This window comes from Ursus americanus, chromosome 1 (genome assembly GCF_024610735.1).
Source record: "Ursus americanus isolate L20-20 chromosome 1, mUrsAme1.1.p, whole genome shotgun sequence".
In the NCBI taxonomy this organism is placed as follows: Eukaryota; Metazoa; Chordata; class Mammalia; order Carnivora; family Ursidae; genus Ursus; species Ursus americanus.
In genome coordinates, this window is record NC_142127.1 from 14,794,670 (window position 1) to 14,938,848 (window position 144,179).

The 144,179-nt window shown below is 38.2% G+C and overlaps 1 protein-coding gene and 1 long non-coding RNA gene across 2 annotated transcripts; one reads left to right on the forward strand and one right to left on the reverse strand.

Moving 5' to 3' along the window:
- Positions 1–17,851: 17,851 nt before the first annotated feature.
- Positions 17,852–79,174, reverse strand: ACTR3 (actin related protein 3). The gene is made up of 12 exons (XM_045804067.2): positions 79,035–79,174; positions 54,496–54,551; positions 50,852–50,976; positions 48,169–48,279; positions 44,896–44,991; positions 43,074–43,181; positions 37,470–37,613; positions 35,527–35,700; positions 24,795–24,887; positions 24,464–24,589; positions 20,618–20,701; positions 17,852–19,076 (listed from the first exon to the last, which is right to left on the reverse strand). Exons 1-12 carry the CDS (start codon positions 79,076–79,078, stop codon positions 18,981–18,983), a joined length of 1,257 nt encoding a protein of 418 aa, XP_045660023.1. The 5' UTR covers positions 79,079–79,174; the 3' UTR covers positions 17,852–18,980.
- Positions 78,326–118,195, forward strand: LOC148110715 (uncharacterized). The gene is made up of 5 exons (XR_015722181.1): positions 78,326–78,443; positions 78,592–80,530; positions 86,088–86,246; positions 110,741–110,826; positions 117,903–118,195. It is a non-coding gene; the product is annotated as an uncharacterized LOC148110715 (long non-coding RNA).
- The last annotated feature ends 25,984 nt before the right edge of the window (positions 118,196–144,179 follow it).

The window sequence follows — 144,179 nt, forward strand, 5'->3', positions numbered from 1 at the left end:
TCACAGGGAACCTTCCCGTGTGTGTGCAGCTCTGTGTCCACATTTCCCTTTACTTATAAGGACACTAAGTATGGCATTAGGGCCCACCCTAATCCAGTACAACCTCATCTTAACTTGATTATACCTGCAGAGCCCTGTTTGCAAATTCAGCTGCATGGTGAAGCCCCAGGTGGACAGGAGTCTGGAGGGGCACTATGCCGCCGTCTATTCTCTGAGAGGCTCCTGCAAGCCCACAGACCTCCCCTGCTGGCCCTGCGCCTCTCCGAGGCACCCTGAGCTCTCTGGCACTCTGCTCTGGGCCAAGAATACCACCCTCTCCTCTCTGAGGTCTGCACACCCGTCCTGGGCTCTCCCCCAGCCAAGGGGGCTTAGGGCCCTCACCCTGAAAGCACACACACCCACCCTTGCCGGGGGAGTGGGCAGAAGGCAAATGAGAATCAATGTGTCTCCCTGCTCAGAGGCCCAATCTCTCATCACCCCAACCACTCTCTCCTCTCTCCCCAACCTGAGAAAATTGTGTTTATTTACATCTTCTCCCAAATCTATCGGCTAAAGCCTAAACTTCTGAAACTCAAAAACCAAGAGAAGACCCCTTTCCTCCATAACGTTGCCTTCCCTGACATAAGTCTCACTGGCAAAAGGGGCATGGGAATCTGGCAGGAAAACAACAGTGATGAAAGGATTCATAATTTGAAAATACTATTGTGCTGCCCCAAATCCCCCAGCTCCCTCCAATGTGTGTGTGAAGGTCTAGCCTCGTCCCTGGTGTGTAAGTTCCAGGCAGCCAGGGTGACCAACCACCCCAAGTGCCGAGAGCAGGAAAGTACCAGACAAACCAGGACATGGTGGCCACCCTGCAGTAAAGACCAGCTACCTTCCCATTCCAAGAACACTGAGCAATCCGGGAAGGCTGCTGCTCAGGCCTCGGAACCCCAACTGTTCAACGAGCAAGTCTCTCCAACAGAGGCTTTCTTTATGGGACAACTGGCTATTTTCAGAGCACTCAGCTGCGCTGAGCGGACGCCCGAGGAATACCACCAAGGCGACACCAAGGACTTTTACGACCCAGGCCTCTGGGGAGCTAAACTCACGGTGCTCCCCTCCCTGGGAGATTTCTCCATGACACTCGATGCCACACATCCACACGTGGCTCTCCCCATCACAAAAAGGACACTTTGGCTTCAGTCCCATACTCCTGAAAATAAAAACACTGTAACGGCGCCCACCCTGCCCTTCAGCGCTCCCACCCTGGGATGTGTTCTTATCAGCTTCCTTTCCTGTAACGGTAGCCCGGGCAGGCATCTGATTCTGTAGCTGGTCTGCGGGGTGGAAGAACAATGTGGAGTTCCACAACCTGAAACCTAATTTCTGGTAGGAAGGTACCATCTGGTGGATAGTTGGGAAACTGCTCACATCCTGCATTTGAAAACGAGCGTCTGAGGGTGGCTTGTGCAGCCGCAGCAGCATGCCAATGGAAATGTCACTCCGAGACGGAAGGAGAGCTCTGCATTCAAACACGGGCTGAGCCCCTCAAATGCGTGTAGACATGGTTATTCTTAAAACCAATCAGAAGCATCCAGAAGAGTCTTCTCTGTTTCCTGGCCTCCTCTGTCCAGTTTACCATGAATTCAAACAGCTATTCATTGTCTGTCCTCTTCCACTCGAAGTATAGTTCTTGCTTCTCTTTATCACAGAAATTTATTGATGAGGGTTTTCTCTTGAGAAATCTAGTCACACCTTATTCCATGAACACATTTGCACAGTCAGTGACCCTCTGTGGGGTCCTCTCCCCAGCTTACCATGGCCCCTTCTGCTGGCTTTTATATCCCTGCATCAGCCAGTCATTGGCCGTGGGTCACATGGGAAATGTCAGGACCTTGGACAAGGAGGCTCTCTACAGCTGAAGGCAGTCTGCTGACCACTAGGAGTGGTGAGATGAGTCTTTCCCCAAGGGAGACCCCAATCTGTGAAAACACGCTAGGCTCTTAGTGTAATCTTTACCCACTTGCTAAGGTCTTGTTCCCACTAAGAGATGGCATCTTCCTTGTTCTCTTCCTTCTTTACCTCATTCAATGAGAAATGGACATTAACCTAAAGTAGATGAAATCATCCCCAAAAGATCAGGATCTCTGTGAGGAATACTGGGAAGTCATCAATATCTGTCCCATTTCTACCCTTGTTCCTTTGTCCTTTCCCTTTGCTGTACCCTCTCTCCATTCCTTCCTTCTACAGTCAGAGTTGTTTTCTAGAAGGATAAGCAACAGGACAGACTACAGAGTGAATGACTGCTAACCAACCCATTTCTGTCCAATGTGGTCTTTATTCCTGCTGTGTTTCAAATATTCATCACAAGTGTATTTAGACATTCTTCTACCTGCTCTCCCTTCTCCATTTCTTCTCTGGTCTACACTGACTACTGAAGCCATACCAGTAACCTTAAATTTTGTCATGTCACTCCCTCATTCAGTGCCCAACTGCAACATGTAAATCTCACTTCTACCACTTACTGGCTGGACGTTGGGCAAGGTACTGGTACTCTTCTGTCTCAGTTTTTCCATGTGTGAAAATACCATTTCAGGGGTGAAAATAACATAACCTGCTGTATTAGATTAGTTAATATACTTGAAGCACTTAGGATAGTGTCTTAGCTATTGATAGCACTGTTAGTACTATTATTAGGATCACTAGTTGTAGTACTATTAATCACGGGGTTGCAAACAACAGTGAACTTGACCTTGAACAACCACTTTATCTTGTGGAGAAGGGGCTTCAGTTCCCTCATCTTTAAATTGAGGGGACTGCCCAGTGTCCCTTCCAGCCCCAGAATTTGTTTCTCTCACCCTCTGCATATCATCCAGGACCCAGCCATCAACACGCATTATCATATTATTGTGTGGTGGGTGCAATTTTCAGCTCACCCTTACATAAGCCTTTGTTCAGACTCCTGCCAGCCTAGAATTGTCCATGCAGCCCTCCATGTGCTGTCCATCTTCCTAAACACAGGACAGAATGTTGGTCTGTCTGATCTTTGTGTGTGCCCATGGAACCTGGAATAGCTTCTTCTATCTAGGTGTTCAGGAAGTGTTTATTGATCAAATTGATGTTGAGTACCAAATAGTTCTGGCCACATTCCAGCAATTTGTCTTCCCTGCCTCTCCCCCTCTGGAATGGCTCCTCTAACAGAGGTCCTGGAAATGCTCCGGCTTTTTCAATTGCTAGTTTAATTTGCTGCCATCTGTCATAGAGTATGTGTTCCCAGAGGCCTGGAGCACATCTTCCAGGGGCTCAGTGCTGTGCCGCATCCGACTCCAGGCAGAGCGAGTTTACGTGCAAGAAGCCCAGGAAGGGGGGTGGGGGGGGGAGAAGGAAGGTGGGAGCTGGAGGGCAACACATGGTTATGGCCTCCACTTCCTGAAATACCCTCACTCGGTGCGCACTGATAGAATTTAGGAATCAATTTCTAAACATTTAGAAAAACAAGTGTCCTTGAACAGAGGAATCTTCCAGAAACACAGTTTATTCTTTTGTATGTTGCCACTTACAGCACCGACCATAAGTAGTTTGAGGTTAGGCCACGATAAGAGAAGGAACTGACAAAGTCTCAAGATCCACAGGTGTGAGAAGGGAGGTGGGAGGTGCCCTTTTTTTCTCGAGGGATCAATGATAAATCTGTGATATCAGATGAAGAAGCCACCACACCGTGAATGAGTGCAGCAACCTTGGACCAATGTCCTCCGCCTAGAAGGTCAACAAATATATTTGCATATGTTTCAACCTGTGTATATTTGGTCCTTTTACAGTAGCCATACTGAGAACGCTTGCTAGAGGTTTCAAAAAATATAACATCCTTTCTAAGAGGTAGCCAGATTTCTAGTAACTTCAACCCTCCAGAACACAAAAAGGATCCTGGCGATCAAGTGAAAAGCCACACCGTCCGTCTTGCTGTACACTAGCGTGCACTCAAAGAGTTACAGAATCATCCTAGCCTGAGCAAACCACATGCTCATTGTGAAGCCCATGCAATCTTCTGGGAGCCCTTTTTGTGCTGCAGATAGAATTGTGAAAATGAATGCAAATAAGCAACAGTTCTGAATTCAAAGTCAAGTATGTTCCAAGTTCGCCTTGCCAGCCTCCCAGCCAATGCTAATCTCACCTATTATGCGGTAGTTCCATCTGATTAATCTGATCAAAGGACATGTGGCCAGTGTCTCTTGCTAACACATCGTAGCTGGGCTCCTAACCTAGGGCTTGCTGCCATCTGCCACAATATGATAGACATTACAGACTGTCTCCTGGGAGAGTGATCTCTGCCATCTAGCCTGAGCAGTCGGAAAAGGCCGCCTCTATATGCACTGCTTTGAAATCCAACCTCCTCAACACTAAAGGGGTCATTTTATAAACTTCCTGTATTCAGAGTAAATAGAACAGAAAATCTCTTAAAGAGCATGTCATGCTGAGAACAAGCGACCGCAGCTGGAATGCTCACTCCATCCTCACCCAGGAAGGACTCACCTGTCTCCTCCTCCCCTGCTTTAGGTGAAGACTGACCCCTTACAATTCACTTGCCCCCCTGCCACTTTCCATCCCACTGTCTCTCACAACTCTTCCGGAAAGCTGAGTCAGAAACACTCTCTCCTGCTTCCTTTGCCCAGGCCACGGGCATGCTCAATGCTTCCCAAGGAAACAATCCTTGCAGCCCGTCCTCCAGCCTTTCCTCCCATCCTCGTTACCCCTGGGCCCTTTCTTGACTCCTCTAAGTGCACATTTCTTTAAAAAAAGCTATTCACAGTTATTAGCTCTGTCTCAGTATCCCCTCTGACTCCATAGTTCCTTGCAACCTGCTTCAACTCCCATTTCTCTTCTGTAGTTGATCCCTCAAAAGCCAGCAGTGAGCTTCCAGTTGGGAAATTTAATGACCTGTCATCCTGTCTTCACCTTGGTCAGCTCTCTGCAGCTTTCGCACTTCTGCCGGCTACTTCCCTAACCTTTGCTCTCCTAGTTCCCACGCCACTCCACACCCTGCTATTCTCATCCTAATACTGTTGCCACTCCTCCTTTCTCCTTTGACTCCTCTTACTTCTTGAGCCCTCTGCATGGCATTCTTCGAAGCTCTGTCCTTGACTATTTATCTCCTTTAACTTTCCTTTTTCAAGACTTCAACATTCACTTCTTTGTGTATAACTCTTGACCTCACCCTCAGTTCTGAAGGTGCTATTGAGCTGGAGATCTCTACTTTCACCTACCCAGTGGTATTTCCAGTGCTACCTTCCATACCCCCCCCCCCCAAAATCAATGGTTACCAAATTAACTGATCACTTTCCATCCTAGACCTGGTCTACTTCTAGTTCTGCTATTGGCACCAACATCCATCCTTACTCCCAATATGATCGTGTTGGTCACCACCCAGGTTAAACTGCTCAGCCTTGTCCTTCCAGGCCTGATGAGGTACCAACCTCCATGGGTGTCGCCCCTGCACCAGCTTTCTCTACCCTGTTTCCATGTTCCACTCTAACTCAGGCCCTCATCGCCTCTTCCCGGGATAACTGTGGGCCAGGCTAATCTGTTGAGATACCAATTTGTGTGTTTTCATGTTGCCTTTCCCTCTCTATCCCACAAAGATGCCAAATACGTTGTGTATCCTTGCCTCTAGTAAAGTCCTTTATGGCTTTTATTGGAGAAAACATACTTAATGCCTTTGAGAGCAACAAGGGGAAGGAGGAGACGCTTTTATGGAAAGAGGAAGAAAGAAGACTTAAAAAAAAAAAAAAGAAGTGAAATACTATTCCACAACGAAATACTAAGCAACAAAAAGGAATGACTATTGTCATATACAATATGGTGAGTCTCAGAGATAAAATGTTGAGGGAAAGAAGCTGGAGTAGGATTCTATATATATGAAATTCTACAACAGGTACACTGATGTATGGGGATAGAACTCAGAACAGTAGCAAGCTCAGGGTAAGGGGGCATGAGGGAACTTCCTGGAGTGAGATATGTCCTATACCTTCAATGGGATGTTATATGGGTATTCCATTTATCCAAATGCTTCCAACTCTACACAGAAGGTCTACAAATTTCACTGAATTTGAAGTTTAAAAAGAGGTCAGAGATTGGGGGACAGTGATGGGAGCGGTACTGATGGTAGCACCCCAAGAAGGAAACACCACTCAGAGGAGACTGCCGTCTCATGTCTTTAGGGAACCTGGACCTTGGGCTACAAGAGTCCCAGAATTCACAATGCTTCGCACACTCTACGCCATAGAAGGCCACGGGCCTTCGTGGATGTTGGTGTGACCATGATGGAACAAAGGTCAGGGGTCCTTCCCAGTCCTACCGGGTATGTAGTAATCTTTCCAGATTTCAGAGCCTTCTTGGGAAGGCAGGAGTGCCAAAGAGTGGCTGATACTGAATTTCCTATCAGCCCAGCAGAATGAATCTGAAAACTAAACATGAAGAAAATAAAGAAATGGGCATTTCTGGCACACCAGACTTGGTGGACTGAGAGTTAAGACTTCCTGCAAATGTAAAAACCTCTAATATTTCTCTCAATTCTTCTTATCCCCTCTGACAGATTAGATTCCCTAAATCGCAGTCAGGGTCATGTTTTCCTCTAACTAAAATCTTCAATGACTCTATCTTGGAGCAGGAGAAAAAAAAAAAAAGTCTATATCCCTTAGCCTGAAATTCAAGGGCCTCCTTAATCTAACTTCCCAAAGTCAGTAGCCAGCACTTCTCAGTAAGGAGAGAGCAAGAGGGACACTGTAAAACACTCACACCAGTCAGAGAAACTGTTTTAAATGCTGCTGTCGTGTTGCTAGGGGGGTCACACTCAAGACCACAGTTGCTACGCACACCACTTGGCTAATGTTCAGAGAAAGTGCACACATTTTAATACTTATGTAACCCAAATATAATTACAAGTGCAAATCTCTCAAAAATTGGGATTTGTTCCAGTCATGTTTTTCATAAGAGCCACACGCAGGAAACCCTCATCCACATGTGAGCTTGGGGAGTGAGACAAATCCGGGCGTTGGGAGGCGACAGACTGGATTTGAATTCCTGTGCTGCTCTGCTCTGCTGAGTGCAGCAGACACAGTTGGACACGTATCTAACCACCGAGCACGCAGGCCCCACACCCTCCTTCCAAAAGGCCAGATTTCAGTTAAGTCACATTTCTCCACTGGGTCTCCCACCAAGCCAGTCACTGAAATCCATCCCACTTAGGACAGACATAGCGCGGCAGTTCCGATCACTGAGACATAAGAAGAGCTCTTCTCAGAAGCTTGCAGGAAATTCCCCTCTTAAAAATGACCGCCCAGGAAGAGAGGTCTCTTCTGCTGCTGGATTTGATTATGCCTGGATGTGAAGCCTGAAACAGCAACATCATCTATCAACCACAGGAGGAGACACCCTGAGGACAGAGCCTCTCCACTGAGAAGGGCACAGCAGACAGACAGATATCAGTATCGGTAGATCAATGACACAGCCCCCTTTCCAGGCTCTGAGACAGAGATTTCCATTTCTCCACCAGTCCCCTACACAAAGGGCAAGGCCCAGGGTGAAGGCACTTGAGTAAATTCAGACTGTGCTCTCAATGCTGCTATATTCAAATCTATTAATGTCTTCAGTGGTTTTCCTGAGCCATTTTTAATTGATGGTTTAGTTCACTCTTCTTCAACTGAAGTGGTGGATGAACAAAAGTAAATACGCAAAGGTTTGAAAAACAAATCAGGTTGAGGTGAGGAATTGTGCATTTAGTTATGCACATTTTCAACTGCAAATGATATTCTGTTATTTCCTTAGAGTGGAATCTGACAGCTGATCACCTCTTTGAGTTCCTGTGCATCTATTTTATCTCTAATGATACTGCTCACAGGGGGCTTACTTACACTTACCGCACATTATGACAAACACATCTATCCATTGACATTTAGGTGACTGCAGACAAATGGAGCTATAAAAAGCTTCAATTGCTCAGCGCCTCATTGCCTAAGGGTAATTTGTACGTTATAAGGTAGAGGTGGAATTGTGAAGAAGATACCACAATCTGCTGGTTTCAAACTTAGGGAAAGTATCAGAGAAATAGCTAAGACACAAAGCTTCCTTGATTTTGTGGAAAGTATTTATTGAACATCTACTGTATGCACACCACCAGCCAAGACATTGGGGAAAAAAAAAAAAAAACAGGTGATATTTAAGCAGCCAGACTCCACCCTCCAAGAAGAGATGCTACTTTTGTGGAAGTAAAGTATCTATATATAAAATCATAAAAGTGAAAAAAAAAATGCAACATGGGACTATATGTAATGTACATCTTACGTAAATACATTACACATACACATATATTTAATACTAGATTGAGAACTGTCAAAATGAAAAAAAATCAAAAAATGGATATGTCAAAAAGAAGTTTATGTGGTCTCAAATCTGTAATACCAAATAAACTGTTAAACAGTGACACCTAATAAATCATTAATGCAACTGCCTTCTTTAAGTGTTCCTGAACACTCAGTTAAAATCGGTTTCTGGATCCTATTGTGCTTTGCACTTTGAAAGCACTTCTGTCCTAGCCCATCAGCCTAAGATCTCAGGAGCAAATCAATAGTCTGACAAAGTCAAATTTATTGACCCATTACTATGAAGGACACAGCACATGGAGGAAAGGTGGAAATTACAAGATCTGGGGTAGAGCATAAACAAAAAAATAAATTAGCATGACGATTGGCTCAGAGCAAAGCAAGGCTGAATGTAGAGGGCTGGACATCAGATCTGGACTGCAAAGTGGACCGAGGGGCCCATATCCTTGGAAACTAAAGTTTAGATGTGGAGTGCTGTGTCCCAAAACCCCTTATCTGAAGCTCTGCACCTTCTTTGGAAACCGAGGCAACTTCTCTGGATCAAAGTAAATTACGTAAATATGGTATGTTTCATTCTTACTGATGTCATTTCAAATTAAAAAAGTTCTGATAGTCTGATTTTAGAGAACAAAGTTCCTCTGAGTGAGAAAGCAGTACATACTGGAAGGAGTTGTTATGACAGGTTACGGCTGCAGCATATCCTTGGGGAAAATATTTTTTCCTGTTAACTGCAGCTGGCTTTATCTGTGTCTGATGCAGGGCAAGGCAGATTTATATTTTCTTAGTCTGAGCTAATTTTTACTTTCTCACCTCCATGACAACTCAAAACACACATCGCCCTGCATTTTGGTTAGTAATGTTCAGAGCTGTCTCCAAGCTAGACTACAAATACAAAGTACTGTGTCCCCACCAAGGTCTAGCAGTTGTCCCCGATGTGGTGGGTGCTCAAAAATATTTTCTGGATTTAATCTGATTATCAAGAAATAGCAATATTTCAACTTCATCAATGACTGCACATCAGGCCCAAGCAAAACTAAGATTAGGTGACATCAAGTGGCAGGCTAGGAAGCTCTTCTAATAACAGAAAGACTGTCCACTTGCAAAACTGAAGGCAGGCCATTCTTCCTAAGCTGGAAGAAACATTTAACAGAATTTCAACAGGAATCCATTCAGCAAAGTTGCACCGACAAAGGGAACTTGCAAAAGAAATAAGCAGCTAGGCACATGGGTTAGCCTTATGCTACATGAACAGTATACTTTCAAATCTGCGTCATTCAGATTTTGCTCTTTTTTATGAATGGTGACAGTAATCAGCCTTTTCTATCTGATCCTGCCCGAGGCATACATAATTGCTTAAAAAGGCATAGCCTGTCAAGTTTTTATTTGTTCAAGTAATGTCTGTTCAATCATCTCAGTTCAAATATGTCATCATTAAACAATCACACCCATTATAGAGAACATAATGAAATCATTTGGAGTTGGGAGAACTGTTCTCAACCCCAAAGTACCCCTTAAGTAAAGGGCTTTTGTGTCATAGGAACACTTTCCACTTCCTCTCATCATGAAACGTTAACATACTTCAAGTTGTTTATAAATTGGCCTGGTGGGTGAAAACGAGTACAAAAAGCTGTTGTTCACAAGACCTAAAGAAATGACACTAGAATCTTTCTATGCATTTAATAATTCTAGGGTAAACTTAAAAGGATTTAGTGAATGCCAGAATTCCCATTTCATAAAGCAGTTCTGCTTTGCACCAAATTGTGAGCCAGAGTTCATGTCAACATTGAGACTACTAAATGAAAACCATTCTTATAGAACATTCCTTACCAAGCGTTCTTCCACGTCTTGATGATCAGCCATGTCTGGGAGAATGGGCATTCATCTCAGGGCACATAAGACACACGTTCAGAGGCAGCAGTGATGACAAATGTCAGCAATGCCTCTCCCTAAAAAAGATTGCTTTGTTTTCATTCAACATGTGGAGCCCCCTTTTGAGATAAGGAGCAACATGACGTGTGTATTACTACAGCTGTGTCTTAGAGTCAGGGGTCTCCTGCCTGGTGTAATCTGAAAGTTCCCTCACTGCAAAGTAACTCAAGACTACCTAAAATACTTATGCATGTCAAAACAATACATGGGACATTTATTCCGTTTTTCAAAACATTTGTATTTAACTTCAGGGAGCTTTGATCTCAATCTCAACCACCATCCCCTCCAAATTCAAAATAGCCCTGGGACAGGGGTAGGGGAGATTCTTTTAAGAGTTAGCTTTGGCTTGTGCTGAGTTCATTCTGAGGTTTATGAGGATGCTCCAGAAGAACATAATAGCACAGAGAAGAGAAAAATGCTTGTTTGATAAAGTATAACCTCACTTTATTTACTACTTAGGCTAAAATGCCCCACATCCTCTTAACCTTTATTCCCTTCCTTCTGCTATTGTTATGTTGTTCACTTTTGAGACCATAGGGGGCCTGAGTAGGAAAGCTTCTGGGAAATGGGGCATTATTTAGCCAAGAACAGAACAACCCAGAGGACATAATTATTGGGTCTCAGAACACCACAAATTCTCAGTTTTTGTTACAATTGTTAAGATGTTCACCAGTTAGGGAAAAAAAAGTATAGATTTTCTATGGGAAATCACTAACCAATAAATTATTAGGATATGGACTAGAGGAGGGACTATCCTGAGTTAATATATTCTGAAACCAAAAACCAAAACCACAATCCTCTCCCATGCCAAAGTTCAAGTAGCTCAGGACCAGGTTGCCTAGGGTTAGTTCTATGCTAAAGTAGTAAGAGCAACTGGCTAAACCAACCCACGCTATCACCCAAGGTTCAGTTCAATACATGTAAAACAAACCACTCATGGAGTTCTACATCACATGTCACAAAACAGTAATTGTTTTTGAACTGTTTCCAGAAAAGAACCTTCATTTATACTACATATATTAATAGGAAAATGTGGGACATTAAGTTGATGGTTGCCTGATATCTGCATGATGAATTAAAGGCAATAATCATCTCCATGTACCTTAAGAGTAAGGGAAGGAAATCTGTCTTCCATTTCTTTGTTGACTCTGCAATCCAACTTTGCATCTTTTCAATGATCCGTATCACTAAAGAGAAAATGTACAAAGTCTAACCTTAAAGAAACCTACATGAAGAACACTAGGAAGTACTATTAAAAACTGAACTTTTAAGCATGAAAAAAACCTTAAAATGTTAACCAATCCCTTACCTTTTCTGGCTTTCCTTAACACGAAAATATACATGATGGTTCTCATACTGAAGTTTTAATGTATTTTGCTGTGGCTTGAACATTCTTTTAAAGTTTCAGGAGGCAAAAACATGTCTGTTTTGCCTATTATATCCCCACACACCTTGAAAAGTGTTTAGCATACAAAGGTTCCAAATTGATACTGCTGAATAAATAAATTCCACTGAATTACTGTCACAGCCTAAGGAACATCTTTGTTTTTACTGAAATCATGGGTATGTTGCTGAAAATGGCATACTTTAAATGGGAACATGAAATGTGTTATTTCCATAACTCAGACCCACCTTGCTTTTGACAGCAGCAAATTTAATTGAAATAGAGTCATTTACAGATGAGGGGAGAAAAGAGAGACATCTAGTGGATGGACTGAAAGATTCAAAACTCAAAAGCCACATCTGCCTCTCCTTTCTTCTCTTGCTAAATGTCTCTGAAAAAATTGTCTTCTTTGTGAAAGAGGTCAAAGACAAGTAGTTCCTTCAATTTCAAGACTACTACTAGAATGCTAATGCCTGAATGAAAATTCTTCTACTTGGGAGTTTAAGAAGTCACTTCCTTCTCCTTGGGGGAAAAAAAAGTTACTTAAAATGTTCATGCTTCAAGTGCCCTAAAGAATCATGTCCATAAAGCTGCAACTTTCCATTTTATAAAGGTGAAGAAAAAGAAATAGGTAGACAAATTTAGTACTGCTCACATCAAATAAACCTATTTCTTTACAGATATGTTAGAGGCAGCTCAATCCACAGACATACAATTCAAATGTAATCTGAATGTGAGTTAGCAGACCCTTATCTTGAGTTTATTAAAACATACATTCATATAAGGGTTGAACCACTTTTTCAATGGACTATCTTGAAAGGGATGAATTTTTAAAAGACAGCTATAAATGGATATGTAAATAGAATTGTAATTTATGCCAAACATATTTTTCCCCCAGAGAGGGAGAAAGAATCCCATGCAGGCTCCTCTGCCCAGTGTGGAGCCTGATGTGGGCTCAATCCCACCACCTCGAGATCATAAACCAAGCCGAAACCAAGAGTCGGACGCTCAACCAAGTCACCCAGGTGCCCCACACATGTGATCTATTTTAAAAATAGATTATCACCCTGCCTGTATCGTAAGTATGCATAATTACTATATCAAAACAGTGATAGGACCAGAAACACCATTTTCACATGTGGTTTTTACTCCAGAACTTTATTCAACAAATATTTGAGCACTTGCCACATGCCAAGAATTGTATTTCATAACATTATGACAAAGTTCACTTTTATCTGTAGCCTAAAAAATGCTTTCCCAGTCTTTAAAACCAGTTCAGGTACTTTCTAATTCATAAAAATCCAGTTATGTCACTGGCAAGTTTAACTTTCAGTAGGAAATCTGCTAAGAGGTACATAAATTTAGCTAATTTGAAGAGACATGGCCAAAATGTGCAAGAGCTCAAATACACTACTTGGCCTAGAGCACGACAGTTCAATGTTTCAATGGTTGTTCTGTACACAGAAGGGTCTCTTTTTTTCTTTCTTTTTTTTAAAGAAATCATTTCCTCACAACATCCAATTCAGCCTCCAACAGACTTGCTGAGTTTCACGCTCTTGTTATTAGCTCAGCACTTCAGCCTGCTAGCTATGTGCATCATGCATGATTTGGTAGAAATATTTAAGGTCATTTGATACCTCCCTCTCATCAGCAGCATCTAGCACAATAATATCAGCTCTCCCAACTAAATGGGTCACTGCCAAGTAAATTTTGAGAAAAATATTTAATAAACCAAATAAAACATTATAAGAATCATTACCAACAAGTCCTATTCTGCCCCTAACTACTTACATGGCCTTTGCCAAGTCACTTACAATATCAGTGTGTTCCCTCATCTGTAAAATGTGATTAGGACTAGACCAAACTCTGAAAATTCCACATTACTGATATCAGCTGTTTGCGTGTGTGGTACTCTGGTCATCTCAAAAAGGGACAAGAGATCCCAACTAAGCATTACTGCACCAAAACACAAGTCTCATGTTTTCTTATTGCACAACCCTCTGAACAGTCAATTGTTTCAAAAGATACTGTGTACTCCCAGTAAGAGAAAGGACATACTCTCAATTCCAATATCAATTTTCTAATAAGCCAAGAAAGAGGAACAATCTACCATACCAATGATTCTCATTCATTGAAGATGGAGGAAATTTGGGGGCGCCTGGGTGGCTCAGTTGGTTAAGTGTCTGCCTTCAGCTCAGGTCATGATCTCGGGATCCTGGGATTGAGCCCTGCATCAGGTTCCCTGCTCAGTGGGGAACCTGTTTCTCCCTCTCCTTCTGCCCCTCCCCCTAATCATGCTCTCTCTAAGAAAGAAAAGAAAAAAGAAAAGAAAATGGAGAAAGTTTTGATTTAAGTCATCATCTCTTAATTATCTCAAAATGGGATTTGGATAAGAGAGAATCAAAGCTGATCAACAAAAGCAAAGCTAGAAATTAGCAGGGTTTCTACTGTTGATGTTGAATGGTACCAAACATTTCAAAGCATGAAAGTTAGCACTATACTATGCTCAGATTTAGAGTGCACATTTATATTACTATATTACAAAGATTTAAAAATTACCAGAACCTAAGTTAAAGAACTACTGAAGACCCATTTCAGAAAATTTATGATCACTTAATAATCTACTGTTTTATATAGAATATCACTGTTTTATTTAAGATAAAAACTAGAGGAACAGAAGAGTATAGTAATTCACAGTTTTACTTTCTTGATAAATACGGGTATTTTTTAAAGGACCAAAAACTGTATACACAAGTAATTCAAAGTTTGAATTTCAAAATGAAAGATGGATTTTATTCACTCATCCATTCATCTATCAAACATATTTACTGAACCACTACCATGTGCCAGGTAATACGTAAGGCACTAGAAATAGCAAATGAATAAGACTGATCCTACTATGTAATTACTTTCAACTATTGTTGGATGTAACATTTCTCATTAAGTAAGAATGTCAGGGACACATAAAAGACTAATTTTAAACCATAACTACACATTTTAACTTTTACTGTACTTAGCTGAGTTTTTTCCCCTCAAAACAACCACCATGACCACCATCAAGAAATATCCTAGGCTTATTAAAACATCTCTGAAATACCACTCATCTCTGTGTTTACCACTACACAAGCCTCTGAGCTCAGGACAGGAAATTTTATTCATTATCAGACACAGTGCCTGAAACACAGTATATAGCAAGAAATGCCTCTGGGATTGGAGGCCCAAAACCTGATGCAGTACACGGGTAGTGTAAGTGAGCTGTAGTGTTTGAATAAATGTGAAACCATTCTGATTTAGCACCTTATGTATAAAAGTCACTAAAAGTGATGGAATGCTGAAAAACAAGATCAATCATTCGTTAAATCAAAATAACAAGAATAATTTTCTTCTAATTTTTAGTTTTCTCAGTTTTGGGCTTCAGTTGCCAGTTTTGCTAAATCATTCATTTCTATTTTTGTACCCTTTTTTACTGCTGTGGCATTCACTGGGGCAAGATTAATACAATTCTGAAATCAAATAGGTGTTATTTAATTCAACTCCCAAGTTTCAAGTGCATCAATTAAACTGGGTTATGACAGAGAGAGTACCAGAGACAACCACAGGTATTAATTTATTTTTGTTAAGATTCTATTAAGACCAAGCACATTATGACGAAAGTGTTGGTATGCTGATAAACAAATACTATGGAAGAGGAATGAAGAGTATTGAGGAGTCATCAACAGAGAGTAGCAGAAACCTTTTTTACTCAAGTCTCCAGACCCTCCAGCATCTAAAAATTCTCAAGGTCAGCTTAGATGTGATATGGACCTAATTACAAAAACAAAGTACTTATTTTTAGGATTTGTTGTGAAAGTTCCCCATAACTTCTCGCTGACAACTCTGTCCATAGCCAAGTGTATAGGCCACATGCTATTACACTGAAATAAGTTCCAGGGCAGAGTTAAGAGGTTTCACTCTGAGAGTTGGTACATATGTTGGTTTCCGTGTACTTTAGGTAATATATTTAATGACATAAACCTAAGTTGGGATTCTAGGTGCTAACAGCTACAGAAACTGCAGAAGGCTAGTGGAGGTACTCATGCATGGCGATATGAACAAGATAAGGGAGTAGAGGGTCACAGGAGTCAAAGCTGAGCTGGTAAGAAAAGCAGAAATACACTGGACATTATTACAGACTGATTAGTCTGGTATTTAGAGGAACAACAACACTCTTTACAACAGCACAAGTACCCTTTTTGACCCTATACATAATTTCATCAACAATGTTACAAAGTAACCTGGTACCACCCTTACGGTCATCTGAATGAAGAAAGTTTCTATTTCTGTAGATATATTCTCTAGGACTTCTCTGTAGAAATTAAAGAATATAATAGCCTATTATCCCAATACTTCATATTATTATTTCTGAAGATATTTCTACAAATAACTGTAAGAACAGTTATTTCAACTTGTTCAGAACAGTAGCTTTGAAAGCAAACAAAAAAAATTATATTGGTGGACCTGAACAGGTAACTGCTGTATCTTTTATCAAAAAGGAAGGTAGACCAGAAGAAGGTGATCAACTGCAGTATATGCCATTTACTAAAGGGTAAAGATTAAGTTGTGAAAACCGGCTTACTGAAGAGTAGGCAAGTTAGAGAACCATCATCTACTTTATTTCTGTCCGTTAATATTTCCCAATTGATCAAAGCCCTGCCTATTAAAATGGAGACATCAGAAAACACCTTTACTATCACAAAGGAATCAATTCTCACAAATCAAAACTGCATTGTTAATCCAGATAATACCACCACCTATGTAAATTGAATTAAGGTCCAGAAAGTTCAAAGAATTTGTCTAAGATTATACAAATATATCTTCCATGTTTTAACAATAAAAACAACAAAAAATTAAAGTTAAAGGATTTTTATCAAATTGTAGAACCAGAATAAAAATTTCAATCACTGGTCTCAGTTTGGTGTTTTTCCAGTGTACCATGCTCATGTAGCCTGACATGGAATCAGTGTTACAGATTTGAATTCATCTTGGCCAGCATCTACACATATACAACCAAAGGTGCTGCAAGCTGAAAAATGATACACAGTGATAGGAAAGATGCAAAGAAATAAGAGCACTGTTTTTACCCTATTATAGCTCAGTCCTATAAACGCAGAGGAAAAGGGCTATCAAGAAATATACAGGAAAGGTTTGAGCCTTCTTATTTCCCTAAACACGTGTAAGTTTAAAGGAAAATTTTTGACCTTCACATTTTTATATCAAATAGTTAACATCTTTATATAAGTATTCATAAGATTGTAATCTGTGGTGGCTCTGTAAACATGTCTTTTGAGCTTACTCATTTATTATTCAATAATACTAGGTGGAAAAGACATATTTAAGGCAATGCTAATAATACTTTATTGGAACAGGAGAATGAAATCTTTAATGCTTGTCCATTTAGTTCTGTATCAAAAGATCTTTGAAAAAGCAGAATGGAGAACAGTATATGTAGCAAACTCCAATTCATGTTAAAGTAAGGGAGCTATACTTCTTTCAATATGCACAGAAAATTACAAGGACACAAAGACATTTCTAACTGTAATGAGAAAATAAGCTAGGGTGAAAAAGAAACCTACTTTCACTATCTACTCTTTGGTACTGTTTGAACAGTTTTTTGTTTTTGTTTTTACATGTTCATGAACTACATTTTCGAGGAAAAAACAAAAAACAAAAAACAACTTTGATTCTGATACTACAACTACCAGAGGACGTACACTTTGTTCTTTACTCCCATACTCAAAGCTTCACAGAAATGATTAATATAATTTTAAGTATCCTGCTTCATTCTAAATAAAATCTAAAGTTTACTCCTCAATTCTATTTTGATATTAAATACGAACAACAAAGACCCTTTAATTGTTCTTTAACTTTTAGATAGAAATATACTAATTCTATGTGCATTTTCATGGGTAATGAAGTTCAAATATTCACTGGCATTAATGCTGAAGTTCTAAAAAGCCTAAAAAAACTTCATTTTTATTCTTCTATAAATAACTGATTAAACTTCAAGTTCACAAGATATTTTCTACCACACACATTATAGAGATTTCAATGAATCCCACTATTCCAGTAGAAATAGAAATCATATAAAATACATAAACACAAAATAGAATGACACTGCTTCTAAAAAAAAAAAAAACATTAGGAAAGGTAATTCAGTTTTAATTTATTTTCATCACTTTCTCTTCATGATCCAGATATTTTAAAATGCAAAGAAAATTAACTTTCCATGATATGTCAGGGACTGGCACTAAAAAAATTTTCAGACTGCAAATGAGTTATACAAATGAAAATATCAAATGGAGATCCAGTTATCAAAATGAAAGCACTCAACATATTAAAAGTTCACAATTATTTGTTTAGAGCACATAAAAAAGTCAGCTTGCTAACTGTTGTGATTTTAAAGAACTATTGCAGAGGTCTGAAGAAAATAGATTAGTTAACTTATAAAGAGATTAAAGAGCTTGAAACAAGTATTAAAAAGAAATTTGTGCCTTTATTAGAATGGTGTTAGGCTTTAAATATACCAATTTTGGTAATCAAATTATTTATTTTTAAAAAGAAATGACACTACAGAACTGCAGTACTGGTCCAACAGTCTTGTCTTTACTTTTCCTTTAAAGCAAGAAACAGGATTTGAGTAATCAGAAAGCACTAGCGGGCATCAGTTAATCCAAGATACTAGCTTCTTAGTTCCAAAAGCACTTGCAAAGAAAACCACTGGGGGGTACAAGGCGGTGGAAGCCATTTGTAATAACTGGAATCCCATGAGTGTGTACGTACGCCAAGTCTCATGAGGTTTTTTTTTTTAATTTATCCTTTACTTGGTCACTTGTTTTTCCTCGAATACTAGTTTTTCTTTGACTTTTTTCCTCAAAGTATAAAAAAGTATGAAATATAAACAAGCTCTTACGTTGCACACTTAGAAGGGTACAACTCAAGCATTATAGAGCTATCTACATACCGATAAATCCCATCAAATCTTGGATAATTCAATAATATACAAAATATCAGGGCACAAAGAGAACTAAAACCCACTTCTTTTCGTTACACATAAGATTCAAATATTCAGTCTAAAGAAAAACACTTAATCATTTTGGCTTTCCTCTACATTCGCATGTTGATATACTTATTAAAATATTCCCGTATAATTGTTTGGTCTTCTTACTTCAAGTCAGGTTTAAAACCTCAAAACCAGCCATCCAGACAAAACAGGTAATCAGAAAGATTATTTCTTCCCCACCTCCCTAACCCCAATAATTATGAAATCAATTTTACGACATGACTCCAAACACTGGATTGTGACGACAAATGCTAGGTCCAATTTCTTCATAATCCTTTTTGGTGTGGCATACTTGGTAGAACTCAGGCTGAAAATAAAGACATGTATTTTTACAAAGGTAAAAAATGTACCACCTCTCAATATGCTTTAAAATAGATTTGTTAAATCTTAAATGTTTATTATTAGTCCATCTTGGTATTTGAATAAAGCTTAAAAATTCTACACACCGTGACTTAAAATCAGCTATAATCTTCATCAGAAATGAAAAGTAGCACTTACCACATGTCCTAACATACATCCCCCTACCTCAGCATGATTCTGAAATTCTGAGGACTAGAAAACTGATTCTCAAAAGCCCAGACTATTCTGATGAGACTTCCCCACATTGTACAATAAACCAATACTCTAAAAAAGCAGCATTGATCTAAAATATAAATAAGGGGCACCTCACTGGTCCAGTCAGTTATGTGTCCAACTCTTTAGGCTCAGGTCAATGACCTCAGGGTCATGGGATCAAGCCCGTGCTGGGGTCCCTGCTCAGCCCTGTGAGGAGTCTGCTTTAGATTTTCTCTCTCCCTCTGCTCCCCGACCCCCACCGCTCACTCTCTTTCTTGCTCTCTAAAATAAATAAAATTTTTAAAATAAAATAAAAACTCCTCTTGGTCATATACAAAAACTTCTAGATTAACTTGCTTTCCTCACTCAAGGTCTGGTACAGACAGAGGCTCTCTCTGCTAACTTCTTTAAAGGGCAAACTTACCAACTCATTAGGTTATATGGCAGAAATGGAAGATAACTAAAATTAAGAATTAAGAAAGTAATTTTTACCTCTTATTTTTAAATGGTTTTAAAAATCCAAGTCTGTATAGTTCTCAATAACTCAGATAAAAGCTTCTTCATTTTATTTAATACTCTGCGTACTACAGGTTAAAGCACTGATATTTAACAGGCTAATGATGTTAAATTATCTTTTAAAGAGGCTCTTAAGATGATTTGGTTTGGGGAGCAGGCCCTTAGAATAATTCCCTTTACTAAGTTTTGAACATCATACTTCCATGCAGTAATCTTTGTTTTTAAATATTCGCACAGAAAAAACAATGACCTTCTGATACCTATATCATCACAAGATTAAAAGAACTTTCCCTACAGATGAATTTAAAAACTCTAGAGGCGCCTGGGTGGCACAGCGGTTAAGCGCCTGCCTTCGGCTCAGGGCGTGATCCCGGCGTTATGGGATCGAGCCCCACATCAGGCTCTTCAGCTATGAGCCTGCTTCTTCCTCTCCCACTCCCCCTGCTTGTGTTCCCTCTCTCGCTGGCTGTCTCTATCTCTGTAGAATAAATAAATAAAATCTTTAAAAAAAAATAAAATAAAATAAATAAAAACTCTAAATGTTCACTCTGAAAAACTGTCTAATAACCAAAAAATAAAATCCAAATAATACTTCTACTTCTTAAAATACTATGTACATATATACGTATCCAATTTTTAAAAACTTTCTCATGCAATACACAGATATATTGCAGATAAATTTAAAGAAATTTCCCCTGTTAGTCTATATTGTATAAGGACTGGCGAATTCTTCTATCTGAAAAAAAAATCAAATTTTAAATGTAAGCTTTATCTCACCGTGGAAGCCAGCATCGATCCTCCAAACCAAACTGCATATCGCTGCATGTGGTGTGTAATGACTTGTACATCAATAGGTTTTGGCTAAAAATGACATAGTAAGAGGAGTTCAACAGTAAATTCAAATAATTTCTGTATCATTTTAACTTTAAATACACAAATGTAATGTTTCACATACTCAAAAACATGTAAATAAAACTTTAGAAGAGGCAGGATGCACATAAAGCAAAACAGAGAAACAAATTAAGCTAATTTTATTGAAACAAAACAAAACAATAACCACACACTTATGACTATGCCCTCTTAAGATAAAAACTAAGGAGGGGGGCCTGAGTGGCACAGTGGGTTAAGCCTCTGACTCTTGGTTTCAGCTCAGGTCATAATCTAAGGGTCAAGAAATCTAGCCCCGCCTTGGCCTCCATGCTCAGTGTAGACTCTGCTTAGGACTCTCCCTCTGCCCCTCCCTCAGCCTCCTTCTCAAATAAATAAATCTTTCTAAAAAATTCTTTTGAACTCCAGTTACTATATTTCTCACTGGTATGGATTAACAGTTCTGAAACCACTATAATACGTATTCCAGTTTGAGCAAAAACATAAATGTAGATAAGTCAAGTTTCTCACTGTCAGACAAGAGCATTAAAAATATGGAAAAGTGGAAGGCCACAATGAACTTCTGGTATTCTGGAACTAACAGTATCACTATGAATTAAGAGTTTTTAATTTATATAAATACAAAACTGGATGCAGATGAGTTTGTATGTGCATGCACACAAACACATCCTAGTTCTGACTCCCAAGAAGGCCTGAGGTAGTGACCTTCAATAACAATGAATATACCTAGTGTCCAAAATTCAGTTCCTTAATAGCATTTTCCACTAAAAGGAACAAGGGTGTCTCAGGGGAAAAAAAAAAAAAAGGCTGATTCTAATACTGGAGAACAGAAAGTACAAGATGAACCTGAATTATTTTGCTGTGTCAAAGAGTAGCAAAGAGCCTAAAGAATACTAGGGCCACATCAAAAGGACAAAAAGCCACCTTTAATGGCTCGCAATGGCCAAATCTGAGAAAATTTGAACATCAAAATTAAAGATATTAATAGTATTAATGATACGTTGATATTTTATCACAATGATAATACAGCCTGAAGAATAATATGAGAAATCAGGTTTTTATAGAGGTATGACTGAATGAATGAGTGAAGAAGGGAAAACTCGTCTTCTTACAGTAAAATGAAACTAAAAACCATAGAAGGAATGATGGAATTTGCAAAATACCAGTTGGCAACTACTATGCAGTGGTAACTATTTTAGGAAAGAAAAATGGATGTTAAAACCAGTGGTTGAAAGTTTGATAAGAAACAGGATAGCTGCACAGTCTGAAAGTACCTTCCCATAGGATTCTTATCACACATAAAGAAAAAATAATAACTATTTTTAGTTATTATTAGTTTAGAAACCCAGCAGACACAACTTTTAACCAACTGATCAAAATTAACATCTGGGATAAATTATACAATGTGTCTAGTGATATAATGCACTAAGAAAAGAAACAACATTATTCCTGTGGTATTACTGACAAAAGTACATAATCTGAACCTAACTGACCAAGAGGAAATACCAATCACAAATTGAGAAACATTCTGTAAAATAAATGGCCTGTATTCTTCAAAAACACTACGGTTAAATAAGAAAGACAAAAAAGGGGCACCAGGGTGGTTCTGTCAGTTGAGTGCCCAACTCCGGTTTTCAGCTAAGGTCATGATCTTGCAGTCGTGGAATTGAGCCTTGTGTGGGACTCTGCGCTCAGTATGGAGTCTGCTTCAGATTCTTTCTCCCTCTCCCTCCCCCACTAGCCCTCTCCATTCAAGAGCACTTGCTCTCTCGCTCTAAAATGAATAAACTCTTTAAAAGAAAGAAAGAAAGAAAAGAAAGGAAAGAACGAAAGAGAAAAGAAGACTTGAGTACTTATTCCAGATCGAAGGTACAAAAAAACTAATTCAAACATGTGGTCCTAAATTGGATTCTAGACCAGAAAAAAATACGTTTTTTTCCCCCTTTTAAGGACAATAATGGCAGAAGTGGTGAAACCTGAATCAGGTCTATTAACTAGATTTTTTTTATTGTATCAAGGCTAATTTTGTGATTTTTGACAATTGTAATGTCCTGTTTCGGGACATACGCACTAAAGTATTTAGGGGTGATGGGATATTATATTTTCAACTCATTCTCAAATAGTTCAGAAAAAAATATTTGCATGTATAGGTATATGTGTATATTTGTATATGTACATATCTTTACAGATATCGATAAAGCAAATATAAAATGCTAACATTTGGAGAATCTAGCTGAACTATATATAGGAATTCCTTCTATTAGGTTTTGTACCTTTTCTGTAAGTACGAAATTATTTCAAAAGAAAAAGTTTAAAAATATTTACATGTCATAAAAAATGGCTTATTTTTGTTAAGAAAATTATTTAGTTGCCATTAAAAATACAGATTGAAAGGGAACAAAGCCAGATTTAGATACAGATATATAAAAATGTTATGAAGATCCATAAAAATATCAAGTAAAATAAAAAAGGGAGGCAGAGTCCTCCAGTAAACTGGATTTCTCTCTCCTGTATCATTAATGTCAGTACAGTGCTGATATCATTGCAGGAAAAAAAATTCATTTCTTATTTGAAATGCACAAGAAGCCTAAAAATATTAAATTTTTACTTTACTAAACTACTACACTCAAAAACAGCATTTGTTTCATTTCACGTATCTATAATGAGTCCATTACAAACGAAACAACTACCTAAACATATTTTTTTACTGCACTCCAAGGGATAAGTTTAAGATAATCAAAATTTAGGGGCTGAAAACAGTCAGCTGTCATGCGATTTCTAAACAAGCGGCAAACCCTAGAGGATTGTATTTTACTTTTAAGTAATTTTGAATGACTAGCAGTCTCAGATGAAACCCTAATTCTTGATAATTTTTCAAGTTGAATAAAATGTTTTTATTTAGAAATGTATCCTCTAAATCAATGTTTTGCCTCAATATTCTACACTGAAAAAGGATGAAACATGACATTTACTGAAAAACTGTCTCATAAATATAGAAAGCAGATATCTGAGAATTTAAAATTAATTTTGATTCTGACAGCAAACCTGAAGTCCAGGACATGTAAAAGAAAAGTTACTTCTGCTAAACCACACTTGATTTCACACTGTGAGGCTACTGTGGGTGAGGCTACAGTGAGTCTGTGCAAGCAGGCTTGACCCCACAACATCAGCTTCCCTCTCAACTCAGCTTTCTTGTACTGCTATTTAAAATTGTGTGGATCCTTACGGAATATTATCCCTAGAGTATGCGAGGAATTCTCTATGTTATCTGTGAGAGACATATGAAAAAATGTCACTCACACAGACTAAGAATATCTTCCAGAAATGTTGATAATATCCTAGAGGAATCAAATGACCAAGAATATCATAGACATGACATTCTTGAATGATTCCATATATGTAAATCCTTTAAAAATATATGTTTTTGTGAATACATGCACAGATAAAAACATGAACTGGATATACACTAAATTCATGACAGCAGCTACCCTCTGGAGGAAAAAGAAAGGATGGAAACCAAACAGAGAAAGGAAAAGGTCTGAGGAAGGTAAGGTACTCTTTCGGTAATATTTTCTTAAAATAAGATCTCAATATGATTAACTACTTTCCATTAGAAAGCCTGATAAAAATCCTCTTATTTTCCTAAATAAAAGCAAAAGTTGACAGACATTTCCCATCCCCACTGCAATAATCAAGGCACCCTCAAACCTCCCACCAATAACTGAGAAAACCAACCTTCAATCTGCCACCACTCAATTCCTCACTTAATTTCAGCCTGGCATCTACAGTTCTTTTCAAATCTCTTTGCAAGCGACGTCCAAAGTCCCTGAACATGGTTGAACCTCCAGAGAGGACAATATTCTATATTAGTGGAGAAAAATAAATAAGTAAGTATGACTTTTACTTAGAGAGAAAGAGAAAAATTTTAAAGACATAAGAAACAGTACTAAAATCCTATCATAGGCTTTTGAAGAGAGGGTTTTTAATTTAATATTCAACAATGGACAGAAAAATAAAGAAGTTTTTTAAAAGTATGACCCTGAACAATTTTGCTGTAAATACTGACCTTGTAGAGAGGACGTCTGACATCAATAGGGCAATTCTGAATTACTTCATCTACAACTTCTGAGATAGGTTGAGTAAAGTCTGGATTAGCAAACTGAAAAGTAAGTAAAGGTGGACATATGACAGAGATTAGATCATTACTAACTTAAATATCACAATAAAAAATTAAGAAAGTTTCCAAAAACAAAAACTTTTTACAAACATAAATTCTGGTCTCTAATTCAAAATTAAAGACACTGAAATCAGAGATTTCAGAAGAAATCAAATTACAGTAATGATGATATATACCATTTCATAACCATCAGAATAGCAAAAATGTAAAACCACACATATACCATGAGCTGGTAAAAATCTGTAGACATGCACACGAGCCGAGCTCTGAAAATTTGAGTTGACCGACACATTCGTAGTTGAGGTCAAACAAGGAAATGTTCAGTCTTCTCATTTCAGCTTTTATACTATAAGTATATATAAGTATATATGTAAGTATATATATATAAGTATATATATATAAGTGTGTGTGTGTGTGTGTATATATATATGTATATATATGTATGTATGTATATATAAGTGTCCTTTTCATGATTTATTTAGTGCCACAGTTTCCACATTTTGTGGGTGATTTTGCTATTTAAAAGGGTCCCCAGGGCGCCCAGGTGACTCAGGAGGTTGGGCATCTGCCTTCAGTTCAGGTCATGATCCTAGCGTCCTGGGATAGAGCCCTGAATCATCGAGCTCCCTGCTTGGTGGGGAGTCTGCTTCTCCCTACCCCTCTGCTCCTATGCTCTTACTTAATCTGTCTCTCTCCCTCTCAAATAAATAAAAGATCTTAAAATCAAATAAATAAATAAATAAATATAAAAATAAATAAATAAGAATGGATGGATGGATGGCTGGATGGATGAATGAATGAATGAATGAATAAATAAATAAATAGGTCCCCAACCATAGTAGTGCCAAAATGCTATCTACTGTTCCTAAGCTTAAGGCTGTGATATGTGTCATGGAGAAAATACAGTTTTAGATAAGGTTCACTCAGACATGAGTCACAGTGCTGTTGCTGGCCGTGGGATCAGTGCTAATAAATCAACGATATATATTAAATAGTGTGTCTTTAAACAGAAACACAAATAAAACAAGGTTCTACGTTCCTGACAAGTGCTGTAACCTAAGGCTCAAAGAACCTAACCCTGTTTCCCCCTACGAGCAATGGTTCAGTATTCGCTAATTTGGCGTCCATAGCAACTTTATATAGAGTATCTACTATGAATAACGAGAATAAACTGTATACTCACATAATGACATACCATAGTTAAACTATTTCCAAATAGCTGACACTCAAAAGCAAAACTCATTTTTTAAAAAAGCTAACTTCAAAAAAACTTGAGTGATTCCATTTATGTAAATCCTTTAAAAATATGTTTCTGTAAATACATATAGAGTTTAAAATATAAGCTGGATATACACTAAATTTATGACAGCAACTCCCCTCAGGAGGGAAAAGAAAGGATGGAAACCAAATAGACAAAGGAAAAGGTCTGAGGAAGTTAAGATACCCCTTGTAATATTTTATTTCTTAAAATAAGATCTCAATATGATAAATATTAAAATACTAGTATGTATTTATTTGGAATGGAAGGTACATGTATTACACAAAACTTTTCAAAATTTTTTAACAGACTGGATAAGGTAGGTTTGAAATGGAAAGCAGTTTGACAGCTTCAATCATTATGGAAATAGAATGAGGTTAAAAAAAATAAATTTTTAAAAAAATTTTATATACAACAACAGGCCTTATACAAGGAGAAATAAGATTAAGGAAGGCTCCCTTTCTTCCCCATCATTTATTTTTATATGCATGCCAATGACCCTCCAAAATCATACTGTATATTTCCTGAGAGGAACTATAAATATTTATATATATACATATATGTATATAAATTTATATACATAAATAAAATATTAGATCTCAGAATTAAACTTGTATTCTGAAACAAAGACCTAATTTTCAAAAATATATGTAAGTGGCCATCTATTACTCTTTAAAATTGGGAAGGAAATGCTACATGGAATTTTTCCTAGGTAAAAATAAAAGGTCAAAATTTAGCTTTATTTTGTCGAAATAGCAAGTCTATTTTATTCAAATGAACAAAATTTAAAGTAACTGTCTAGAAAATGGGTTGCCAACCACCTCTCTTGGCCTCTCATTTTTCCCATTAGGCTGTCTAATGGGAGAGACAACATTCCTTTGTTTGTTAAACTGATTCTGTAACTTGACTGGTAACTATTAGGGATGTGCCAATTTTTTCCAGTTTTAAAGATCAGTTTGAAGTCATTAAGAGTCTGGGCATACAATGAAAAGAGATAATGTTACTTAAGTGATGAAGCATAATGATATATTTTAATTTAGATAAAGTAAAATATCCCCAACAACGATTCCACTGACTTCTATTATCATAGTAAGAGAAAAAAAAAATGGCGGCCAACATCTATCTTTTTGAAGCATGTTGAAGAGTGCACATAAGAAACCTTAACAGGGATACAGAATTCCTAGGGATAATGAATACCTAAGAGTGAGTATAGAAATGTGGCTCATACCGAACCTTGAAAACCCAACCTACAGACTATTTGTTCTACCTGTCAGAAGTAGTCCATATTGTATTTCTGTGGGAAAATGGGAAAATATAACTCAATTTGATTGGCTCTATATGCCATTTATAGACAAGCTTAGTTTACAGGCAAGGAATGGCTCAGTCCACAATTAACTATAATTAGCAACAGAATTAGAATCCTGAAAATTTTATTTTGTGATTTGTAGAAACTCTCTAGGTTTCAGACTATGAAATTTCCAAGGAAACTTAAATTCTCAAAACATGCTTTTATGATCCCATGATACTTCAACCTGAGACCCCGTCACGAGATTTAATCCCTAAAATGTGGACAAAGAACATTAACAATTTGATAGAAAATATATGGTCTATATATCTTAATATAGTATCTTATCAACTTATCAATATAGAACTTACAAATTCTCTAAACTGTCTTTGTTAACCATACTTCTTCAATATTTACCTAAACAACACACACACACACAAACACACATGCACGCACGCACACACACACACACACACACACACAGAGGAATGCGTGTGCTCAAGAGATTAACCTCCCATAATTCTTTCCTTAACCTCTGAAACAGTTTATCTGCTACAACATGAGCAAGTAAAAGGCAGGAACGGGGTCACTCATTCCTGTGCTATGTCCTTCTCGTAGCAATTTTTAATCAAGAACATACAAAAGAAAGAATTTATACAACCTTTAAATACTCACATACTCTGAATCTATCCACAGATATTCTGATTTAGAAAGAAATTAAGTCTGATTTGAATACATCTTCACAAAAAGCTGAGGGAGTACTGTGCTATATAGAATCCCAGGTGAAAAGGAGTAGAATATGTAGTAAAGCAGCAAACAATGGCTACTTAGTAAATAAATGAAGGAAAAGAGTAAGAATTAACAATAAATTGTTGTAGGTTACTCAATACTTGACTATGCTGAACCTAGGGTCCCCACTAAGAATATTTAGGCCTTTTGTTTTCATTTTCAACAAAAGGAGTAGTCTTGCCTCTAAATGCTCTCTAGTCAGGTCTTAATACTACTACAAGTGACTATCAAGGGAGGAGTATCTTTTCTCTCTTCTGAAAAATTTATAAAGAATACACCCAAGTATACAAAGCAGTTCAAATGGCTTCGTCAAAAAAATTTAAATTTCCTTAAAAAAAAAAAAAGAGTGCCAAGCCCATTCCTTCTAAAAATACTCCTTTCAAGCATTTGTGATGAATTTAGCAATTCAAAAAATAAATATCCCTACTCTTTCATACAGGGTATCTTCAGTGTCCAAGTTTAGATACCTACACTTTCATCTAGCCAAAACAAAAAACAGAGTGAATCTTTCAAATGACAGAGGAACTCTGACACAGAAATATCTAGAACTACAGAAGACAGAATCTTAAAATTCACTTGGGAAGTGACACAGTTCATATGATACAAAAAAAGAAAAAAAGGAAAAAAAGGTCTATTCTGGAAAAACATGGTGAACTGAGCACACATATCCCAACTTGTTCTCTCTACTGAAAGCACCAATAAAGATTTTTTTTAAAAAAGGAATAATCCCAAATGTATGGAGAGAACAGAACAAGAAGAAACAGCAAGAAAATTTGGCAAACTGGAATCTGGAAAGCAGATGGACAAGACCATGCACTCCCTCCAAAACACTTAGTAAGTCATCAGTAGGGAAAGCCAAGAATAAGGCTGTTTACTATCCCCCCCGCCCCCAAGAACTGGCTGTACCTGTTAGCACTGAAAGTGAGGTAGAAGAAGGACAGGAAAGAACACTGGCTGAAAGTCTCTGTGAAAAGCAATTAAAGTCACAGATCCCAACCAAAGAAGTCTATGAAATGCCTCCTCCTCATTCAAGGAGAAAGGTGGCTTATCCATTCTCTAAAGGGAATAAATTAGAGAGCCCCGGACTCTTATACATGGCTGAAAGGAATGAAAGTTGGAGGCTTTTAAGTGAAGGTACACAGCCTATTGTTGACACACAAATGCCGACGACCCTCTTTCCCCTCTTCCCCATTCGGCTGCCAACCTCTACCCTCCAGGCAGCTATCTTCTTAGGAATCGGACTATCCGAAATGATCTAAGGAAACACATATAGGGCATTCCTCCAAAGAAAAGGCCACAGTCAACAAGCCCTACCCACAAAGCTCTGATTTCCAATCAGGTTTTTAGTGTCCCCTTCTTAAATGAGTGGCTCCCAAAAATCTCTAGCATGAAAAATACAGGAATCAAAACAAAGAGAAAAGCAACCTGGAAGAAAGAGACTATGCAGAAAGAACAACACTTCGAAAAACCTAGACCAACATCCTCAGAGAGCCAGAAGATATGCAATCATGAAACAAGAACAGAGCAGCATAAAAAAAGGAATATTCAAGAGCAGATGAGGGGGAAGCCCTTGAAAATTAGGTACATTAACAGAAAATAAACTCAATAGAAGGTTCAGAAGGTAAAACTTAAGAAATCACATAGAGAGTGGAATAAAAAGAAAAAATACAACTAGAAGAGAAAACAGAGAGCACATCGGAATGTTAGGGGAACAAAGTGACAATCTACAAGTATCTGGAAAGAAAAAAAGCAGGTCCTATACAAGGTTTAGAAATCAGAACAGTTTTTTACTTCAATTTGTAACAGGAAGCAACTAAGCTAAGGCTTCAAAATGCTGGGGGAAAAAATGATTTACAATCTAGAATTCAATACCCAAATTATCAGACAAGTATGAAGATAAAATGAATACATTTTCAGACATGCAAGGTCTTGAAATTTCATCCCTCACGTGCCCTTTTTATCAGGAACCCCAATGGGAAATGATCTCCACCAAAATAAAGAAAGAGAAAGATATGGGACAGAGGGAAGAGGGATTTAACTGAGAGGCAACAGGAATCCCCACAATAATGGTGAAGGAACATAACTCTGTACCAGGTGCAGAAGGAAACAGGTTCATACTGGGATGTGACACATGCTCTGGAATATTAAATTGATTATAAAACCCTATGCATCTGAATATCCTGAGAAGACAGTTATAAAACTGGCGGATAGAGTTTAGAGGTGAATTAAGGGTCATTATTTATTTTTTTTTTAAAGATTTTATTTATTTATTTGACAGAGATAGAGACAGCCAGCGAGAGAGGGAACACAAGCAGGGGGAGTGGGAGAGGAAGAAGCAGGCTCCCAGCGGAGGAACCCGATGCGGGGCTCAATCCCAGAACGCCGGGATCACGCCCTGAGCCGAAGGCAGACGCTTAACGGCTGAGCCACCCAGGTGCCCCTAAGGATCATTATTTTAAAACTAAGCAAATAAGTTATTGTTTTCCATGACAAACAAAATAGAGGACAGGAAAATATTTCATGGTAAACTGCATGACTCAGATCTGATTAGAATTTGTGTTCACAAGATCTGATTACAATTTGTGTTCACAAAAATGTAAGCACTGAATTTTTACTTAATTGAAATTATAATGTAATTATTGGGACATAAAGGTATGGAAAGGTACCGTTTGTCGTGGCAAAAAAAGAGAGAAAAGGCAATCCTCTTCCTCCATAGCTGGAAACTGATAGAAAATGACTAAAACTGAAAAAAACTTGAAGTTGCAATGCAACCAAACCAATTTGTAGCTATGGAGGCACTCACCAAAAGAATAAACTAAAAAAAGGTTGAAGTGCTTATCTCTAGGGAAAAAAAAATAGGGAGAGAAGTATGCAGGGTACTCCTAGTTTCTCTTAGGATTTCAATAACTAGGACTTTTAAACAATGTGCATATACATAAACTGATTTTAAAAAACAACTCTGAAGAAGAGAAAAACATGGATTTCTCACAGAAGAAATTATTTACAAAGAAAAAAATGCTATAGAGAGTAAAGATGTTTTTTTAAAAAACTTAATGAAGAAAACCTGATATATCAAATGATAAAAATTACTTAAATAGAAAAAAATTACATATGAAACATTAGCAACAAGGTAAACTGACATCCAGACAACTATCCTTTTCCTAAGCAACACGACACAACCAAAACACCACAGTTTATTTATGTTATCTAATGTGTCAAAGGTTTTTTAAGACCATCACAACCTTAGCTGAGGATGTCTGTAAAGAGTATTCCACACTTCTTCCTTTAAAATCCAAGATTTCTCTTACCTCCCATGCTATTATCTATCCTGTGATAATGATCCTATTCATCTAGGACTTTGGTTTTGGATCTTCTGTAATTCTCTAATTCCTGTCCTCCACTCGGAGGTTTAGTATCTCTCTCCAGTATTTCAACTTTAATTGATGTTCCTTAACCCATAACCTCTAATCCATTCAATTTCAGCAGCTCACATATATATGACCCCAGAGGAAAATGTGACCTGACCGCCAGCTGCGTGGTTATCTATCTTCTTAAATCATTACTAAAATGACAAAAGGAAATTACAAGAAAGGATAAATGCCCAAGAATGTCTTCCCGTTTGGAAGACAAAAAAAACAATGTTATATCCTAAGTGCTTCCAGAGGGATATACTGCTAAGAAGTCAATCTGTTCACCCTGAAGTCCCCCAAATTGAAAGGATAAGAAACCACACAAGGAAAAGTAAAATAAGGTTTTTAAAAAACTGTTAATTTCTCTATATAGAAATAGTGAGATGCCCAGGATCCCTACCAGATCTTGTAAAAACAGACAGTTAATTAAAACCTCAATGAATAGGGGCGCCTGGGTGGCACAGCGGTTAAGCGTCTGCCTTCGGCTCAGGGCGTGATCCCAGCGTTATGGGATCGAGCCCCGCATCAGGCTCCTCTGCTATATGAGCCTGCTTCTTCCTCTCCCACTCCCCCTGCTTGTGTTCCCTCTCTCGCTGGCTGTCTCTATCTCTGTCGAATAAATAAATAAAATCTTTAAAAAAAACAAAACAAACAAACAAAAAAAACAAAACCCTCAATGAATAAATGAAATAAATGAACAAAGAGAAAATGACACAAATGAAGAAATGAGGCAAAAATTTAGGAAATGCTCAATTTCAAGAGAAAAAATTTACAATATTACAATTTTGCCTCAAAAGCAAAAAACATTAACAGGTATAATACTATTTCTATACTGTAAAACTACTGATTTAGCTAATAACTATAACGTAACATACGGACAGGCTAAGGGAAGAGGGTCTAAGGAAATATCAACTAACCTAAAAGGAAGTTGGTAGATAAAATACTTAACATTGCTATGCCAAGAAATCAAGATGACAAATATTTGCAAATGTGGAGGTAATTACCAAGAGCGCGGGCTAAGTGAGAACTAGTGAATGCTCCGCAGAACACAGAAAGAGTGACAGAGTAGGGGTGGAGGCTGAGGAGCTGCTGTTTTTGTTTAAGCTGGTCAGTGTTATGTATGACTTTTAAAACTATGCACATATACCCTTTTATGAATTTTTATGTTAAAGACTGCTAAGAAAATGTGCTCTCTAAAGCCTTAAAACATCCATATACTTGTCTGACCACAATGCCTTATCCCAGGTGCTCACTCCTTTGCTCCTAATTTACAGCTATATGCCAATTCATCATCATCTCCAATCCCTGCCCATATGCTTCACTAACCCTAAGTAACTCACACCTTTCGGATTCTGGCTCTTTCCTGTATGCTGCAACACTTTAACCTCTGCCTTGTCAAAACCCTTTGTTCCTTTTCCACAACTGCCTGGGAGGGAAAAGAATATTATATGACTTAAAGTTCTGGGTCTCTAACTTCCATAGTTAGAGTCCCCAGTACTATTAAAATAGTCACCCTCTCAATTCTCCTCACTAGTGATTATAAAATTTACTGTTCTCTCTCAGCCCTCAACTTGATATCCAACCTCTTCTCCCAACACAGTAACTTGATTCCCCTTCATGAAGAATAGAAGTATGCACTGTGACAATGAACTTACTCAAGAACCCATCTGCTCCTCTACCCTTCCCAGCTCCACATTTTCCTGTATCCATACTTAACTCTTTACCTCTACATCACTGGAGTAATACCTCTTAAAGACAAAACTAACTTTAGCCTTATTCTTGCAACTGAGTTCTTACCAGTTCTGAGTAGCCAGGAGGCTTTTGTTTTAGAGCCACCTCCCAGGATGCCCACACTGTCGATTCTCAAATGCAAAAAACTGCCTCTATCACATCATTCCATTACAGTTGCTCTCCTAGGAGCACCAATAATCTGGATACTAAAAATCCATGAGTACCTCTCAGTTTCCCCTATTACCTCAATGTGCCAACTGGCACTATTTAATCTCCCTCCTTAAACATTCACTTCTCTCAATCGGAGCACAATCCCTTAGCGTGGCTTCTCCCCTTCTGTATCCTTCAAAATTCTCTGTAGGTTCTCCTCCTCCATCCACAGTGTCAGTGTTCAACAGGGCCCCATTCTTCCCCCTCTTCTCACTCCACATCCTCTCCCTGGCCAATCGCTTCCTTTGAGCTATATATGGTGATGACTTCACATCTATGCTCACTCCAAGACACACAACCCAACACTTAGAACCCAAGTGTTCATTTTTGAACCTTTTTATCTTTTTTAATTTTTATTTATTTATTTGGGGGAGGGGAGGGAGAGAGATAATCTTGAGCAAGTTCCAAGAGCAGCGTGGAGCCCGACATAGGGCTCGATCTCACCACCCTGAGATCATGACCTGAGCCGAACTCAAGAGCTGGATGCTTAACTGACTGAGCCACTCAGGTACCCCTATTTTTGAACCTTTTTAAAGAGGCATAATAAACTCATCTCCTGTTTCTACCTCACTCATTCTTCCCTGTCAGTATTCCTAATTTCAGCGGACAGCACAACATCCAGCTGTTCAAGTTACACAGATGGGAATCATCACAGATTCTTCATATTCTTGTTCTCCTCACATCTAAGTAATCAGTAAGTCATGTTGATTCTACTGCTTTTCTCTTAACTCTTTCTCATTCTTATTGACCTAACATAACTTATCCTTCATCTGGAAAACTGCAATAAACTCACCTCTTTCCAACAGAATTCACACCTCTGTTTCAATCCATCCAACCCAATGCAGTCAGAGTAACCTTTCTAATACCGTACAAAAATCTGTGTCATTTGCACTAAAGATTTCTGCACAACTACAGAATCCAGTAAACTCCTTTCTACAGCATATCAGTCCCTCATGACCACCTATCTCTTACCAATCCCTTTCTTTATAATGTTATTATCTAGCTCTCTCCTATCCCAGACTTCTACCCAGCCTATCTCGGCTGTCAGAAAGATGTTCCCCCTAACATACCTGCCTGACAAATACATATTCACCCATTAAGTCTCAGTTCCAAATGTCACATCTTCTAAGAAGTTTCCCTAGTCCTCCCAAGCAGACTTAGATGCTCTTTGTTCCTATGCCCTCCCCAAATCCATGCATCTATTAAAGCAACTATACCTGTTTAGATATTCATCTCCCTTATTCTCTGAGCTCAGTAAGAGCAACATAAAGTAATTTTTCATCTTTAAATATTCCATACTTAAACTGCGACCATGAAAATTATATTCATTTACTATTTGCTAAGTGAATAAACAATATTAAAAAATAACTGTTTTTAATGCCGAATAAGCACAGTAGGCATTTAATGTAATTCTATTTATAAATTTCTTTTATTAATGAATTTCTTATACTAAATTACTGAAAGAATTTTTCATTATTAAAAGCGTACACTTCATGAATTTAATAAGACCTGCATGTTGCTAACATTTCATAGAGACAGAAAACTATTTTGCTAATAAATATTTTGTTATGATAGTCAACTAATGGTTCTTGGTTTAATGGTTATTTTATATGGGGGGCAGTGGTAGTTCTAGAACTTTTCCGAAAATATCTTAATTAAATGGTCATAAATTTTAGGGCTCCCCTTTTTCCATGACCCCACATAAGCCACAAGTATTAAAAAAACAAGTTTTAGTTTTCTAAATATATGAAAAATAGTAACTTTTTTAGCCTATTTCAACGTAGGCAATTTTTCCTCTTGAAAATAACTCACTATAGTACTTTAGTATACAAAAGAAAGTTCCTGAGATTAACTCTTTCCTGAATTTCTTATGGTTGACTGATAATTTCTGCTGAATATTTCAAAACAATTCCATCTAAGAAAAAAAAAAAAACTAACCTCTGGATGAAAAAAGATTTCAGGTCCCAAGAATCTCTCATACCCAACATCAATAGAAAATTCTTTCTTTGAGATAGCATTGATTCCGGTATATTGCTTAATCCACTTTGATCCATCTGTGTCATACTTGTTAAATTCTTTTACTAAATCTGGGCAGACGTAACTATAGCGCTCCTAGGAGAACAAAGAAATGAGTAATTATTTCTTCGTTTTAGGAACAGTAGAAAAGGATTACTTATTTTCAGTAAACTAGAATCAAATGAACAAATATCATAGGAAAATAAAATTAAGAAATTAAGCTGAAGAAAATTTTATGTTAGGACAGTAGTTTATGTTTAGTACAAATAAACAACTCATCTCTCATCTCCTACACGAATTCCTGGCTTCATATATAAATTTAATAAGACTTGACCAGCTAAAGAGACAACCTCTACTATCTCAAGGTTATTTCATGAAAACGTTCATTAATGTCATTCAACGTTTTATATCGTTCCAATAATTAATGGAGTTTGCATTCTAAAAAGAAGAAAACATAAAATAAATACAGAACTGGAGAATAAATAATAGTTGATATAACCCACAAATTAATATAGACCCTTAATCCTTAATATCTTCCTGGAACAAAACTGAATATAGTCTAAGTAAATGAAAGTAAATGAGCAAAAGAAAAGAGGCTGAAAGTAAAAACTATTCTTTTTTACTCTATCACCTGCAATGCTAAATTGTTACATATCTGGTTATAAGTCCTAGGTAAAAGTTTCCAACAAAAATGCAATTCAAAAATGTTATGGGTTATAACATTCTTTTTGCAATTTACGGACTCCTGATTCCAAGTTCCATTTTTTTTTAAAAGAAAAACACACATTTCACATATTTTTGCACATCAAGAATTCTAATCCATGACGGATACAAATATTATTACTAATAACTGAAAGATGTAAAAGGAAAGAATATGGAAAACAAAAGACAAACGTCTTTCTCCAAACGCTGGAAATAGGAATTACATGGAAATGGTAATTCTTAAAAGACACTGAGACTGAGCATCCGTATTCTCTACAATAGATTTCAATCCTTCGTGCTTTTGTTATTTTTTTTAAACTCCACAGGGTTCCCAAAGATGCTGAAGCAGTATTCATGTTAATTTTTTACATATTTAATTTCGATGTCACCCATTGGGTGAGTTTTGGCAGCCATTTCATAATTCCTTTACTACTAGGAAGTAGTAAATTCCTTTTCATTCCTAACCTTTGAAGAGTGAAAGAAACCCTATAATCAGACAAAGATAGGCAAATAAAGTTATTTTTGCTGGGGCAGTTTTGCTTTCACATATTGAAAATACATGAGAAACCCAATGAAATTTTTGAAGGTATGTTGGCAAATGATAAATTTAAAAAGCAATGCTAAGTATTTTGACAGTTTACATGAAACACTGATCTAACAAAGACTTACATAACATACAAATTATTAAAACACCTTAAACAGTCTTCAGATTTCTCTTCTATTTGCCATATCACTTGAGCCAAACACCATCTCTATTCTGTAGTGAAATGAAACAATTACATCAAAAAAAAATTTTTTAACAGAAAATTGTTAGGATTAAAATAAAGAATTCAGTGAAAAAATTGAGATACAAGGACTCTGAAGTGATCTAATTATTTTTACTACAGGGAATAATCACAAAAATGTATGCTAAAGTCAGTTGGTACAAATGTTCTTGACTCAAATGTGGAAAGTGGAGACAACCGGCACAGAGTTGATAATCCTACAAAATTTCCTTACAAGAAATACAGAGAAAACATATATATAATTAAGAGTAATAATTTATAACTGGCTGAACAAAAGGGTTTTTTTAAGTACTGTTCTTCACCTGAGTGTTTTTCATGTTAATATTGTAAATTTGACTTTAATTTTGAACTGAATTACACTCTCATCATTACTTTTACCTTTACTGCCTTAGCAGTTTCCAAGGATTGCTCCGGAGGGATTCCTACTTCTCGGTCTCTCAGCAACTGCTGAATAAAATATGTTATATCTCGTCCTGCTATTGGAATGTGCTTAATACAGCTGCCAATCACATACCCTTCAGCCTAGATGGGAAAAAAAAATAAAATAAAAGAGTGGCAAATTTACTTTCAATTATTCAAAACTAATATGACCTAAATAACCATCAAAGATTAATTTCTCAAGTTAGTGTGTTTATATTCCCAAGTATTGCTATTTATCCCAGGAGAATTCTTCCAGTCTTTATTCTTCAACAGTATTCCTCACAATACCGTATTATATAATTTACAATACTGCACAGATATTATGAACAAGAATGGCCAACAATTTAGATTATTCTTTAACTGGTAAGAGTTATTATAACTAAGACTGAAATGACAGAACAGCACAGAAATTATGAATTTCAGAAGTTTTAAATGTTTTGATAGCGGACCAGATAGGAAATTATTTTAAAATCTTTTATAATTTCAGTAAACAATTTAGATAGCACTGTAGGAAATTTAATCATTAATCCACAAACTCATTTTTCCTAATGAAGTGGATACCAATTTCAAAAGGCTGAGGCATTCTATGCATTATCATAATGCCAAATAATTAAATTCTACACAATGAATTCATAAATTTATTGATATGAGTCGGAAGTACAAAAAAATATGTAATACAATTAAATTTCATTAACAAAGAATATCATCTGGCCATGACAGAGTATTAGGGATTGGATTTATTCTCTCACCTTAAAGAAAAAAACAGGACAAATTAAATGAAATAAACATTTTTCAGACACTGAACATGCAGAGTAGGGCAGTGTTCCCAATGAGAAGGGAAAAGAAACAAGATGGAGTGCTATAAACATCCCATCTCACTGCCTAGGAAGAGTTCCCCGGCAGCAATAACAGGAGGGAGAACCCAAGCAGAGTCAGATAAGTCTCATTAAGCTGAGGATACAGAATTTAGATTTTAGGGAAGTCAAAATGACTACAGTTTACATGTCAAACTACTAAGGCTGAAAGAGCTGTAATGACACAGAGCTCTGAGATATGAAAAGTAACACCTTAGCTGACTAGTACTCATCACATTCATGTTAGGAAACCATCAAAGCCAGAGGAAAAAACCTCTGGAAAGGTGGGAACAAAACAATCCCCAAAGCTTATGTGTAGCTGAGAACAGTTCATGTTCCCATTAGCCAGAGTATCAAGACCTCAAACACAGGACATTGAGCAGAATCCTCAAAAGAATAGTGCCTCAAGAGTGGGGACAAAGTAGGACCAGACAAAAGACTGTTCTGGACTTGCTCAATAATGTTTAAAAGGAGCCCCTGAAAGGATCAAACTGATTCCTGGTAACCTAACTGTGTCCCAAGGAAAAAAACATCAAAATATTTTTAAAGTCCCCAAATCCAGGACATAACAATGTGAACATACACTACCCAGTGAAAAACTATAAGCAAGCAAGGAGCTGGAAAATACAACCCTTGACTGGGGAAAAAAATCAAAAGAGAAAGAAACAGAAATATCAAAGATAATAGCATTTTAGAAAAAGACATTAAAACAACTACTATATACTCCACATGATCAAGAAGATCAATGGAAACATGAATGATAAAAGGAAGATATAAAAAGATCCAAAAAGAACTTCTATGAAGAAAAATAATATATCTGAAATAAAAAGTATCCTAAATGTGATTATTATAGCAAACTAAACAATAAAGACAGAAGTGAACTTGAAGACAAAGAAAGAACTATTTAAAACAATACAGGAAAAAAAAAAGATTGGGGAAAAAAAATAAACAGAGCACCAGTAACATGTAAGACAACTTCAAGCAGTCTAAGAGACATGTAATTAGAGTACCCAAAGATAAGGAGGAAAAGAAGGGACAGAAAAAATGTCAAGAAATAATAAAGAACTTTTCAGGTATGATTAAAAAAACTACAAATCTATATAGTTTCAAGAAGTTCAACAAACCCAAACCTCAAGAAGTGGAAAAAAGAAAAAAGGGGGAAAAAAAGAACACATTTAGGTACATCACAATCCTGAAGGCAGCCAGACAAGTAAGAAATATCACAAAGAAACAAGCACAGGAAGGACAGCGGACTTACTTTCAGAAAAAATGTAAGCCAAAAGTCATTAGAACTACCTCTTTAAAATACTGAAAGGAAAAAACTATCAACCTAAAATTCTACACCAAGTAAAAAATCTTTCAAAAATGCAAGCAAAATACTTTTTCAAAGGATGTACGTAAGTTGAAAGAGGTCCCAGTCAGTAGACCAGCACCATAAGATGTACTTAAGGCCGGGGTGCCCGGGTGGTTCAGTTGGTTGAGCATCCAACTCCTGATTTCAGCTCAGGCCATGGTCTCAGCATTGTGGGACTGGTTCTGCAGGGCTCCCCACTTAATGTGAGCCTGCTTGTCCCTCTCCCCCTTAGTCCCTCCCTCCCCTCCACCCCCACACACACATATGCTCTCTAAAATAAATAAATAAAATCTTTAAAAAAAAAAAGGCAACGCCAAGGGCCATCACTCTAGCAGAAAGAAAATGATGCTAGATGGAAATCTGGACCTTCCAAAGGAAACAAGCGCTGGAAATGCTAAGTGCGTAAATATAAAAGAAGTTTATCTTTTTCAAAATCTCTTTTAAAGATGGTGATTTGTTCTCGGCTGACATGTCCTACCCCACCCAAAATTCGTATGTTGTAGTACCATCTCCCAATACCTCACAATGTGATTGTTTTTGGAGATGGGGACTTTAAAGAGGTAATTAAGTTAAAATGAGGTGATTAGAGTACATCCTAATCTGATATGACTTATGTTCTTAAAAGAAGAGATTAGAACACAGACGCACAAGAAGACAATGTGCAGACAAATGGAGAAAATTAGGCCACCTAGATAGAAGACACAGAGAAGCCTCAGAAGAAATCAACCCTGCCAACATCTTGATCTCCAACTTTATTGCCTCCAACTGTGAAAAAATTAATTTTCTATTGTTTGAGCCACTAAGTCTGTGGTACTTTATTACAGCAGCCCTAACAAAACTAATATACTACTTAAATGAAACAAATTAATCATGTACTATAAAGTTTGTAACATGGAGAAGTAAAATGAGTAACCATTATAGGGCAGAAGGGAAGTACATTATTGTACACTTCCTATTTATAAAATAGTAGAACATTATCTGTACTTAGATTATAAATTAAAGATGTTTATTATAAACCCTAGAGCAACCACCAAAAAATAAGTAAATGACAACAAAGAAGAATATAACTAATTAAGTCAATAAGGATATAAAGATAAATTACAAAAATACTCCATTAATTCAAAAGAAAGCTAAAAAGAATGAAAAGAGAACAAAACACAGGAGTATCCAATTCTTAATATCCTTATGAAAATTCATTCTTTTTCATGCTGGTAACTTATATTTGAAAATTACCTATTTGAATATTATCAAGATACTAATATCATTGATTAGTTGTGCAGATGTTAAGACTGGGGTCAGATAGAACCAGTCTGAATCCTACCTCCACAAGGTACTATTTGGTGATCTTAGGCAATTCATTTATTTGCGCTGTTAATGGGTAAACTGAGGTTTCAATATAACCTACATTACAGATTCTGAGGTTTAAATGAAAATCTTAAGTATCTCTATGTAGCACTAAAATATGTTGTCAACTATAAAAAAAAAAAAAAAACATGAAATAATGGCCACATCCCAATTTCCAAAATATTAAAATATACTCCAATGGCAAAATAAAATCTGGTATAGCCATAGAATGAAATATTATTTGGCAGTAATAAGAAATGAAGTACTATACATGTACACCTTGGATAAATCTTGAAAACTTAAGGCTTCATGAAGGAAACCAATCACAAAAGACCACAAAGTGTATGATTCCAGAAAAGGCAAATCTATCAAGACAGAAAGTATATGAGTGGTTGCCGGGGCTAAGGTTATCAGGGGGAGACTGACTGCTAACGGATACAGGGTTTCTTTTTAGAGTAATAAAAATGTTCTAAAATTGACTGTGGTAATGGATGCACTATGTGAGTATACAAAAAACCACGTAAGTATACACTCTAAATGGGTGAACTCTATTGGTGTGTAAATTATATCTCAAGAAAGCTTTTACTAAAAAAAGGGCAATTATTACTAAAACTATTAGGACATTGGGAGGGTAGATTATGACATCTAATCTAAAAGTAGTCACCCTGAGGATGTAATCCTCAACAGAGGTTGCCTGATGCAATAAAAATAGGAATGATTAGTAATGAAGAAATAAGTTCAAAATAATTTCATTTCTTACAGAATATTCAATATAATATAAAAAGTTTAAAAGATAAACTATCTATGGGGCGCCTGGGTGGCGCAGTCGTTAAGCGTCTGCCTTCGGCTCAGGGCGTGATCCCGGCGTTGTGGGATCGAGCCCCACATCAGGCTCCTCTGCTATGAGCCTGCTTCTTCCTCTCCCACTCGCCCTGCTTGTGTTCCCTCTCTCGCTGGCTGTCCTCTCTGTTAAATAAATAAAATCTTTAAAAAAAATAAAAAAAATAAAAGATAAACTATCTATATACCTATCTAATACTATCAGTATGATTTCAAGTAGTCATTTTGAATGTATTAGGCACAATAAAAACCCTAATTTGTCATTAAAAATTGGAAGCACAAAGGCCTTGGCAGAAAAAACGCCATCTCTGATAAATAATCCAATCTGATGCATTTTTCTTAATATGCTTTACTAAATCCAAACCATAAAACACAATCATAACTTGAGCTTTTATTCAAAAAAATAATTTCTAGGGGCACCTGGATGGCTCAGTCAGTAGTTCTTTTGATCTTTGGGTTGTGAGTTCAAGCCCCACACTGGGCATTGAGCTTAATTTAAATAAATGAGTAAATAAAATTCCCAAAAGTCATTAATGGCCACGTGCTTATAACAAACTGTTATTTAGTTAACCTATGCACCAAACTGAAATCTATTAATTAACGATAAGAGAGACTATCAACTGGCTAACCTATACAACACAGACACATCCAAACCAGAAAACAGAATTCCATGTTTAAGAAAAGAAAGGCATAGGAGCACCTGAATGGCTCAGTTGGTTAAGCATCTACCTTCAGCTCAGGTCCTGATCCCAGGGTCCTGGGACCTTGCCCCCACATCAGGCTCCCTCTCCCTCTGCCTCTTCCCCACCCCACCACCCATGCTCTTGCTCACACTCTAACAAATAATAAAATCTTTAAAAAGGCATAATATATTTCCATTCCAGTTACTCCAACATTTTCTAATTATGAATGAGAAACAATTTCTAATATTTTTAAATCATATTCGAATTACAGTACAAACCTATATAGCAAAAGAAAGATTCTGAAATTTGTTTATAGAATTTTAGTATTAATTTGAGCAAAATACAGCACTAGCTGAACAAATGGCCAAATCAGAGCAAATTTTTCAAATATTTAAAATTTTTTAAAAATGGTATTAATTTCATACCATTTAACTCTTCCAGATTTGTTATCTGATAGGACTATTTGATAATTTTAAAATATCCTTACCACAGGAATGACATGAGTGACACCATCTCCACTGTCTATTACTGTACCGGTCAATGTCCGTTCTCCTACTTGTCTTGAGGTCCAGGATGCAGCTAAGGCAAGAACAGCCTTAGACAAAAAGAAATATGACCGGCAAGAAAATAAAAACAAGCACAAAGAGTTAATAGAAAAAAATATTTCACTGGAGTACTTCAATTTTAAATGTACAGTTGACTCTTGAACACCAGGGTTAGGGGAACAACAAATACCAGGGTTAGGCGCAGTGATCCCTCCAACAAAAGCAGCTGAAAATCCAAGTATAACTTCTGACTCCCCAAAAGCTGAACTACCAATAGTTTACTGTTGACCAGAAGCAGTATCAATAACATAAACAGTCGATTAACACAGATTTTGAATCTTACAATAAAATAAGTTAGAGAAAAAAATGTTAAGAAAATCTTAAGGAAGACAAACATTTACAGTACTCTATTATATTTATTGAAAAAATCTGCATATAAGTGGACCTATACAGTTCAAACCTGTGTTGTTCAAGGGTCAACTATAGTCATCTCTGGCAAGAAAATACACAAAATTAATTACATTATGCAATAAAATTATTCACATCCTACATTTTAAGACAAAGTTACAGGCTTATATACTTTTAGGGGCATAGTTATAAATTTTCCATGTTTTTACAAGGGCCAAAATGGGGAAGACTAACATGAAGTATCACAGTACTAAGACTGCCAGGACTTAAAATTATGTTTATATGGGCTAGCCTGTACACAAACCACAAAGTGTTAAGTAAGGTAAAGAAATACACAAGCACCCAATCAGCAGTTATTCCATACATAGATGGCTATAAACAAGTATCTCCATCATAAGATTAGCTCCAAATTTTCTAAGTGCAACAGGCATTTAGGAATATATAACAAGGTATTTAACCACAGAAAAAGCCATTATATACTTTTAAATATTATAATTTAATTAGGAAACAAAGTTGATGAAATTACATTTTTCTATGAAAAAGATTGGCGCGGGCAATAAAGTACAATTCTTTTAAGATTACAAATTAAGAAATGAACACAGCTAGTTCATTTTTTAAAAACTGAATTTCACAGAATCCAAGCCTCCAATAAGATATATGGCCAATAATCAAAAACCGAGCTAAACTTTCACCTACCTGCAATATAATAGCTGAACAGGACCTAGAAAGTTATCTAGGCCACCCTCCTATTTTAACACAGGATCATACCTCATAATCATTGCTACCTAAGAGAACTATACAATAGTTTACATACTTATTAAGCATTTGTGATATGCTATGCATCACATTCACTACAGGGTTAAAAAACAAGAGGTGAGCTGTGATCCTAAGAGGTGGGAAAGAAGCTATTCCATGAAGATATATTTACAAAGTAAGTTCAATAAAATATTACAGGGATTTATGATACACAGAATACAAAGGAGCACAAAGGGGAAGGTGGTCAAATACACCCAGCAGTAAGTCAATCAAAACAAACTATGAAAAAAGGACACAACAAATGTTTCAAGGATAAATGAAAATGTATATAAAGTTCTTGACCTGGAATAAACATTCAATAAATATTAATACCCTTATTTCTGTCCCATGAAAAGCCTTGAATTATCTAAAGATCATTAACTTCCTTCCTTCAACATTTCTCTTTTGCTGACTAACTCTATTTTCTATGATTCCTAAATTATTGAGTCAGGAGAGAACTATGAAATGCTTTGAGGTCATAAAAAATATATTTTTAAAGAGTGAATTAAACCAGATAAAAATTCAAGAGTCAAGCTTATCTTGACTTGTGAACTTTCTTACCTGCACAGCAATGTACAAGCCTGGAACATTGAAGGACTCAAACATTATTTCAGCAGTATATTCCCTGTTTTCTGGAGTATTCAGTGGAGGTTCAGTCTATGAAATTTAGTAACATTTTAAATAGACAAGATCAGATTATTCGACAATTTCATAGGCAATTGTTAAACAAGAAATACTTTATGTCAAAAATTTTATTTAAAAATTTTAGTTAAATTTAGAGATACAAAGATAGACACATAGACCAAAGAAAACTATATAAAGAATTCCAACAGGTCTATGCATATATGAAAACAATATATTCTACACACAAATAAAGAAACCAAGTTCCTACATTACACCAGTAAACACTGATAAAAGGAGAGAGAGAGAGAGAGAGAGAGAGAGAGAGAGAGAGAAGGGAGACCTAGTCAAATCATCTTATAAAAGGGTAATGACAGACCCCCAGGGAGACATACCAATGGTGTTTCTAGTGGCAGAATTCTCACCTATGGAATGTTTTCACTAGGATGTACCGGGTCTGTTTACAACTACAGTAAATAAGCCAAGATTCTACAAATTTATGCCATGCTTCTTGGAAACTGTTATTTAAGTTATATAACTGCTAAGAGTATTAAAATAGAGATATTTACACAGTTCTCTTCAGTTTATATGACCACAGGCATCATTTAGAAACCTGCAGATGAAGTCTGGGCCAGAACACATTCTAATGAGGCGAGAGAGGAGTGAGGAAACAGTACTTGCAATCCCGGACTCCGTGTTTCCCCTAAGCCTCGTGATTACTTAAATCATTTAAATTATTAAAGCTTGAAACTGGGTAAGACCTCTGATTCTTATGAATCTGATTTGACAATTCTTTTTGTTATCTCAAATATTTAAAATAAAAGGCAAAACTTTCAAACTTCATAAATGCAGAAGAATGATGTTTTTGACCTTGAGGTAAGGATTCCTTAAATTTCAAAAGCACAAATTACAGAGAAACATGAATAAAACTTGAATTCTTTGCAAATTAAATCTTTTTGTTAATTTAAAAAACACTATAAGGTTTTTAAAGAAAATGGTCAACTAGGAGTAGACTTTGTACACATGTAAAACCTTTAACAGCTAAACTACCTGATGTGTTTAAACTTATTTAAAAGAGTTTTGGAACTATGTTCAAGGCTTTGGAGATAATTTAGTGATAGATACATACAAAATTAAGCAAAGTGAAAAAAAACAAGGCAGTTAAATTATAAACTCTAAGAAAAACAGAAGTTCTATATAAAATAAAATATAATCAGAAGACCTCCCAAGGAAAATATACTAATAGCTTATAAGCACATAAAAAAGTGCTAAACATTAGTCATCAGGAAAATGCAAATTAAAACCAAAATGAGAAATCTTACACACCCACCAGAACAGCTAAAATTAAAAAGACTGACACACCAAACATTGGAAAGAATGTAGAGCAACCAGATTGCTAACACATTTTTGGTGGGTGTGCAAAAAGGTACAACTCGTTAGAAAAAGTTCTGAAAGTTTCCAATAAAACCAATCATGCACCTACCCTATGACACAGCAGTGCGGTATCTAGGTATTTATGTAAGACAAATGAAAACATGTCCACAAAAAGACTTGTGTAACAATGTTCACAAAAACCAAAATATTCTTAACAGTCAAAAACTAGAAACAGCCCAGGTAATCATCAAGAAAATGGATAGTGAGGCATATTCATACAAGAGAATATGATTCAGCAACAAATTATTGGTATATGCAACAATGTAGATGAGTCTCGAAGATTATGCTAAATGAAGTCTTACCAAAGAGCACATCTTGTATAATTCCATTTATATAAAGTTATAGGCAAAACCAATCTGTGCTGGGAAAAATCAGAATGGTGGTTGCCTCTATGGCACAGGGGCAGGAATTAATCAGGAAAGGACATCAGAAAACTTTCCAGACTGATAGTAATGTTTTATATCTTGATAAGGGTTTAGGTTACACAGATGTATACATCTGTTAAAACCAGGAAATGGGCAAACTGTATCATGCATCCTGTAAGACAAAGCCATCTCACCACTTGTTTTTGTAAATACAATTTTACTGGAACACATTTAGGTATCATCTAAGGCTGCTTTCCTGCTACAACAGCAGAGCTGAGTAGCTGCAGAGACCAGATGGTGCTCAAAGCCAAAAATACATGCTATCTGAACCTTCAGATAAAGTCTACCAAAGCCTGGTCAATACCCACAGAATGGCAGAGTTAAGGTTTATACATTTTATAGCATGTGAATTTTATATACATAAAAGAATTATAAGCAAATAATGAACTCTAGTTGATGATATGCATGCTAATGTATTTAGGGGTGAAACTAGTCCATCTGCAACTCTTTCTGAAATAATTAAAAACATAAGATGAAGTGATGGATAACCTGATATCATAAAGCAATTATAATAAAATCAATACTTGAGTCTAGGTTGTGTACATGTGGGTGTTTATTGTAAAGTTCTTTTAACTTTATGTTTATGGTCTACCCATAAACAATATTCACAAATTACAATAAAATATAAAATATGGATTTCATATAACTATACTGTAGGGAGGGGGAGAAGACAGGGATTATGATTTAGAGAAGGAGGGTAAAAGAAACAAAACCCTCATCTTTCCTACTTAGGAAGTCAGGAGGTAGTGTCTAATATTTAAATAAACAAACAAGAAATAGAAAACATGTTTAAATTTATGAGGTAACTATCACAAAAAGCTCTTTAAAAATTTAAAGTGTTTGTCTCTAGGTAATATGAATCAAAGGCTGGGAAAGGTGAGGAAGGAGAGTGTTATTTTTTTGTTTTAAATCTTTATAGCAGTTGGTTTTTGTAAGCTATAAACATGCATTGCTTTGATAAAAATAAGAAAAATTCAAAAATTACATTTTTTGTACTGTACTTTTGTTGCCAAGAATTACTAGTGAAATAATAATCAGACCAGTTATAAAAAAAAAAGGCAAAGTGCCACATTTCCAACTTTTTTGAACCTTACTGTTCCTATCATAAAGATTACATATTAATTATGAAAAGAACTTTCTAAGTGCCTAAACCTTGGTGCTTCAATATATTACAACTCTACTGAAACCCAGAACCGGACAATCTTAAAGATGACACAGCATTGTAACAAAGTCTTTTAGACATAGGACAATTTAATAAACCATAAAGTATGCCCTAGTGAGTACAGATGTGATGAAAACGTTCTCATTAAGTTTCTTCAAAAATGTCCTTGGTGAAACTATAATTTGTACTTACCAAAAGAAAATAATGGTCTTCTGGTTCTGCCCTTAAATATTTAAAGATCACTTGTTCCATAAACCTTTCCATCAAGTCCCAATCTTCAACTATACCATGGCGAATTGGCCACTATTAAAACAAAACACAAAACACAAATGAAATCTTATTAATGTCAAAAGTAAATAAAACTACCAAAAAAGGAGAATATTAAATCAGGACACCATTTTTCAGGTGTGATTTAATGATACTGTGGATCATCCTTAGGAGATGCATACTTTATTTAGAGATCAATGAAATTATTCCCACAACATATTTTCAGGTGGTTCAATTAAAATGCGTAATGTAAATATTAGGAAGAGAATCATCAGAGCAATCCTGTCACAGACAAATCAAGAAGGATGAAGATTAATATATACAATGGGATTTAACAAAGAGCTTAATAATAATCTGCACTCGAAGAATCTGAAACTAAATAAGTTTGAGGGGTTTTTTTTATGATTTTATTTATTTGAGAGAGAGGGAGAGAGCACTAGAGTGAGCAGGGGGAATGGGAGAGAGGGAGAGAAGAGAATTTCAAGCAGACTCCCCACTGAACCCAACCTCAGGACCCTGAGATCATAAACTAAGCAGAAATCAAGAACGGACGCTTAACCGACTGAGCCACCTGGGCACCCCAAGAAGTTTGGTTTTAAAAGAAAGAGGAAAACAACAGCTAAAAGGCTGAGGAAAAAGAATAGGAGTAAAGACTGAGAGAAGTTTCATTGTTTTGGTTTGTTTGTAGCATTTGGAAGACTTAAAAATGTGTTTAAGAGAACAGAATCAGTGCAGAAAAACTCTGGCGTCTTAGCTCACTGACTTCACCACCTTCAAGGATTTCTTTTCCATTTTGGCTGCAGTTTGGTCTTAGTATCACTATCTTATCTCTAAATTCCTGAAATCCAAATACATCCCTCTCTGATCACAACCTCTTCTCCTCCTACCACACTCTAGCAGCCCACTATACTCCTGATCACAATTAGACTTGCAGTCCACTGGCTCTTGTAATTATTCCCTAACCATCAAACCTGCCCAAACACACACAAACACAAACACGAAGTTTAGATTTTATGCTCCATCACTTTGACTATAAAAACCCAACCTAGCATGACCCTTCACTAAACTTGTCTATACCCAGAATGCTGATTATACTGAAGACACATACATAACTAGGAGGATAAAACTAAGAACTCATAATTGCTGTTCTCAAGTGAACCTAACTTTGCATGGCAAGTCTTCGTTTCCCTACTCTGCTCATCTTCACTCTTCATGATGATAATTTTAAATGTTCTCCCTATCACTCATATTTCACCTTCTCCCCCGACCCCTTGGGCAGCAGAGATGATGTCATTATGTATTTCACAGAGAAAGCAGAGGCCAACAGTCAGGAATCCAATCTCCCTTCACCAAATCTATAAAACTGATTCCATACTTACCCGTTTCACCTTTTTGTAATGTAAGAGACCCCACACACACATATCAATTAGATCATCTGTGCTCTGGATCCCATTCCTCTACCTTTCTCAGAGACCTCGACTGGACTCCATCTTTCCTGTTACTTAAATCTAATGGCTCCTTCACATTAGCATTTAAACATCTCTTCCATCTTAACCTCACAACTTGTCTATTCATGTCTACTTAACTATCTCTGCCTCCCAATCACAGCCGAACCTCATAGAATATTACTGTCATTTTTTCCTGGCCTAACATTCATAATCCAACCTACTTGAACCCAGCCTCACTGGGCTGTCACTCTTCTAAAACTATTCTTATTAAGGTTACAAATGACATCCTTATAGCTAAAGACAGTAAATAATATATGGGCTCTAACTTACTTGATAGATTAGCAGCATTCCACACTGTTTACATTCCTTCCTGTCTAGCCCTGTCTCTCTAACCACGGATTCTCAGTCTCCTTTGTAGGCTTTTCCTCTTCTATTCAAATCTAAATGGTAGATTGAACAGGCTCCATCTTGGGCCTCTTCCCAAGTACACTCCCCTAAATAATTTCATCCTTTCTAGAGGTTAATTGCTACCTTCCAAATATTTGTCTCCAGCTGTTTTGTTTAGGAGTTCCAAGAGCCACATTATTTCACTGCCTAACAATGTATAAGATGTCTCTCAGGTACCTCAAACACAATATTCAAAACTAAACATGTCTCTAGATGTGACAATGTGGAGGTAAAAGAAAGCCACTCACATTGACGGCTCTGAGATCTACTGAGTATGGAAAAAATACTGCTCATTTGGGTGAAAATTTTCCTCTCAGGATTTAAAAAAAAAAAAAAAAAGAGTTAAAGCGATATTGGGAAAAGCCATAGGGAAAAAAGAAATTTCTATGGTGAAGAGGTTGAGGATATTAGGCCTATAACTGAGTAAAATTCCAGATGGCACAATCACTGGACTAATTTTTTTTTTAAAGATTTTATTTATTCATTTGTAAGAGAAAGAGAGAGAGCGAGAGCGTGCACAAGCAGGGGGAGAAACAGGCAGAGGGAGAAGCAGGCTCCCACGGAGCAAGGAGCCCGATGCAGGACTCAATCCCAGGACCCTGGGCTCATGACCTGAGCCGAAGGCAGATGCTTAACCAACTGAGCCGCCCAGGCATCCTGAACAAACTAATTTTTAAAAGAAAATATTATTTTTACAAATCATAAAAATGTACCTTTGTTGCATACGTAGGTTTTTCTATTGCTTCATCACCAATAAAGAAGTCTAGGTCATCAACACCTTTCATCACCCTCCTTTGAGCTTGATCACCCACTTTTGCGGACTCCTTAATAGCAATACCTTAAAAATAAAAGTTATTTATACATGTCAAAGTTTGCTTTTTTCAAGTGAGACAGAATTTTAACTTATATTTCTTCCATTATAAAGTATTATTATACAAAATATGATCTAACACAATTAAACTGTTAAAGCACAGAGGTCATTTAAGAAATTGATGACAAAATTCATTTAACACAATGAAACCTCAACTTCCATTTAGAGACAAGGCCTCAAGTGTAAAAAGCCAAAAAAAGCACTGCTGTGGGAATGTTTCAGTTGTATTTTTTTAAACTATGTAAGATCTATTTCAATTTGAGTAAAATTATAATCCCACCAAAGTCAATATATGCTTGATGGACAATCAGAAAGAAAAAACTGAAAAATGCTAACAAATGAAAATAGGAAAATTGCCAGGGGAGTTTTTTTAAAAAAAACCTTTCTTCCTACTTGGACTATTATAGACTGGCAATTTAAAAATAACATTGGCATAGGGTTCTGTTAAACTTTAGTCACACATACAAAGGGAAATTTCAAATCATTTAGGTAAAACTCACAATAATCCCCTCAAATAATTTCAGAAATCCAGCACACAGTACTTGACTTAAAACTTGTTATATATATTTTAAGTATGTTATACATTTCTGAATCTGTCAAGTTAAGCAGTCATTCAAAATAATTATCTGCATGCACTTAAATGTTACACTTGCATTTATAATCAATTATATCCTTAATAAGACGGGTAGAAAATACTGAAGGAATGACATTCTAAATCCAGTCTACTCCTTCAAAATGTTAGAAAGCTTCTCTAGTAATTTATTTATAATGTACACAGACATCCAGATGGCTCACTATAAGTTTCCTGAAAAACAAAGATGTCTGCAAATAACCATGAACCATATAAACAGGCTTTTCAGATTAATACCCATGCTCATCAGTGGCAATTAACCATATCTGCTGATTATAAACACTGGACTTGCAGCATTAAAATTGGGTGAAAAAAACTCCAAAATCAAAAACCTCCTTTCAACAGGAAGATGGGTTTTTAACAAGCTGCAACGTCTCATAAGAAAGACAATGAAAACTAAAAGTGCATAGTTTGGCAAAGAGATGAAAATAGAGACAGACTAGATACAATGGTGATAAAATCCTAAGGTTCAAAAGATCAAGATTATATAGGTCTCCAACAAAGACAACACAGCCACTTAAGAACATAAAACATCAGTAATCTCATGAAAAAAATGTTTAATCACAGCATAACACCTGATAAAAAATTATAAATTATGAAATAACAAAATTGGTATTTTATGGGTTGAACTGTCTTCCCAAAAGGTATGCTGCAGTCCAAACTGCCAGTACCTCAGAATGTGACCTTATGTGGAAAAAGGGTCTTCTGAGTTAAAATGAGATTATTAGGGTGGGCCCTAATCCATTATGACTGCTGTCCTTTAAAAAAAAAGAAATTTGGACTCAGCCACACACAGAATACAATGTGAAGACAGGGAGAAGACAGCCGTGTGACTGGAGTGATGCATACACAAGCAAGGTAACACCAAGCACTGTCAGCAAACGCGGGAAGCTAGAAGAGGCAAGGAGGGTTTCTCCCCTGGAGCTGTCAGCAAGATTATGGCCCTACTGACACCCCGATTTTGGACTTCTAGCCTCCAGAACTGTAAGTTTCTAATGTTTTAAGCCACCCAGTTTTTGGTCTTTGTTATGGTGGCCTTAGGAAACTAATATAAACATACACAAGCCTCTAACACTAAACTCAAACATAACCAAAGTCAAGTACAGATCCACAAAAGTACTTCCATATTAGTCAGGAAAAAAGCTACTATTTGTCATCAAATTCTTAAAATAAACAACAATCAATATATTGATATATAAATGTGGGGGAAAAGTTTAAAAAAAAAAAAACCTGTCCTTCCGAGTAGATAACAAACATGCATAAATAAAACATAAGGAAAAGACAATAGTACCACCAAACTAAGACCACTATAGTCACGTGAATGAGCTATTTCATCAATGTCACCTAAAATCCATATTATGTATTAAAGAATTAGGTTTAGGTAGCAGCCTAATTTTTTTTTGCTTTTTTTAAATTGAAGTATAATCAACATAAAATGTCATATTAGTTTCAGGTATGTAACATACTCATTGAACAATTCTATTCATTACTCAACACTCACCATGGTTAAGTATAGTCACCATCTGTCATCATACAACACTACTACAGTATTATTGACTATATTCCCTATGCTGTACTTTTCATCTCCATGACTTACTTATTTTATAACTGGAAGTTTGTACCCCTTGGTAGTAGCCTAAGTTCTTACACAATCAATTCGTAGTTAAGTATCCAAAAGTATATCACAAGTACAAAGTTCAAACAGGTTACTAGAGAATTAAAATTAAAAAAATAAAATACATATACATATGTATATATATATATGTATGTATGTGTATATATAAGCTCCCCTTTTAAATACAATTTTGACAACTCATTTCCCATATTTCACGTTTAATTTTGTCCTTGCGACATTAATTACAAAACCACTGACCTATTCACATCCAATGAGTGCCCATGTGAAACTAAACATTTGCAGTTTCTGACAAGCCCAATAATTTCTACCTTGTTCTCAACTTCATTGATTTGAAACCTAAGCTTTTTTCACTATCCTACATGTTTACTTTTCCATTTCCTTATTTTCATAAATTAAGAAGAATACAATACATGAAAACATTCAGTCACATAAACTCCTGTGTAAAACTGGTGACACTCTAGGAGTCAATATCACCAAGCAATGGCTCCAAAGGTTTTTTCATCTGATACATTCAAGTCTTCATATGGCAGCAGGACAAGTACATCAGAGGTATAACTATACAATATACAAAAGGTAAACTGTTGGAAAGTCAAAAGTACAAAAGTATGTCCATCAAGAACCAGATACATAATTCATACTAACAAATGAGAACGCTAACAAACCAAGTGTGAGAGTATTTTTTAAAAACTGCTAAGAGACAAACACTACTGAAAACTGATGGCCAGGCTGGACAAAACAAAACAATGTAATTATGGTTATAAGACATTAAAAAACAGCTGAAGTCAACATCTCTAAAAATGAGATGCCATCCTTATTTTGAAATGTGGTCTCTCATCAGGGATGTCAATAAGCCCAGGCCTGGCAAATGGTAATCATGTTCATCACACACCAAAGAATAGTCTCTATATGTATGTGATGGAGGATGCACTACTTAATATTTACATCCACGTGCTATCAACAGCAATAACTTCAAAGCAAAAAATTGTTTAATTATCAGCTCATTTATTTTTAAATTTTTAAAAAGAGACATTTGGTAGATTTGGTAAACGAAGAACTAAACAGCTAAAATGAATGGTGAGAGGCATGGAAATGAGGTCACACAGAGCAAACCATGTTTCTAAAGGACTAAATCTTAGTGTCAGAAACAATTATCTTTTACTTTAACTATTACAAAAAAGATCTTTAAATCAGCTTATTTGTGACTTAAAAGAATACTTACAGGAAGGGATGATAAACTGTGGTTCTGTGTTTCCAGCATATCCTAGTTTTGTATACCTGCAAAACAAAAAGGAAAATTATAAGGATTTCACTAATATCTTAGTGATTATAATTTATTTCTCAGATTTCCATTTGTTATGAAGTGAGATTCCACTATGGGTAAATATACAAAATTCTACAGCTTCAATGCATTTAAACATCCCTACTTTCCAAAGCTATACCAAAATTATACCCACAGCTTTTAACAAGAAATTCTACTTCTACAAACTGATCCTACAGGGATATTCATACATACGTGAAATAACATATAACAAGACCATTAGCTATAATCTTGCTTATAACAGCAAGAGACTGAAAATAACTTAAACATGAAATTAGAAACTAGTTAAATATGCTAAATGTATACTCTTAGGTTATGCAGCTACTAAAAAAGATTGAAGAATCTTTTTATGGACTAATATGGAACAATCTCCAAAATGTATTGTTAACTGAACAAAGCAATGGACAGAACAATGTTTTAAGTATACTGTATTTGTACAAAAGTAAGGGAGAGTGGTAAGAACATATAAAATACATCTGACTGTACAGGAATAGAATATCTCTTGAAGAATATAAAGCAGTCACTAATTTTGCTGGTCTCCAGGGAAGGAACTGGGTAGGTGACAGGCAGGAGTGACAAAGAGATTTTTATTGCATATTTTTCATACCATTTGAATGCATTATTATTCAAAATAACTGTAATTTTTAAATGTTTTGCCACAGTGGATTCAGCCTATAATCTTACAATAGAAAAATAATGACGATCATGATTAGGAACTATAAAAGCTGAGCTTTGATAAGCTGCATGCTGTGAGCTACACAGGAGATAGCTGGATTTTTTTCTGTGGCTATGCATTAAAACCTATTAACTATGAGCAGGCTTTAAAGAGAAAGTAACAACATTTTATATTATTCCATATTCAAACTCACTGCTAAAGAGCAGGGAGGTAAATTGCTGTGAAATTCTTGGATTCTAAGAATATCTGCAGAATTTTTTTTTTCTAATATAAGAAGGAGGGAAAAAAGCTCTCTTTGAGGGATATTTTAGTCCCAAAACTAAGTTCAAGAACTAAGAGTGCCAAATATGCTAAATCACTAAAAATAAGTAGAAAACATAAACTGATCCAAATGGGATATGCTCTGACTAAACCTCTTCCAAGATTCTCCACTGTCCACATTTAAAAAATCAACAATAAAACTTCTTTGCAAGGCATACAAAAAAGCTCCTTTAACATCTGGCTCTTGACCACCTTTCCCAGCAGCCCTGACACACTACACCAGTCTCCCAAGCCATAAAATTGCTAACAGTTTCTGGACAGACCAACTCATTTCATGCCACCGAGCCTCTGTTAATACTGTTCCAACTACAGAAGATGCTCCCCTTTCAACACTGAATGCAGCTGCTAAACTCTTATCCATCCTATAAAACTTAAGTTACTTATCACTGCCTCTATATGAAAACTTTTCTAAACTCCAACAATATACTTTGCCCCTACAGTAGACAAATGGAACGGACTTATTTATGTCTTATCACAATACTTACAAAATAAGACAGTCTAAAACTGTCTGAGCCACAACACCCTAACACTACTCTCTTAACACTTAGTGAAAGGATTAATACCTAATTATTCCTTTATCTAATCCCTCCACTTTTTTTTTTGCCATTGATCACCACAGCAGTTCAAGTCATTATACACAATACCGTAGCAGAACAGAATACCTTAATTTCAATTCTATGAACCCTACAAATAGAATAATCTCCTTAAAAATCACTGCCTAACTCAAAAAATCTTCAAATGAAGCTCTACTGTCTACAAAATTAGGTACAAACTTGTTCTCACTTCTATAAAATGATTCACTGTAATTCCTAAAGTCCCTTTCAGATTAAAAAAAAAAATTACATGATTCTGATTCCTTCAGCTGAGTATTACAGTACTTCACAATAAGCCACAATTAAACTTTTTACGTGTCTCCCATCATTTGCTTCCGTGAACTCAGCTCAAAATACACTGTACTTGTTACTATTTTCCCCTACATGACTTGCAATTTCCCCATCACGTGTTATCTGGGCTTACTTTGCACCCTCTCAAAATGCTCCCACCACAACCTAGGACGCCTTCATGAAGTCCTTCCTGATCATTTTAACTATCATTATTCAATAAACTCTATTTCAATAACCACTCACTATACAAAGCCTATATTGTTATTTTCATATGCATAAATACCATCTCCCAAATATGGCAGTAAGATATTTGAAGTAGAAACCATATTACAGTACAAATTCCCTTAAGGAAATCTCCATTTATCAAGTTCACCAGATTATTCAATATTTCATCCATGGTCAAAATCAAATTCCCTAGGCTGAGCATATTTAGCAATAAATTACTTTCAGAACAAACACAAGAAGAATCAATGAACATAACACAGAACAGTCAATACATAATCAAAATAAATGTGCTCTTCCCCAAAAGACAAAAATAGCTACCTATAGCGTATCAACTATATGGATATACCACAACATTTAATCATTTCTACTACATTTAAAACACCAGAGCCAAATAACTTGACATTGGACTTAGCAATGATTTCTTGAATGTGATGCTAAAAGCACAGGCAATAACAACAAAAAAATAAATTAGACATCATCAAAATTTGTAACTTTTCTGCACCCCAGGACACCAACAGAGTGCAAAGGCACTCACACAATGTAAGAAAACACCTGCAAATCATATACACACACAGTTTCCAACTTAGAATGATCCACCTCAAAATTTTTTGACTGTATTACAACGGTGCAAAAGTGATACGCACTCAGGAGAAACTGTACTTTGAATTTTTAATGTTGATCTTCTCCTGGGCTAGCAATATGCAGTATGATTCATCTGGTGATGCTGGGCAACAGTGGTAAGCCTCAGCTCGCAGTCAGCCATGTGATCATAATAAACAACCAATAAACTTATAATCACTCTGGACCAATACAACATTCTGTTTTTTACTTGCAGTACAGTAGTCAATAAATTACATATTACCTTATTATAAAATAGACTTTCTATTAGATGATTTTGTCCAAATGTAGACTAATGTAAGTTTTTGAGCATATTTAGAGTAGGCTAGGCTAAGCTATGATGTTTGCTACGTTAGATGTATTAAATACATTCTCGACGTAGGATATTTCCAACTTACAATGGGTTTCTCCAGATGTGAACTCATTGTTAAGTGGAGGAAGATCTTTATCTGATAAAGAGTTAATATCCAGAATATATAAGTACTCCTACAACTCAACCACAAAATAAACAAACAATACAATTAAAAAATGAGCAAAGCACTTGAATAGATATTTCTCCAAAAAAGAGATATACAAAAAGCCAATACACACATGAAAAGATGCACAACATCATTAATAACTAAGGAAATGTAAATCAAAACCAAATTAAATGCCAGTTCATACCCATTAGATTGGCTATTACAGAAAGGAAGGGAGGGAGGGGAAAAGAAAAGAACAGAGGAAAAGAAAAGAAATGAGGAAAAGAACAAATGTTGGTGAGACTGTGGAAACCCTGGAACCCTTGCACATTCCTGGTAGTAAGGTAGATGGTACAGCTGCTGTGGAAAACAAAAGGACAGTTCTTCACAGAATTACCACAGGATCCAGCAAGGCCATTTCTGGGTATATACCCAAAAGACAAAGCAGGGGCTTGAAGACCAATGTTCACAGCAATATTATGCATATAAGCCAAACGGTGGAAGCAACTTAAGTGTCCACTGTCAGGTGAAAGGATAAACTGTGGTAAATACAAACAGTAGAATATTAGCCTTAAAAAGGAAGGAAATCCTGACACATGCTACAATATGGATGAACCCTGAGAACATCATGCTAAGTGAAATAAGCCAATCACAAAAAGTCAAATATTGTATGATTCCACTTACATGAGGTACCTAGAGTGTCAAATTTATAGACAGAAAGTAGGACATACCAGTCAGTTTGGAGGTTCCAGTCTGAGAAGACGAAAAAGTTCTTACCATGGAGGTGATAGTTGCACAACTGAATATACTCAGTGTCGCTAAACTGTACACTTAACAATGTTCTGATGTTGTGTATATTTTACCACAATTTCAAAAAAAACCTAAACTTTGTAGCTATCTGGAAAAAAATTAAATTGGGTACATACCATACCATACATGCTGAAGTAATATAAGTCTAAATGGATCAAAGATTAAAAGGAAAGAAAAATTAAACCGTAAGTTTTAAAATACAGGATAATTTCTTTATAACCCTGGAGTAGAAGACGCTTTCCAACTATAATTCAAAATCCAGACACTAAAAAAGATTGGTATTTCAACTATGTAAAAATTAAAAACTTCTTCACAAAACATACCAAAAGTAGCCAGAAGAAAAATGACCAACAGAGAAAAACTGTACTCAAAAACAAAAAATTAATCTCCTTAATATGTATAGGATACCCAGAAAAGGGAGAGGGGGAAATGAAAAGGAAAGGAGGAAAGAAAGGATAGAGGAAAGGCAAAAGACAGTAGCCATTTAAAGAAAAAGAAATAGAAATGGCTATAAATGAAAAGGGGCTCAACTCCTTAGAGTTAAAAAAAATGCAGATTAAAAGTACACTGAGGTAACGTTAATACATTCAAAGTTGGAATGCAAAAATGATACAGTTATTTTGGAAAACACCTAAACATTCATTCACTTACCATATAACCCACCAATTCTACTTCTAGTACATACCCCCCCAAAATAAAAACATATGTCTACATAAAGACATGTACACATTTGTTCAAAACAGCATTATTCATAATGTCCCAAAACTGTAAGCAAAACATATGTTCATCAATAAGAAAATAAACAAACAAGGGTGGTATCTTCATATAAACCAAAATTACTCCACACATGAAAAATTTAAAAATGTAACCCATTCTCCAAGGAAAAGTATTCAACAGAAGACAAAACGACCCAAATGTTGGAATTACCAGATAAAGACTGGAAAGAAGCTATAACTATCATAATGAAATAAAGAAAAGTGCACTTGTAATGACCAGTAACATAGTAAACATCACCAGAAACTCTAAAACTACATAAAGAACAAATGAAATTCTAGAACTGAACAATGCAATACCAGATATACAAAAATCACCAGATGAGCTAAACAACAGAACATAGATAACAGAGGAAATACTCAGTGAACCTGAAGGCAAATCAGCAGAAATTATCTAATCTGAAAAAGAGAGGGGGGAAAAATTAAAAGAAGAAACATGAAGAAAAAAGAATAGAGCCTCAGAAACTTGGGAGACAATATGAAAAAGGTGATATACTGAAGTCCCAGACAGAGAAGACACAGGTTAAAACACTTTTTGAAGGAATAAATGACAGAAAACTTCACCAATTTAGTGAAAGACAGCAATTTATAGATCTAAAAGGCTCAAGAAAACCAGAGCAGAATAAATACAAAGAAACCATACTTAGGCACATCATAGTCAAACTAAAAATCAAAGATAAAGAAAAAATACTGAAAGCAGCTGGAGGAAAAAGGCCCATTAACAGGAAACAAAAATCAAATTACTACCACCTTATGAGAAACTATTAGGCCCAGAAGACAGTGGAATAACATTTTTAAAGTCTGAAGACGGCAGGAAAACAGTCAACCCAAAAATCTATAGGAACCAAAATATCCTTCAAAAATGAAAATGAAATGAAGACATTTTCAAATAAAACAAACACTGCCTTTGATCAAACCTGGACTAAAGAAAGTTCTTCACGCTGAAGGAAAATGATACCAGTGGGACAGTGAGGCATTAATAAAGAACATCAGAAACAGTAAACAGGTAAATGTAAAAGACTATTTTTTACACTCAGTTTTTTGAACATACTTATAACTAAAGCAAAAGTCATATTATCTTGTGGGGTTATACTGTACATAGAAGTAATATCTGTAACAACTACAGCATAAAAGGACAGTGGGAAGCACAGGCACGGGAAGCAGCAGGCAGGGGAGTTAAGAGACTTCCTGAGATGCAAGGTCTCTACTCTTTGCATGAAGTTTTAAATTAACTCTAGCGAAACAGTAAGTAGCAACTTTTCTTAAAGATGTATATTATAGCCCCTAATTCAATCACTAAAAAAATGCCAAGAGGTATAGTTAAAAAGCCAAAGGTAAATTAAAATGGAATTTCAAAAAATATTCAAATAATTCAAAAGAAGGAAAGAGGAGGGGCGCCTGGGTGGCACAGCGGTTAAGCGCCTGCCTTCGGCTCAGGGCGTGATCCCAGCGTTACTGGATCGAGCCCCACATCAGGCTCCTCCGCTATGAGCCTGCTTCTTCCTCTCCCGCTCCCCCTGCTTGTGTTCCCTCTCTCGCTGGCTGTCTCTATCTCTGTCAAATAAATAAATAAAATCTTTAAAAAAAAAAAAAACAAAAGAAGGAAAGAGGAAAGAACAACAAACAAGGACAACAAATTTTTTAAAATAAACAGTATACCTAAGTTCAACCATATCCATTATTACATTAAAAGAGACAAAACTCTCCAATTAAAAGAGTACATTTAAAAATAATAATAATAAAGCAAGCTCCAACTATACGTTGTCTGCATGACAGGCACGTTAAATATAAAGATGGAGAATGAAAAAAGATGGATGGAAGGCAAAAAGCAAGCCTAAGATACCTGGAGTGGCTATATTGATATCAAATAAAACTACTCTTTAAGAAAAAGGGTAAATACTAGAGATACAGTAATTTTATAACAATAAAAGGATAAATTCATCAAGACATAACAGTCTTAAATGTATATGTGCCTATTAACATAAGTTTCAACATACTTCAAGTGTATCATAATTAAATGCTGAGGTAATTCAACTCTTAGAGTAGGAATTTTTGCCTAAAATATAAATGGATAAAATGATAGACACACACACACCCAAAATCAGTAAAAGCATAGAGGATCAACATTAATAACCACTTTGATCTAACTGATATTTACAGAATATACTCAAGAAATGCAGAATATGAATTCTTACTAAGTAACACATGGTACATTCATTTGGACCATGAATGGGCAAACTATGGCCCCAAAAAATTCTGCCTGTGCTCTGTTTTGGTATCACTAGTGATTTTAAAATGGTTTTTACTTCTTTCTTTCTTTCTTTTTTTTTTTTTTTTTTTGCATTTTGGGAGAAGGAAGAGAAAAGAGAGGAGAGGAAAGCAGCAGCAGAGACCATGCCTGGCCCGTTAGCCTAAAACAAAGACCATATGTGGCCCACAAAGCCTAAAATATTTTGGTCTTTTACAGAGAAGTCTGCCAATCTCTGACCTAGACCTTTTGCTAAGCCATAAACCAATTCTCAATAAATGTAAAACATTAAAATCATAAATACAATTTCTCTGAATAAAAAGGAATTAAGTTAGAAACCGACAGTAATAAGATACCTAAATAAACCCCCAAACATTTGGAAATTAAACACTTCTCTATAATCCATGACTCAAAGAAAAAGTTGCAAGGGAAATTATTTCAAGTTGATTAACAGTGAAAATAAAAGTTTTAACATCAAAGTGTGTGGGATGCAGCTAAAACAGTGCTTAAAAGGGAAATTCCAACTTTCAGTGCTTATGTTGGAAAAAACTGAAAGGCCTAAAATCAGTGACCTAGATTTCTGAAAAAGTTAGAAAAAAGGAAAGTAAAGTAAACCCAAAATAAATAGAAATAAACAATAAACAGGATGGCAGAAATCAGGTTAATAAGAAAGAAATAGAGAAAATCAACAAGAAAAAGATGGTACCATGAAAAAAGATAGGCTGATCAAGAAAAAAAGAGTACAGAAATTGCCAACAAAAGGAGTGGAAAGCTGGTTAACACTACAGATCATATAGACATGAAAATGATAAAAAAAAAATTATAACAACAATACCATCACATTAAACTCAAGATGTAATGGACAAATTCCTTCAAAGATACAATTTACCAAAATCAACACAAGATGAAACAAAAAATCTATCTGAATAAGCCCAAACTTATTAAAGAAATTATCAGTAACCTTCCCAAAAAGCAAGCTGCAGGTTTCACTGGTAAATTCTATCACTCATTTAAGGAAGAAGTAACAATCATTTTACATTAAGCTCTTTCAGAAAACAGAAGAAAAATCTCAAGCCTTCCATGAGGACAGCATAATTCTAATACCAAAATCAGAAAGATTATTTCAAATAAAGAAAATGGCAGGTCAATATCCATCAAGAATACAGATGCAAAAATCCTTAACAAAAGAAATACAACAATATGCAAAAAGGGTATATATACACCATAACTAAGTGAGCCTTAGCCCAAGAATCCAAGCTTGGTTTAACTGGAAAAATCAAGCCCCCACTTTTTTAGAACATTTCAATTAATTTCACTAATTTGAAGACCACTCCTCAACATGCTATGGTCTGATGTCTACTTCCTCCCAGACTCCTCTAAATACCCACTTCACTTTCATAACCCTCAACCCCCTGCGAAACACACTGTTATATCTAAAGTAGATAGAATTAATCTTATAAAGTCTTGATAATTATAGTTAGGAACAGAACACATAAATCCTAGCACTTACACAACACAATGCTCATCCTTCTTTCCATTGTTGTTTTTGTTTCATTTCACCCTAATCCTTCACTTCCTCGAGGGGCCCTTTTCAAATCATCCATTTTCATCATTCCTTTTGGACACATTCAATTTTCACAGTATGATTCTTAAGCAAAATTAGTAGAGCCCTAATGCCTTCCAACTTGCCATTCTTTAATAAATGGTGCGTACTTATGTGTGTTCACCTGTGTGTACTTTTATTACTGCTTAAAGTACACTTTGTTACCTCGCACTTGTTACCTTGCACTATCTTAAGAATATTTTCAAACCTAGTCCTTTTTTAATGTCAATTCTAAACAGGGAAATTACATTTTGTAAATACCCTGAAATTTCAAAGATACTTTCATGTGGTATCTTTTTGATGTCAATTGTAAACAAATTTACATTTACATGCAGAGTAGAAATAAAATTACACATCAAGAACAGTTCTATTACAGAATGCTAGAATATGCATACGTTTTTTCTTTTGGAACTCTACAAAAGAAACAGTAAATTGTGATTGTCTTCAGACAGCAGGACGGAGAGAAGGGAGAATTACGTTTTCTAAATTTACACTATTCTGTCTTAAATGATCTAACCGTACACATACGTTACTTCTTTAAGTAAAAGAACTTTTGAACTGATAACATTTGCCCATCATTAAAATTTTAGTAATACTGAAAAAATACTAATGTTAAGTTTCCCAACAATGCCTATAACCCCTAGCCACCCAGTTGCCCTCCCAAGAGTAAATCACTTACAAATCCCAGAGATAATTCATGCATGAACTTGCATATGTATTACTTTGATTTAAAACATGTCACTGGGTTATCTGGACAGTCAAATTACAAATCCACTTTATTTCTATATACGTTCCTGTATTTTAAAAGAAAGTGTCATTTTCTAAATGGTTTTTTAAAAAAGACCATAAAATGAAAAAGGCGAAGCTATCCTACCTAATGTTTATGAAATGCATAAGCACAACACAGTATTTTGGAAAACTAAACCAAAATTTTCCTTTGTGACCCAAGGCAGCAAGTTAACTTTACAAAAACTTTCCCTGAACTATACAGCAATGAAAAAAATCTCCAATGCTGATATGGGCCAGCAAGGAGGGAAAAGGAATTGGAAATGACTTAGAGAAGGGAACAGAGGAGAGAATTCAGAAAGCACTTTCGAAGTTATCAAAGACTTGGTGACTAGAAGAATAGTAATGGAAATGTAATGAAGTTACAAAAGAGGAATGACCTGCACTGGGAGTAATGAATGGCAAAAAACAAATGAATTTTATGTAAGAAATGATTGATTTATCATGGTCCTCACTGCCTCTGGGGTAGGGGAAAGTAGATTTGGGAATGGGAACAGTTAGTTATCAGTAACACATTCTCACTCTTAAAAAGAAATAAAACAAATGTGATAAAATGCTAGCAGGCCGTAATTCTGATAAATAGAGGAGTATCTGTCCTATTATTTGTTGTACTTTTCTAAAAGAAAAGAATTCATTTAAGGAAAGAATCTTTTCCAGTAGTAAAACCAGTTATGCTTGTTTAAAACATTAGCATTCCTTATGTTGGGTATTATTTTTAATTCTGCAAATTCAAATTTTACTTATTAAAAGCATGTAGCTGACAAAGAGTACTTTTACTTAATACAATGGTTCATATTTCTTTTTATTTTGAAAAACATCTCACAGCAAAAAGCTATCTGAAGATCCCAATACGTTACTGATAATGAACCACTAAATGGGGGAAAAAATCATAAAAAAAAAAAAACAGTTCAAAATGAACTAGAATAAAAAGCTACAATAAAAAAAAAAAATCATTCCAGGAAAGAACAAACATGTATTGAGGTTTTCACACTAAATCCAGTTAATAACCCACAGCCCATGTAAGGGAGAAACAGCACTAGAATTTTAACTTTCCATGTTTCCACAATCTTAAACCATGTAACAAAATGAATATAAGACCCTCAAACTTTAGGATAGAAAGAACTTTAATGATCTAGTGCAACCCATTTTCCAAACTTTCTGGGTATGAACCACCACCAATTTAAAGTTGAAAGAATTCTACCTCAAAATGACCAGCTTCCACCCTTACCGTATCATAAAAACAAAGTACAAATTAAGTATAAATATCAAATTTTAAATGAAAATGGAGGTCTACAAATGAATCCCACTACTTAACTTCTGTAATATCTCAAGTCTCAGCTTAGCTATAGTTTTCTTTGTACTTCTATCATTAGGAACTTTTAGAACAAGAATGCAGTGGTTAATTTACAAGGAATATTGGCTATAAAGATAATTAGCAATAATTTTGAAAAGCAATCCCAAAGCCCTCCAGTGTTCTTCTCACTACATTAAAGTCAACGTGACACCCAAAAAAACTGACAAAACTGTTGAGTGGAAGAAACTGGACTCCTTTGTGTCAACGGAAATGACATTCTCCCAATCCTTTTAGGTCTAAAATTCAAAATCTAAATCCTTTTCACTCGTGGGGAAGAAAGAATATGAACCTTAGAATCAAAAAGTCATGAGTGAAATGTTTGTTCCACCATTGACTAACTATCCTATGATCACAGGCTTTATTCCTAATTCATAAGGAGTAAAACTGAATTCTCAGGACTGTCACGAGGATTAAAAAAGACAACAGTAGATGGCACTAAGTATTCAGTAAATTCTCCCCACCCCCAGATCATTTTCCTTTATCCATGAGCCTCCTTTTACTTCTCCACCCATCCCTGTAACTATTCTTTCAAAACTCAGCAATGTTTTCCCAACCTCTTTGCTAGTACACCAGTCTAACTAACCATCACTTAGAGATGTAGATTTCCACTTATATGAAATGACCACAACAGGCAAATTCATAAAGACAGAAAATAAATTAGTAACTCCCAAGGGTTGTAGGCAGGGAGAATGGAGAGCTTGGTGTTAATGTGTGTGAGGTTCTTTTTGGGGTGATGAAAATATTCTAAAGTTGACTGTGGAGATGGTTGCACAAACTTGTGAGTAACTCAATTATACACTTTAAAAAGGTAAATTTTACAGTACATTAATCATATCTCAATAGAGCTGTTTAAAATAGAATAAAATTCGAGACTCAGACTGATACTGCCTAAGTTTAACTGTTATCAATCTTCTGCTTAATTATCTACACAATCTACTGCCAATCAAATCAATTCTAAACCAGTTTCCCATTTAAAATCCTTCTGAAATAAGGCAAGATATAAATAAATAAAATTAACTACCTGTTATCCCACAGCTCCAAACAGGATCAATTCCAAGTAGCGCAATCTCCTAGCTGATCCCTCCCTCCAATATTTCCAAACTCCTGCCTGACTTCATCAATAAAATATTTACAGAGCGTTACTAAATACTATGCAAAAGGCCATAACTTGAAGTGAACAAAAAAGACATCCTACCATCATAAAGCTTCCAATTTAGCTTCCATTAACAAAGCTTGCCTTCCCTTCCATCTATCATAACCTACTTATGCTTTTCCAAGAATTTGAGCAAGTTCAGCTCCTTCACAAACAATCCTCCCAAACACTACAGCCGTTATTAATCTCCCCAACTAAATACTAATATGCCATCTTTAGTTATTTCACATACATTAGTTTCAACTCTGGAACTCAACTGTAAGCCTAAGAATAAAATCATGCCATAGCTTTCTGTATGTACCATAGTATTCAGCACAGAACTGAGAATTCCAGTGGTGAAATAAGTAGTTGATTACACGCAATACCATTTTTTTTACATATATCAATAGTTTATTCCTTTTTATTGCTGAGTATTATTCCATGGTATGTATGTTTGTTTAACCATTCACAAGTTAAAGAACATCTGGGTTGTTTCTAGTTCTGTTTTTTGGGTTTTGGGTTTTTTTAGCCTTCTAATGGCTTTATTTGGGGGTTTTTTTGTTTTGTTTTTTAGTTAACATATAATGTATTATTTGTTTCAGGGGTACAGGTCTGTGATTCATAACTTACACAACGTCCAGCACTCACCACAACACATACCCTCCCCAAAGTCCATCACCCAGCCATCCCATTCCCCCCAACCCCCTCCCCTCAGCAACCCCCAGTTTCCTAAGATTAAGAGTCTCTTATGGTTTGTCTCCCTCTCTGGTTTCATCTTGTTTCATTGTTTCCTCTCTTCCCCTATGATCCTATGCCTTGCTACTTAAATTCCGCTTATCAATGTGGGATATATATATACATATATGTATGTGTGTATATATATGTACACACACATACACACACACACACACACACACACTGGAATATTACCCAGCCATCAAAAAAAATGAAATCTTGCCATTTGCAATGACATGAATGGAAGTAGAGGGTATTATGCTAAGAGAAATAAGTCAATGAGAGAAAGACAATTATCATATTGAGATCATATGAGATCTCACTGATTTGCACCTTTTTATATCAATTTTAACTACAGCTGCTGTTGTTACTGTATGTCAATTATTTTACTATGTGCTTTATATTATCCCTAATCGTTATCAAAACCATGCAAAATGCATCTGTTTCCATATTGGGGAAAGTACACCTCACAGAAGAAGAAACCACTGCAAAGAAATACTAAAGCTAGAGATGAACTCAAATATCTATCAGCTCCCAAAGTCAGTGTCTTTTGTACTGTCTCCTTTAAATAGGAGTAGTTACTTCCAAAATAAAACCAGAGAAAGAACTAACAGTATAGTTTGTAATGCTAGCTATGGGATCTTCCCCACTTACACTTTGTCAGTTTCATCTTTAAAAGAAAGTAACAGTACCTACCTTATACGATTAGATATCAAAATGAATTAATACATATAAAGCAATTAGAACAGTGCCTGACACACAGTATGCATTATATAACTGTTGGCTATTATTTTCATCACCATAAATCACCATAATGAAGTCACCAAATATACTTCCTATTCTCATAAACTTGGTTTATGATAGATTATGGCTTCATACCACCTACAACACAAATACCAAAGCAGTGCAGAATTCAAGGACTTTCGGACCTCCATAATCCAGTTCCAACGTATCTTTTTAACTCAACTCAAGAAGCACTTACTGAGCACTTATCATACATTAGACACTTTCACTACTTTCCTGTACCGTATCAAGTATTTCACTATTTCTCTGTACCATATTAAACATCACTATTTCCTTGTACCATACGAAACCTAACATATCCAAATTCAACCTATACTTTTCCATCTCACTTTGTTTCCTACTACTGTTCTCTCACCTTGTACACTAGTCTTATTTCTGCCAATCAATACTTTATTCATCCTTAAAGGCCTACTTCAGTTATTATCTCTACCAGGAAGCCTTTTTTCATCTTCCCTGGAAAAAGTAAATTTTCCTTCACCTATGATTCCAAAAAGTTTCATTTATACCTGCCAGAGCATTTACCATATTGTTAGTATGTACATGTGAGCTTCCTAAAGGCAGGCACCATTTCCTAATCATCCTTATATTCTACAACACAAGTACTGCAAAAGAATGCGTTTGCACAGGTGCTCACTAGAATTACTGAAAAACAATTTTTCCAACTATCAACAAAACAGATGCAAAAGCTATTTTCTACTTCCCAGTTTTTTTGTTGTACATAAATAAATATATACGGCCCATTATTTCTGAAAAAGAAAAAACTGGTGCAGCTCAAATTCTCTTAATTATAATTCAGGTTTACTATTAAAAAAAAAAAACCTTAAAGAAATGGCCTATCATATCGCTGCATTTATCAAGTTGGTCCTACTTTCCAAAATATTCCATAATCCCAAAATTACTAGACTGTTACACCTCTGTTCTAATGAAAAATCCCATATTATTCACACCATCATTAATTATTCCTTTCAAAAACTGTTCTTGATTCACACATTTAGAATGAACACTATGCAACTCACAGGGTTTTTGCACTTTTGGAATAAAATGTGTTAATTCAAACTGCTACTTATTTAAAAGGATCAAGCAGTTATCAAAATGAAATAGGAATTTAAGGCAACATAAAGAAAAATGGACACAAAACTTCCCCAACCTCATCTCTCTCCCGACAGTGGACACTCACTTTTTCTGCCAGCATCAAATTCCCACTCCCATTCTGATGAATCCACCAAGGATTAAGTGTTTGCAGGACACAAAACCTCACATCCCTTTATAGAAGGAAGACCTGATACTGATACACTCCTGCCACCTACTACACATCACATGATCGATACCTAACCAATCTGAGCTCAGGTCAGAACTTTGAATCTTGACTGAATAACTACAAGATGAACAGATGTTTTAGAACTTACATTGCTAGTATCTAGTTGCAGCATCCTGCCAACTTCCTGCAACGTGACTTTGATGGCATACTCTTGCTGCGTGGTCTCCTTTTCACTGCTTTTCTGAGCCTAGTTCTCCAGCCTTCCCATCAATTTTGTAATCTACACCATACCCTTTCAATAATTACTTTTTTGGCTTATATTAGCTAGTTATTTTGTTGTTTGCATCCAAGATTTCTCACTGATATAACCACATTACATTCCTCTCATTTCTACTTCTCAGATTCTTCCTATCAACTTAAACCCTGTTTCACTATTAAAAAAAAAAAGTATTGTTTTACTTTTAAAATAACTTTCCTAACAAGGCAACTAGAAACAAGTAAAGCAGGCCCCTTCGAAATGCATTTTGGAAGCAATAAAATTCTCAACTAGTCTGTTATCTGAGTAACAGATTAATCAAGAAAAGAAAAAAAGCCCAAAAAGGTCTCTTTCCTTTGCTCTGTTACCTCTACCCTTTTTGATTAGTATGAAGCAAAATTTTAAAATAAATACTTTCAAACAGGAAACAAAAGTGTCCACTAAAACTGTGTACTTTTTAGATAAAATGCATCAAAATTCATCCTAAACTCCAGAGATAACAATCTCTTTAATTTTATTTAAAGGGGAAAAAAAAAAGCTACTTTATGGTAACCCATTTGTTTCTCTTAATCTATATATTCACTATTTTCAGATTCAAATACCAAACATTAAGTACTCTGAATCTAATGAAAAAGTTTCTTTTCTATAATCCTATATTCTTAAGTTCTTATTCTTAAGTTCAACAATTTCATTTCTGGTTTTTTTAATGCAGGCATTAATGAGAGGAAATAACTTTTGTAATGCATCAATTATTCAACCTGCAGCTTCAGGAATATGTATACCTTTATTCTGAAGTTATATGTAATTACACATCATTTCCTTAACTGAGCTGTCCTGAATTAACCAGCAATTGTCAGCTTTATCATGTTTCATATAATGCCTGTCCTTGCTATATTCAAATAGTTAACAAATAATTCTATGTTGGTTAACTTGCTTGTGTTTTAGGTTAATCAAATCAATGAATTAGTCACTAAGACTTCCCATTAACAGTTCTAAAAATTCATTTTTTAAAAAAGGTCTGTTTAAAATTTAATACTCTTCAAAGACTTGGTTAACAATTTAACCGCTGATACTGAATATATCCCAATCGAAGGCAGTATTAACAGTGGGCTCTGGAACAAGACTGCCTGAGGGCTCGATGCTAGTTCTACTACCTAACGGTAGCTACTATTTACTTGAACAGGTTACTTAAGTTCTCTGTACCTGTTTCCTAACCTTTAAAAGTTATTATATCACAGTACCTACACTTCATAGGGTTTCTGAAAAGGTTATAAATAATTATCTCAAAAACATAACTCCTAAAGGGTTTGAAAGGCTGATTTGTACACATCCCATGTAATGTCTTTAAATAACTCAAATCCAAAAACTAAATTAAGTACTTCTAAAATTTAAATGTCTGAAACAATTTAAAAAAGTATTTCCTTAAAAAGGGCATTCATTTTATGAAAATAGTTTCTGAATGTGTGTTAAAATGTTGTGATGGGAAACAAAATTAGTTTTGCATCTGTGCCATCTAGTATGTGTCTGTATTACAACAAAAACACCAGAGATTTCTGAAGCATGTATTGAACCAGGCCTCAACAAAACTACTTTAACTATTAAAAAAATATATATTGTTATTTCAACTGGCAAGAAGAAATGTCAACTACTGTAACTCATAAATGTGAACTCCTAAGAAAATTTTAAAGAGAATTCAACAATGTTATCAATTGATAACTAGGAACAATCCTGAAAAACATTTCTCAACTCTGGAACTCTGCCTCATTTATAAATAAAGAGCGGGTTAAATTATTTCTCAAAGTCTTTTTCATCTCCATAATTCTACGTAAGTCATTAGGCACTTCCCTTAATCCACTAAAGTAAGTTTCACGAATACACATTAACTGCTATTTTTGTGGTCTTGAAATAACTGAAGTTAAAAATGCTTAAAGAGAAACACTTCATACTTAATTATACTAAGGTCTAAGACTTTAAATAAGCAAACAATAGAGTTTTATCACAGACCAATACTAAAAACATAGTTTGTAATTTTACAGTTCCAAAACCAACCCTAAACTGTAAGGCATTTTGCACCCTAACTCCCCATCTTAAGACTTTCAATCTCCTCGTAGTAACCCCTCATTCACACTAAGTACTGTAACTGAAGAAGTCTTAAAGACACCCTTCTAAAGGGAACTGCATTTTCACAATGGGCAAGACGTCTTTAAAGGAGAGAATATTTAAAGATGTAATGTTAAGCATCAGAACAGATGAAGAAAATATTTTTGTGAGGTATATATTAGGGGTAGAGAGGAGTTAGAAAGGAAAATATACCAGACCACACAAATTCAAGGCTGTTCCTTTCCTGGTTATAAGGAGTACGTAAGAATGACTTGAGTTTAAGTCAACAGTTTTGAAAGGTTTTGAAAAAAATCTTGAAAGAAAACAAAATTACACAAATGGTCCTTCGGAAAAATTAAGATATTATTTGTCTTTTTGTTCTGGTATTCATCAATTATGGAGATATCTTTTATATATTTATTGTATGATATAAAGGTCCATATAAAGATACAAAACCACCAGCACACAAAGTAGTGTTAGTCACTATCCTATTCTGGAGAACCAAATTTAAACATTAATCCAATAACATCACCTTATCTTGTGCTGTTACTTAATAATACACGAATTTGTAGTAAGTGCTTGGTAAACTATGAAGCATGTTAATGTAGTGTTATTATTACTTAACTGCTTTGCTCTTGCCTCTTGATGCCAGTGGCTATTATAGATTCCTAATGTCATTAAAGAGACTGCAAGTTCCAATAGAATTACAGACAAGCATTCACAGGGAATTTTGTTTCAGAAAACATACTACTTGAAGCTCCCTTTCAACCATTCCACACTCCTGCCCCTACTCCAATCATTCAGCTGTTTTCATCTGTTGGAGGTGGGGAAGCACACTGGACAAGGAGGAACACTGTGGAGGGAAATTTAGCCCTATGTTGAGCTAAAATCTCCTCCTAAAGAGTGGGATGAAGCAGAAGACTGGCTGTCAGCATAGCGGATCACTCATCACTCCGAGTGCTCACTCATTCTTCGCATTGTGATGCTCAGGATGCCAGATTACACATCCAAGATTTTTAAAAGAAGGAACATTAATATTCAATCTTTTTGTTTTCTCTTTAACATTTTAATAGCTTCAATTTATAAATTGAGTTTATTAACTGAATGATGATTGCCACATCTCCACCTTCATTCCTGAAGTTCCTGTATTTGTCACTTCCTCTAGAATATTTCCAATTATGATCATCATCCAAATTCAATAACAAATTCAAATAACAATTATACTCAGCTTAAAACCAACTCCCTTAATCGTCCCACTCAAACTCAAAATTCTTAAATCTTCATTGATGACTACAATCCACCACAATCAACTGCCAAGCCCTAGCTATACCTCCATCTCTCAAATCAGCAAAAACATTTTGACTGTGCAAAGAACTGTGTTAAGCCAAGCACTGCAGAAGAAAAATAAATAAGCATAAGACACTGTGTTCCTGTCCTTAAAAATTTTAATGTCAATTCAGTAAAAAAGAGAGCTAACTGATAACTGCAATAATTATGATGTATCAAGTTTTTACTATGTGTCAAGCACTGTGACTAACCATTTTCATGCACTATCTCAAACAACAAGAAACAAACAAACCAACCCCACCCATAAGGTAGATACTATGATCTCTAAATTACACATGGGAAAAATGTGACGTGCAGAGTTTGAAGTGTACAAAGTCATACAGCTAGGAAAGCTTGAACTCAAAAACAGCTATGACAACAAAGTCCTTGCTAACCATAATACAAAACAATATAACTGCGGAAGTACAAACAAAAAAGAAGCAACCTTTCCCAAATTTCTCTCTTCTGCTCTATTCCTACTTCCAATATCACATTTCAGAATTTCTGCAAAGCTGGCGCTGAGAAAGCTGTTTAAAAATCATCTAGGAAGAGCATCTAAATTTATATTCCTAGGCCAAACCCTTGAGATTCTGAGTCACTGGGTATGGGGTGTTTCCCAGGCAGTTTTTTTTTAAACCATACCCCTAATTCTTGTTCCGTCATTCATTTGCTCGCTCATTCAACAAAGATGTGAGTTCATATTACGTGTCAAGTCCCATAACTTCATTCCATATACCTCCTCTACATCCAATCCAACTGCATTCCATTTTGCAAATATTCTAAAAGCCCTATTTACAACATTTAACTCCTCTTACAAAGGATTTTTATTTCCTATCAAGTACAAATATTTTGAATCAAAGTTCTCCTGACACACAATGAATACCTGGTACAGTAGGTGCTCAATAAATGTTAGTTCCCCTTCACATTACATAATCTAGATTTGCATTATTACGTGGTCCTCAATTCCAACGGAAGGGGGTGGTGCAATGTATGCTATCAAGGCTAAACACAAGCAGCAGCTACTCTCGAGCTCTTTCTGCTGTGTATGCTTTTCCATCTCCTGTATATAGCCAAATCCTTAAAAGGAGAGCACATACCCTACCTTCACTGCAACTTCCTTGACTCTTCCTGACCACAATAATCTCTTACAACCTACAGAGCAGCTATTACTATCCAAAAAGTAAAAATCTTAGCATTTGATAAAGTGCAGTCTTTTATCATCCTAATTTTTTAAAATAATTTTTAGCTCTTATCTGATTAAGATTCTTGAGAGCAGACTGTATTATACATTTTCACTACAATTCCAAGAATGTCTGGCCAGCTGCCAAGTGTATAGTTAGCCTTGATTTGGCAATACCACTTTTTCTACCTGTGCAAGTAATCCTTAAGTTACTAACACTACTTTCTGCCTTTACAACATCATAAATGAATTCTCTCAAAAAAATATCGAAATGATTCAAAATTGTCAAAGGCTCATCCTCTATGTAAGGAGACTACTATATCGAGTAGGGGCTGTACCACATTTATTTGCTACAATACCCTGTGCAAATAGTTTAACTTCTCTAAACCCTAAATTTTTCTGTCTTTAAAACAGAGATAATTCTCAGGTTGATGTGAAAAGTAAATAAGATAATATAATGCGTTTAGCACTGGGTCTGACATGTAATTCTTAATAAATACCAGCTGTTAGTATTTCCTGATAAAGCAGAGTAAATTTTTACAGAATTTCAATTTAAGCAAAGTGACAAGGAAATAAGCTAGGAATTCATATATCCTCTATCTATCTATATAGATATACACAGATATATCTCAAATCTGAAAGATTTCCACAAGAATGGTTTCTCTAATTCATCAAATCAAATGCATAAGGCTAGGATTTATAATAATATTTTTAAAAAGAGAATTAACCTTACTAATAAAAACAAAGAAATGTGCATGGCTCAGGAATCCCTGCAGTGTAACAGAAAGAACACAGGGCTTCAATACAGAAAAGCATAAGTTCAAATAGCAACTCTTACCACCTGCTAACTACATGCCACTAAATAAGTAATTTAAATTTCTCTAATCCTGTTTGCTCACTTGTAAAATGAGGTAAAAATGACTGTCATAAAGCTAAGATAAATTAAAATCCGGGCCAGCAGGTACTCCGCTAGTGGAGCTTCCCATTCTGTGCTTAAAAATAAATTTCTGAACTGTGCTTTACAATTAGATTGGAAAATTCATTAGATAAAATATATACACACAACCCAAAGTCAGTATTTAAACACAAAATGTGCATGCAGAAGAGACTGGTGGGAAAGGAAAGAAGATTTTCGGTAAGTCTAAGTAAGAAACTGACTTCTCTTTAATTCCCATCACCCAGTTACCCCATCCCCCCACCCACTTCCCTTTCATAACCATCACTGGGTGTTATATTAAACTAATGAATAACGACATAAAATCAAAAACTAACGATGTACTATACCTTGGCTAACTGAATTTAAATTTAAAAAGATGCTCAAAAAACAATATGACTTCTCAACAGGAGCCAGTTATACTTACTTCAAAGGGCATGCAAAACATGACTCCTGAAGAAATAAGAATTTCAGTGTTTTTTGGTAACAACATACTGTAAATATTTCTGCCCTTGGAGATGGCTGGAGAAACAGTGTTATTATTAAATATGATGTACAGAATTTACATAGGAAAAATGAACTTCCCACTTATGTTTTCCCCCACCCACTCAGCTCTTCCCCACTGGTTCTCAAAGAAGATCATCCTATCTGTACTAATTGCTAGAATATGGCCACAGTATGAATTATATAAGCTCCTTATCCACTGACTCCAACAAAATATTTATGCTTACATTTTAAAATCATGCTAGGAAGGTTAAGTCAATTACGGAAATTCCTGAATCCATTCTAAATCTGAATATATTTAGATATCAATATATAGCTCTACAATAAGGCCATATTAACCTCTGCTACCATAATGGAAATAATTTACCAAAGCAGTACTGATCACGTAAAAAAGAAAGCCATAAAGAGGAAAAGGAAATTTGACAACGCAAAGTTCTGTAACCAAGCTATAGCATAAAAAAGTACATAACGAGTTCCTTTATTTGGCTTGAAGGTTGAAGCAATGAGTGAAAACATGCAAAAAATAATTTAGGATCCTCTTAAACTTTGCAAGTGTTACAATGTTATAAAAATCCCTTTGAAAAAAAAGTTTCCCTCACCACTGGTAGCAGATTTGAGTTCTGTAATTCCGTTCTTAAGCAACCAGTCCTATCAATGAAAATCTCTACCCAAATTTTTTTCTATAGTACTATTCCAATGCAGACCAAAAAAGTGTGTAGATATATTAATATGAAAGAAACTGTTATTTCTAAATTCTTTTCAAAAGGAGTTCTTTTCTCTTATGGTCTGAGCTTAGGTGATTCTTTATCTTATGCTGAGATAAAGGATCTTTGCTGGGGGATCTCTAACTTTAAATCTGGGGATTAAGCTTCAAGTTTCCTAACTCTTACAGCTTTTCTTATCGGAGAACACCACGTTTCATAGATGGCCAATTTTTTCAGTCACCTTTTTCCTAATTTATATAATGAAATGGAACGAGCAACCAGATTTAGGTTATAACTTTTCATGTATATTAAGTGGGTAATTGTAATTATAGACCAAATAGATGAATGCATTCTCTAAAGCACAAAGAAACACACAAATTATAGGCACACAATTTGCATCTGGGGACCACAGTACTCTGGAACATAAAACTCCCTATGAAGGCCTTACTGAAATATGCTTATTGAATCTCAATGAGCTATCCTCTATGTGCTAATAAAGCTGCAGGTGTGACTTTCCAGGAGTTGCATTAATAGGCAACACAAAAGACCAAAAAAACCTTTGAAGACCAAAATAAATGGAGCTCGGACAGATGGTAAAAAAAGGTGAGAGGCAATGGGGAATCCTAATCATTTCCATTTAAATCATGAGTGTCCAGTTAACTACCTCACCTTGTGAGGTAAAATTAACGTAATAAAGTAAAACGTAATAACGTAGTAATAACTGAAATATTAAAAATAATCCTAAGTATAGACTGAATCCCTCCAGCACCTCCTGGTCACTCAGCATGTGTTTCAAACTCAGGGTTGCCCTATCAGAGGGAGGTCACTTAAGGACAGTTAACCTCAATGAAATACCTAGTATAGCTCAAAAATAACCAGAACTGATTTCAAAAGGGGAAAAATAGAGTGAGAAAAAGTAACATCCTACTTGTTACCATGTTAGTTATTAGGACTACAATTATCTACACTAATTTTATTAACAACCCAATAATTTCTAAAGCATAAAATATTAATTATGTAGCAGTATTTTTCACTTTAACAAAACACACTTGAAAATCTTCTAAGTCGGGCCAAATCTAATTTTAAAACTGACCCTAAGCATGAAACTACTCACCAATTAGACTGAGAGAGAAAAAGAACAACAACAACAACAACAAATACTGGCTCAAGAAAATCAGAATAAAAAAATAATACCTTTAATAAGCTGTCCATCAAAACAATACATTTAGAAGTTCCAAGGCTAAAGTAGGCTGGCGTTTCCCAGAGGAAAATGTTAACAAATCGGATGTTTCCACATGCACAGCTGGGATTTTAGAAACTGTCACACTAACAAAGTTCTGAGCGTGAAGATTAGAGCTGTTTTACAGACAGCAAATGAAATGAGGAGCATACACAATCCTTTTAAGCAACAAAAGTTTGCTGAATAATAAAAAGGGAAAATAGGCTGATACTCTACCTCTCATAACATACCCCCACTCATTGGATTATTCTGAGAATTAGAAATGAAACAATATATCAGCACAGGACAAACACACACACACTCCCAACACTGTAACATAAAGAAGTCATTCCACATTAAAATATAGACCGTATTTTCTATGAAAATACGAAGTGTGCCAAAACTCTAAAATGCCTATTTATACAGTTTAACGCCAATCTACACGTTAAAAGGCTACCCTACAGATCTTGTAACTCCCTGAAAAGCAACCACATCCTTTCAGAGCTCTGTATCTTCCTTCTCGACTTGAACTACCTTCACAGAATGAACGCACACAACTTAAATTATTTTCCCGGGTGCTTCCCTTCCTCCCTCCCCGCGAAACAGTAATATATATATATTTTTTTTTTTTAAGTTCACATAAGGTGATAACTAGCACCAGTAATTCAATCTACTTGAAATATGCTTAATTTTGAAAGTTCTAATAAGATGTATTCAGGTTGGAAACGAAAAACTACCTTATAAGGGTATAAAAGACTGAAAGCAGGAAGCGGCTTTGACAAAACTAAGGAAGTTGCAGCGCGCTTGCTCACTGGGGGACTTTTTTGAGGCAAGAGAAGTAACACATGACATCTTTCTCTCTCAAATTAAAATGTAACTTGGTTCACCGGTAAAAGCGCAGTAGGAGATGGAAAAGACCGGGAGTCCGAAAAGAAGAGGAGGTGGGTGGTCAAAGAAAAGCCCCGACCTAGGTTCCCATTTTCAGAGTCCGATTCTTCCCTTTCCCCACCCACACCCTGGGCAGAGTGTTGTCACAGCAATCTTGCAAAACCTACAAGGACCGCTTCTCTTTTCTCGCTCCTCTGCCAGGCTGTCCCCGCGCTCGATCCACTCGGTCCCCAAATCCACGGGCAGGAAGGGACGTGGAGGAAAAGGACAGCCGGGTGCGCCAGGTTCGCGACCACCCCGACCGCACCTCGGGCCCCGGAGGGGCGACCAGCCCCTAGTCTCCTTGGGCGGCGCTGCCCACCGCGATGGGGAAAGGGCCGGGAGGGGTCGCGCGGAGCAAGCCTCTCCCAGGGGGGTTCTCGGCCCCGCGCCCCCGCCCGGGTCCCAGCGGGTGAAGCGAGGTAACAAGGGAGGCCCTGGCTCCGGGCCCCACCCCGGCAACACGGTGCGGCTAAGACTGACACGGCCGGCCGCAGCACCTTGCCGCAGCACACATCTCCCGACCTCCACCCTCCCCCGCCATTTTTCCCACCTCCGCCTCAGTTTCCCCACCCCACCCCACCCCCGTCAGTCAGCCCCTTTACCCCGTGCCACAGTCCACCACACAGGCCGGCAGCCGTCCCGCCATCTTCCTCCTCGCCTGCTACTGCCGCTGCCGCCGTCTGCTCCGTGCTGATTGGGGCCAGGGATTGGCGGCGGGAGATCGGAGCTATCTGACCATCCACAGCCGGGCCGCCCTCTCCGTCCGGGGGGGAGCCGGGAAGCCGAAGCAGTAGCGAGAAAGCAGCAGGCTCGGTCAGCGGCTACCACTTCCGCAACCCAGGCGGGCGGGCAGGCAGTCCCCGCCCTGCCCCGCCGCGGCCTCCTCCCCCTCTCCCTCCCCTCCTCCTCCCTCTTGCCCCCACCCTACAACTTCTTCCCCCCACGCCGCCTTGCCCCGGGAAGCCAAGATGGCCGCCGGTGCCGCCGCCCCGGCCAGGCCAGGCCCAGGCCGCGAGCGCTCCCCCTTCCGGCTCCGAGCGGGAGGGGCGAGGGAGCATGCGCAATGACGTGCCGCCGCCGGCCGCCGCTCGCATCCCGACGTTAAGGAAATCCACTTCGGGTTTTGCCAGAGGGTAGGGGCGGGGAAGTCGGCCCGAGCCTCCGGTTCTTCTGAAGCTGGAAGGGCTTTTTAGTTTCAATTACTTCTGTGCTAGGTTGAGGCAGGAGTGGAACTGCTCCCGCAGCCGCGAATATCTTCTCCAGTACCCCGGGGAAAACTGGCCTAATAGAAAACGTTCTCAGCGGCACACAACATTCTTGTAACTTGGGCAGTCTGCTTTTCTGGGTGGAAAAGAGCGATATCAGACCGAGGGTGAGCAGTCGGGAGGGATGGGTGAACAAAGGCTTGCACCGTAGCTCTTCTGCCTTTGTGCGGAGCTTTTACTCATTTACACCTGAGCGTTGTTACAACATCGCACAGAACAAGTGTTACACATTGTCTAGATAGTAGGCCCCCCGGGGCAGGCCTGTACCCACGACGAGGACAAACGTCCTGGGAGTACCTTCTACCCAACGTACTCTAAAAAAAATAGTCTGTTATTCAAGGCTTTTGGATGATGACAAAGATTCTCCCTGCACAAGTTTAAGATTCTACTGTTTTACTAGCAGGATTATACCGAGGATTAGGAACCAAAAAAAAATTATTTAGGAAAAAAAGATTAAAAACTAGAAAGCCTGGAACAATGGTTTTCAAACTTGAATGTTCATCAGAATTACCTGGAAGGCTTGTTAAAACAGATTGCTGGGCCCGATCCCCAGAATATTCTGTTTAGGTGGTGTGGAGAAGGGCCTGGTAATTTGCAAGTTCTCGGGTGATGGTGTGGGACCCCACCTGAGGAACCTAGAAGTTTAACAGCTTTCCACCAGGCTTATCTTCTGATAAATCATCAGTTTGCTTATATGCCTGATATAAAAATATTTTTTATAGGGAAAATAAAAATATTTTCCCTAAGAAAGGATGTCTTATTTACAACAGAAGATAACTAAGTTGTTAGACCGGGCTGTGGGATGGAAAGTGGATTTTTCATTCATTTGACAGGTAAGTATTGCTCACCTTCTCGATTATGTCAGGGACCATGCTGCCCCTGCATAGTCATTGGGCACAAAATAGATAAGGTCCTTGCTCTCAAGAGTTCACAGTTTAGTGGGAAAACATAAATTGTGTTATAAGCAATAGCAGAGACGGGGGACTATGAGAAATGGAGATGAAGGGTGGGAGAATGGGAGAGAAGTGGAATATAGCTTCTCTATAGCTTCTCTGACAAAGTGACATTTTAAAGGTGAGGTAGGAGATAGGAAAGGGTGAGGAGGAATGGGAGCCCTCCAGAACCGGGAACAGCAAGAGTCAAGGACCTGAGGTGGGAAAGAGCTTGGCTTCTTTCACAAATTCAGAGAAGACCCAAATGGTCAAAGTGAAGTGACCCAGGGAAGATGCAATGGGAGATGGAGCCTGGTAGGTAAGGAAGAATCGAACTGCAAGGATTTGTAGACTTCTCCACGAATCTTAAAGCTTAGCCTAAAAAGAGCCTGGAAGCCATCAAAGAGATTTAAGCAAGGAAATGTGGCTGCTTTGTAGGGAATGGACCCCACAAAGTAAAGAGTGAAGTGAATGGTCTTATAATACATTGTATGCTATAAATCAGGGATAGAATTATGTGAGCAGTAACATCCAGATGGGATCAAACGTGTGCAGAAGAAACAACTTAGAAGAATCATCATCACCAACTAGTGCCCAGCACATCCACAGTTACAGAAAATAGATGATCCTCCAGGGAGGCTTTCCTCAGTGATTGTCTTCCAAGAAGTCAAGCAGAAGTGGTTCTCTGTTCAGATGCATAGTTGTTTTTTTCCCTGCATTTTAGAAAATGCTAAATGGGGGTTCTTTGCTGCCTTTTACAACATCAGATATTTAAGGTCATTTGGGAGGAAAGATGCCTGAAGATCAGCTGTGACAGAAAAGGGACATGTGGGTTGGTTGGGGTAAACAGTTGTTTCCAACATTACCGGTAGTAAGACAGGAGTGAAAGGATCTTACCAAAGGGGTCCCAAGAGCAGAGGTTTGGAATTTGAACAGGTCGTCAGGGAAACCCCCACTGGTAGAACCTCAAGATGGCTGTTCACACACAGGCCTTGTGTGGGCTGTCACAGAAGTAGTTACATCAAGGGTCAGAAACCGGAATGCTGCCAGGGTCCAAGCAGGTGCCGTTATGACTGAAGAGGGCCCTAAGGAGGTTTGGCAACATGGAGAGTCCACATCCCCAGCAAAGGCAGTAGGAAACTTTGCTACACAGAGATGTAGACCCAGTGTTGCCAGAGCTTCCCTTTGTTCCAGAAAAATTGAAAATCTGTATTTTTGTTGATAGCTAATTCTCTGCAGGCTATATCTTACCTGCGGGCTACCAGTTTTCAAGTTTTGATTTGGGAAACTGTTTAACATTTACATGTATATTGCATTCAAATATGCAGCTCAGGTCAGTGCTAGATACTGTATCCCACTGGCATGAGGGAACCTTCTAGGATAGTCTCTTTCATGTAGTCAAGTCTGCCCTTTGTAAAGGATGGGACTGTTAGAAATCTTTGGAAGCTTCTAACACTCGTTGGAAGCATCATTTGTGCTTGTTCCTCATCATTTGTCTACCCAAACACTTTGCCTGCTTGAGACCCCTCCTACTTCCTACTTGCTAGTGCCAAAATTGGTGAACCTCTGCAGTGCTGCTGTGGTTCAGACTTCCTCAGCGGCACGCAGCCTTCAGATGCACATCTAGCCAGAGCGTGTCTGACCACCCTGTTTGCATATATTTCCTCCTCTGAGTACAGAGAAGCTAGAAGAGCTCACAGAGATGATCTCGTTAGACATGAAAAGGAAAGCAGTGGTGGATGGGTGGGTTTTGTTTGCCCCATATCCATTCTTCCCAAAGAGCACCACAATTTCCTTTTAGTTCAGATCAGCCAGGTGCTTGTCACTTTCTAAGCCGGGTCCCCAACATTTCAAGCATTTGTGAGTCTTATAATATCCTTCCAAGAAAACCCCTTTTGCTTAAGTTGGTAGTAATCAGCTTTCATTGCTTACATCAAATTTAAGAATACTAAGTGATACAGAATCCCCGAGAATGTAAGTGACTTTCCCAGCATCTTAGAGAAACTAGGGAACAGGACCCAGACCAAAGTCCAGCTCTTTTCAGGGCTCTTTAGTTGTAATGCCACAGCACTGTTTAATTTTGACTGATGTACTAGTTCCCAGTTACTGTGAGATTTCCTAGGTTATTTATGCCTTAAGACCAACTTAGCAAATGTCTCTGGATCTTAAACATTCAAGAAATTCACGTATCACTCAATCTCCATTGTTTTAAAATGGGAAATGTTATTATTATTTTTGAATCAACATAAGTATGACTGTTTGCTAATTAGCAGACCAATCAAATCCACAGAGAGTATTGATTAAGGGCAGATGGATAAATGGTCAAGCTGTCCATGCAGCGTAGTGGTCAGAGGGAGTGGCTGTGAACCTTGGCTTCTCCCTACTCCAGTTGTGTGAACTTAGTCAACTAACTTAGTGTGTGGAAACAGCACTGAACTTAGAATCAAGAGACTTGAGGGTGGGGGCGCCTGGGAGCCTCGGTTGGTTAAGCGTCTAACTCTTGGTTTTGGCTCAGGTCATGATCTCAGGATTGTGAGATCGGGCCCTGTGTCGAGCTCAGCGCTCAACACGGAGTCTGCTTGAGATTCCCTTTCCCTCTATCTCTGCCCCTCTGGCTCATGCACTCATGCACCTTTTCTCTCTCAAATAAATAAATAAAATCTTAAGAGAGAGAGAGAGAAAGAGAGACTTGAGTGTGAATTCTTTAATCTATTTTCATTTATAAATTTGCAGAAATAACTAACCTATGGGGCTGTTGTAAAGCTGGAATTTTAAGAAAGGATATTATAAATTATAGAATGATCTTATATGGACAGATCAAGAGGACTATGGTTTAATTATGAAGTCATGACTCTTTTACTTATTACCTAAACATACAGACTTAAACATCCAAAAATGTGTCCTCCTCGTCACAGAAGTTATCTTGGGGTGCTTACTCTTTTAATGCTACTATTGTGCAGAATATTTTTAGAAGGTCTCCTACAGACTTGCTTTCAGAGCCCATGGCACATTCTCTTAAATGTCTCCATTGGTGGCAAATCTTGGCCTTTTGTGGGTAGATTTGATTTTTTTGGAATTGGTCAAAAGTCAGTTTTGTCAGAGCCAAGTCTAGTGAATAAAATGGCTGATCAACTAGGGCTATGTTTTTTGATGAACAACCTTGTGTGACTACAAAGTAATAAAACTACCTGGTTTTCATAAGTGACTTATCAACTGCTGTTGCCCATGAACTTCTAAAAAGAAGTTCTGAAAGAAATGATTTTATTCCATGGCCACATCCCTGGGATAAGAAATGTTACACTCATTATATGTTTAATTTCAACTGAAAATATATTTCATGTAGTAATATCTGTACAGTGTTTGAAATGAGGTGAGAGTCTGTGGGATCTATCACTATCTAGTTTCCCTCACCGCTGCAAAAAATGAATAATTTATTTAATATATAAATCAATTTGAAAGAAAATGCAGGTTAGACTCCCTCCCCCCACCACCCACACACATCGTATTACATATAAACACAAGTTACAGATGGGCTACAAATCTTCAGTATAGAGCAAAATCCATAGTCCTCATTGTGGTGCGCTACACCCATATATTCTGATGCCTGCTTCCCTTTCCAACTTCTCCTGTCCCCCAGGAGTTGGCCACATCAGCCTTCTTGCTCTTCTTCACACACACTGAGGCCATTTCTACCTGCATCTTTTCCCTGGACTTCGCCCTAATCATGGTTTATTCCAGAATCCATTTAAATCTCACTTGCTCCGGAGAGCCTTTCCTGACCACCTATTCTGAGGGAGCCTGGCTCACTCCCCCATGTCACCATGTTTTAGTTTCCTAGTGAAATGCCTTATTTACATATTCGTTTATTTGCTTATTATCTATCTCTCCCAGCTAGAAAACATACGCTCTAAAATTTGAAAAGGAACTGGCTCATAATAAGTGCACAAGAAATATCAATTGAATGAATGAGTTGAATAGCAAAAATCGGACTTTGAATGTATTAGAAGAAAATTTGGGAAAATATTTGTATGATCTCAAAGTGGGGGAGACTTTCTTAAGTAGAGATCCGTAGCCATTAATGGAAAGATTTGGTTAGATAAACAATTGGATTTTCATTGGCTCAAGATTTTTCTAGAAATTATAGATTAAAAAAATATTTATATTACATATAACAAAGGTTAATATTCTAAGAGTTAAAAGCAATAAGAAACGTGCCAATAATGCAACAGAAACATTGGCAAATGTTATTAACACAAATTCCCTACAGAGGAGTAGGACGATTAAAATGGGCAATTGACATAGAAAAAGAGGCTTTTCATTGCTGGTAATAAGGGAAATACAAATTAAACAATGATACCATTTTTAACCCATCATTCATAACATTTAATATGAGAAAAAAGGAACACCTGGTGGCTCAGTCGGTTAAGCAGCTGCCTTGGGCTCAGGTCATGATCCCAGGGTCCTGGGATTGAGCTCCATGTTGGGCTCCTTGCTCAGCGGGGAGTCTGCTTCTCCCTCTGCCTCTGCCCCTCCTCCCGCTCGTGTGCACGCTCTCTCACTCTCTCTCTCAAATAAATAAATAAAATCTTTTTTTTTTTAAGATTTTATTTATTTATTTGACAGAGAGAGAGACAGCCAGCGAGACAGGGAACACAAGCAGGGCGAGTGGGAGAGGAAGAAGCAGGCTCCCAGCGGAGGAGCCTGATGCGGGGCTCGATCCCAGAACACCAGGATCACGCCCTGAGCCAAAGGCAGATGCTTAACGACTGAGCCACCCAGGCGCCCCAAATAATAACTAAATAAAATCTTAAAAATATAAAATAAAATGAGAAAAAATATCCAGTGCTGGTAAGTGCATAGACATGTATGTGCACTGTACGCTGTTCCTGAGAATGTGAATTACCCCACCTCCTACAAAGTTAGCCATTGATATCGATTTATTTACTTCTGTGTATTTGTACATATTAGTCTTAGGAATCCCATTTTGGTGAATCCTAAAAAAAATAGAAATACTGTAATGGGAGGGAGAGAAGATTATGATCAGGAAAAATTATTTTAAAATTCAGAGATTTAGAAATACATTCTCCAAGTGCCTCTCTGACGAGGTAAATCTCAGGTTTCTTTTAGCTTAGAAGAAGGGGAGCTTGGGTCTTGAGAGGGACTCATGATCTCTTCCATATGTCAGTAATAACTTGCAGGGAAATGTAACAGATCGATATTTATGTTTTCTCCTTAATAACAATACCTGGATTTTACTCAGGTGCCTATGCGCCCCGCCAAAAGACAACGTTTCTCAATCTCATTTGCAGCTCGCTGTGGCAGTGCAATTAAGTTGTGGCCAGTGAGACATAAGTAGAAGTAGTTGAGTGGAGTTTCTAGAAATTATCTTTTAAAAAGGTTTACTCAGAATACCAATTTTTTTCCCTCCACTTTTCTTCTGCCCACAACATGGATAAAGTACCTGGAGCTCTTCAGCCACTATGGATGATTACCTGACCTTGAGAGTAGAAGCCATGTCCTAAGGAAGATGGAGCCGAAAAAATGGAAGGGGCTCAGGTCCCATATGACCCTGAAGTGCTGTATTACCCTTGACCACCCACCTTCAGACTCATTTTAGGTAAGAGGAAAATGAACCCCTAGTGGTTAAGCCACCGTAATTTGGTATTTTTAGTTATATGCAGCTGAATCTAATTCTGGTTGATAACGCCATGTTACAGTGCTAAATACAAAAAGCAAGTTGCTACTGAGCAACTGGTATTACTTAATATCAGAAGGATATAAACTCAAATGCTTGCAGGTGATTAGTGGGTGACAATAGGAAATGGAGAGGACCATGTTAAATTGGAAAGCCCATGCAACATCAGTAATATTATTGCCATGGAGGCATGTGGAGCCCACTCTTCCAGTTTTTCATATTAAATTTCCTGCAATGTTTTGCGAACAAAACATTTTCTTTGCTGTATCTAGACTGCAGGCCACTAGTTTGTGACCTGTGATTTGTAGCGTGATCTAATATTTGGTAAAATACGGGGGGATAGTTGGGAAAAAGGGGGGAATATTTGAGAAAAGGAGGGGAATAAGAGAGGGAGAAAGGAAAGAAAGCCCTATGGTTGATGCAAAACGAACAAACCTTTTAGAATCTCTGAAAGTAAGAAGGAGAGTTTAATTCGTGCCCGTGTTAGGACAGGAAGCATGCTGTTCACAGGGAAGAAAGTGCTCTGGAGAATGAACAGTTTTTTAACAGAGTTAAATGCTTTTTTACGTCTTGTCAAAGCTTAACAGATTATAGATGTGCATATAGGGAGGAATCATGAATTTTATCATAAAGGAATGCAAGCAGTGGGAGCCTGCATGGACATCTCAAGAACAAGACGGTTTTCCGGTAGGCTACTCATTCACAAAGCAGATGTACAATGCATGCTTGGCGGGCCATAAATGAGGCTTTGGGTTTGAATGAAGTTTATGTACAGTCATGTTGACTTAGAAGGAAAGCTCAAATGGCTTCCCTTGTATATCAGGCCTTTAGAGAGTTTTTCTCTCATCACTATATATGTACCTTACTCCCCCCCTTTCCGAGGTCTTACTTTCCGTGCTTTCAGTTACCCAGGGTCAGCCACGGTCTGCAAGCAGATGCTGCCGCTGAGGTAGCTTCAAAGATCAATGGTAGCCTAACACTACATCACAACACCTGTGTCCTTCCCCTACTTCATCTCATCACGTAGATGTTTTATCATCTCACAGCATCACGACAAGGACAATCAGATATCTTGAGAGACAGACCACAGTCACATAACTGTTATTACAATATATTGTTATTACAATATATTGTTATAATTGTTCTGTTTTATTGTTAGTTATTGTTAACCTCTGTGCCTAATTTATAAATTAAACTTGATCATAGGCATGTACGTACAGGACAAACATATAGAGGATCAGTACTACCCACAGTTCCAGGAATCCACTGGGAGTCTTGGAACATGTCGCCCAAGGATCAAGGCGGACCACTGTACATCCTCATATGTGTCATAAACATAGAGACGTTATGGAAGTTTGCACAGAAAACTATGAAACCTAAAAGGGGTGAGATTGAAGGGGGAGGTTATTAACTTTTTCCTTTAACTCTGTATTTTCTGTCTTGTTACAATGAATACACAGTAACTTTGTAATTTAAGAAAGTCTACTAAGATAGGAGGAAGGGGCGCCTGGGTAGCGCAGTCGTTAAGCATCTGCCTTCGGCTCAGGGCGTGATCCCGGCGTTCCGGGATCAAGTCCCACATCGGGCTCCTCGGCTAGAAGCCTGCTTCTTCCTCTCCACTCCCCCTGCTTGTGTTCCCTCTCTCGCTGGCTGTCTCTCTGACACATAAATAAATTAAAAAATCTTTAAAAAAAAAAATAGGAGGAAAACTGCTGAAGTTAGCCAGACTGAAACTCCAATGCCACAACATAATCATAGAAAGCTTTTAGGATAACCCCGTCAGAGGAAGTTCAGTTTGTCTTAGGAGCAACTCATTAATTTAAGTATGAATACCTAAAACTAGAAAATACAGATTTGAGAGGGAAAACATATACACGTTGTAGGTTACAGTGACTTTTGTTAGACGTAGATGAACCAGAAGTCACATATATACACTTGCCAACTGGGAGAAAAAAATGTTCCAGGAAATGGTACCTTGATTACTTTTTCAATGAAAGATAAAAAGAAGTATGTTCTTAGTTCTCTAAAATTACAACGTGGCCCAATGTGTACATTGCATTTAATTTAACACATCATGCTCTTTTTATTAAAACCAGTTCCAGTTTTCGAGTAATTCAGATTTTTAAATATTTATTGCTTTTTTTTTTTTTTCTGCTTGCCTCTCAGCCATTACGTACTCTTGAAAACACATATCTGAAAAATGTCCGGGCTTCTTATTCCAATCTAAAACCGCATTTGGTACCAGTTTGAGGATAAGAAATTAAATTGTGGGGGCGCCTGGGTGGCACAGCGGTTAAGCGTCTGCCTTCGGCTCAGGGCGTGATTCCGGTGTTGTGGGATCGAGCCCCACATCAGGCTCTTCCACTATGAGCCTGCTTCTTCCTCTCCCACTGCCCCTGCTTGTGTTCCCTCTCTCGCTGGCTGTCTCTATCTCTGTCAAATAAATAAATAAAATTAAAAAAAAAAAATTAAATTGTGAATACATTTTTTCAGACACATTTATTTTCATCCTTTGGTAAATTTGACAACCTGTGACAGTTCTCACGTTTCTGGAACAAGTCCACTAATTATAGAAGAAGCTAATAATGACAATCTGAAAAATAATAAATTACTTAACTGTTTGGGGTTTATCCAAAATGAAGTTATCGAACTTTCTCCTTGTGCTTGCTCCCCCCACTCCCAGCCCACCCCGGGATACACCATGTACCACTGCAGAATTTATGCCTAGGGAATTGTGATGTTTACGGTGTTTTTCTCACAGAATAATAATTTTACATAAGAAGCTTGGTATACCTCCCCGGTTTAGCAAATGAAGAAACCGGAGCACAGAACTAAGTGACTTATTTAAGATCTCACAACAAGTTAGTGGAGTGTACCTCTACTTCACTATACCTCTAGAGATTCATAGAGGATGAAAGTTATATCAAAAATCCAAACAGTTGGGATGCCTGGGTGGCTCAGTTGGTTAAGCGTCTGCCTGCAGCTGGGGTTCTGATCCCAGGGTCCTAAGATCCAGCCCCATGTCTGGCTCTCTGCTCAGTGGGGGGCCTGATTCTCCCTCTGCCTGCCCCTCCCCCTGCTTGTCCTCTCTCTCTCTCTCTCTGTCAAATAAATAAATCTTTTTTTAAAAAAAGAAAGAAAATCCAAACAATTCTTGTGAAATATAACAAATTCAATGATGCTATAAAATCTTGGCATAATTTCCAGTGGGTAAAGACATTTATGGTGGTAAATAAGAGAAGCCAAACTCAAATCAGCTCAAAAATAAAAAGGAATTTTTTTCTTTAGTATGAGTGTATTTCACATAAGTGTAAATTCCAAGAGGCAAAAGGGTTCAGGCATAGCTGGATGCCTTGCCTCGTCTCTCAGCTGTGTGAGTTATGGTCCTCCTCTGCTTCTCAAGTCCTGTGCAAATCCCTTCCCTTCCCTTTCTCCATGGCCCCAACAAAGGAACCAGGAATAACACTGTTCAGCTGGTTTGGTTTGAGTGTCCTTCCTGGCCACTTCATTGCGACCAGTTGGCTAAGCCTGGGTCACACACTCTACCTCTTGCCTACCAATCCCACCAAAAAGAAGCACGTGAGTAGGAAGTGGAGGAGGGGTAGTCACACAGGGGGAAAAGGGTTTTTTACCCAAAGAGAAGTAATGACTATAAGGCAAGACAAAACAAAGTCTATTAAATTTACATTGAATTGTAAACTGATACAATGAAGTGCTAATTTCTTGCTTAGTGGTTGGGGGCTCCTGGTATTTTCATTTAAAAAAATACTACCAGCCCTCTAGAAGAGGATACTGTAAAACCAGAAAAAACAGAAATACACTGAAAAATATTGTTACGTTTGGAGAAAAAAAAGATGCGTGGCATGTATATGTGTATATTGTCAGTCCATAACTGAACACAAAGGCAAATGAAAAATTAAAATGTCGGACATCTGCCAAACATTACATTAAGTGCTTAATTATTCTCTCAATCCTGCACTGGGAAAGCAATTATTATGTTTTTGCAGTAACATTTGTTTATTTTGGTTTCCATTTCATCTCTAATGCTGATGAGCTTGTGCTAACTTCACTTAATCGTATTCCATTGGAAGGCATATAATTATTCAGTTCATAAAGAGTAATGGCCTCATACATAGCTAATTTTTATCACAGTGTAACTAGAACTCTGCTCATTCATTTATCCATTTGTTCATTTACTTATGGGCCAGTTACGAACCAGGAACAAGGCTGGACATAAGATTAAAGACCCAGGAACAAGGCTGGACATAAGATTAAAGAGATGAGTAATTTGCAGCCTCACCCCTTGAAGAAGTCAAAGTGCAGTTAGGGAAACAGACAAATAAAAGTTAAAGTACACTATGGGAAGGGATTTGCACAGGACTTTAGAAGCAGAGGACCCATAACTCACACAGCTCAGAGACCAGGCAAGGCTTCAAAAAAGAAGGCATAGGGCTTTTGCAGGGTAAAGCAGGTGACAGGCAGTTCTGGAGAGAATGACATGTGTAGCAACACAAAAGCTTAAAGGAACTGTGGAAGTCTCAGAAATGGGATATAACTGTGGCTGTGGTTCAAGCTGTGTACAGGGTCAGAGTCAATGTGAATGACTTCATGTGCTAAGTTTGGACTGGATCTTGCAGTTCCAAAACCAATTCCAAAACCCTGGTTCCCAAACTAGGACCCAGCTGACAGCAAAGAGCCATCTGGAGAACTTGTTAAAAATACAGATTGCCCAGGCACCGCTTCCGGAAATTTGGGTTCAGGAAGAATCTAAAGTTCCCTGTGTGATTCTGGAACACACGCAAGTTTGAGAACCACGGTGCATGGGCAACGGGGATCCTTCAGAGGGTACTGGGAAAGAGAATAACATGTTTTGGAAAGACAGCTCTTTGCCAGTGGAAAGTTGCAGTAGAGCAGGTCGAAACAGGAGATGGAGAGACCTGATAGGAGACCGTTGTGATAGAACAAATGAAGAAATGGCTAGCACCCACACTGCGGCACCGGCACAGGCGGGGGGTGGTGGGGGGGTGCCGAGGAGGTAGGCGCTCGTAGATATTTCTGAGAAACGCAACGCGGGGGACTAAATGATCTGTTTGATGTGGGAAGTGCTGTGTGTGGGCGGGTGGGGGCGGAATCTAGTTTGTGAGGGGTGCCCTTGAGAACTGGAAGTAAGAGGCAAGCAGGAGGCGTGGCTGTGTGTACTGCAGGGTGATGTTAGCTCAAGGTGGGAGACCAGGCTGGCACTTGCCACGGGCAGGAAGCCAAAGCTTGGGGCTGGGCTATCCAAGATCCAGAGGCTCGGATCTGAGCTGGAAAACTTGCTGACGATCTTCACCCAGGAATACCTCCCTTCTTTGTGCCACGTGGGGTCGCCACCAGTAGTCATCTGTCATCCCTCTAGTAGCTACTTAGGCTTTCTCACTTATAAACTGAAGCCAGGGATTAGAGGACCGTGTGTTCTCAGCGCCTAGCCTAGTGCCCGCACATACTTGATGCTCAAGTTTCTAGGTAAATGAATTTTATTACCTAGATAATTACAGCCACAGCAGCCTCATTATATCTGTATAGGCGGTGTGTGTGTTTATATAAACTTGCATTTCTGTAATTCTACATGCTTCATTATTTTCCAAAATGCACATTTTTATGATGAATAAGAGTATGCCAGATATAGGGCTTTCTTCCAAACATTAATTATTGCAAGATGCATGTGTAATTAGTGAACCAAGCATCTGCCACAGATATTTAAATTCTACCAAAAAGAGCTTGATTAGTAAAAAAATTACTTTTTAAAACTTTTAAGCTAATTAATTAAAGACAAGGAATAATTTTCAATTATCCAAATAAGTGCATATGGATCAACAGAGACTATTTTTAAGTCGAGTGGTCTGATCACTTTAAGGTATCAATCTTTTTCTCAGATGATGCTATATGGGATAAATAAGAGAGGCTCAAGCCCCGAGGAGTCACTGCCATGCAAAATAAATAATAGGACAGAAAATGTAAGGCTAACTGGAAGTACATGCTTTCATTCTGTTCATTGATTGGATCATTCCTTTTTTGTTTATTCCCTATTATTTTTGCCTTCCTTATTGTAGATAAGTGCCCACTGAGTACTGAACAGGAACATCTTACTTACAGAGTTTCAAATCGACAGAAAACTCAAATAGTTACAACTTTTCTTTATAATCTACTCTCATGAGAAAAAGCAATGACAAGTAACCAAGTTAATATCAGCAATTTCAAAGTACGATTTCCAAGCAGATGTGGGAATTAACTTCAGATAACAAAAAAAAAAACAAAAACAAAACAAAAAAAAACGTAAAATAGCAAACATATCGGCAAAAATTAAGAAAAGTATTTTTGGGGGGTGCCTGGGTGATTCAGATGGTTAAGCATCTGCCTTCAGCTCAGGTCATGATCTCTAGGTCCTGGGATCAAGCCCCACATTGGGCACCCAGCTCAGCAGGGAGTTTGCTTCTCCCTCTCTCTCTCTGTCTCTCCCCACTGCTCATGCTCTCAAATGAATAAATAAAATCTTTAAAAAAAAAAAAAAGAAAAATATTTGTTGGGGGGCGCCTGGGTGGCACAGCGGTTAAGCGTCTGCCTTCAGCTCAGGGCGTGATCCCACGCGTTATGGGATTGAGCCCCACATCAGGCTCCTCCGCTATGAGCCTGCTTCTTCCTCTCCCACTCCCCCTGCTTGTGTTCCCTCTCTCGCTGGCTGTCTCTATCTCTGCCGAATAAATAAATAAAATCTTTAAAAAAAAAAAAAAAAGAAAAATATTTGTTGGATTCTAATGCCTACATTTCAAACTGGTTATTTGTACTAAATTTTTACATATAGATACCGAATTGTACCTCTCTAAGCCTCTTTAACCCTTTGTTATTTCCCAGTGTGTGTAAATGTACTTGATATAGCCTAATTATTGTAAAAATCTGTAACTTCCTGTTTCCCCTGATTTCCAGGAGGTTTTTTAATGCTTTTCAACTTACAATTTATGATAGGTATGTGCTAGTTCCTTGCTCTTCTCTTGCTCTATCTATATTGAAGGAAGTTGGTTCCTGCCAACTCCATTTGCTAGGCTCACTTGCCTATGCTCCAAAGAAATCAGGATAATGAAAGATAAAAAGACGAAGTAGGAACACTGGCAGAAGAAGAGAAGAAACCAAGGTATTTCTCCTCCTCTCTGATTCAGGGAGCTTCTCCCACAGTGGCTACTTCTCTATGATTCCCACTCCAGGTCCATCCAGGATCATTGGCTCTGGGACCCTAGGCATGGAGAGGGGAGGCTTCCTGCTATGGCTACTCGCTGGGTTGACCATCCTTCCCCAATCTGGCTTTCCAGTCCTTCCAACACTTTTGTACCTAGTCCCTGGTATTAAATTCCCTCAACTGAACTACCTCACTTGGGCTCTGATTTCTGGTTGGACCCCATCTCATACACTGAGGTCACAATACCTGGAAAGTGGTTAGGCAAAGAACAAAATGATTATCATCCCAGAACAATTTATGTAGGTACTGCAAGGCTCACATCCCAAAACGTCCAGCAGAGAGAGAAAATAACTAATGAATGCGTTGTTGAAAATAAAGAATACAATGGAAACAGTTATTTAATTTTTTTTAAAGCCACTTTCGCTTAGTTCTTGTCTTCATTCATTAGTAATCTCCCATCGATAGGGAAACCATGGGGAATGGAGCAGAATGAACAAAGAATCATGCCCACGCGGAGCCCGAAATAGTTCCAAGTAGATTTGCCTGCACAAAAGAAAGAAAGACTTAATCAACACCCAGGTTAGGAAACAAACCGTTACTGTTAAATAACAATGAAGACCTCTCTGCAGTCCCCTGCAGCTCTCCCCCAGACACTCTTTATCTCTCTGCATTAATTTGACCTTCCCATGACACAAAAGCAGTCAAGCTTCAATGGATGGGAGAGTCTAAGACAGTTGTCAGTGACCTAAAGGTCTCGGGGTGAGCCATCCTTGGAGATAGGATTTGAAATCAGATTTTGTGCTCTATGCAAGGTTGAGGCTGCGGTTTCGTGATCTTGGGCAGGATTCAGTTCATCATGTCTAGCTCCCAAGCAAATCCGTGTCTGGTTTTGTTGAGAGGAAGCCAAACTGGAAGTCACATAGGGGACTAGTTTTATTCTCCAAGGAGTGATGGGCCATGTTTTAGTTTCCTGGGACTGCTGTAGCAAAGTACACAAACCCAGGAGGGTGGGGGATGCTTAAACAACAGAAATTGACTGTCTCAGCTCTGGAAACTGGAAGTCCAAGACCAAGCTGTGGGGATGGTGGCTCCCTTCTGAGGGCTGTGGGGGAGAACGTGTTCCAGGCCTCTCTCCTCACTTCTGGTGGCTTGCTGGCAATCTTCCATGTTCCTTGGCTTGCAGAAGCAGCATCCTAATCTCTTCCTAGCATTCTCCTTGTGGGTGATGTTTGTCTCTACCCAAATTTCCCTCTCATTTGGACAGCAGTCATTTTGGATTAGTGCTTACCCTGATGATCTCATTTTAACTTGATCACCTCTGCACAGACCCTATCTGTAAATAAAGTCACATTCTGAGGTCCTGGGGGTTAAGACTTCAGCAAATCTTGTTGAGAGGACGATAATTCAACCTCTAACTGGCCATTTACACAGATTAGCTCATTGTCTCTTGCTGAACTTTTCTTCCCACACCCACCTACCCATTTCTTTCCACCACAGCCTTCTGGCAGAACTTAGGTCAGGAGCCCATTTGGTAAACTCATTCACACCGAAGCATAATTCACTAGGATTGTCTTTGTCTATTTATAAAGTATAACAGTCCAAAAGGATATGAAGTAGTATAAGAAAGCAATAAAGTTTAATATACTGTCCATTCTGGAAATATGTACCTTCAATCAAATCACAAAAATATACCCATTCCTCACTGTAATGTGAATGGTAGCAACACTTGTGATTACAAGTAAAAACTTGCTAAGCAGCCCTTGGTTTTTCATTGTAATTAACATAAAAACTGCATTTTCTATTAATGGCAAAATAAGGTTAGATTCCATGTTGTTGATACAATGATATGTACTCATAATTTCTTACTGAAGATTACTGTAAACCTCTTTAACACTAACAAAAAACATAAACACTGCTGAAGGGACTGTAAACTTGGTAGCTACTGCCACATTATTTATTTCATAAGTGGTACAAAATCTATGAAATTGGCAAGATATTTGAACCACTCAAAGCAGCAATGGCTTTAAGTCTGTGCCCTCCTACAATGCCTCTACCCATGGCATTTAAAAGCCATGTTTGCACCCAGTGAAAGATTTATCTTTTTTAGGCTCAAAAATGTGGGATATGATGGCACAGTTATCATATTTAAGAAAAACTTAAGTTAAACTGACACTAAGAACTAAAAAGTAAGATGGGAAAGCTTTATCTGTGGTGCTCTAAAATACACAGACTTATATGCTATAGTGTCTGCCAACATGGAATCCGCAAATACCGAGCCATTGCTCCTAAGGGAAATACAGGGTTAGGTTCCTATGAGGCTCTGGTCACAACATTTTTGTCAACCAAATACCTAATCTCATTTTATATGCGCTTCTGTTTAAAGGCACATTCCTTAATATACATTGCTGATTCATGAGTATCGAATTCATGGCCAGCAACACTGTAACTCCTGCCTGCATGAAACTTTTCTGTTTTCTCCTTCGGGCACACTACAGCTTTCTTGCACTTAGGAACAGTAGACAGCGTGTCAGCATTCTGCCTGGGGACCATTTTAAACAGCAAAATCAACCGCAAAAAGCACAAAAATGTGAAAAATTAGCCCTAGATAGACCACAAAAAGGATGCTTGTTTACAGTATCAGAGCCGAATCAAGAAGGCAAAGAATCATCAACTCAAATTTTGCCACTCTGTTCATGTCTGGGAATAACCATGAAAATGTTATGGGTATTGATTTGGGGTTACAAAAAATTTTTTTATTGAGTAGAGAATTTCTAAACATGGAAACCATGAAGAGTGAGGTACTTTAATCTGGCTTCCATGACCTATAAGTGGAAAGGAAAATGATTTTGACCTACAAAAATGACTGTTGCTTACATTCAACCTCATATTAACATCCTCATTTTAATGAAGAGGAAGCCAAGGTTCCCAAAAGCTGAGTAATGCCCGGTGGCACACACAGCTTCGAGAGACTCCTGACCTGAACTGAGATCTGTTCCCACAGAGTTGTGTGTATGAATTTCAGGCCATGAAAATAAATGTATAAGAACTGTTTTTCTTTTCCTATTTGTGACCTTAAATGCCACCAAGTGGTAGAGATGTGACATCAGTTAAGTCAGGATTTTCTCCTCTCACCACTTCCCACTCACTCCCCAGAATTGTGCTAGGAAGGTGCCTCAGGCTCAGGGGCCCTGGTGTTCTCCCAGTCATTCCTTCTGCTTTCTGCTCCTTATTAGTGGGGGAAGGGAACTCTGGGATCCCACTGCCTTTACCTTAGCCTGGGGGGCACATGTCCCGTCTGTTCTCAGGCAGGAAGTATACATCACAGACCACTTTCTTTGAAACCACCACTGGCTTCCTCACTGGCTCTCCTGGATCCAGACCCTTACTGGTCTCAAGAGACAGAAAAGTGAGGCTTTGACAGATTGCACAGAATCCAAGTCTTGGATCCTTCAAGGCATTGGCTTTGAAATTTCAAAAGCTTAATATTCTACCTTCACAGACTCTTCTCCTAAACTTTTTCCTGCTTAGAGTTTCCAAGTCTATTTTTCTAACTGAAAAAAAAAAAATCAAGAATCTGTGTTTGCTTTCATTCTTTTCTTCAGGCAATAAAGGCAAAAGAATGAGTAGCCTAAAGAGTGAATAGGAAGGGATGGGGTAACAGGAAAGAAGGAAAGAATGGATGGGAAAAGAGGGAAACATAAGTTAGTGTTCAAAATACTGTCCTGCCCCATACATGTGTTATTCTTCTCTCAACACGACTTCTCAGGTAGTTGTCAGACCTAAGGAGAAGAGGCGCCTGGGTGGCTCAGTCGGTTAAGCATCCAAATCTTGATTTCAGCTCAGGTTGTGATCTCAGGATCCTGAGATCGAGTCCTGCATTGGGCTCTGTGCTGGGCATGGAGCCTGCTTAAGATTCTCTCTCTCCCTCGCTCTCTGCCCCTCCCCCCACTTGCTCTCTAAATCAATCAATCAATAAGGATGTTCAAGAATTGTCCAAGGAAGTTGCACAGACCCAGCTTTATTTGAAGAATTTCAGTCTAGACCCATGGAAATATCATTACAGTAATTTTCATTTGTGACCATGTCCAGATTAAAACAAGACTTTGCCAATCTTACTAAATAGAAGGGATCTTTTTAGGCAAATGAAACTGAAACTTATTTTCCAACCAAGAGTTGAATAGCAACCTGGCACTGATTGAATAAGAAAGCCCAGTGTGGCTGCAGCTCTGTGGCCCTTTTGCTTTGCCTGTGAAGCAGTTCTTTTAGACACAGATGGGGTGCTGGGCTACTATTTAAGCAAGACTCACATAGAATGAAATCCATCAACATGACATGACAAATCAGAGAGGAGAGTCAGGCAAACGGTACTGCTAGGCTGCATCTAAATTGCGAGAGAGAGGAAGGATGGGGAAAACAGTGTAATTAGAGGCATTTAAATTCTCTTGTAGAAGGAACAGGAAAATATGCTATATTTGAAATTGTAGTGGGAACTTGAAGTTCTAAGGAGGCAGGGATAGGAATAAAGGAACAAGGAGAAGGGTAGAATAAAAAGAAGGCATGATGTACATTCAGACTCAGAAAAGTATCTGACCAGACACCTCAAAGAATCAGAGAAGGAACAGCAAAATAACCATTTCTCCTAAGTATAGTGAGAGATACAAGGTTGGAGAGGAAAAGAATGAGAGGTGGCGGGGGGAGGGTTTGACACTAAGAAATTTAATGGAGGAAGAGTGAATATTTATCAGAGATAAAATAAAAATTGATTTTTTTTGAGTAAAAATATTTTCACGGTACAAAGTCCCTAGGCATACCATTAATGTTTAATTTAGATTATACAACTGTATCCCGCTTGCTATGTATTTTTCTAAAAATAGTTTGGGAAAAGTGCTACCCAACCTTTTTGGCCACAGTTCAGAATACAGTTACATAGCCTCATATAGTCCCAGAGAGGTTCTTCTCCTGAAAGCTAATTTTGTTCTTTACCTGCCAAACTGAGAAAAGAAGCAGCATGAGTTGTTTCTTCACCAAGGAGCAACTGTTAAGCCTGCTTTAGTTCTTGAAGGAGAGGCAAACATAAGGCCATTTCAAGTTTCTCTTACAAAGGTTTCTCCTTGGGGTGTCTGGGTGGCTCAGTTGGTTAAGCTTTTGCCTTCAGCTCGGGTAATGACCCTGGAGTCCCGGATGGAGCCCCACATCAGGCTCTCTGCTCAGCAGGGACTCTGCTTCTCCCCCCTGCCCCTTACCCTGCTCATGCTCACTCTCTCTTAAATAAATAAATACAATCTTTAAAAAATAAATAAATAAAGGTTTCTCCTTGCACAAAGGATCTCTCACAATTGTGGGGCACTTTATGCTCTTAGAGCACTTTCAGATGATTTCATTGGAATTTTGGTGAAGTCTATCATAAAGGGCATTTTCTTTTAAGATTTTATTTATTTATTTGACAGAGAGAGAGACAGCCAGCGAGAGAGGGAACACAAGCAGGGGGAGGGGGAGAGGAAGAAGCAGGCTCCCAGCGGAGGAGCCTGATGTGGGACTCGATCCCAGAATGCTGGGATCACACCCTGGGGTGAAGGCAGATGCTTAACGACTAAGCCACCCAGGCGCCCCATAAAGGGCATTTTCTATATCATGTGTCTTTACATACTGCTTTTCCACTATCAAAACCGATAAAACATTAGACCTGGTTAATTAATTAGTTTCTTACAGCCTGAATACTCTCAAGCTTTCATTGTTTTCACTCAGTTTTGTCTTTTTCTTTCCTTCTGACTAGAGAGTTTTTATGCCCCTAGTCAGTTCTTTTGACGCTCTAAACTTCTAGTCTTTCACTTGGCAAAGTAACACAAAACCTAGAGGACCTAGAAAAAGTTCACAATGGGATAAATACTTAGCCCCCTAATACTATAGTCAACACCTATGCCCTTCATTGGTACTGTGAGAGCCACTGTGACCTTTTGAGGTAGTCGCAGGGCATCAGGGGCTATCAACCAAAGTTTTAAAGCCAGGCTAGACCCTACTTTGAACCCTGGATTTACCACTCAATAGCTATGTGGCATCCCACATAAAGTGGTGATAGCCACTTGATACCATTTATAAAGTTTCTAAGTGCACTACAGTTCCTGCCATATAATAGACATTGAATGAATATTCATTCCTCTCCCTTACCTCATAGAAGGACTGTTGAAGTGCTGAGTCACTCACAGTTTACGTGACAAGGGCTGGGGTTTGATCTTCCTGACAGAAATAGAGGTGGAAACTCTACCCTCAAACCCCAGGGTAACTGCATGAGCTGCTGAACTCTGGCCAGCCCCCGAAACTTGCTGAAACCAGGGCATCTGCTGACACCCAAGTGGATGACACGATCTCCTTGGACAGGTCACGAGGAACCTGCATCCCATAATCCCGGTATAGCCCAAATGCATACCACAATTCCAAAGAAGACCACCCTGATTAGCCCCGTAATTACACAACAGCAAAGGCAGGTATCACCAGCCAAACAGCATCACTCAGACCTTTTCATTTGTTAATACGGGACAAAGTTTAAGTGTTTTGGCTTTAAAAGACCTACATCTTGGAGCACCTGGGCGGCTCAGTCAGTTAGGAGTTCCAGGATCAAGCCCCACATCGGGCTCCCTGTTCAGCAAGGAGTCTGCTTCTTCCTTCATCCCTCACCCCACTCAGGCTCTCTCTCTCACCCTGCCTCTCTCAAATAAATAAATAACATCTTTAAGAAAAGGAAAAAAAAAAAAGACCTACCCCCTTTCTCTTTTCCTGAATCTCATCTGTGAGGGGCTCCTAGACTTCTGCCTCTGTCTGGGTCAAGTTCCCTGCTTTTCCACTTCAGCACTTAATCTTAGGTCCCTAATAATCTATTTTTTTTTTTTAAGCAGCATGTAAGAAAAACTAGTGTCAGCCTTTGTGGAAAAGACTTGGCCTTTCTTCCCCTCTAGAAGAAAGTAAAAGAAAGCCCCTGTGAACATAACAGGACAGATGTTGGTTCTCTGCATAAAGAAGAGAACAAAGCTGGGAGAACGGAATTGGAAGGTAGGAAGAAGTCACTTCGGCAGTACAACTGATCTCTGAGACAGTGGCTCGGTTTCCATGAGGACACAGTGTACATATATTGGCCAAATACCGCAGTAGCTGCCAGAGATATGAAGATGAATGGAACACGGTCCTTGTCCTAAGGACTTCAAAGCCTAGTTGGGGGGGGGGGGCAAATGAAGCACAGAGTACAACCCATCATGATTGTGACTGATGCTAAGAAAGACTCAAAGTGAAAGTATTCTGGGTCATAGAGGGGACCAGTCAACTGTGATGGGGGGAGGGGGGTGGGAGGAACAGGACACCTCATACAAAGGCTAATACTGATACTAATTAGGCTCACCATGTTGGTTCTAGCCAGCGGTTATTTTTGTGAAAATGAAAAAAATTATAGCTTACCGACATTTCTGGTCTGTCCTAATTCTCGCATCTTTTCTCAATGATCTTTTCACTTTATCCATAAATTTATAGTTTACAAACATATATGTATGTGTGTGCAGTATATACATGTGTTTGTATGGATATGTACATATGTGTTTGTACATATATATTAGAAATAGTGTGCTTTCTTTTATGACTCTTGCTTCTATTTCTCTAGCCTATGTAAAAGCGTTTAAATATGCTCGAAGCTATGCTTCTCCATTGTAGATACTAATGGTAATTTCTTCTAAATAAGCTGAAATTGGAGTCAGTATGCATATATATGTACATGTACCCCTATTAACACTAATCCCCCCAGAAACCTTCCTTCCTTGCTTCCTTGCTTCCTTTCTTTCTTTCTAAAACTTGCATCTTTGTTGTCTGGTCTGTGTTTTCTTCACCCTGTTTGTTGTCAGCATCATACACCCTGTAAGTAAGCAACATGCCTCGGGATTCCTTCAAAGAAACACCCGGAGAGGCTCAGTATTGTGGTCTTACCATGCAGCCTCTGTTCCTGCTTTCACACCTCCACAGACGCTGCAGCTTCCAAATCGGTGTGCACTTCGGGAAGTGCGGCTGTCTTTAATGTGAGGAGAAGCCCTATGTCCCGCGATCAATCCTCTCTCGACAGCTCTCGAGAGTGTTTTCCGCTAAAGGTAGATTTGCTGAAGCTCTCAGCTTTGACCGGTCGAAAGCCATCCGTCCTCGAGCTCTCTCTGAGTCACACTGATCTACGGAGAAGAGATTTATCACATTCCCCATTTAGTAGGAAGAGAGCTTGAAGTAGTGTAACCTGATAAATAATCCTAACTGGACCAAGGCTACATTCTGCGCAGCTCCGGAAGCACCCTCCGTAGCTGCCGCTGCTTCGGTCCACACCCACCCCGGGGAGTGGGGCCGCCCGGGTTGAAGCTTACCTCGCATCTCCCTGTTCTACAGGCCATAAAAGCACTTTGCAAACTCTAATGCATTACACAAACATAGAGTATCATTACAATTATGTGAGGAACAGCAGCCCGTTAAACACTAAAGTCTTTCTTCTTAGATCATCCGCCTCCCTTGTTTCTTTATCATCATTTACGTGAACTGCTTTGAACTAAGTTGCCTTGTGTTCTTGGAGTCATTAAGAAGCTACCCATGTGACTGCAGACGACCCAACGAAGACTTCAACTTTTCGGGAGTATTTCTTTATTTTAAAAAAATGATGAACATTAATTTTGGATACATTGTTTTCCTATCACCTGTGGGTTTTTTTTTTTTTTTGCACTTATAAATTTCTTCAAATTAAAAAAAAATTAAAAATACCCCTAAGCAGAATTGCAGATGTGCTAAAACACACACAGTTAATGGCCAAGAAGTACGGACCCAATTCTGCTGAATCCACTGGCTTCTATCTCTCCCACATTTACGTTTTCCTTCTAAAAATGCTCCTTTCCTCATTTTTCTTAGTATCTCCTCCCCCCTTTGTGGTGAGAATACCCACTGTGCTTATAGTAGCATATTTATAGTAGGCACCTGGAAATAATAGGTACTAGATGCAGACATTAAGAAGACTAAATTGGGGTTCCTGGCTGGCTCAGTCACTGCAGCACTTGATTTCGGGGTCGTGAGCTCAAGCCCCACACTGGGCCTAGAGCCTACTTACAAAAATAAAATAAAATAAAATAAAATAAAATAAAATAAAATAAAATAAGTTTAAAAAAGGAAGAGTAAGTCTAATAACTGTGTTAATGTAAACATGAAATTTTAATAGTGGCATACTAAATTTTATATTATGCTATGATTAAAACCAGGTGTGTGTGTGTGTGTGTGTGTGTGTGTGTGTGTGTGTGTGTGTAGAGGGGGTTGGATAAAATTATGAAGGAAACTGAAGGAACAAAAGATTATTGTATAGTGATATGGGGATTATGGGTGGCTTTAAAAAACTCCCTTGTAGGGGCACTTGGGAGACTCAGTTAGTTAAGCGTCTGACTCTTGATTTTGGCTGGGTCATGATCTCAGAGTCCAGAGATCGAGCCCCACGTGGAGTTCCCTATCCCCCTTCCCCCTCCCTCACCCCGTGGAGCCCCCCATGGAGCCCTGCACTGAGGCTCTTGTTGCCTTCCTCCCCAGCCAGCCAGCAGGCCAGCTGGCCAGCCAGCCAGAAGTCTGCTCTTAATTCTCTCTCCCTCTCCCTCTGCGCCCCACCCCTAACATAAATAAATAAATCTTTGAAAAGACTCCCTTGTAAAAATTTTAGGTCTGTTTACTAATAAAGAAAAACTAATGTGCTTACGTTTTTATCTTTATGGCATTGAGTCTTCCTTTGCCTCCCTTCGTTTAACTTGGTACTTTCTTTTGTGACAGCTGCTTCTGCTTCTCTGGCTTGTGCTCAGATGTTCAAATGCTAGATGGTATGCTTCTTCTGTTATACATTCTAGCTATAATGGATGATTTCTTCTGCATAGCTGAAAATGGGGTCAGTACACAGATCTCTGGCCCTTCCTTAAGTTTCATTTCTCTGAAGTGTGATCTGTACTGTGAAGCACAATAAAGATCAGCCTTGCTTCATGTTCCCCGACACTCCCTTGCTACCCACCCTGTGCGCGCAGAGAGGAGACTCTGCTCAGGAACATCCTTTTTTAATTGCAGCCCTTCATTTCCTTCTGGATGGCCCAATCTTAAATCTGCATTGGTGCAAAATTAAAAATCACTTTCCTGATTCTCTCCTTTGGCAGATCCCATAATCCCTCTTAAGTCACCAAGCTATTACTTTTTACTCATTTGTGGTATACTTTGTCCTTTGTGAGTCATGCTCCAGAAACTTTCTGCTTGCTTAGCAATAATATTTGACCAAAAATCTTAGAATTTAGAATTACTAATGCTTCCCAATTCCCAATAGCTTCCATGTTACTTTTGCAAATGTCACTGTCAATGTATAATCTATTTGTGTATGTAATATATATGGATGTCAAAGGATGTGTCAAAAATATAAAATCACGTGTTAGAATGATACACATTGAGGGTGCCTGGGTGGCTCAATTTTTAAGCGTCTGCCTTCGGCTTGGGGCGTGATCCCAGGGTTCTGGGATCAAGCCCCGCATCGGGCTCCCTGCTCTGCTGGGAGCCTGCTTCTTCCTCTCCCACTCCCCCTGCTTGTGTTCCCTCTCTCGCTGGCTGTCTCTATCTCTGTCAAATAAATAAATAAGATCTTAAAAAAAAAAAAAGAATGATACACGTTGAATTAATGAGAGAGATTTTGACATAATGATAGACATTGAGGTGGAAGAGAAATAGGGGCAGTCATTAACATAGGGGCCCTCAGTGGATTGGTAATGCTTTCTTTCTTTCTTTTTTGAAGGGGAAGAAACTATGTTACAACATTAAGATCTGATAAAGCTGAAAGGTGGATCTATATTCTCTGTATCTATGGGTGTATTCCCACGTTAGGCTCTATTATTGCCTATGTGCACGAAATATTTCGCAATTTAAGAAATGTCGTTGTTAAAACTTTTTATTCCATTGTGCTGGTCGTTTAAGCTGCTTTATTGATGTGTTACAGAAAACATCAGTAAGAGAATTTTGGAAGAGGAGGGGACCCATACAAAATAGAGAATTGAGAGATGTAGGTTACAGTTAGTGGAACAGGAAACAAAGGTACGTATGTTGAGAAAGGTACAAATAGGAAGTGAAGTAAGTGCATTACCTATAATTACACTAAAGGAATTAAAAATAGTGAGGCAGTCATATCGTGGGGGAGGGTGTAAGTGAACTAAGCACTCATCTATCAGAATGGGAAGGAAGTCCACAGATAAAGTCTGGCTGATAAATGGAGAAGCGGCAATTTGACTATTTTACTGAGAGATAGGGAAGTAATCGTGGAGAGGAATTAAGAACGCTGTTACAAAGTTAAACTTGGTTGTTTCTCAAGTGTGGGTCTAGGGTTTGGGTGGAAAGAAAAGGGGTGGAGTAGGGCTTGATGTAACAGCAAAGTATTCTGACCTTTTGGAATAAGCTCGCCAGCACCATCGATTTTTTTTTTTTTTTGTAAACGTGCACATGTACTGGTTTGATTTAAAAGCACAATGTGAAGACCATCAAACCCAAGAAAACGTCCCTTCCTTCAATCATCTGATCAAGTTAGTATTTACTTCTTAGGCTATATTGCATGCTTGCTGATAAATTATTTACATCCTCATCCTTTAATTGGTATCCTAGAATGGTCCTTTGTTTTTCCTTCTCTGTTTCTTTTCTTTCTTTTAATTTGTGCCCTCTGCAAACGTTTTAGCAGTGATTTCTCTATAGAAAAATTTAAAAACTATTTATCCATTTATGGAAAGCTTGTTTCTGATAGACTATTAAGAGAAACAAGGAAGGCTCCTCCAATTCAACTGGCTTAAGACATGCCTATGACAAACACGAAGAGGTAGAAAGTAGAGCCCAGAGCTGGAGGCATGGGGATAGAGCGTAACCGCTAATGGGCTTTTGAGGAGGGTGGGGTGACAAAAATATTTCAGACTTAGAGAGTGGTGATGGCCGCACATCTTTGTGGATATACTAAAAGGACTGAATTTCACGCTTTACAGGAGTTAATTTTATCGTACGTGAAATATATCTTTAAAAAATATGCCTATGAAAAAATACTACCAGTGAATAAACTAAAATGATAGTCATGTAATATGTTGAGACTATTTTTTCTTTTACTTCCCTTAAGCTTTAATAATGTGATATCACTTTCATAATTTCAGAAATATTTTAAACTAACACCATTAACATCAGTGTGGGGGATCACCTCCACGTGTCTAACTTTTCCTCCTAATTCCATGACCCTTTTTCTTTTCTCATGCACTCTTATGTGCATAATTATTTGCATTTTAATCTATGTTCTCTATAGCTTGGCATTTGGTGTCACTCTCATTCTTGTTTGACTTTTTCTTTTTCTTTTCATCATCTTGATGCTGCCAAATCTTTACTTGTAATTTGCTTTTTCTGCTCTGTTTTCTTCACTCACTATAACACTTTGCTTTGCTGCTTTTCTTGAGAGCTGTCCCTGATATACATATAAATGCTTTAACCAAACTGTGACTTTGTGAAAGAGGAGCTAGACTTTCCTGCCTTGAACCATTTCTCAGTCCAATCAAAGCGGGCAGACAATCTGGAGGAGGGGGGAAAGGAGAACAAGGAGAGTAAGAGGAGGAGAAACATATTTACTGAGCCCCTTCCATCTGCTGGGCTCTGTATAGGCGTTTTCCCAGTACTCCCTCAAGCCCGGGAGGCAGTGTTAGCCTCTCTTTTCAATGCAGACTCTGTGACTCAGATCACTTAAGCAACTTGCTCAAGGTCATACAGCTGGTAAATAGCAGAGGCAAATGTCAGACCTGGTTCCACCTCACTACAAAACCAGCGCTCTTTTGCCCTACACCTTTGTGTTTAGTCAGGTCAATTCTATTGAGGCATATTGCCAAGACGGCCTCCAAAGGTTGTACCAACCTATACTAATGAATAGTGAATTTTCATGTTTACTGGCCACGTATATATTTACCATTAGTAGATTTTCTGATGTATGTTAGCCATTTATATAATGTCTTCTCTGAATGTCCTCCTTATTCCCTTTTCCTGTTCTCCTACTGTGTTATACATTATTTATAATTCTTATTGATCTGTAGCACGTGGTCTCTATCATGACTAGGGATTCTTTGTCTTCTATGTTATAATTGTGATTTCCTAGACTGCCATTCACTTCCCAATTTTGTTTATAAGTACTTTTAAATATAAATTTATAAAATACATAATTGTTCACATTTTCCCTGGTTTTCTTTATAGTTGCATGTTTAATGCTCTTCCAAAAAAATGATTTTACCACCCTAAGGTTGTAAAAACATTTCTGTGAATTTTGTTTTTAGTAGTTTTGTAATTTTCTTTTTTATTAAAAAGTGTTCAGGTCCTTAATCTTTCTGGAGTTAAGCATATGATATGAGAGGAAATGAACAATATTCTTTGTCCTAAACAATAATCAGGTGTCCCAAACCAATTCATTGCACTTTATATATTGAATTTGTATGCCCCCTTTGTGGAATTCTAAATGCATACACACAGCATGCATAGACTAAATTGAGATACACACACACACACACACACACACACACACACACACACATCTGTCTCTTAATTTTCTAGTCCATTCCACTGATCTCCTGCCTATTCTTAAATGAATAGCATGCTGTTAATTTTGAAATTCAGTAGAACAAATCCTATCTTCTTACAAAATCTTTTAAAATAAAAAAGAATCCCCCAAAATGGCATGAATAAATAAGTAAATACGTAAGTAAGTAAATACTGCGCCCAAAGATGCTGAATGATGTGCTCAAATGCATGTATCACTTAGAGGTAGAATTCAGAGAGCACTCTGTGTCCTGAGTTTGAGTCCTTTATTCATTTATTTAACACATTTTACTGAGTGCTAACTATATGCTAGAAGTTGTTGTAGCTTCTGAGAAGCCAGCAGTGAAGGAAACAAACAAACAAAAATCTATGCTCCCGTGGGGTTAATGCATATTCAACATTATTATTCATTCTCAAACGGATGTATCCTCCCTATACTCTGCTAAGTTTCCCAATCTTTGTGAAATAGGTCTTAGGTATTATTTCAGCATTATTAAAGGAGTTAGTCTTGCACTTTATATTTCATAGCCTCTTTTTCTTGCACATAAAATTTTCAAACTCTACAGTTTCATTTCCTTTTTTTTAATGCAAAGTAGTACCTCTTCTATATCCAAGTTTGGTTTCTAAAAACCTCTTTGTAGAGAATTCATTGTTAAGGAGCTTAAGGCTTTGTGAGGAAAACTAGTTTAGGGAAATTAGGTCATAATTAAACTAGAAAAAAAATACATATTTTCCTTAAACATTTATTAAAATAAAATAATACATCTAGCACGTATAATGCATCTGAAGTTAGTAATTAATTTCCCTTCACCATTTTTTGCTTTGGGGGAACTTTCCAGAACTTCTCCTTTAAGAGATTTCAGCAAGATGCATGACTATTTTATTTTATAGCACATGATATTCATGCTGAGTCTTTTCCCTATTAGTTTTGATCTCTACATTTTAAATTTTATCACTTAGAGTAGTTGACTCCCATTCTCTAGTCTCAAAATGACCCTAAAGAAAGCCACTTGACAGTAGTTAAATATAGATAAAAATTTGGGATCCGAAATTGTAGAGATCTAGATTCAGAATGATCTTTGCCTCAGAATCACTGTGTGACCTTGGGCAAGTGAGGTAACCTCTCTAAGTTAGGTTTCTCCATCTATAAAATGGTGAGAATAATAATAGTGCTTTATAGATTGTTGAGAAAATTAAATAAGCTAGAATATATAAAGTTAACAGCTAGTGCTTTTCACATGATATGTGTTAGATAAATGTTAGCCAATATTTTTATTGAGATGGTTGTCAATATCCTTACACTACAAAAAACAATGGTTCATGTGGGTGATAGAAGCAGGGGTATCAAGAGGATATTCATGGAAGTAAGGGCTCTAGGAACCTCCCGGGAATTCAGGGGAAGCTATGGGGTTAGGCTTCATGGATATTGGCAGTCATTCAGGCACTAGAGGCATCCCGGGGAAGAGTCACTGACCTGAGTCATCTTGGCGAGCTCAGGGATCCCCATAACCGTGACTCAGCCCCCCTCCATCTGCACTGCTCCATTTCTATTCCTACTCACCAATTTCTCAACTCCCCTGTCAATACCTTTTGATTTCAGCTTACCATGGTTTCTGCTTGTTCATAACTGCTTGCTCACCTTTTCTAATAATGCAAATCTTCAACTTATTCGTAATTTGTCAGTTCCATGTCAAATTTCTAGAAGATGGAGTCTGCTTGACCTGATGATATCCCTCTTTGCACAGACATTCTATGCCAAACCATCTTATAGGCCTTAGACACATCTAAAAATTGTTTGGGGGCTAACACGGAGGTGGGAGAACTGGGGGGTGAGGAATTAGGCAGGGGTAGGATCGGTCGTATGGTATAGAACGTGCCTACCCTTTCAGTAGGAATCACAGGTTCTGTGGCTCCCCTGAGGGGCTGTGCGGTGACTTGCTTGCTCATAGCTATACTTTGAGTAGATTACATCTAATCTGTTCAACATAGCCAAAAGAATCTATCACTCTTCTTCCTTCCGTCCATAGTTATCTATCTTATTATTTAGGTTGGTTTCCAACTTGGTGTAAAATGGGGAAATTTTTGGCTCAGAGGATTTAATTAAGAGTTAAAAAGTAGATACCCAAACCCAGTCTTTCTTCCTGTATTACTTTATTTCTTGTTTTATAATTATTCCGTGCGGGCACCTGGGTGGCTCAGTCGGTCAAGTCTGACTTGATTTCAGCTCAGGTCATAATCCCAGGATTCTGGGATGGAGCCCCACGTCGGGCTCTGTCCTCAGCATGAAGTCTGCTTGGGATTCTCTCCCTCTGTGCCTCCACCTGCTTGTACCCTCTCTCTCTCAAATAAATAAATAAATCTTTAAAATAAATAAATAAAATTATTCCCTGTTTCTTTCCTTTCTGACCTCCATAGACTGTAACTCTAAATTTGAGGGATCTAATGCCATCTCAATGACCTGTTTCTGGTTTATATAATGCTTGGCCCATATGTGTATGGTTATTTTTAGCTCCTCTAGGCTTACTTTGAACTCCTTTTACTTCCTTAGATTCTTAATTTTTTACTTCCTTTAGTCTCAGGACTCATGTTACTTCCCCTTCCTCTGTCTTTCTATCTTCAATAGCTTAGGCAGCCTCCACGGTGTTTCTCATCTCCTTTGGGCTTCACATTCATGGATTTCCCTGGAACCCCTTTCTTCCCCCTTCTTCCTGCCTCTGTCATTGAGCTCATGAAGTTTTCTCCTCCGTTGACTCAAAACAAAAGTATCTGCTGGAGTATGTAATCTTGCTGCTCTTTACTCATCAAAGGTTTATCTTGGCAATCACTGTCCACTTTTTCTTATCCATTTAATTTTATTTCCACCATTTCCTGAAATTCATCTTCTCGTTTTTATCCAGCCTCTTCTATTGCTCCTTTCTCCTTTATCTCTTATGGAATCAGTTAATTCCCTGGCATTCGAAGAGCAAGTGATACGAGACATTGCCTGCATTAATTTTCTAGGGCTGCTACGATGAAGTACCATGACTGGGTGACTTGAACAACAGAGATTTATTTTCTCATAGTTCTGGTGGTTGGAAATCCAATAACAAGATTGGTTTCTTCTGAGACCTCTCCTTGGCATGTAGATGACCTCCTTCTGTGTCTTAGATGACCTGTGTCCTCACATGGTCTTCCCTCTGTGTGTCTATGTCCTAATTTCCTTTTTTTATAGGGACAACAGTTATATTGGATTATGGCCCACCCTAATGACCTCATTTGAAAATCACCTTTTTAAAGATCTTATCTTCAAATACTATAATATTCTGAGGTACTGGGGGGTTAACACTTCAACATATGAATTTGCGGCAGGGGACATAATTCAGCCCTTAACACTGCCTGTTCTTTAAAATACAGATCGACATTTTTCTCCTCCTCCATGTTGTCTTCTGATCCCAAAAGCCCACAGTGACATGGTCCTTCTAGAATTTGTGTAGAAGTTATTATCCCTACCAACCATCTGGTAATCAGTCATGAGCTCTCTTGTAACATCTCTTGTTTTGCCGTATGACGTTATTATGTATGATTTGTGTTGGTAATTTCTTATCTTTTATTTCCCAAACAGGGTAAATGAAGATGAACCATACTTCTCACTCTCTGAATCACCATGATATCAGGGCCAGTACTTTGCATGTCATTTGTTCTCAATAAGTAAGTTTGACAATTTTAGTCAATGTCCTCCCACTTTAGATTCTTCTAAATTCAAACCGCCTTAAAGCTTGTCATTAATTAATTGCTTTCAGTCAACTAAAAATATGTTTTCTTTGAAAAGGGGCCCTGTTTACCCAAATCAGTCAGAACTCTGTCAGGTAGGACCAAGGCAGTGAAGGAACATGGTTTGAAGCTGATTCTATAGGGGTCAAAAACAACTGAGATTACTGGTAAGGTTTGTAATAGGGTCAGTTCAGGATGAGGTCCTTAAGAAGACTGTGGTCAGAGGGTGGGTGACCGGGGTCCATTTGATTGGCAGGGTGAGTATGGAACAAAGGACACGCCCAAGTCAGGGCAAGTCAGGCTTTTGTGGGTGAAGCAGGGAGAAAGCCTTGTTAAGGGAACAGCACCCACGGTGGGTTTGAGAGAGAAACATTGTCTCAATGCTCAAGTGGTCAAGAATCCCTTCATCGACAGGGTGCACAGTTGGAACAATGACCCATGTGGAAGATGTCATCTTTCTAGATGGCCCAATGAGTGTGGCCTTGCAGAGATCCTCAGTTTCTCTCTCACCAGAGTCTTGCTCTACTGGTGCCTCACCCCCCCCACCGGGCCCTGATACATCTCCCCAATATTTCCAAATCGCCCCCAAAGACCAAAGGGCTTGAGGCCTTCTCCCGTCAGGCCACATCTGCATCACTAACCATGCTCCCTCTCCAAGCAACATGTAACTCCTTTCGCAACAGAACCCTTGCCCTTTGTGACCTTATTTTTCTCAAATCTGGTCATCCAAAATCATTTCTAATGTTTTTAAGTTTATTAAGTATTTACTAAATGTTAAGCACTATGGTGAATACTTTAGAAGCATCTTTTCATTACAACCCTCTGCGATAGTATATTGGTTTTCTATCGATGATATTCTGTAACAAATCATCACCAACTTAGTGGCTGAAAATGACACTAATTTATTCTCTCACAGTTTCTGTGGATCAGGAGTCCAGTTACAATTTAGCTGGGTCCTCTGTTGAGGGTCTCACAGGTTAAAACAAGGTGTCCGCTGGAGCTGTAATCTCATCTGGGGCTCTGGTCCTTTTCCAAGTTCACTGGTTTTTGGCAGAGTCCATTCCTTGCAGCAAGATGACCAAGGTCCTGATTTTCTTGCTAGCTCCCAGCAGGGGACTGCTTTCAGCTCCAAGTGGTCACCCTCAGATTCTTGCCATGTGGCTTCTCTTCTCATAGGTTGTTTGATTTCTTTCATGGCAGTAGGAGAGTCTCTCTGAGGCTTTCCCTTCTTCTAAAAGCTTATCTGATTAGGTCAGGCTCACCTAGGATTCTCTGTTTGATGAACTCCAAGGCAACTGATTAATAACCTACTTGCAGGAGTGATATTTCATCATATTCACTGGTGCCACCCAATACTCGCAGGGGGGTGGGGCATCCACACCATGGGGCAGAAATCTTGAGGCCATCTCAGAATGCTGCCCACCACATGGAGGTACCACTGTGACACCCCAGATTACAGCTGCAAAGCATAGTCACACAGCTTGTAAGTGGCAGAACTGTAGTAGAATTCCAGGCATTTAGATTCTCAAACCACTGTTCTAAACCCATGTCTGAGACCCCTTGTATTAGCACAACTTCTGCCTGTAACACTGTCCTTATCCCTTTTTCTGCCGGTAAAATTGCATCTGTTCTGTCAACGTTCAACAGCATTCTCATGTCCGTCGTAAAGTCTTTTTGATTAACCAAGCTTGATGTTGACCACAACTAACCATCACATCTCTCATATGTTTTCAAAACCATCTGTCAGTTAAATATTTACAGAACATATAAGTATCAAGAACTAATGTCTGTGTTTATGCTAGAAACATATCAACTGTTTTCTATAACTGAACACTGGTTATCAAACTTAGCCTAAAGAACACTTTATCCCTAGGCCTAGTAAGAAATTTAAAAAATAATAAAAGATTTATTTCCATCCCCTCAAAAAGAAAAAAATGATATGCCCTTCACCCAACAGATAAACTCTATTGGAAAGAGTCAAGTGTCTTTTGGGAGTTGGACCAACACGTTGTAGTACCAATGCAACTAAAAACTCTAGTTCAAGTTAAATGTGTCCAGGAAAGTTGGTCCAAGAGTCTTGCTTTCTAATGCAGTGGTTCTCAAGTTTGAGTATATCAGAATCACTATTAAAATATAGACTGCCGAACCCCCTCCCAGAGTTTCTGTTTAACAGGTCGGTAGTGGGGCCTGAGGATTTGCGTTCCTAACAAGTTACCAGTTGGGTCTGGGGACCACACTGATAAACGCTATTCTGGAGGGGAAAACAAATAGGCAGAATAGAATAGCTAGTTTTAGCTAAAGATTAAGAGGAATCTGTTTAAAGCCATTGTTATTCTCCAACAAAGGAGAAGCTCTTTCGTGAAGAAGAGAACTTTCCATGAATAGAAATAAGCAGACAGGACACCTGGGTGGCTCAGTTGGTTAGAGCGTCTGTGTTCAGCTCAGGTCATGATCCCAGGGTCCTGAAATAGAGTCCCGCATTGGGCTCCCTTCTCAGCGGGGAGCCTGCTTCTCCCTCTCCACCCCGCTCATGCTGTCTCTCATTCTCTCTCTCTCTTTCAAATAAATAAATAAAATCCTAAAAAAAAAAAAAAAAGGAAGAAAGAAGCAGACATTGGATGATTGCTCAGAGGGGAAAAACCCATTGCTGCAATAAGGAATGGTGTCCTGGGTCCAATCCACGAAGCCAGGATTGACCTGGGGGAATTGGTAGGGCAGAGGGAGGGGGACATGGGACTTTGCCAGGACACAGCATCAGAAAGAGAAGTGTGGGTGCTGAATCAAATGAGCTTGGTACTACCTGGAAGAGAGTTTTAACTCACTAACAAGAATGAGAAATTAAAGCAGTTAACTAGGAAGCAAATATTAGACCAAGCAAGGAATACTAGACCTACATCATTCTAGAAAAGATTATGTGGCCCATAACTGAAGGTAAGTAGAAATGAAAAATTGAAGCAGAAGGAGGAAAGCAAGGCATTTCAGAATGATAATCCACGAACGCTGGGCATCCCACACAGTGGCCCTATGGGACAGGTCTAGTCAAATATTTCCAGATTGGGAGAATGGGTGGAAGATTGATCGGGTGGTAAAGAGCGATCACTGCACAGGGCAGAGTTGTGCTGGAATTGTGCCTCAAACCCCGCTGATCATCAGTCCAAGGGGGAACTTCTAACAACGCCAGATCTCAGAGTCCCAGGGAGTTTAGGGTCAGCAGTGGAGTGTCCCATGTAGTGGGAGAGAGACGGAAGCTGCCAGTCCCAGGCATCTTCAGGTTTGTCATTCACTAGCCCTGATGATCTCCATCAACTTTAGTGTTTGCTGTTGTCCCCGAAGCTCTTTCACAACAGGAGACTTGGCCCCGTGAGTTATTAATTCTTAAACAATTCCATCCAGTCCTCTTGCTGAGAACACACGTTTACAATCAGGCCACTGAAAGGAAACCAGAGTGCTTCGACTTTAACTTTTTTTTTTTTTTCTGCATTGAGCTGTGAGGTGATAATTTTATTTTCATTACAAAAGAAGAAAGGGGTTGGTAAACAGAAGGGGGAATGAACCATGAGAGACTATGGACTCTGGGAAACAAACTGAGGGCTTCAGAGGGGAGGGGGGTGGGGGAATGGGATAGACCGGTGATGGGTAGTAAGGAGGGCACGTAATGCATGGTGCACTGGGTGTTATACACAACTAATGAATCATCGAGCTTTACATCGGAAACCGGGGATGTACTGTATGGTGACTAACATAATATAATAAAAAAATAGTATTAAAAAAAACCTGTAAAATTTAAAAAAAATAAAAAAGACTTCTGCTTTTAAAATGAATGGTTTGAAAACAACTGGGGAATACTGGAGGAAGGAATGCCAGTCTTTGAAGACACACAGACCAGGTCTGAATCCCAGCACTGCCACTTCTCTCGCAGTAACCTTGGGGGAGTTGCTTCATCTCTCTGAGTCTTTTCTTATCGGTAGGTGGAGAAAAACAGGCCAAGCTTGGTGGTGGTTCCGAACTCTTTGAGGTCACTGCTGTAGTCCTAGTTCTTGGCACGTGGCAGTTCACAAAAAAACATTTGCTGAATGAGCTAATAATTTACATGTAGACAGTAGCGAAACACCTACTTACAAAAGGGGAGTTAGTGTTATTATTACTGCAAACTGCCCCAACCCCCCCTTTTTTGGACTCATGCTCAAATACTACAGGCGCCTCACTTCGCACGTCAGAAAAGGTCATTTGAGGAGGTGTTGAGATTTGGATGTGGACTTTATTTTGACCTATAACTTTTGTAATTTTGGAAAAGAAAGTATATTCACGTATTATTTGTTCAAATAGGGAAAAAATTAGAAAAAATTTAAAAGTAAACTAAAAATCTCCCTCACATCACCCCATAAATGGTCTACCAGCCAGCTTAGGGGTTCTTCTTGGATTTCTTACCTACAGTCCTGCGCATGTGCGTGAACGCACGCGCACACATCAGACCTTCAGCTTTCCTTCTAATGAACATGTTTTCCTTTTTATTAAACAAATTGCCTTGAACCCATCTTCTACTGGAGAAATATGTATATCTCTTCTTACTCAACAGTTGCCTCACCCTCTGCCAGCTGAGCCCCTTATCTTATTATGTGCAGAACAATTCTGATTAATTTATTTAAGTCTTTTATCTTAAGAAGGACTCCGGTTACAGCCGCTCTCTCTCAGTGGCGTGTACTATTGTATGCCGCCTGAGCTGAGAGTGTCTCTCTCTCTCTCTTTCTTTTTTTAAGATTTTATCTATTTATTTGAGAGAGAGAGAGCACAAGCAGGGGGAGCAGCAGGCAGAGGGAGAAGCAGGATCCTCGTAGAGCAGGGAGCCGGATGTGGGGCTCTACCCCAGGACCCTGAGATCATGACCTGAGCCTAAGGCAGACGCTTCACTGACTGAGCCACCCAGGCGCCCCTGAGAGTGGTCTCTTAACCCTTTGCTGCCCAAAAGTTCTCCATTTGACAGCTATCAGTCCAAAATTCTCTGCTTGCCTGGCAGGACCGTCCAGGTTGGATCTCACTTGACCTAGGGGTCTCTTTCTCTCATGGGTAAACTCTTCAACTCTTGTAGTGGATGATGAATTCCTCGGGAGTGGAGCCTAAGCCTGCAACCTGTTTATGTCTCTTTTGCCCAGCAGTGCCTTAGTCATGCAGGAAGAGCTTCTGTTGGATAAATGAAACTAAAGTTTTGATCTTGTATTAAAAAAATAAAAAATTGATCCACTCACTACTCTTTACCCACAATAAATAGAAGTTGTGCCCAAGGAGCAACTTCCCATTTTTATAACAAGTAATTTCCAACTGTCTACTATTTTTCAAGGTCATCTCTAATTTTTGATCAAATTTTTAAAATGTGAATGTTGTAACTTCTATTGGCCATGTACTTAAACCTGTCCTGGGTTTTATTCTGAATGCCCTCAGTCTCCCCCCCCCCCCCATTAATTTGGCTAAAGACATCCATAAGTTCTGTTCTTGCAGAATCTGCTGATTTTATAGCTTATTTTTCATGACAGCTAAGTCATTGGATGTGAACATTGGAGAAATTTCAACATCTTCTCATCCAGAGGGTTTTTGTTTGGTTGGTTTTTGGTTTTTCTTAGTAGAGACTACTAGCTTTGGGAAGTCCTGGGTTTGAATCCTGTGTCTGCCCTTTAGTAGTTGTGTGGCTGTGGACTACTTATTTCACTTTTCTAAGTCTTATTTCCTTGTTTCTATTAGTAAAAGAAAAAAAAAAACCACTGCCCGTATATAATTATTGTGAGGATTAAATGAGAAAATGACATTAAGGACTTAGCTCAGTGGCCAGTCCACAGATAATGCTTAACAGGTAGTACCTGTATTATTATCCAGGTGGACATCATGCACTTTATTCACTCATTTATTCATCCATTCATCCAGTTATTATAGTGCACCTTTCATAGCAAAGCCACTTCCCTAGGCACTAGAGGGAAAGAAAAATGATCAAGGCATTCTTCTTGCTTTTACTGGAGGAACATATGTGTGTGTGAGCGCATGTCTTTTACTATCTTCATATATTTAACTATGCAAACAATGGTGATATAGGGGCACCTGGGTGGCACAGCGGTTAAGCGTCTGCCTTCGGCTCAGGGCGTGATCCCCGCGTTGTGGGATCGAGTCCCACATCAGGCTCCTCTGCTATGAGCCTGCTTCTTCCTCTCCCACTCACCTGCTTGTGTTCCCTCTCTCTCTGGCTGTCTCTATCTCTGTCAAATAAATAAATAAAATCTTAAAAAAAAAAAAAACAATGGTGATATAAGTACTGGCAGTAAACATGCTTTTTTTTAAAAAATTGAGGTATAATTAACATACAATGTTATATTAGTTTCAGATGTATCCATGCTTTTTTATGTTAATCATTTAACCAACAAGTCCCTATTAAATGTTCTCAATACTCAATACTCCAAGGAACTCAGAAGTGCTATACACAACGTCTGTATCTTTGGGGTAAATATCCAGTACCCTATAGGGTAGCTCAATTTTTAACTTTTTAAGGGACCTCCACACTGTTTTCCAGAGTGGCTGTACCAACTTGAATTCCCACCAACAATGTAGGAGGGATCCCCTTTCTCCACATCCTCTCCAGCAATTGTTGTTTCTTGCCTTGTCAATTTTTGCCATTCTAACTGGTGTAAGGTGGTATCTTAGTGTGGTTTTGATTTGAATTTCCCTGATGGCTAATGATTTTGAACATTTTTTCATGTGTCAGTTAGCCCTTTGTACTTCTTCATTGGAAAAGTGTCTGTTCATATCTTCTGCCCATTTTATGATTTGTTTATTTGTTTCTCACGTATTGAGTTTGAGAAGTTCTTTGTAGATCTTGGATACCAGTTTTTTATCTGTAGCAACATTTGCAAATATATTCTCCCATTCCGTGGGCTGCCTCTTAGTTTTTTTGACTGTTTCCTTGGCTGTGCAGAAGCTTCTTATCTTGATGAAGTCCCACAAGTTCATTTTATCTTTTGTTTCTCTTGCCTTAGATGTGTCATGACGTAGTGAAGAGAAGGGCCATATGCACCCCAATGTTCATAGCAGCATTGTCCACAATAGCTAAATTGTGGAAGGAACCAAGATGCCCTTCAACAGATGACTGGATTAAGAAGTTGTGGTCCAGGGGCGCCTGGGTGGCACAGCGGTTGGGCGTCTGCCTTCGGCTCAGGGTGTGATCATGGCGTTGTGGGATCGAGTCCCACATCAGGCTCTTCCGCTATGAGCCTGCTTCTTCCTCTCCGACTCCCTCTGCTTGTGTTCCCTCTCTCGCTGGCTGTCTCTCTCTCTGTCAAATAAATAAAATCTTAAAAAAAAAAAAAAAAGAAGTTGTGGTCCATATATACAATGGAATATTACTCAGCTATCAGAAAGAACGAGTTCTCAACATTTGCTGCAACATGGACGGCACTGGAGGAGATAATGCTAAGTGAAATAAGTCAAGCAGAGAAAGACAATTATCATATGATTTCTCTCATCTATGGAACATAAGAACTAGGAAGATCGGTAGGGGAAGAAAGGGATAAAGCAAGGGGGGTAATCAGAAGGGGGAATGAAGCATGAGAGACTATGGACTCTGAGAAACAAACTGAGGGCTTCAGAGGGGAGGGGGATGGGGGAATGTGATAGACCCGTGATGGGTAGTAAGGAGGGCACATATTGCATGGTGCACTGGGTGTTATATGCAACTAATGAATCATCGAACTTTACATCGGAAACCAGGGATGTACTGTATGGTGACTAACATAATGTAATAAAAAAACATTAAAAAAAAAAAAGAAGTGCTATACACAAAGCACTCCTTGCAAGAAGTTTCTATGAGGCTGTAAATACAAATATAACGAAGAAGGACTGCTTATAATTAGGATATTAAGGCACAAAATTGCAGATCAGTGGTTCTCAGCCTGCTCTCAGCCAGGACACAACTGAGGGACTATGATTCACACTCTCCAGTTAATCGTGGTTGTGCCAACATCTGCTCTGTCTCCTATTACTCTTGCTCAACAGAATTGAATGAGTAAGTGCAGCGCAGAGATGGGGATAGTTCCGAACTCAATCTTTTGAGCTATGAGGTACATATTATTTGGCTGAGGTTGCGAAACAGTCAGAAGAGGGTCATAAACTGAAATGCCTGCAGGAAGTGAGGAGAGCTGAACATGAGAGCCCACAGGAAGCCTCAGGGGAAAACCATGGTGCGAAGGATTACATACCCTCTAAGCAGGACTGTGCTCACATGGCTCTATGAATCACAGGACTGGTATTGACAGCAACTCTGGTGTCTCAAAAAACCCCAGATACCTGGAATCTTAGGTGAAATTTTTGGACTTGAATGTTGATTCTAACAATTTTAAAACAGTGTGAGACAATCAAACTAAAAAAAAAATTGTGACCACATTTACAGACCAAAACTCTATTGATTTTGTATCCTCATCAGTAAAAAAAAAATACACATTGAACATGCAATTCAGAATGTAATTTATAAATTATTTACATGTACTGAAAATATGGATTCAATGTGAATAATGTCTTCTTCCTTTCAGAAAAAGTAAATCTAAATAAATGTTCTCACATTTGCCCTTTCCACCCTAGTGCACCATGGCGTGTGGTACTGTGGAGACCACTGCCCAGACTCTGACTGCTGGAGGAGTTTGAAGGTCGTGGGACAAAGAGAAGTGAAAAGTAAGTCTCTCTTGCTCTCTCATGCCTGACACTCAAGTTCCCAATTTCCTTCCCCAAAGCAGCCACTATAAATAGTTGGGTTTTTTGTTTTGTGTGTCTGTGTATTTTTGTTTATTAATTTATTCAAAAGAAATGTATTAATAGGTGCTATACACTAGAACCTGTTTTAGGTGCTTGGAGACAAGTGCAAAAAACAAAACAGACAAATATGGCTTCCATCATGGGACTTTAGACTGTAGTGTTCCTCATGGGACACTAATTACATTCTGTTGGGGGAGATAGCTAATAAACAACTAAATATTAAATATATAATTAACTGTCAAGTGGTGCTAAGTGCTATGAAGAAAAATAAATGAGGGTGGGGTGATAAAGTTTTGATCTTGTATTAAAAAAATAAATAATTGATAGGGAGGGAGGGTATGGAGAGAGGAACTAGGGAAGTTCTCTCTGGGGAGATGACATTTGAGTACAGATCTGGGTAAAGACCAGCCTCGCAGTATCTGAGAAAAGCACTCTAGGCAGATGGGTTATGAGTTACAAAGACCTTGAGGTAAGAATGAAGCAGAACAAGAAAAGCATGAGGTCAGAACCAGATCGTATGAGGCTGTGGAGCTCTGGTGAGGAGTCTGGTTTTACTTGGCTGACTGAAAAAATACCTTAAAGGTTTTGAACAGGAGGATGATGTGATTTAATTTCTCTTTTAACTGGATTCCTTGGGCTGTTGTGTGGAGATAAGACCTAAGGATGAAAGCAAGGAGGCCAGTCGAGCAACGAGAGGCTGCTAACCTAGCAGAGGCATGAGGTGATGGCTTTCTGAAGGATGAGAGCGATGCAGGGAGAAATATGGCTGGAGTTGGGATTTATTTTGAAGGTAGACTCAACAATGGTTGCTGATGAATTATTCTAGGCACGCACAAAATATATATTTATATTTGTCACTCCATTTTGAAAACATAAATAATTGTTTAATATACAAGCTATTCTGTATCTTGATTTTTGTCACTTGATATTAGAGACTATTACATATCAGTCTGTATTAAAGACATTGATCACTTTATTTTCTGTCTCTTTTCTTTATTTATTTGTATTTAAGTTAACATGTACATAATGTTGAATGCATACATTTCTCCATGGCTGATTGTGAAACACAGCAGGTCCTCCTCCCCCCACTTATCATTTCCTCCTTCCCAGAGGCAGCAGCTTCTCCTCATTTACCTGCTTGTTTTGGTATTAGTACCCATTTTTCTAGGTAGCATTCTTGCATTGTTATTTCTGGACTTTCTAGGTAAGTAGATGTCTTGATTTTCTTTCAGGAAGAGGACCAGAGAGCAGGGCTCCACTCTTTTATCTTTCCTTCCCCATTATCTATACCCACTTTTTGCACCCCATTTTTTTCTCCTAATATGGTCAAACTGTAATTTTGTTTAGTTCAACATTCGGTGTTGACTGGCATATGACTAAGTAAACACTAATTACCAGTAAGTCTGTTGCAAACTATGGTTATTTTTATTTGCTGAACAATGTTATCTTCAGAGTTAATAATTGCCTATTTTTCCCCTTTGCTTAGTCATCTTTATGATTCTCATAAGTTGAACATCAAACTCTTTGACAATTGTCTAAATCTTCTCTCAACATGTTCAGACACATAGATAATATTTTGCCAATTTTGTCTTCTTAAAGAATTTTCTCCTGGAATCTTTTGATAAGCTCAGTGGTAGATTGCTAACAAAAATGGCCAACAAAGATTCCCTTTTTTATATTCATGCTCCCTTGCTCTATAACTTTGAGTACAATTTCCACTTTGATTCTGAACTTGACCATGAGTTTTTTTTTTTTTTTTTAAGATTTTATCCATTTGACAGAGAGAGAGAGTGCACAAGTAGGGGGAGCAGCAGGCAGGGGAGAGAAGGAGAAGCAGGCTTCCTGCCAAACAGGGAGCCTGATGCGGGCCTCAGTCCCAGGACTTCAGGATCATGACCTGAACAGAAGGCAGAAGCTTAATGACTGAGCCACCCAGGCACCCCTGAACTTGACCATGAGATTTGCTTGGGCCAATGAAATGTTAGCAAGTGTGACACAGTAGAGGTTTGAAAAGTCTTTGTGCTTTGGGCTCTTAGAGCCCTGCTGCCCTGTGAAGAGAAAGAACCACTGGCTGAATAAGATGAGTAACATAGCCCATTCACCCTGATGGCCCTAGCCACCACCCAGTCAGCTGTCAGACATGTGAGTGTGGCCATCTGGAACCAATCAATTCCAGCTGAACTGCCAACTAACCACAGATGCATAAGTCAGCCTACTTATATCAGTAAGAAGAACTGCACAGTAAAATGTGAGCTAAAGAGGGTTGTTTTAAGCCACTGCATGTTGGGTTCATTGGTTATGAAATACTAGATAACTGGTACAATCTGCAGTGTGGACTGGTTTGCTCGGGAGGATAACTAACATCCTGGACTCTTCACCATCTTCGTCATTGTCTTTTGCCTTTTTTCCCTAAGATGGATTTCTTATTTCCAGTCACCCACATCTTCCTCTTGCTTGGTTTCTTTCACTAACTTCCACAGAAAGGGTATATGAGAAGTAAACTGTTTAAGATTTTGTATGCCCTTCAAGGTAGCTTGTGAGCCAGCACAGCAGGCCTCTCCCTTGGAAGATCAACACAAACCCCAGCTTACATGAAGTCTACTGATTAAAGAAAGCTCCAAAACATCAAATTCTGGCTTAACTTCACAAACAAATCAAAGCATACCTACTTAAACGAACAAACACTCCCCACTACAAGCAAGGAGGAATTCTGTAGAAGGAAGAGCCAGCGGGAAAGAGCAGCCAATACACAACAGCAGAGTATACACAGCATATGCCAGGAACACTTCCTGAAGTTTTTGTTGCTGTTGATATTATTATTGCTGTTTTTCTGCCTTTCCCCCTCCCCTTTTTTTTCCTCTTTCTTTCCTCCTTTCTTTTCTGGACAAAATGACTAGAAGAAATTCACAACAAAAGAAAGAACCAGAGGAATTACTCTTTGCCATAGATTTAATCAATATGGATATAAGTAAAATGTTGGAACTAGAATTCAAAACAATGACTATAAAGATAGTAGCTGGGGTTGAAAAAAGCATAAAAGACACTAGAGAATCGATTAGTGCAGAAATAAAAAGAATTAAAATTAATCAGGCTGAAATTTAAAATGCTATTACTGAGATGCAGTAAAAAGTGGAGGCTCTAACTGCTACGGCAAACAAGGCAGAAGAGAGAGTGATATAGAAGACAAAATGATGGAAAAAGAGAAAAACAAATACTGGATCATGAGGGGAGGCTTCAAGAAATCAGTGATACTATACAGGGCAATAATAATGGAGTAATTGGGGTCTCGGAAGATGAGGAAAGGGGGGGACAGAAAGTTTATTTGAACAAATTATAGCTGAGAACTTCCCTAATCTAGGGAAGGAAACAAGTATTCAAGTCCAGGAGGCACAAAGAAACCCCCTCAAAATCAATAAAAATAGATCAACACCCTGACATATAATAGTGAAGTTCACAAATTTCAGAGATAAAGAGAAAATCATGAAAGTAGCTCAAGACAAGAGGTCCTTAACCTACAACTGTAGAGACATAAGGCTGGCAGCAGACCTGTCCACAGAGACCTGGCAAGCCTGAAAGGACTGGCATGATATATTCAAGATGCTAAATGATAAAAATATGCAGCCAAGAATACTTTATCCAGCAAGGCTGTCATTCAGAATGGAAGGAGAGATAAAGAGCTTCCAGGACAAACAGGAACTAAAAGAATTTGTGATCACTAAACCAAACCTGCAAGAAATATTAAAGGGGAGCCTAAGAAAAGAGAGAGCCCAAAAGTAACATAGACCAGAAAGGAACAGAGACAGTTTAGAAACAGTGACTTTACAGGTAATACAATGGTGCTAAATTCATATCTTTCAGTAGTTACTCTGAATGTAAATGGACTAAATGCTCCAATCAAAAGATGCAGGGTATCAGATAGGATAAAAAATCAAGACCCATTGATATGCTGTCTACAAGAGACTCATTTTAGACCCAAAGACACCTCCAGATTGTAAGTGAGGGGGTGGAAAACAATTTATGATGCTAATGGACATCAAAAGAAAACTGGGGTAGCAATCCTTATAACAGACAAATTAGATTTTAAACCAAAGACTGTAATGATATATGAAGAGGGACAGTATATCATACTTAAAGGGTCTATCCAACAAGAAGATCTAACAATTGTAAATATTTATGTCCCTAACCTGGGAGCAGACAATTATATAAACCAATTAATAACAAAATTAAAGAAACACATTGATAATAATATAGTAGGGAACTTTAACACCCCCTCACTGAAATGGACAGATCATCTAAGCAGATCAACCAGGAAACAAGGACTTTGAATGACACACTGGACCAGATGGACCTCACAGATATATTCAGAGCATTTCATCCTGCAGCAACAGAATACACATTCTCCTCAAGTGCACATGGAACGTTCTCCAGAATAGATCACATGCCGGGTCACAGATCAGGTCTCAACCAGTACCAAAAAATTGGGATTATTCCCTGCATATTCTCAGACCACAATGCTTTGAAACTTGAACTCAATTCTAAGAGAAAATTTGGAAGGAACTCAAACACTTGGAGGTTAAAGAGTCTCCTACTAAAGAATGAATCAGTCAACCAGGAAATTAAAGAAGAGTTAAGGAAAAAATCATGGAAGCAAATGCAAATAAAAACACAACCGTTCAGAACCTTTGGGATGCAGCAAAGGCAGTCTTAAGAAGGAAGTATATAGCAATACAGGCCTTTATCAAAAACAAAAAAAAGTCTCAAATACACAAGCTAACCTTACACTTAAAGGAGCTGGAAAAAGAACAACAAATAAAACCTAAACCCTGCAGGAGAAGAGAAATAAATAAATAAAGATTAGAAATAATAAAGATTAGAGCAGAAATCAGTGAAATAGAAACCAAAAGAACAGTAGGAAAAAAACCAGGAGCTGGTTCTTTGAAGGAATTAATAAAGTCGATAACTCCTAGTCAGACTTATTACAAAGAAAAGAGAAAGGACCCAAATAAATAAAATAATGAGTGAAAGAGGAGAGATCACAACCAACACTCAAGAAATACAAACAATTATAAGAACATATTATGAGCAACTATATGCCAACAAATTAGGCAATCTGGAAGAAATGGATGCATTCCTAGAAACATATGAACTACCAAAACTGAAACAGGAAGAAATAGAAAACCTGAACAGACCCATAACTTACAGCAAGGAAATTGAAGCAGTAATCAAAAACCTCCTAACAAACAAGAGTCCAGGGCCTGATAGCTTCCCAAGGCAATTCTACCAAACATTTAAAGAATTATACCTATTCTTCTGAAGCTGTTTCAAAAAATAGAAAGGTAAGGAAAACTTCCAAACTTGTTCTATGAGGCCAGCATTACCTTGACCTCAAAATCAGACAAAGACCACACCCAAAAGGAGAATTACAGACAAATATCCCTGGTGAACATGGACGCAAAAATTCTCACCAAAATACTAGCCAATAGGATCCAACAGTACATTAAAAGGATTATTCACCACGATCAAGTGGGACTTATTGCTGGGCTGCGAGGGTGGTTCAACATACTCAAATCAATCAATGTGATACACTACATTAGTAAAAGAAAGGACAAGGACCATATGATATCCTCTCAATTGATGCAGAAAAAGCATTTGACAAAATACAGCATACTTTCTTGATTACAACTCTCCACAATGTTGGAATAGAGAGGACATACCTCAACATCATAAAAGCCATCTACAAAAAGCCCACAGTGAATATCATTCTCAATGGGGAGAAACTGAGAGTTTTCCCCCTAAGGTCATGAACACAACAGGGATGTACACACTCACCACTGTTGTTCACCATACTACTGGAAGCCCTACCCTCAGCAATCAGAGAATGAAAAGAAATAAAAGGCATCCAAATTGGCAATGAAGGAGTCAAACTCTCACTCTTTGTAGATGACATGATACTTTGTGTGGGAAACCCAAAAGACTCCACCCAGAATTGCTAGAACTCATTCAGTAATACAGTAAAGTAGCCAGATATAAAATCAATGAAGATTTCTATCAGAAATCAGTTGCATTTCTATACACCAACAACGAGACAGAAGAAAGAGAAATTAAGGAGTTGATCCCATTTATAATTGCACCCAAAACCATAAGACACCTAGGAATAAAACTAACCAAAGAGGCAAAGGATCTGTACTCAGCGAACTATAGAATACTCATGAAAGAAATGGAGGAAGACACAAAGAAATGGAAAAACATTCCATGCTCATGGATTGAGGAGAATAAATATTGTTAAAATGTCTATGCTACCTAGAGCAATCTACACATTCAATGCAATCCCTATCAAAATACCATCAACTTTCTTCACAGAGCTGAAAAAAATAATCCTAAAATTTGTATGGAACCAGAAAAGACCTGAAAAGCCAAAGGGATGTTGAAAAAGAAAACTAAAGCTGGTGGCATCACAATTCCAGACTTCAAACTCTATTACAAAGCTAAATCATCAAGACAGTATGGTACTGGCACAAAAACAGATGCATTGATCAATGAAACAGAACAGAGAACCCAGAAAAAGACCCTCAACTCTATGGTCAACTAATCTTCAACAAAGCAGGAAAGAACATCCAATGGAAAGAAGACAGTCTCTTCAACAAATGGTATTGAGAAAATTCAACAGCCACACATAGAAGAGTGAAACTGGACACACAAGAAATTCAAAATGGATGAAAGACCTAATGTGAGATAGGAATCCATCAAAATCCTGGAGAACACAGGCAGCAACCTCTTCGACCTCGGCTGCAGCAACACGTCTCCAGAGGCAAGGGAATCAAAAGCAAAAATAAACTATTGGGACTTCATCAAGATAAAAAGCTTTTGCACAGCAAAGGAAACAGTTGACAAAACCAAAAGACAACCAACAGAATGGGAGAGGGTCTTTTCAAATGTCTTATCAGATAAAGGGCTAATATCCAAGATCTATAAAGAACTTATCATACTCAACACCCAAAAAACAGAAATCCAGTCATGAAATGGGCAGAAGACATGAACAGACATTTCTCCAAAGGAAATATACAAATGGCCAACAGACACATGAAAAAATGCTCAACATCACTCAGAATCAGGGAAATAAAAATCAAAACCAAAGCAAGATACCTCCTCACACTGGTCAGAATGGCTAAAATTAACAAGTCAGGAAACAACAAACGTTGGCAAGCATGAAGAGAAACGGAAACCCTCTTACACTCTTGGTGGGAATGCAAGCTGGTAGAGTCACTCTGGAAAACAGTATGGAGGTTCCTCAAAAAATTGAAAATAGAGCTACCTTACAACCCAGCAATTGCACTACTAGGTATGTACCCAAAGGATACAAATGTAGTGATCCTAAGGGGCACCTGCACCCCAATGTTTATAGCAGCAATGTCCACAGCAACCAAACTATGGAAAGACCCCAGATGTCCATTGACAGATGAATGGATAAAGAAGATGTGGTGTGTGTATATAATGGAATATTACTCAGCCATCAAAAAGGACAAAATCTTACCATTTATACTGACATGGATGGAACTGGAGGGTATTATGCTGAGCAAAATAAGTCAATCAGAGAAAGACAATTATCATATGGTTTCAGTGATATGTGGAATTTAAGAAACAAAACAGGACTATAGGGAAAGGGAGTGTAAAGTAAAATAAGATGAAATTAGTGTGGGAGAAAAACCATAAGAGATTCTTAACTATAGGAAACAAACTGAGGGATGCTGGAGGGGAAGTGGGTTGGGGGATGGTGTACCTGGGTGACAGGCATTAAGGAAGGCATGTGATATAGTGAGCACTGGGTGTTATATGCAACGGATGAATCATTGAATTCTCCATCTGAAACTAGTGACACACTATATGTTAACTAATTGAATTTAATAAAGTAAGTTTAAAAAAAAAGATCTTGCGTGCCCTTTAAAAAAATTCTTGTATTTAAATGATTGTTTGGGTGTACCTTTCTAGATTGCTAATTATTTTCCTCAGAATTTTCAAAGCCATTATTCATTGCTTTGTAGCTTTTTTTTAAGATTATTTATTTATTTATTTGAGAGAGAGAGAGAGAGAGCACAAGCTGGGGAGGGGGCAGAGGGAGAGAGAATCTGAAGAAGACTGTGTGATGAGCCCAGAGCCCAATGTGGGGCTCGATTCCATGATTACAAGACCATAGCCTGAACTAGAACCAAACTGACTGAGCCACCCAGCTGCTCCTCTTTGTAGATTTCAATGCTCCTGTTCGGAAGTTTAAATTCAATTTATGTCAAAGACTGATGAGACTCGATATCTGAAATAAAAGGACAAAGCTGAAGTTACCACTTGCTCTAGTAAGGACGAACTACACTTGCCAGCCACAGTCTCTCCAAGCAGAGCGGACTGCCGAGCTTGTCTAGGATTTGGGGGAAGCATGGAGTTCAGGGACTGATAGACTCTGAAGGCTTCAGTGGGTTGCTATTATTTGTAGTGATTCTAGCACTTCCTTGGGTGTGTTTGCTGGATCGAATCCATCACTGAGTGGTCAAATGTCAAAACTGAAGACTTCATCTGATTTGTTGGCTGGCAAAGGTACGTTTACTAGAGAGAGGGGATTTCGATCAATTAAATGAGTTTAAAAACCAGTTTTAATGGCTACCTGTACCATGACTACACAATGATAGCCTTTACTGAAGTTTTTGGAAATGAAGTTTTTGGAAACATTTTTATTCTCACTAATTGCTGATCCTATGTATATGATCTGGATATTTTCTTTCCTCTTCATAGGAGTGCAGGATCGTCTCTTTGCCTTCAGTATTTGAAAATGTTACCCCAGACTGATCTGTTTTTAGTCTGTGAATGTGTCAGTCTGGAAACTCAGCTCATTAACTATCTCCTCTCTGTCTTCTCTATTCTCTCTTTCTGGCCTTTCCTTTTAATGCCAATATTCCTTGTTCAATTTCCTAATTGGCTTAGTTTTTATCTCCTATTTTCCATCTCCTGTTCTCTCTCTCTTTTTTTTTTTTTCGCAAAATTCCTCAGCTTTATATTCCAGGCTTTTTATTGAAAATTTTCCTTTCTCCTCTCCTAAGTTAATTTCTAAGGCCTTCTTTATGTTTTTGGAACATTCTGTTTATTTACCTATTTGTTTATTTTGGGGTAGAATTCCGTTCTTTTTTCAGAGTTATGGTAGCGTCCCTTAGTGAGATTTTTGACATTTATTTGATTTTTTTTCAAAAACCCTTTTCTCTCTTTATTTTATTTTCAAGCTCCTAGGTTGAAGGCTCTCCTTGGATATCTCACAGTTTTGTACCTCATAATATAAAAGAGGGAGATACAAAAACACCAGCTGGAAGCTCTGAGAATATGAGCGGGGAGCTGGTCTGATGTGAGATTTGCTGTAGGAATACCAGGGTGGGTTTACTGAATGAGGAAACTTCCAATGTCACTATCTTTCCAATGTCATGTCTTTCCTCGTGGGCTAGCCGTATTTCCCGGAGAAGGCTTTTTCAGTGTCCTGATGGAGGGGTGAAGGTCTAGGTTCCCGTGTCTTGGACTCAGAGCAGAGAAAGACAGGTGGGGCATGTTCTGTCTCTGAAGCTGATCTGCATACTTTCCCTTCATCCCCTACTGTTAGTCCAGTTCTCTCACCCTCTTGCACATGAACCATCCACTTTACTTCCTTCTAAAAACAAACCATCACTCTTTGCCAATGAGGGAGGAGCAGTTTCTGGGCAGCTGCATAGATCATTGACATCTAGGGATCCAATCCCTTGTAAAACATACTTTGTAACCATCCCCCTTATTAAGACCATACTTCTTTGACCCTCACATTCACAAGGACCTGCTGCCATTAGTTTCTAGGCCTTTGGATATTCTATCCAACAGATTAGTTGTTAGTTTTCTCTGTTGCGTGATTAGATTGTTTCTCAGCTCTGTTTATTCTATCATTCCGTATTCAGCTGCTTCCTGGCTTCCAAAATGATTTCTCCAGTTCTCTCCATTCATGGACTTTAAGCCTTAAAATATCCCTTCACTGGTTGTGTTAGTGGGGTTTTAGGAAGGTGAGAGAGTCGAAGTGCATGTTAAATCTCCTATCTTCCTACAGAACTTGCTTTTCATTTTCTATTCATGTGAAGTGTGTTAATGGCTTCATAATTGACTCTAGCTTATAATTCATTTGTGATACATCAAAAACTGATTTATGAAAGATGGCTCCAGTTACAATAAGCTTAAAGCAATGCTCTCCTCCTTAACAATACGGAAGAGAAAAAGTAATTCACTAACCCAGTGAAGGGGGACGCATAATTATAAATCAAGATTAATATGCCTGGGAATATTCCTTCCACGCATTTGTATGCCCTTGCTAAAATGCATATTGCATAACACCTTTAATAAAAAAATTCCTAAGCCTGTGCAAACTTGTGGGAGAGGTGTAGTCATGCATAATCTCACACTAAAATCTGCCAAGGCAGTGCATACTATGGAATTTATCATTTCAGGTTTCATTCCACACAGTAGCTCAAAGCTGGAAACATATGTGCTCATGAATCTTTGTCAGGTTAATCACTTTTCCCCACTGCACCAAAAGTTTAATACAGCCTTCCTCACAACCTGTCACTAGAGTAATCTGCTTACTAATCATATGATAAATAACACACAAGGTAAGTTAATGTTGTTCTGTAAGTAAATGTTGCTCTGTTAATTGCGGTCATTTTTTCCAGAACTCTGCTCTTCAGCAGCCTTTGGGGGATGACTGGCTTCCTTTCCCAGAGCCAAGCCAGACAACAACGCACTGTAAAACCGTACAACAAAAATAAACAGGAAAGTACATGTAGACAGTTACTCCTCCCTCTGAAATGCTTCCTTATTCTCCGGCTGAAACCACAATCCATTCTCCCCACCTTAAGAGAATCTTCCCTTGATTCTGCTGCCTCTTGAAAGTTGCCTTTGACCTTCCAGAGGTCTTTTTTTTTTTTTACTTCCATCCTCTTTCATCCCTAAGCAGTCTTTGTCAGGAACACTCAGCCCCTCTTTATTGAAAGATAACTTAGAAAAGAACTCAAACATCATGAGCCTTAGTAGAAAATCTTGATCCCACCTCAAAAATCCCACCTCAAACCTAAACCTTCTCTTCTTTAACTATATCCCAGGTGGTGATAATAAAAGCTTTTATAGAGGGGCGCCTGGGTGGCGCAGTCGTTAAGTGTCTGCCTTCGGCTCAGGGCGTGATCCCAGCGTTCTGGGATCGAGCCCCACATCAGGCTCTTCTGCTAGGAGCCTGCTTCTTCCTCTCCCACTCCCCCTGCTTGTGTTCCCTCTCTCACTGGCTGTCTCTGTCAAATAAATAAATAAAATCTTTAAAAAAAAAAAAGAAAGCTTTTATAGAATAGTTATTTAGATATTGCGCTAAGTGTTTTACATACATTTACTCTTTTTACCATCATAATAACCCAATGCAATACAATTTATTATTATTATACCCAATTCTTTAAAAAAGATTTTATTTATTTATTTGCACAAGAGCGCACAAGCAGGCGGAGCTGCAGAAGGAGAGGGAGAAGCCGGCTTCCCGCCAAGCAGGGAGCCCGACGCTGGGCTCGATCCCAGGACCCTGAGATCATGACCTGAGCCAAAGGCAGACACTTACCTGACTGAGCCACCTAGGCGCCCTAATATACCCCATTTTATAAATATGATAACTGAGTCCGGAGAGTTATATAATTTGCTGAAAGAAAAACGCTGGTCAATGGCATGCATGTATGGATACCTGTGTACCCATGTAGGTGAATGGTGCTTCCATCCATCCAGTTACCCAAGCCAGAAACCTAGGGATCAGTATTAATTTCTCTCTTTTCCTTTCTCTCCACATTCTTACCATCTTAGGCCAGGTTACCACCATTTCTCACCTGAACCGGCCTTCTATCTATTTCTATTCATGTTCCTTATAGACTATAGTCTATATAGCCAATGTGTGAATTTGATAAATCCACAATCATAATAAGAGATTTTTAACAAACTTCTTTCAAAAATCGATTCCATGCAGTCAAAACAGTCATATGGATAAAGATGTATCTTTATGGTGTAGATAATACAATTAACCAACCAAATCTGATGGACATACTTGGCAACAACACTCTGTGCCCCAGGCCTGCCCCAGGCATTAACTTTATGCTGGTTAGTATACTCTAGAATTTATGTCCCTTGCCCTGGCTTCTCTCCTGAGCTCCATTTCCATGTATAGGACAGTATCACTTTACATTTTGAGAACACCGAATTTAACATGGCTAAAACTAAATTCATCATCCTGCTCCCCCCCCCCACCCCCACAGGATCTGCTGTTCTTAACCCTCTGCCTGCTCCGCTCACTTGAAACACCCATCCTTACAAAGTCAGGTACCTTTGGGGGCAGGGCCTGCATATCTTTCATAGTCATGTCTGATGGTGCAAGCACAGAGCCTGACAGGTAATAGGTATGCAGTAAATATTTTCTGAATCATTGGAAGACTCCACCCTCTTGCTAATTCCATATCCTTTTCATTTTTTTTTATAACTGTAATTTCCTCTGAAATCTGTTCTCTTTCTATTTTTGTTGGGACTAGTCCTCTTGACCACTCCCCTGCAGAGGCAGCGGGACAGACTGAAACTCCAAGAGTTAAATGATAACAAATCCCATAGTGGTGGGATTTTTTAACAACAGCCATGTTAAAGGCAAAATGCTTCCTAGTCAGCAGGAGAGGGAGACCTGGCTGCAAGGTTCTTAAAGCTGTTATCATAACTGAGAAAAAATGTGTTGATCAGAAGGGGAGCTGGTGTAAGGAAAACACTGCAAAAGCTAATAATGCCAGTGAAGGCCGGTCAAGGTGTGTTCATGATGCTTCCCAGTCCCAAGGGCTCAGCTTCCTCTGGTGGTGGATACAGCCCCGTTGTTTGCAATCATCGTTGTTGCTGTTGTTGTTGTTGTATTTAACTTTCCTAGAGCCAAATCTAACCAACCTTTAAATTTCTGAGAATCCCACAACTATTCCTTCAACTACGCAAGCTCAGATCATAAAAATCATCTATGACTCTTGTTCGCCTCTATTCTTCATATCGACTTGATTGATCCTTTTTGATTCTCTTTCCTTTTCTCTCTTTTTTTACTCTTGCCTCCTCCTTACCAACCGTAGTTTATCAGGTGCTCGCTAAAACACACGCAGGTTAGCCCTTCAGGGAGATCTCTTTGCCTCTTCCCACGCAGCCTGAGAATCCTGCCCATGCAGCCAGATTCCTCATCCTGGTGTCGCCTTTCGTTATGTAATGACATAAGAGCCAGGGGCACACGAAGATCCCCGGTGGCCTTTGCATCCTTGTATTTAAAGCAGGCACGACTTTCATCAGCAAACCCAGTGCTTGCTCTCTTCCTGGCATTGCTAAGCCCCATAGCAGTGGGTTTCAGTCAGGTGGAGTTCTCTACCTTCCCCTGAACAGATTATGCTCACACTTGCCGCCCAGGCATTGCACACAGGGTGGCCAGATGAGAGCCATTCTTCAAAGCCCCATTGCCACCTTCAAACCTTTGCTGATACACCTGCCTGACATGGATTCCTTCCTCCCTTGGCCTTCTTTAGGCCCCGAGGGCATTCGAGTGAGGTGATGTACCTCGAAGCTAATTGAAGCTTACATTTGAAGGCCCCCTCTTTGGACAGCCCCCCTCCAGGACTGTACACCTCATTTTTATTTAGACTTTTGTATTTTTCTTTTAAAGAAGATTCTCCACGTTGTAAAAGCCTTGGGTCCCACGTAATCTGGATCTACCTTTGCATTTAGGCATTTAATTATATTCTTTCCTTGAAATATTTTCTAACTGGTTAATGTAGGACAAATTTGTTTCCTTAACTTCGCATGAGCTTCTTGCCATGCAATGTTCTATGGTGTATAATGTGGCAGTTAGAAGGCTCATTGGTGGAATCCCACGGATCTATATCCCAAAATTACCTCTGCCACTTCCTTGCTGTGTGGCAAGTTTTATTTCATAACTTTATGGAGCCTCACTTTCATCTGTTAGGTGGGAATAATTCTGGCAAGAGCCGCTAATGACTTTCGGAGGCCTATGGCCCTTTGGTCCTCATGGGCCCCTTACTCCATTAAAAAAAAATACAAATTATATTTTATGACCTTGTGGTATAAAGACTAATATAACCCAGGGAGGATTATATTATTTCTTGAAGGATTATTTTGAAGAATAGATGAGATAATGCATATAAAGAAATTAGTGCTTTGCCTGGAACAAATTTGGCATCCAATAAATGTTGGGTATCATCACTAGGCGAAGTGCCCGACTCAATATGTGGCATGTAGGAATTGTTCAAAATATGGTGAGTAGTCAGAAGAAGAAAAAAACCCAAACTATGGTAGGTATTCTTACTACATTTTAAAATTTTATTTGGCTTATTTTTTTTTATACCTGTAAAGTTTTTCTTGTTATTTGCCTGAAATTATTTGCAATTATTTCTTTGTTTTAAAGAAAAGAAAATCCCAAATTGAAGGACATTCTTCAAAGTACCTGGCTCAGACTCCTCAAAAGTGTTAATGTCATGAAAAGAAAGAAAGATCAAGAACTACTAATACTAATTTTCTGATAATTGATGATCAAATATTCATTAGTCTGAAATTATGTCAAAATAATTAGTTAATAAATATAGGTAAGGTAGAAACAATGTGATCCATTGCTAATAGCATATACATTTTTATTTATTTACTTATGTGTTTTTTATTATGATATGTTAGCCACCATACAGTACATCATTAGTTTTTGATGTGGTGTTCCATGATTCATTGTTTGCGCATAACACCCAGTGCTCCATAATAGCATATAAATTGATACGACTTTTCTGAAGGATTATTTGGCAATACTCTTCAAATGCAGAAATGCATGTACCCTTTGACCCAGAAATTCCACTTCTAAATAATTATCCTACCTAGATGGTTCCATATGTGTGAAATGATTCAAATAAAATGGTATACTCATTGTAGGTATTCATTATAAGAGGAAAGTTTGAAAAGAGCATACATGCCTATCAGTAATGGAATGCTTACGTGAATTATGATACATTCATACCGTAGCGTAAAATGAACACAATAGACTGTTCTAAATGTACTTTTTGGAAAGAAGTTCAAGAGAAGGGAAATTGAGAGAATAAAATTTAGAATTTGAGAGAATAATTAGAAAATTGGGCAGAATCTGCCCCCTGCATGTGGAGAAAATGTACGTGTGATGCATGTATGTGCATTGATTTTATATGCTTCTATTTATATTTTGTGAGCATACATTTGTATACTTCTATGTGTGTTTATATCAGATTTTTAAATGTATTTATACATGCATATATTTATAAATACATAGAGAATCTCTGCAATAATGCTTCGGAAAGTTGAAAACATTGTTGGCTCCAGAGAGGGGACTACATTGCTCAGAGACAGTGAATGAGATACTTATTGATGCTGGTATGCCATTTCGTGTTTTTTGTGTTTTGTGCAATAGTCAGGCATTACCTGTCCAAAAAATCAAAGAGAAAGGACAATTTAGAGTGTTGGAGAGTCAATCGGAAATCAGTTGAAAGGAGTGAACCTTTGTTAATAACATGAGTGCAAGCAGATGGAGAAGGATCTTGCACTGAACAATACTCCAAATTTAGAAATAGTGTACTTTTTCCCCCCAAAGGCAGAGGAACAATGGGGCAGGAAACCAGAGAAAGTCAGACAAACATGGCATGTTCAAAAATCTGTTTCCAGCTTAAAGGTTATCTTTGTATGGGGTGAAGATTATCATAAAACCCAGTTCTTTTTTTGCAAAACCTCAAGTGGCTGATTTTATTGGTATGTGAATTAAACCTCAATTTAAATAATAAATTAACTTTCAAGAAGTTAATGGTGATGACACATCCATACCATAGAATACTACTCAGCAATAAAAAAAAAAGGAAGTATTGATACATACAAGAACTTGGATGAGTCATAAAGTCATGGTGCTAATTGAAAGAAGCCAGTCTCAAGAGGTTACATGCTGTGAGATTTCATTTATGTGACATTCTCAAAAATATCACTGTAGGGAGGAAGAACAGATCAGTGGTTTTCAAGGGCGAGGCATGAATGACTCTAAAACAATAACAGGATGGCGTTATAGGGGATGATGGAATTGTTCTGTCTTCTGATCATGGTGGTAGTTGGACAAGTCTATACATGTGTTAAAATTCATAAACTTTACATCAAAAGAAAAAAATAAAATGTTTTACTGTGTAATCATCTCTTAGAGTTTTAAAATGTTGGAAAACAAAAACGCTCTGAAATGTGGGGGCTCTTGCAAGAGCAGAGTCCCAAAGCAGAGTTCATAATTTTTGAATTTAAATTTTCCTTCTATACCAAAGGTCAACGAGGTTTTGCTGGTGATTTGATTTTGCGGCCATAATTGTCCTGTCCCCTTTCCACATGATAACCCTGACCCTCTCCACAACTCTCAGAAAGAGTTAGGGAGTCATTCCAGCCCTATGTTTACAGAAGCACAGTGGCTGCATCCAGTAATTGTCCTCCCCTGTGAATGAGCCAGCCAAGTAGACACTGGTGGATGGTTACAACACACCCAGTAACACGCTTTTACAAGTCACTGTCACGGCACACCCTAGGTGCTGATACGAGGACGACACAAGGGATTCTCAGAGAGTGTCAGATCAAGTAAAGCAATGCTAGCCCAAGTTCCTTTCCCCAGAGCAGCTTTGCATGGAAAATCAAGTCAAACAAGCCTTCCTGAAGACAAAGTGTGACTACCAAGGGCCATCTTTGTTCCTAGTGATGATACTAAATAAGTATGTGTTGATAGGAACTATTATACGTTCTCCCCACATCTTGCCTAAGAAATCAAAAATTAACTCTCTTCTTGCAGATGTAGATGGAGCAAAATACCTGCCTATCGTTCTTTTCTTTCCCCTGGCCTACTTATTTCACACATTTATGTCAGACTTCATCCCAAATAACCCTAGAAAAAGCCACTTGTATCAAGCAAGAAGGGCTGAATACTTGAATCATCCTTCCACAGAGGAAGAGATTACCTTGAAGAGAAGGATGTAGAAGGAAATTCTCAGTTGAAGGGAGGGCTCTGGAGTCAGAAGTCTTGAATTTGAATCCTAACCCCAAAGTGTATCAGCTGTGTGACTTTAAGTAGCTGAACTTCTGTGGCCTTAGTTTCTTCTCTGTTAGTTGTACGTGCTAAGAGGGACTCCTTGAACTGTGAGAAGATTAAATGGGAAAATTTTGGTAATGCACTGAGAAGTAGGTCTGATGCTTACTGTGTATTCATCCATGGGGTGCGAGCCATTTTCATATGCTAAGTCATCTTCACGTGTGTGAACATGAGGGGTAGGAGGTTCTAGGAAGGTGTTTAAATCCCTTTTGGTGCTCAGTTCCATTACTCTACTTAGGGTAACCTACAATATTCCCAGGGCAACCCTCTGCTTCCCTGCCTGGCTGGTGTCCCATTCCCTTATGGCCTTTGCTGATCTGCCAATCAATCTGGTAAACTAATCATCGAGGAGATGTTAGTGGCTTTGACTTCTTAGAAACTGATGATCTAAGAAGTGCACTCCAGGCTGGGGGCAGCTGGGTCCATTCAGCAGTCATCAGGACACACCTCTTCCCACGCAGATCAGCCTAGCAGCCTGGGTTGTGGCCTCCATGGGAGTTGGCCACCGTACACTAGTGGCTGCTTGGGTGGGTGAGTGAGGTCACCCTTTTCATACTCCAGGGTCTTTGTGCACGTTCATGACACCCGTATTTCTGCTTCCCTGCCTTTTCGTCTCACTTCCCTCCCAGATCAGAGTGGAATAGGGCTCATTAAAAATTTATGGGGTACTGCCAATAAAGAACTTCAGGAGCTGGGGTTGGTCTGGAGAAGAACCATTAGTAAAGATCAACTGTATGCTCTGGGAACCTTTAGACAGCCACTGCTTCCATTGGTATTTAATATTTATTCCTTCCTCATAATCTTTCAGCTGCTCTTTTGTTGATTTTAGGAAGACTGGGAGAAAAGTCCCATGAATATTTATTTCGTGCCCCGTAATATATTTACTATTTGGCCTGAAAGTTTAAGTTTCGCATTTCTTACATAAATTATGAATAAAAATAAAAATCATCACCATGGCTTTCAGGCCAAACGTATATTAACAGGCAACAATGTATTATGTACAGGAATACCGCACAAATTGCAAAGGTGAGTCCTAGAAGAATTTGACACAACACAATGATGACACAATATGAAGATGGAGCTATGAATGTAAAAAGAATCCTTAAGTCCCCAGAACCCATGAATATATTAGGGCACACGGCAAAGGGGAATTAAAGCTGCAGACAGAATTAAGGTTGCTGATGAGTTGACTTTAAGATATGAAGATGGCCCTGGATTCTCTGGGTGAGCCCAAAGTAATCGCAAAAATTCCTTCAAGTGGAAGAGGGAGGCAGAAGAGGAGGTCAGGGAGGAATCTGAAGATGCTGTGTAGAAAGAACCCCTCCTCTTCTCTGTACCTATCTCAAACTACTGCTCCACTCTTCTCTCTCCTTTCATAGCTTAACTTCTTGAAAGGGTTTCTGCGTTCTCTGCCAGGACTTTCTCACTTCTCATTCATGACTTAATCTATGATGCCTGACTTTTCCTCCCTGTTCTACTAAAATTGTATCCCCAGGTCACCAGTTACCTCCCAGTAGCTAAGTCCAGTGACCATTTCTCGGCTTGTCTCTTATAGTCCCCTGAGAACCCCATCGTCCTGAGATACTTGCACCCATGTTTGACTTCTGTGGTCCCACATTCCACTGTTTCTCCTCCCACCCCTCTGGCTGTTCCTTTCCAGTCTTATTGAGGCCGACAGTTTCTCTGGCTGTTCCCTAAATGATACGTGTTATGATAGACACTCCTCTTCTTCTACATACGCTTTTGAAAATCATCTGCATCTAAAACCTCAATGAGAAAGCATATACTGATGCTGCCCGAGTGTATGCCTCCCATACGAACTTTGCTCCTGAGCTCTAGACCTTCACATCCATTGCGCCCTCTGGAAACTGCATGTAGTGGTTTCACAGTCACCTTTATCTTAGGTTCTGACACTCTGATTTGGGTGCAAGTAGTTTATTTTGAAAGGAGGTGATCCCAGGAGGCATTCTAGGGGAGTGGGAAGTAAGACGGAGAAAGGAAGAGAGCCAATAGGCAGTGTGTTAACGAGCAGGTTATCACTGTTGGCCACTGGGGCTCAGTCTCCTTGGGGACCCTCTGAGACACTGGCTGGAAGACACCTCAGACCTGATGCATAGAGGGACAAGAAAGCTGAGCTAGTCATTCATCAGTTCCCATGCCTCACTGTTGATGGTCATTCCTGGGACATTAAGTCGCTGGAATTTCATGCCTGACTGCCTGTGTCCTGCAGCCAAGCTCACTCTAGTGGCCAAAGAATGACCTCAGGCAGAAAGATGCAGAGGCTGTCTTCACATGCAGGAACTATCTGCAGACAACTTCAATGGTAGGCTAAGGGGACATGAATATGTCACTGACAGTGTCCTCAATACTCTTCAAATGAACACACCCCAAACTGAATTCAAGGGCTTACCCTCCAAACCTGTTCTTCCTCCAGGGTTTCTCGTTTTAGTAAATGATCCCACCATCAACGTAGTGTCCAAGCCAGAGACATGAGCAATCTCAGGGTCACACTAAATTCCTCTCTTTCCTATTCTACCCATGTCACATCTGTCACCAAGTCCTGTCAATTCTACCTTTAAACTTTTCTCAGATCTGCCCATCTGTGCATTCCACAGCCAATACATAATCTCAAATGACCATAATCTCTTATCCAGATATCTACATAATATCTGCCCTGGTCTTTCCATCTCTTATCTCCAGACTTTCTCTCACAATCTATATTCAGCATAGCAATCAGAGTGGCGTCCAGAAATAAATCCAATCATGCCACTTCCCTGCTAAAAAAACTATTCAGCTACACTGTCCATGGAGATAGAGGCCACACTTCCTAACATGTTTTGCTAGACTGCCCATGACCCTGCTGGACAGTCTGTTTGCTGCTTTATGTCTCTCTCCTTTATCTGTGCAATTACTTTCTACTCTCAGTCCTTCAAATATGTCATGTTCTCTCCAACCTCAGGGCCTTTGCTCATTCTGTCTTCCTCTGGTTAAGACCGACTGCCACTGAGGTCACAATTACAAGTCATTTCTTTCAGGAGGTCTTCCCTGATCTCCTCTACTATGAGATTCCCATACTACCCTGTGTGTTCCCGTCATGCTATTTCTCACACCAACCTGTAGGCTATTTACCCACGTAGAACCACCTCTCTCCCCCAAGACTGAGAACTCTGTTAGGTGAGGGGCTATGTCAGTCTTGATCAGTGCTCTATCATTGGCACATAATACATATCTGTCAAAACAGGTCTCTCCTTCCTTTAGCAAAAGCAATAAATATGTAAATTTGGCTGACTGTTGACTCTTTTCCAAAAGCCGAAATCTGAGAGCCCAAAGCAGTTTCTATATTTGAATACCACATAGTAAAGAAAGGCCTGTCTTTGAAGTCAGTGGGCCAGGAGAAAGTGTGAGATCAATAGACCTACCTCCCACCTGCTGCTGGAGGAATTTATCATAGCTCTGAAGAGTATCCAAGAAGATATGTTTCCCGGAAAAATCAAACCAATGATCTTTCCAGAGCCACCACTTTTAGTAACCCAGTACAATCGGTCTATTCATCTTTCTGGTAATGATTTTTTTCTCTTCAAAGCACTCAATTCATTTTCCATTGCTGACATGTAATCCAGAAATAATAGAGGTCGGTTTAGTATAACTCATATCTGAAAAGGGAAAGTGCCAACACCCTGAAAGAAAAGCTCTGAATTAAGTATTCCCAAAAATAATTCTCAGCAATTCAAGGGATATAAAAAGGCCTATTCAGTTATAGATGATATTTCTTTTTGTTGTTTATTATAAATATGGTTCCCCAGTAGAAGGTTATGTTTGAAAATATCGCTTTGGCAGAGTCTTTGTAATTAAATCCCAGGACTCAAATGTGAATATTTTTTTCTAGTTCTGTTTGCTAATAAAGTCCTACTCAGAGGTGCTAAAATTTGAACCTGTCTTTAAATACTGTAAACATCGGGGTGTGTAGGCAAAACGGCTGACCAGAGCCTCAGTGAACGTATAACACAAGCAAGAAATAAACCTTTGTTGTATTCACCATTGGGATTTGGGGTTTCTTTGTTTCTATAGAAGTGATAATTTCCTGTCAACCCGATGAGTTCAAGAGCAGTTGAGAAGTGGACACAAGATTCAGACAATTGGAGAACAAAATACACAGTCTTAGGACTCAATGGGCCAGTTTGGAGAACGGACATAGATATCAGCCACAATTGGGTTCTTTAATAACTTTCTGAATTGACCCTCCCCATCCCAAACTTCAAGTCTGCCCATTACAAGGCCAGATCCTGACCTAGAAAGCTCACCTCATGGAGAAACAGAGTGAGAAATTCTCGACAAAAGGCAGGGCAGAGAAAAGAAGAGTAAAGCACAGGGGCTAAACTGTGAGTGTTCAGTTCCTTCTTCTCATTCACCGCAGAGATAAGGCATGCCTCCAAGAGAAGCATCCCCACACTTGCCTGTCCTGAGGAGAGGAACTTCTTTCCCCAGGATGGAAAAACTGGCAGTTGAAATAATGGGCTGTTGATCCAAAGAAGCCCAAGAGCAAAAGCTAAAGGGACTTATGGGGTCTTCTTTTACCTCAAATTAGTTTTAAAAATGACCAGCATTGTAGATACTAAATTCACGCAATGTGGCATCTGTCCTGGGACATAGAGAGTGCAAGGCCATCCATCTTCAGGGAAAGCAGGATCCTGTACTTCCTGGGATCATGAGATGCTAAGTCAAATAAAACCATATCTGGGTGATAATAGGCTTGTCTGAGCTCCAAGACCAGAACTGAAGGAGAAAAAGTCCTAAGGAACAACCTGGGTAGAGGAATGTGAAAGACAGTCGTATTATTTTGACTTAATTTAGACAAAGGGCTCCAGGTCTGATTATGGACATATCAGCCTCAAGGGTTATAGTAGCTGATGATAGAAGCACATGCTTTACTCCATTTGCCTTCCTCAATGGCTGCTTTCCCCATTTACCAAATCAATGATGTTTAAAACTATTCATTTACATCTGGGATTTTATTGTAGGTTTCATTATAGCCGTAGTACGGAATTGGCCTTAGTTCATGACAAAGAAGTGTCTTGCTGAGGAAAGGGGCAACACTGAAGCCGAGGAGTTTTAGGCTAGGGGAGAAGAAGCAACGATGGAGTGACACCTCGGAAAAAACAACCAACTCATCCTATGATTGTCATGTGGGATTTATCAGTTGAGTAACAAACATGTGTTTGACTTCCAAAACAACAGAATGACTTTGGCCTCTGCCAAGCTGTAAAACACACACCACAACACACACACACACACACACACACACACACACACACACACACACAGAAACACACATACTCTTACAGAAAGTCAAGCTAGTAGACAGATTAATAGATAGATAAATAAGGAAAGAAGAAAGAAAGAAAGAAAGAAAGAAAGAAAGAAAGAAAGAAAGAAAGAAAGAAAGAATTTCTTCTCCTTTTAACAAATTTATAAACCGTTTAAGAAATTGAGTCATTTTTGGTCAGATGCCTTTTTTATGTGTAACAACTGAGAAACCACGAGGTCATCATGTGAAAAGGAGGATTCTGGCATTACATCTTCAATCGTAATTATCTTCTGTGCTTGAATAGTGGAGCAAAGTTTTTTTGTGTTAGTTTATTTTTGTAAAACAGTCTGCTTCAACTGATCCTAAGACACCACTTGGAAGAAGTACACAGAAGCTAAGACACTGTCAGGGTAGGCCACCATCATTGCTATTGCTCTTGAAACTTACTCTTTCCTTTGCATAAAACTTTTCTACTATTTGCTCATTTCCTTTACAGTTTTTTTGTTTAGTATGTAGGGGTCTGAATAAAATTCCTCACAACAGTTTGTTTTGTACCTATTTTCAGATGGCTGGGTTTTTTTTTCTTCTGAGGCTTCACAAACTCAAAACATTAATGTTTCTCATTGCCAAAGAAACTATATGTTTTCTTAAATGTTGGTAGCTGATTATGAATGGATGTTATTTCTCCCCTGGAGAATATAAGTAGTTTAATTTTGATGATAGTCCTTTAATGTTATATTGCCTCATTCTGTAGGTCAGATTTCACTTTAGGCAGTGTTCATAAATTCTATTAAAGGATGTTTCAGACAGCTATGATTAGCATCTAGGAAATTTTTAGCCAGAGAAACACACAGCAGCTTGAAAGGCTCCCTCATTAATGAACATCTTTTATCAATAGTTTTAATTTCAGGTTAGAATTTGTGATGTATTTGGTTTCTGCTTGTGGGCAAGCATTCTATTTATACTATAAATTTCCCTGTGGGTTTCTAGCATGGCTCTGATATGTGAGTGAGACAGAATTCTAGCAGTGATTCCTGGTGCTTTTAAACCTGAATTATGATTTGCAGTCTTGGATTGTTTCTGTGCTCTTGGTCATTCTCCCAAGGTGGGTAAGGGCAACAGGGAGCCCCAGGACCCCAGCGGAAGAGGGGAGTCCATTTTCTATAGCAAAAGAAATTGTAATAATTTTTTCCACTGTGGCCTCTTTATTACAAGAATAAATACAGATAACAGCTTTCCTTGGGTCGTGTGCTGTAGCTGGTAGTCCTAATTTACCTGGCACTGATTGCGTTGATGCGAGGATTTCAGTGCTAAAACTTAGAAAGTTCTAGATAAACCAGGACAAGCTGATCATCATAGGTAGTCCCAAATTCTGAAAGACTGCAATCCCTAATTCGGGGAATTTCGAGGTCTGACTTCCATAATGGAAACGTGAATATGCAAATATAGTTTATTGGTTCTAGGTTTGCCTTAAAATGACACGGGGAGACCACAGTTGTTCATGGCCTCAAGAGGGTCAGAGTCTCCTCTCAAAAGCTGTGTTCTTTTCTTAATTCCTGCCACATGACTAAGAGGTTCATTCCCGGTGGTAAGAGTCTCGCCCTAAATACCAGGGGGGTTGCCTTTTCCTCTTTAAGGTTTTCATTGGTTTCTGAAGTTAATAATAATAATAATAGTAACAACAACATTCTCAGCCATCTAATATTTAGAAGGCATCTAATAAGCTGCCTTCCTTTTATTTGTAAATAGCTTTATTAAGGCATAATTCACACATTCTACAATTCACTCATTTAAAAAATACAGATCAACAGTTTCAGTATATTCACAGAGTTTTGCAACCATCATCAAGATTTAAGATTAGAACATTTTCATCACCCCCAAAAGAAACTCCGTACCTATTAGCACTCACTCCCCACTCCTTCCCCAACCCAATCCCTGGCAACCACTAATTTGTCTTCTCTCTCTGTAGATTTGCTTATTCTGGACATTTCATACAAA

Bases quoted from the DNA above. Each gene is read 5' to 3' on its own strand.
- ACTR3 (XM_045804067.2), bottom strand. From the start codon at position 79,078: ATGGCGGGACGGCTGCCGGCCTGTGTGGTGGACTGTGGCACGGG. The intron at 48,280-50,851 runs GTACATTTTTAT...TTGTTTTAATAG, and splicing joins AACCTACGTATGCAACAAAG to TGGCCAATTCGCCATGGTAT. The intron at 37,614-43,073 runs GTAAGGATATTT...TTTCCCATCTAG, and splicing joins TCACTCATGTCATTCCTGTG to GCTGAAGGGTATGTGATTGG.